Source organism: Dendronephthya gigantea, unplaced genomic scaffold (assembly GCF_004324835.1).
Source record: "Dendronephthya gigantea isolate DGI-Jeju-01 unplaced genomic scaffold, DenGig_1.0 000040F, whole genome shotgun sequence".
In the NCBI taxonomy this organism is placed as follows: Eukaryota; Metazoa; Cnidaria; class Anthozoa; order Malacalcyonacea; family Nephtheidae; genus Dendronephthya; species Dendronephthya gigantea.
The window spans coordinates 737,234-862,500 of record NW_021163050.1 but is presented as its reverse complement, the minus strand read 5'-3'; the positions used below and the strand labels follow the sequence as shown (position 1 = coordinate 862,500).

The 125,267-nt window shown below is 37.6% G+C and overlaps 6 protein-coding genes, 2 non-coding genes and 25 pseudogenes across 8 annotated transcripts in view; 31 read left to right on the top strand and 2 right to left on the bottom strand.

Moving 5' to 3' along the window:
- Positions 1 to 3,875: 3,875 nt before the first annotated feature.
- On the top strand, positions 3,876 to 4,666 carry LOC114526637 (ATP-dependent DNA helicase Q-like SIM). The gene is made up of 3 exons (XM_028548222.1): positions 3,876 to 4,156; positions 4,372 to 4,457; positions 4,518 to 4,666. The coding sequence occupies exons 1-3, from the start codon at positions 3,876 to 3,878 to the stop codon at positions 4,664 to 4,666; spliced, it is 516 nt and encodes a 171-aa protein (XP_028404023.1).
- Positions 4,667 to 12,434: 7,768 nt separating this feature from the next.
- On the top strand, positions 12,435 to 16,112 carry LOC114526636. Its single transcript, XM_028548220.1, has one exon. It carries the CDS (start codon positions 12,435 to 12,437, stop codon positions 16,110 to 16,112), a length of 3,678 nt encoding a protein of 1,225 aa, XP_028404021.1.
- A 1,057-nt stretch (positions 16,113 to 17,169) lies between these two features.
- LOC114526635 lies at positions 17,170 to 17,703 on the top strand. Its single transcript, XM_028548219.1, has one exon. The coding sequence runs from the start codon at positions 17,170 to 17,172 to the stop codon at positions 17,701 to 17,703; it is 534 nt and encodes a 177-aa protein (XP_028404020.1).
- Positions 17,704 to 29,898: 12,195 nt separating this feature from the next.
- Positions 29,899 to 30,017, top strand: LOC114526709 (annotated as a pseudogene).
- A 589-nt stretch (positions 30,018 to 30,606) lies between these two features.
- LOC114526713 lies at positions 30,607 to 30,725 on the top strand (annotated as a pseudogene).
- Positions 30,726 to 31,565: 840 nt separating this feature from the next.
- On the top strand, positions 31,566 to 31,683 carry LOC114526719 (annotated as a pseudogene).
- A 529-nt stretch (positions 31,684 to 32,212) lies between these two features.
- LOC114526724 lies at positions 32,213 to 32,331 on the top strand (annotated as a pseudogene).
- A 445-nt stretch (positions 32,332 to 32,776) lies between these two features.
- Positions 32,777 to 32,896, top strand: LOC114526686 (annotated as a pseudogene).
- Positions 32,897 to 33,021: 125 nt separating this feature from the next.
- On the top strand, positions 33,022 to 33,141 carry LOC114526695 (annotated as a pseudogene).
- Positions 33,142 to 33,428: 287 nt separating this feature from the next.
- LOC114526716 lies at positions 33,429 to 33,548 on the top strand (annotated as a pseudogene).
- A 449-nt stretch (positions 33,549 to 33,997) lies between these two features.
- LOC114526689 lies at positions 33,998 to 34,116 on the top strand. Its single transcript, XR_003687362.1, has one exon. It is a non-coding gene; the product is annotated as a 5S ribosomal RNA (ribosomal RNA).
- Positions 34,117 to 34,772: 656 nt separating this feature from the next.
- On the top strand, positions 34,773 to 34,892 carry LOC114526697 (annotated as a pseudogene).
- A 123-nt stretch (positions 34,893 to 35,015) lies between these two features.
- On the top strand, positions 35,016 to 35,135 carry LOC114526722 (annotated as a pseudogene).
- A 288-nt stretch (positions 35,136 to 35,423) lies between these two features.
- On the top strand, positions 35,424 to 35,542 carry LOC114526694 (annotated as a pseudogene).
- Positions 35,543 to 35,665: 123 nt separating this feature from the next.
- LOC114526703 lies at positions 35,666 to 35,784 on the top strand (annotated as a pseudogene).
- A 123-nt stretch (positions 35,785 to 35,907) lies between these two features.
- LOC114526680 lies at positions 35,908 to 36,026 on the top strand (annotated as a pseudogene).
- Positions 36,027 to 36,149: 123 nt separating this feature from the next.
- On the top strand, positions 36,150 to 36,268 carry LOC114526723 (annotated as a pseudogene).
- Positions 36,269 to 36,391: 123 nt separating this feature from the next.
- On the top strand, positions 36,392 to 36,511 carry LOC114526685 (annotated as a pseudogene).
- Positions 36,512 to 36,634: 123 nt separating this feature from the next.
- LOC114526687 lies at positions 36,635 to 36,753 on the top strand (annotated as a pseudogene).
- A 286-nt stretch (positions 36,754 to 37,039) lies between these two features.
- Positions 37,040 to 37,158, top strand: LOC114526690 (annotated as a pseudogene).
- A 123-nt stretch (positions 37,159 to 37,281) lies between these two features.
- LOC114526704 lies at positions 37,282 to 37,400 on the top strand (annotated as a pseudogene).
- Positions 37,401 to 37,686: 286 nt separating this feature from the next.
- On the top strand, positions 37,687 to 37,805 carry LOC114526702 (annotated as a pseudogene).
- A 524-nt stretch (positions 37,806 to 38,329) lies between these two features.
- On the top strand, positions 38,330 to 38,448 carry LOC114526693 (annotated as a pseudogene).
- A 264-nt stretch (positions 38,449 to 38,712) lies between these two features.
- LOC114526698 lies at positions 38,713 to 38,831 on the top strand (annotated as a pseudogene).
- A 3,515-nt stretch (positions 38,832 to 42,346) lies between these two features.
- Positions 42,347 to 42,465, top strand: LOC114526718 (annotated as a pseudogene).
- Positions 42,466 to 43,225: 760 nt separating this feature from the next.
- On the top strand, positions 43,226 to 43,345 carry LOC114526707 (annotated as a pseudogene).
- Positions 43,346 to 43,468: 123 nt separating this feature from the next.
- On the top strand, positions 43,469 to 43,588 carry LOC114526715 (annotated as a pseudogene).
- Positions 43,589 to 44,037: 449 nt separating this feature from the next.
- On the top strand, positions 44,038 to 44,156 carry LOC114526677. Its single transcript, XR_003687361.1, has one exon. It is a non-coding gene; the product is annotated as a 5S ribosomal RNA (ribosomal RNA).
- Positions 44,157 to 44,829: 673 nt separating this feature from the next.
- LOC114526696 lies at positions 44,830 to 44,949 on the top strand (annotated as a pseudogene).
- Positions 44,950 to 45,235: 286 nt separating this feature from the next.
- On the top strand, positions 45,236 to 45,355 carry LOC114526682 (annotated as a pseudogene).
- Positions 45,356 to 102,739: 57,384 nt separating this feature from the next.
- Positions 102,740 to 103,756, bottom strand: LOC114526634. Its single transcript, XM_028548218.1, has one exon. It carries the CDS (start codon positions 103,754 to 103,756, stop codon positions 102,740 to 102,742), a length of 1,017 nt encoding a protein of 338 aa, XP_028404019.1.
- Positions 103,757 to 104,199: 443 nt separating this feature from the next.
- LOC114526632 lies at positions 104,200 to 106,968 on the bottom strand. The gene has a single exon (XM_028548217.1). The coding sequence runs from the start codon at positions 106,966 to 106,968 to the stop codon at positions 104,200 to 104,202; it is 2,769 nt and encodes a 922-aa protein (XP_028404018.1).
- An 8,723-nt stretch (positions 106,969 to 115,691) lies between these two features.
- LOC114526631 overlaps positions 115,692 to 125,267 on the top strand; it is a 40,384-nt gene continuing 30,808 nt past the window's right edge. Inside the window, exon 1 of the mRNA XM_028548215.1 lies at positions 115,692 to 115,707. Within this exon, the coding sequence (XP_028404016.1) occupies positions 115,692 to 115,707 (16 nt within the window). The remainder of the gene's footprint in view (positions 115,708 to 125,267) is intronic.

The window sequence follows — 125,267 nt, the reverse complement described above, 5'->3', positions numbered from 1 at the left end:
GGCGTGTACAGAGCAAGATCCTAGTTGTATCTAAAAGTGTGCAGCTAAGGTAAGACGATTTTGACTACTTATGCGTAGTATTTTAATTATTTTGTTTATCATAGCCGAGCATGGCGTCGACAATCTCACTTAAATATAACAGGAAATATTGTAGATCGTTTCTAAATTCAAGTGAATAGGAGTTACACTGAGTTTAGCATGCGATTACACTTATATATAGAAAATTGAATGAAGTTATTTTATATATCTGTGCTCTACACATTAAAATCATTGTGCATGATTGCTTTACATAGTTTTCAAATGTGCATCAGGGAATTTCACACTTATGTGATTTCTTATGGTTTTATGGCATGAATTATCAACTCACAATGGCACTAAAAAATATATCCCAGCTTGTTCTATAATATTTACACATGATTCTATAATATAGACTGCTTGCTTACATGATTCTATAATATTGACTGTTTGCTTACATGATTCTATAATATTGACTGTTTGCTTACATGATTCTATAATTGACTGTTTGCTTACATGATTCTATAATATTGACTATTTGTGTTACATGATTCTATAATATTGACTGTTTGCTTACATGATCATAAGCCGTGTTTACACTACAAGCCTGAGCCTGGCCTAGGCCTGACTTTGGCCTAGATCTTTTTAGAACGAAGCATTTACACTTACGCTTCGACAGCCTGACTTTGGCCTAGAATTTCAGCGGTTTGCATATCACAAGTTTTTTTACTTTGTGTATATTTTTTATATTCTCTGTATTTTTCGCAAAGATGTTTTAGTTTGTGGTTGCACTGTTTAGCAGTGCGTAAAATCCCCTAGTCCAACAAGGCCGCTGAAAGTTTACCATAAATCACATTGTTACGAATACTGTAGTTGTCCAATTCGTTCTGCGGGACATTTTCCTATTCTGTCTGCGGGACAGTTTCCTATTCTGTCCAGTTCAAATTCAAATTCCATGTTTATTTGCTTTTCCCGCCAAAAAGCCAGCCTTGGGCCTGGCCTAGGCCACCTGTTACCATGGGCCTAGATTTCCTGGCCTAGGCCAGGCCAAAGTGTGTTTACACTAGGAAGATCTAGGCCAAAGCCAGGCCTAGGCCAGGCTCAGGCTTGTAGTGTAAACACGGCTATAGGCAGCCCAGACTTTGACTTGCGCGTGTGATACTCGCGTGTGTGTTGCGCTTACGTTGTTTACTTCGTCTATATATTATGACAAGGTAAGAAAGAGTTTATCAAAATATGACAGATATACCTTCGTAAATGAATTATTATTATCTAAAAAAATACTTGAAGAAATGCCACAAAAACTACAACCTAATAATTACCGATGATTTAACTACATTATCCTGCAGTTTCCGTGTTTTTAAACAACATCTAAAGCCTTCAAATCAGTGAAATAAAACAGGAATTCATACGGAATTTTGAGAAAACTATCCAAGTGTCACTCCGCCTAAGGAAACGTCATCTTTTTTGAGATATCAACTAAACACGCTCATTGGTTCTCATTGGTGGTCCTGCAGGTAAGCCAATGAGCATTTAGTTAATATCTCAAAAAAGATATAAAAGTCTGGGCTGCCTATGACATGATTCTATAATATTGACTGTTTGCTTACATGATTCTATAATATTGACTGTTTGCTTACATGATTCTATAGTATTGACTGTTTGCTTACATCATTCTATAATATTGACTGTTTGCTTGCATGATTCCATAGTATTGACTGTTTGCTTACATGTTTCTATAATATTGAGTGTTTGCTTACATGATTCTATAATATTGAGTGTTTGCTTGCATGATTCTATAATATCGACTGTTTGTGTTACATGATTCTATAATATTGACTGTTTGCTTACATGAGTCTATAATATTGACTGTTTGTGTTACATGATTCTATAATATTGACTGTTTGTGTTACATGATTCTATAGTATTGACTGTTTGCTTACATGATTCAATAATATTGACTGTTTGCTTACATGTTTCCATAATATTGACTGTTTGCTTACATGATTCTATAATATTGACTGTTTGCTTACATGATTCTATAATATTGGCTGTTTGCTTACATGATTCTTTAATATTAACTGTTTGCATACATGGTTTTATAATATTGTTTTATATAACTTTATCTGTTTGTTTTGTTGTTTAAACTAGTTTATAAGGTTGTATTACTATAAGTGTTAAGACTTTAAACAATTCTAGGCTGTATACGCATGGTGGTTTTACTTAGAACTTCATTCTGGGTGCATTATAATACGAAAATAAACATCTTGTAAACCCAAGATATGAGTTGTTAAAAACAAGACGCAATATTCAAGGTGATATTTCGACTCTATTTCAAAGTCATTGTCAAACCTAACTATTTACAAGCAAGCTGCGATCTATATACAAATTTGTCAGGAAGTAACAATGACGTAAATCAGCGAGTTAATAAGAAATACGAGAACATGGCATCACAAGATATTTGCATGCACATAGTGATACACTCTAAGGAAAAACTATAAGTTCCTTTGATGCCTTTAAGCCGCTATTGAGTTCTGGCTTTTCAAACTTTATATGCAGTGCCTCGAGGAACAACAACAGATTAGAGTTTGTGTTGTTGAGAGACTGGAGTATTTTTGTATTGCTAGGTACGAGTTCAGCGTAAGAGTAAAAGGAGCCAGAATCATTAAGCTTGTCAAAAAGATTGTTCATGTTAAGTAGGTAGTTTGCGTCGTCACAGTCCATTAAGTGTTTCGAAACTGCGCTTTTTAGTGGATCCAAATGTTCTGAAAGCCTCGTTGCCAAATTTCGCTCAGTTTTTCCAATATACGACATATTGCAGCCCGGACAAGTGAATTCGTAAACTAGATTGTTCCGCGACATATCCGGAATTTTATCCTTTTTAGGAAGGAAATAAGAAATCTTTTTGGTTTGGTATATAACAATAAATTTAACCGGTTCTGCTGGAGCTTTTTAATAAGCTTTTTGACTAAAAATTCACCTTGTTTACCTAAGAAAGGAATCCTTAACCAGATTTTTTGCCTAGTGTCCTCGGGATTTTCAGTATTTCCTGATGCCGTATTACCATTAGTTTCATTATATTCATTATCGACCGCATACCTTTGTTTTAGTCTTCGTATCATGGAAAAGCTAACATTTGCTTTAAAACCATTTCAGGCCATAAACTCAGAAATTTGCGAGATTTGTTTGTTGAGAAACGCTGAGTTCGTACAAATCTTGGCCGCACAGAAAAACAGTGATTTGATCCACGCTGTTTTGCGTGGCCATGGCTCAAAGCTATCAAAATGTGTATACTGGCCGGTGTGTGTAGGTTTACGAAAAACATTAACGCCCGAACTTGAGATTTCTAAATCTAATAGCCTGCGTAGCAAGCGTTTCCGCTTGGTTTACTAAATGTATATATGTGCACTAGGTCAGTGTGGTTTACTAAAAGTATATGAACACTACAGGTGTAGTGATTGAGAATGTTTACTAAATGTGTTTATGGGAAGGGAAGTGAAGGGGAAAAAGGGAAGGGAGGGGAGGGAAGAGAGGGAAGGGAGGAAAGGGAAGGAAACGCTTGCAGACAAACCCCCCGAATTTGAAAAACACCGTTCGCCAGCGAACGGGGCGTCTGATTGGCTGTCCAGTCATATCCGCGTCACAGCCACTTCCGGCAGAGTGCTATTCATCGGCAAAATATGGCAGACTTTGAGAGTGAGTTAGAGAAAGCATTACAGTATCTAGCAGACCGCGGATTCTCCTGAGTGTTACGTGAAGAACAAAAATCTTCGTTAATGCAGCTGTAAACAGAAGGCGATTTACTTGCTGTTCTTCCCACTGGATTCGGGAAAAGTCTGATTTTTTAGCTGTTGGCATTAATGAAGCAAGGATGTATCATTGTTGTTGTCTGCCCGCTGAAAAGTATATCCAGCGATCAAATCAAGGAAGCCATATCTATGGGAATTACAGCCACCTCTTTATCCGAATCTCTTGAAGATGTTGCTAATGGGAAGTTCCAGCTTGTATTTGCGTCAGCCGAGGAAGTTTTAGACAAAGAGTTTACCAAAGTTTTGAAGTGCAAGAGTAAGCTCCTTCACAAGAACCTTGCAGCTTTAGTCGTAGATGAATGCCACACGGTCAAAACTTGGACTGGCAAGAGGTAAAGTAATTATGTCTTTTTATATATTGCAAAGAAAGCAGGCTTGGAGCAGACTCAATACACAAGTTATAGATTTTGGAAATTTATTACTTTATTATAAATACTAATATTAGCAACTCCCTGTCCCCAAACGTAGTATTTATTAACTCTAAACTGGGCTGAGCTCTGTACCTCTAACTAAGCTGATCTATGTTGTTGGTTGTAATAACTTGTAGATCAACGACAAAGTGGAAAAAAAGTATCGCAGCTTTCCGTGCAAGCTTTGGGAAACTAGCAGTTCTTCATTCTTTGTGTAAACAAGGTAAGTTGTTCCACAGTGAGAATAGTGTCGTGTACTATTTTTTAAATATGATTGCTATAGGCACTCCAGTTGCTGCACTTACTGGCACTGCAGATGAAAAAACAAGATCCACTGTTAAAGAAACATTGGCATTGAAGAAAGACTTTTTGACTGTTTATGTGAGTCCTAATCGGACAAACCTCACATTCTCAGTACAGAAAGTGAACTAGTGATCCAAGGATAGTGCAAAGTTTGTGCCTTATAAGCATTAAGCAGAAAGTGGTTTCTTAGGAAATTCCGAGGTTGCTTTTTTCTGCACACCGTATAAAGAAAAGGTGTATTAACTATGGTTACTGCGAAAGTTAACGAATCAAATGTGGGAATTTGAGAATTATCAACAATATTGCAAAATGGGTGCTAAAATGGGCCGATTTATCTGATTATAAACAGACAGATATTGTACAATCTTGCATGTCACTGCCTACCATGCACAATTTTGCATGTCAATCTTGCACGGTGACGTTAAGTCGCATTGTAATTTCTTTGTCAATACAACCATTTGCAAGCTTCCGTTAAGCGCGCCGTCAAAACAAGGTTTTAAAAAGTTATAATTAGCATGTTTGAAAAGTCGAACGTGACACTTTTACGGGTGTAACTTTTAGTTTTGGCGACGTCGCCAAAATTGAAATTTAACGGTAGTTTGTAATATTTTTGTAATGTTTTGTAATATTTTTGCATCTTGAATATTCAGGACCGTAAAATATCTTAATTTGCGCAATCCCATTCCGATAACAAACGTTGAAAGTATAGTCAGTGTATTTTCAAAGTAGATGTAAAATACGACAAGGCTGTTTGAATTTTTTATTTTCCTATTTAGTGTTTGTGACAAGAGTTAATTTGTGGCATAATATTTATTTATTTTATTTTACACTTTTTGCTATAAAGAGATAAAGATACATGCATGGAATTACACACAGAGAAGAGTTTCTCCAATAACAGAGTTCAAAAACAGTTGAAATAATTGCTCAGTAAACATTGAGGAGTGAGACTAACATTAGGAAAAATTATTCGACAAACAACTTAAAAACATATACACTTAAACAGGATAGGTGGCTGACAAACATATAGATTTACACAGAGCAGCTGAATTTATACACATAGAGAGGACTTTCTCCAATAACAGGTTTGCAAAAACAGTTGAAATAATTGTTCAGTAAACATTGAGAAGTAAGACAAACATTAGGACACACTTTTCGACAAACATGACAAACAAACGACGACAAATCAAGCAATGGAAGTAGCGGGGAGTTAACAAACAAGTAAAAAACAGACAAAGAATAACAGTGGACAAAGACGTTAACGAACGAAATACCCCGCAAATTAGTCATGCGCTATCGTAAAGTTAGCAACACGATTTCGTTATCGAGATAGTTAACGAACAGGTTGTATGACATTTCATACATACAGGCATTAAAGTCCTTGTATCTTCAGGATTGTAGATACTGTTCGAATAAAGTAGGAGATTTGGTGGTGTCTTTAACGGTACAAAGAAGCATGTTCCATGTACTTTGGAAGCTTTGATATAATAGCTGTTTATCACACTAACTGTTCGTCGAGTTCGACACTTACAGTTAAATTCAGTGTGGTAGCATTGATCGCATTACCATCACTTGTTTCTTTTACTGATACATTGATGGACGTGTTACAGTCGGCGTTGTTTATGATCCACTTGAAAGGATACACCATATCTAACTGTATGTTCAGATATTTAAAGTCTTTGTACGATATATTCATTCATGTGCATGGCATGTAGGACGTGGTTGTATACGTTTGATGGTATTACGTTGGACCATTAGTATTCGACATGCGTTTGTAAATTCATTGGGAGATAAATCGTAATTATTTACATTCACCACTCTTCTTCGTGTGAGATAGAACAATGACGTCAGTTCTCAACTGAATAATCCGTTCACCCGTTTCTAGAAGTTGACAGTTCACCGATAATTAATAATAGTTGTAAAATTTCTTTTCGTGTCACTGGCATTAATTTCTTGTGGCTTTTATGTTGAAACTGTGCGTTCTTGTTATCTTTCACTCGGCCTGGAATTCGCTCTTTACGATTTAACTTGATCGTAGTTCGGTAGTTTTCATGTGACTTCATTGTATCACGATAACTGACAATTTACAATTGATAGGTGTGTTCCAGGAGTAGATATAGTGTGTAGTTATTAAAGTTGCGGATCTTCGTTCTTGCTAATAGTTGGCAAAATCCAAATTTTATCATTTAGACCTGAGGATGCAATATTGTAGTTTTGTAGTAGTGATGAGCCTTCTACGCGGTAATCGATTTTCTTGATGATACATTCAGCACCATTAGTCATACCATCTACAACTGATACGTTTGTCGTGAGGTCATACTTAGCTTCTTTAAGTATTGAACACACTGAGTACAAGCCCATGGTTTTTGAAGGATCATTTGGGATTTGCTTTTTGAGTCTTTCTTTTAAATCGTCAGATAAGTCTCCAAGTACGATATCTATTGCTTTAACGTTGACCTTTTCATTTGACAATTTCTGAAAAACGTCATGGTTATGTTGATCAACTGCCATATTAGTACTGAATAAATGGGTTGAAGATATTGGATAATCAGGATGTTGTGGACTAAGGTTTAAAATTCTTTCCTTGAAAACCTCAAGATCATTTTCAGTATGATTTCCTTCTCTGATACGATTTAAAATTTGAGCAAATTCTTTGTCTTCTTTTTGTCTCATAATTTCTGATAATTCGAACATTTGAAAATATTGTTGCCAGAGATTTGTTGCTAATGCAGCATAACCGTCCTTTGAATTCTCAAATATCCAATTATCAAATACAGGTTTCAGTTGAAAAAGTCGCCAACAGTTATATACTAAGACCACCAAAATGATTCTTTTGTGCCCATGATTTGTTGTAATCTTTGGTCAAGAAAATTAAACATACCACTGCCCACCATAGATATCTCGTCAATAAAGATAACTTGCATTCTGTGTAACTGAGATCTTATTGTGTTCAACCGGTCTCTATCTAGAGTACAATAATTAAATCCTCTGTTCGCGGGAATTTTAAACGCGGCATGAAGTGTATTTCCTCTTATGTTAAAAGCAGCTTTACCTGTCGGGGCAACTTTTACAACACTGACATCATCAGGATCATTCTGAGGTTGAGAATTTAAGTATCTTATAAGAGCTTCATACAAAGCATTAGTTACAGTACTTTTAGCTACACCAGCACCTCCACTTAAAAATAGTCTCATTGGCGGCTTATCAGTCTTGATAGAGTTTAGTACATGGTAAAAAAACTCTTTTTGTTCAACATTAAGGGATTGGGCAAGTTTTCTAAAATCGACATCATTCAGCCTTTTTACAACAAGTTCTTCGTCATCGTTTGTTCGGGGATAAATGCCAATATCATTTATCAAGTCGTACTGGGCATGTTGTTTATCTTTTCCAGGATCAAAGCATCTGAATAATTCACTTGCTTTCGGGCCAATTTCTCTGTCTTGTTCATCTCTATACTGTGTATTTGGAGCGACTAAATTCTCTTCACTTTCAATATCTTGTACGGCCTGATCAAGAACTTCGGTGTGATTCTCATATTGTTTTCTGTTTTGTTCTATCACATCTTTGACAATTTCATATTGGTCTTGGTAATTTCTCGAGTCCTTCAAAAGATCTGTATTTTCATTCCTCCAAGCAGTGTAAAGCATTATCTGTTCTCTACAATAATTTTCTGCATCTTTGTTTTTATTAAATCCAACAGACCGTATTATTCTTGGCTTTTGCCTTTTCACCAGCGATATTCCACCTTTCATTTCATATTGGTCATTTTCATTTTTTTCCTGTTCTTTATCAGAAAGATCATCATCTACATTATCATCGAAATTACTCTCTAAAAGATAATCATCTATTAATGTTGAATTTGATTTGTGTTTGCTTTGTTGATTACTGTTACTTTTACAATTGAACCAAGCGACAAAATCCGCCAGACATAAATTTTCCACTTTCTTTGGTCTTCTCTGGTATCTTTTAATAATGTTATCTGATTCAATATCAGCAGAATTATCAGGAAGTTCTTTAATTTTATCCATGCTTTTAATAAGAATGTTCTTTCATCTGGGTCAGATGTATTGATAAATTGGAAATCTCGAGATGATCGTCTCAAAGGTATTTGCATTACTAAGTAGACAGCCTCTTGTGCACTTATTTCGACAGCATTGAGAAATTTGTTACCAATATGTCTCACTTTGTTAACAATGTTCTTATTGCCTTCTTTTGCTTCTTTGACCTTTAGTAATATATGAAAGGATATAAACAGCGCAAGCGTAAGGATCTAACACGTACTGAATATCCATATTTGCCCTCCATGCTCTGAGTAAGTTTGGATTGTAACAGTTAATTCGTATCTCAGCAGGTGATCGTTTCAATCATAAAGTGTTATGTTTAAGAGAAAGTCTTATAGCTTTTAAGTATTGCTGTTCCGATAAATTGAACTTTTCGAGAAACTCGTCAAAGGTCATGGTTTCATCAGCTTTAATAGAGTTTAATAAAGAACGTATTCGTTCTAAAGCTTTTTTTAGTATATCCAAGATATCTTCGTCTAGATCAGTTTCAGATAATGGCTCTAAAATCATAGTTCTTGGCATTGGTGGTAATGGAAAATTAAATCTGCAAACAGCATTTCCTCTTTTCTTGCACGTTTTGGAGTGCTTATGTCTTTGTAAATTTATTAATTCAGTTAAGCCATCTGAGTCAGTCTTACACGAAATGTAGGTGTCTACAAATTTGGTAATAACTTCATCGGAATCTTTACCATACTCGGGTGCGTTTTTTATCCAGAATAATCCATCGATATGTGGAGAACCTCTTTGCTGGAATTCAACACGATAGAAAAAGTCAACAACTTCTCCAATTGGATGGCATGGATTTTTTATAAAATTGTGAATAAATAACTGCACCATATGTTCAAAATTTCGTGCACATGTTACTGGATCTTTTTGTATCAGTTCAGACTTCTTTTGCCAAGTCATTTGTTTAACCTCATCGTCAGTGTAGTCTTTTTTGTCAATAAGACGACCAAGAATTTTAATTAAATGAATCCAGCGCGTTTCAGCAGCTGAAAATGAACAGAACCATGTAGGTGTCCCTAGCTGACGAATCATTGCAAATAGATCTTTCTTGCATCTTTCAAAGTATGGAGGGGAACCGCGTAAATTTCTTAAAACTCTGAATCCTTCATCTAAATTGATTAACTTATTAACAGAACTTTCAGACTTCAAATCTCCTGCTGTGTAAGTCTTACCCTTAGTTTTACATTTACGCAACGATAAACTTGCACTTCCTTGAATTTGTTTGATCTGCAATTTTTTTAATTTCTAAAAAATGTTTGGTACAGACTGAGCAACTCTTCGATCCTGACTTCTTAATTCCCACTTACAAATCATACTATAGTGAACAGGCACTAGTCTTTCACTGTTATCAGCTTGACGTTTGCCACAATAAATGGTAGGGAAAGACAGAAATTCAGCGTCTTTATCTAAAAATATACCAAGTGGTCTGTTTCCTTCTCCTGGTGCAAAACTGATTATTTTATCACCATGTTGAGTAACGTCAGGTTCTTGTAATAACGTATCCATAACACCTGAGGGTCGTTCAGTTATTTCACACCACTCATCGTCAGTGTCATTATCAACGGAATTGTTACTTGTTCCTGTGTCTGCTGTTTCTTGATTTTGAGTGTTTACATCGTTTGATGGATTATCTGAAGTTTCGTTGTTATTCTTAGTAATGAATTCTGACCATTCATCGTCATTATTGACTGGATTTAACACATAATTATCCATTACTTGTATTCCTTCGTTTTTGAATATTTCACTAGTCCGAACCAAGTATTGAGCTGCTTCTACCACTTTCGTAGGTCTAACATTCTGAAATTGGTAATGGTGTTTATAACCGAGACGACGTTTCAATTTTATTGGAATAGTTTGTGACTCATTCAATGGTCTTGGTAAAACACTAACGGTTGTGTTAACATCTGCAGGAACATTAACTACATTTCCATGAATACTTAATTGACCTCCACTAGGCAATTCCCGTACCTGCATGAAAGGTATTCTTGGAGAAATTAGTCTTTCTTCAAGAGGTGTTAAGTTTTTTAAAACCTCAGGCTTTTCCGGGAAGGTCATTTTGTTTGCTTTAGCGCAACTTGGAATTTTACCAACTTTTAAGTTTGAGTGACATGTACCACATATCCATTCAGTGTTATCAGTACTCCTCACACCAGTTAGACATAAATTAAGGATATTTTTTGAACAAGATTTATATAAAGAAACATTACATTCACTGACAGATGATCTATACCATAATTGATCACAACAGGTACAAATATATTCTGGTCCCACACTTATGTTCTTATGAAATAACTCAATTGCCTTTGTAAGGTAAATTTGTTGTCTCAAATCATCAGAGTTACTAGGTATCTCTGGAGTCTCAGCTATACTGTCATTCAAATTATTTTCTACTTTCTTGTATTTATTAATCATTGTTCCATTTTCACTACAATCTAACTTTCTTTTAGCATATTGTCTTTTCTGGGTATTTTAACTCTTTCTGGATACTTTTGCTTGTACATATTTGACAATTTTGATGATTCTGCAACCTTTTCAGGATTTAATTTTCTATATGTTGCAGTAGTTGTTTTATTTATTTCTTTAACCTTTTCGGGATTTAATTGTCTGTATGTTGCAATGGATGTCTTTAAACTCTGTTTTACTTTTTCAGGATTTAATCGCCTGTATGTTGCAGTGGATGTTTTAAAACTCTTCTTTGCTTTTTCAGGATTTGATTGTCTGTATGTTGCAGTGGATGTCTTAAAACTCTGTTTTGTTTTTTCAGGATTTAATTGTCTGAATGTTGCAGTGGATGTCTTTAAACTCTGTTTTGCCTTTTCGAAATTTAATTGTCTGTATGTTGCTGTGGAGGTCTTAAAACTCTGTTTTGCCTTTTCAGGATTTAATTGTCTGTATGTTGTAGTGGATGTCTTAAAACTCTGTTTTGCCTTTTCAGGATTTAATTGTCTGTATGTTGCAGTGGATGTCTTAAAACTCTGTTTTGCTTTCTCAGGATTTAACTGCCTGTATGTTGCAGTGGATGTCTTGAAACTCTGTTTTGCCTTTTCAGGATTTGATTGTCTGTATGTTGCAGTGGATGTCTTAAAACTCTGTTTTGCCTTTTCAGGATTTAATTGTCTGTATGTTGCAGTAGATGTTTTAAAACTCTGTTTTGCCTTTTCAGGATTTAATTGTCTGTATGTTGCGGTGGATGTCTTTAAACTCTGTTTTGCTTTCTCAGGATTTGATTGCCTGTATGTTGCAGTGGCCATCTTAGCAATTTCTTTTATTTTCTCAGTATTTGATTGTCTGTATGTTGCAGTTGCTTTTCGCCAAGAGTCCTTTATTTTCTCAGAATTTGTGTTTTTGTATTTCTTATTATATGATTTTTTTCTCACAGTTTCTTTTTCTTTAAATTTGTTGTTCAACCTTTTTTTCCTCATGTATTCCTTCATATATTCTTTTCTTTTTTGTGAATTCATGGAGACTGGCTTTTCAGAGATAATTTCATTGTTATTAGATTGTGAATTTTGATGGTATAGTTTTGTTGGGAAGTTGACAGCTATTCATCATTTAGTGACTATATATATATATATACATTAGCGTTAATTGAACTTTTAATTGCAGAACATTTATAGGAGACATTGCGAAATATGTGCGAGTAATGTGAACAAGGTAAAATAACAGCTGATTGACAAGATAAGTATGGGAGTGAGATGAGAGTGAGGGCAGAGTGGTGTGAGACAGCGCGGAGAGTAGATATTGCGAATAAAAACTTTTAAAAGAAAACCAGAATCTGCGAGTGATTATTGATCGGGGGAAACAATTCCCGATACAGTGGCACCTCCGACGGGATGACCGAGACGCAACCATCAGAGGATCTTGTGAAACAATTAAAAACAAAAGCAGATCTCCTTCGACTCACTAACGAAGAAACGAGGGAGATAATTACTAAAGCCAAGACTAACGAGCTGGAGCGTCAACGGAAAACGCTAAACGATAAACTACAAGAAGTACATGATTTGAAGCTACGCATTCAAGAAATCAAGCTTGGCGAGGGAATTACACCTGATGAGGTACGAGCATGGACCGAAGGAATAAAATCGAACGACATTATACCTATCGAGAATGCGATCTCCGAGTTGGAGACCGTCATCGAGACTACCAAAAAGAATGAACTGAGGAAGAAAGAGAACCTAGCCGCTCAAGGCAGAGATGAACAGTACCAGGAAAAGCTGAAATACGACAAGGAGAAACTGGAGTTACAGCTAGTTTATGAAAAGAAAATAACAGAAGAACGAACGAAAAGATCGAGCAAGAACGAATCGCGGAAACCCAATGTGAGGCTTCAGAAGCTGCAGATTACAAAGTTCGACGGCACCTACGCAGATTGGTTACGGTTCTGGAACCAGTTCGAAGCAGAAATCCAGGCAGCAGAAATCCCAGCAGTGACAAAGTTCAATTACCTAAAAGAATTAGTAACGCCAAAGGTGAGGATCGCAATTCAAGGGTTGCCGTGCACAACCGAGGGCTACGAAAGAGCCAGAAATATTCTGCAAACAAGGTATGGGAAATCTAGCGAGATAGTAAATAGTTATGTGCAAAATATCATGTCCTTGCCTAACATTCACGGCTGCCAGCCATCAAAGATACATGAGTTTTACGAGAAACTAATGTGTAATGTACAGTCCTTAGAAACCCTAGGAAAGCTAAATGAAGTAAATGGTTATGTCAGGGCCACGATCGACAAACTAGAGGGCATTAGAGGGGACCTTGTTCGTATGGACGATGACTGGCAGGAGTGGAAATTCCCCGAACTAGTAAAAGCTCTAGAAAAATGGACGGTGCGCAACCCCATTAAGCCGTCAAACGAGAAGCATGCAATGAAACCCCCTCAGTTTCCCCTCAAGCGTGAGAGGAATTTTAATACCAGACAAGAAGACCGTGAAGTAAGAAACCCTAGAGCATGCGTGTATTGTGATGGCGCAGATCACAGATCTGTTGATTGTAAGAAAGTAGAACTAACAGTTGACAGGAAAAAGTTGCTTAGTTCGAAACAGCTATGCTTCAATTGCGCTCGGCCTAACCACAAAGCTTCGGAATGCAAATCACGCACGGTATGCCAAAAATGTAATCGACGCCACCATACGAGCATCTGTGATAATCGTGACAATGATGGAATTGACAACTCAAGTGCCTTGTTGACTGCCTCAAGCACAGGGAATGCGATGGTAACCTACCCCGTTGTGATTGTTGACGTCAATGGTGTGAAATGTCGCGCGTTACTGGACACTGGGGCGGGTAGTTCTTACGCGTCATCAGCCCTTATAGATCTAATCAAAGCTAAACCAACGAGAAAAGAATTCAAGCACATTGAGATGATGTTGGGATCGGTCAACAAGGTAATTAGTGTTTACAACATGTCTATCAACAATCTCGAAGGGGACTTTCAATTACATATTGAAGTAACCAAGGTGGACCGTAAGGAGTTGTTGACGTTAAAAAACCCCAATTACCAAGAGACCTTAGCCAAATTTCCACATTTGAGTGATGTCCAGATGCATGACAACGACAAAAAACCGGAACTTCCAGTGCACCTAATCCTGGGTGCAAGCGAATATGCCCGAATTAAGACCGAGACCAAACCGAAGATTGGACGTCCCAATGAGCCGGTAGCCGAGCTTACGAAATTTGGATGGACAATCCTTACCCCCGGCAAAGAAATCAACCTGACCCCAATGCTAATGACGCAAACTGCTTGCCCGGACTACGAGCAGTTGTGTAGACTGGACGTACTTGGACTAGAGGACTCTGCAACGGGCGACCAGAGCATGGTGTACGAAGAGTTCAAGGAACAACTGGCAAGAAATCCGGAGGGGTGGTACGAGACTGGCCTCCCTTGGAAGGGAAATCATCCCTCACTACCAAACAATATGGCGGGCAGTTTGAGTCGACTTGACAACCTAATACGAAAACTGGAGAAGCAAGATTCGTTAGAGCAATATAAGATAATCCAAGATCAGCTCGAGCAAGGAATTGTAGAACGTGTGGATAACGACGCGAAAGGCAAGGAATTTTACATTCCTCACAAACCTGTCATCCGAGAATCAGCCGAAACGACGAAGATGCGCGTGGTTTACGACGCTTCAGCACGGGCTAACCCGAAAGTACCATCACTTAACGATTGCCTGGAGACCGGACCTCCCTTGCAAAACCTCCTGTGGAATGTGCTGGTTCGAAACAGATTTCATCCAATCGCAGTGACGGGAGATCTGAAACAAGCATTTTTGCAAGTGCGAATTCGGGAAAACGATCGTGACGTCTTGCGTTTCCATTGGCTGAAAGACCTACAAACCAAGGAGAAAGAAGTCCTGAGATTTACTCGAGCTCTCTTTGGGTTGGCACCTTCCCCATTCCTGCTTGCTGGCGTGATCAAGGAACATTTGCGAGGCCTCAAACCAAAGTATCCTGACCTAGTGGAAGAGATGGAGAGAAGTTTGTACGTAGACGACCTCATCGGCGGAGCAGATAGCAAACCCAAGGCTCTCGAGTTAAAGCAAGCAGCAAAAGAAGTATTCGGTGAAGCTGGGTTTCAATTGCATAAATGGCACTCAAACGCCAAGGAAGTCGAGTATGAAGACACAACAGCGAACGACGACAATCAGACGTATGCCAAGCAACAACTTGGAGTAAAACAGGGGGAGACGAAGCTACTTGGTCTTGCTTGGGATAAAGATCAAGATAACATTCAAGTGAACATCCCCAACGATACCGCGAATTGTACCAAGAGAGGGATTCTAGGGAAGATGGCGAGAATATACGACCCACTTGGCCTAATATCTCCATTAACCCTAACGGGAAAAACGCTTTACAGGGACGCTTGTGATCTTCGAATTGCCTGGGATGCACCCCTACCGAGTACACTACAGCAAAGATGGTGGAAGTACGAACAAGTCCTACCAAGCCAAGTCACCGTACCGAGAAGCCTTGCTAAATCAGAGGAGCCAATCGAATCTATCGAGTTGCATGCTTTCGGCGATGCGAGTGGGATAGGAGTCTCTGCAGCCGTGTACGCGATCGTACGACAACCGTCCAGTGTCAGCAGTGGTCTCGTCACAGCAAAGTCGCGGCTGGCCAAGAAAGGCTTAACGATACCGAGACTCGAGCTAGTATCGGGGCACATGGCAACTAACCTGGTTCACAATGTGAAACAGTCCTTAGAAGGATTTCCAGTCCAGCGAGTTCTGGGATGGCTAGACAGCACTGTAGCCCTACACTGGATCCGTGGGAATGGCGAATTCAAACAGTTCGTGGGGAACCGTGTCAGAAAAATCCAGGAGAGGAGCTACATCGAATGGCGGCACGTGACGTCAGCGGATAATCCTGCCGATCTTGGCAGCCGAGGTGGTAACGTAAAGCAATCTGGAAGTCTTTGGTGGAAAGGCCCGGCTGGTTGCTCGATCAAGAGAAATGGCCCCCCAACATCACTACCCGGGATACCAGTGAGACACAAGCCGAAACAAAAGCGGTGAAAGAGATATTCGCGGTGGCAGTTCCACTGGAAGACGATTTGGATGAACTCCTGAAGAAGTACGACTACTGGAAAACGCTCCGAATAACAGCGAGAATGAGCCGTTTCGTGAACAATATGAAGAACAGTCGCGATAACAAGATAGTTGGACCCTTAACAACCGAGGAGATGAGTCGACAAATTGAATTTTGGGAAAAAAGAGTCCAACAACGAAACGAGGAGACGGAAGCCTTCAAGGAAGACCAACAACGGCTGAACTTGAAGAAAAACGCGAAAGGCCTCTACGAGTGCCAAGGCAGAGTACAAGGACATTATCCCGTGTATTTACCTGGTAACGAACTACTCACCGAAAAGATGATAATGCATGCCCACAAGCTCAGCTGCCATGGGGGAGTTGGAATGACTATGGCTAAGCACAGAGAGAAGTATTGGACCCCGCGTCTTAGGAGCATTGCTAAACGGGTGACAAAGAAATGCAATACATGTAAACGATTCAGAGCAGTCGCAGTAGCAACCCCACCAACCGGAAACCTTCCCCGAGATAGAACAGAAGGTGATGCAGCGTTCCAAGTTGTCGGAGTAGACTACGCGGGACCCATCAATACTAACCCAAAAAGAAACGCGAAGCAAAATCTTACATAGTACTATACGCGTGCAGTCTAACCCGAGCAGTTCACGTTGAACTACTGCCGAATCAAGAAACTAACGAGTTCCTACAAAGCCTGAAACGCCTTATCGCCAGACGAGGACGGCCGCAGAAGATCTACTCTGACAATGGCAAGACGTTTGTGGCAGCAGCAAACTGGCTCAAACATGTCATGAGAGATGAAAAACTACACAACTGGCTCGCGAAATACGAGATAAAATGGCAATTCAACACGAGTCGAGCACCATGGTGGGGTGGTCAGTTCGAAAGAATTGTTGGTCTAGTAAAGCGCGCACTTTACAAAGCTGGCGGGGGCACCTTACTTGCCTGGGATGCGTTGCAAGATCTTTTGCTTGATGTCGAAGTGGCGTTAAACAACAGACCCCTCAGCTACGTCGAAGACGATCTACAAATGCCAATACTGACACCAAATTCCCTGATGTTCCATCGACCGAATCTACTACCGACACAAGATTATCGAGATATAGAAGAGGTGGATTTGAGAAAGACCGCAAAGCGCATCGAAAAATGCAAAGACATGATGTGGAGAAGATGGACGAACGAGTACGTGAGAGGGTTGCGAGAAAGACATAATCTCAAACACAACAACAAGAGATTCTCGTTGAAAGTAGGTGACGTGGTGATAATCAGAGCCGACGAACGCAACCGGAACAAGTGGAAATTAGGTATCGTGGAGGACCTGATTGCCGGTCGTGACGGAGTTGTTCGTGTAGCGAAGCTGCGAGCGGGTAAAAGCCACCTAGAACGTGCCATACAACACCTGTACCCGCTAGAACTCTCGTGCGACATAACGAAGCCAGAAAAGGAAGACGATCGAGATATGGATCCTCGTCTGGATCCATCTGTTGGAGAATTTAGACCGAAACGAGACGCCGCAGCAGCCGCAGCGATACGAATACGTGAAAATGCCGGAGATGAAGAGTGACAGTGAAGAAAAATGAAGAGAACGATATATTTTGTACAATTAAACTTTATTATAAAACGTTTTGTTAAGATTGTTCTATTATATTTGTTACCTTCGTGTAGCAAATAGGGGGAGGGTGTTGGGAAGTTGACAGCTATTCATCATTTAGTGACTATATATATATATATACATTAGCGTTAATTGAACTTTTAATTGCAGAACATTTATAGGAGACATTGCGAAATATGTGCGAGTAATGTGAACAAGGTAAAATAACAGCTGATTGACAAGATAAGTATGGGAGTGAGATGAGAGTGAGGGCAGAGTGGTGTGAGACAGCGCGGAGAGTAGATATTGCGAATAAAAACTTTTAAAAGAAAACCAGAATCTGCGAGTGATTATTGATCGGGGGAAACAATTCCCGATAGTTTTTGTTTACCAGTTGCTGTCTGATTTCGTATTTGTTCAGAAGCAGATTGTTGAATTGGTGTTATAGAAACATAATGTAGTTCATCAAGATGTCCGATGTAGATATCTCTTACATTTCCCCCAGACTGAGCATAAATAGAGGTAACAACTGTAGTTTCAGCAAAATTGTGTGCAGTTTCTGTAATATGAATCCTCAAATTATGTGCATTCGCAACTGCCTGTATGCTAATATGGTCTGCCCAAGAACCTAGTCTTGACATATTCTGTAAATAATGCGACCATGATTGTTCAGTATTAGACTCTATGAAATATTCTGGGCGAAGTATTAAATGTTGGATTGCATGAGCTCTTATTTGGACATGACGAGTCTCTGTTCCGTAAAGCTGGTGGCTTACACTACGAAATAAACAGTTACCATCACCAATAATGTTCACTGGCTTTCATCCTATTTGAGCTAGTCTTGTGGTCAATACTGACATATTTGAAGTATTTATGGGACCCGGATTTAACTCTACATCACCGCACACAAATAAGAAATTTCTGGCAGATGTCTTTATTTTTTGCATATTACATTTAGTAGCGCCCATAATACGAGTTTTAACTATTTTCCTCTTAGGCAATTTGTGTTTTTTAGTTCTAGCACGCTTTATATTGATTTTTACACTTGACAAGTTTTGCATTAACAAATGTTTACGTACAGCCCTTCGTATTCTCTTACTCTTAGATTTAGCATGAAACACCCTCTTAAATTTCCACATAAATGCATTTGCTTGTTGCTGAATGACATCTTTCCGGTATCTTGTCGAAAGCAAATTGTGAAAGCAAGAGGACTTAGGAATAGAATGTTTAATCAACCGTTTTATCATGCGCCTACTTTTTCGATTTTTGCTCATCAAATGAACTAGCTTTTTCACGGGAATTCTAGACGGCTCTCGATCTCGTCTTTTGACATGTTTTAAACATTTATTGCGTGATCTACACCGACTAAAATTACTATACGAGATTGAAGATGTAGATGATACGGGTAATAATTCTACATTTGCATCTATTGCGTGTGTATTGTTACATTTGTTGGGATTGTTGGGATCTGTATTAAAATTGGGACAAGTTTCAAAATAACTGCTTATTGACATTTGATTTATCCCCAAGGTCAAATTTCTCATTACGACCTGTTTTCGAGTTTTTGTATGACGTATTCAATATTATTTTACATTTCAATAGTTTCACTTTAGCTTTCAATAGTTTCACATTTATAGCATTTGATTCACATAAATTCTCTTTGCATTGAACACGATTTTGCACCGTTGTGCTAGACCCGTGAACGGGGTCTGTGGCGGTAACACGTTGGCTACCTCCTTGCCTTTCTCTTCTATTTCATAAAGCTCGCTGGCAAGTCAAGCGATTGGCGATAACACGTTGGCTACCTCCTTGCCTTTTTCTTCTAGTGCATAAAGCTCGCTGGCAAGTCAAGCGATTGGCGATAACACGTTGGCTACCTCCTTGCCTTTTTCTTCTATTGCATAAAGCTCGCTGGCAAGTCAAGCGATTGGCGATAACACGTGGGCTATCTCCTTGCCTTTTTCCTTGATTACATGAGGCTCGCTGGCAAGTCAAGCGATTGGCGATAACATATTGGTTATCTCCTCGTCTTCCTAGTTTAAATACTGAGCTCTGACGAGTCAAGAGTTTTTCTTTAATCCCAGAACGTATTTTCTTCGTTAACGCCATTTCACACACCTACTTCGTTTTGTTGTTAACGCACTACTGATCTGATGCAATGTTTCACTTTATGTTGAGGATAAATGTTGACTGTGTGGCATTCATGCACTAACCAATCATATTGAATATTAGCAGCGTGTTGTTCACGTGCGGTTGTTATTGCAACGTTAATCTCTGAACCCTATAATCATTTCTATATTTATCATAATGAGTAAATAAAATAATGGAATATGTTATGTTTCAAGTCCATGATATCAAAATTGTATGATTTGCTTCTAGAAATGGATTAAACATAATGCTGGTAATAATAGACTATAGTAATGTGTAGACAAGCCACCGAATGGCGGTGTTTGCGGTCTATTTATTACTATACATCAATGCGAGAAATCGATCGTATAAATGAAATACAAAGCAACCCTGATTTGAAATATAGATGTAACATATATCACAGCTTATGCTACATGCATATTAGCATATGCATATGCTGCATGCACGTAGCAGGGGCTGTGATATAACACAATATACAGTCGCTTTAAAATGAATATGCCGTCTAATTTCCTCTAATAGTATTTATTTGAAATGTCCATAAACAGTATCGCGTAGAATCTCAGATTCAGTTGTCATAATTCACAGCCGAATTGTGTTTATATTATACAATTGAAATTAACACTGCCTTGCTCCATTCTATTTTTCTGTTTAATAAATATACTGTTTACTCTTGGCACTTAACTCAACGACAAACTCGTATTAATGCATCGGTAAATACATACAAAAATACTCAACTTACACAAAATGTTTTTTAAATATAGCATTAAAATTTGAAAACGTCTCGCTCCTTCGTAGCTCTGTACAATGAATATATCGTCAAAATAATATCGGTATCAAATTGAATGCCTGTGATGCATAGAACAATTTTTAATATTCCGTAGATTATCGAAGATTTACTCAAAATGCACCTGTGAAATGTTAGGAAACAACACTTTCTCGCTCCTTCGTAATATATCAACTGCGTGAATCATCTATGACTTTACTAGAACACAATACGCATTTTTTGCGTTTCGAAAGAACGCATCGGGTGTTCCGGGGGGTAAATGAAGTTATTTTCCTTTACGCAATACCGACAATACGAGAAACGAATGTTATAAAACTTACAATAACAACAAAGATTCCTCAAGATTTTTGTGAGCCTTATTAAGATTACATAAATAAAACAACTGAAATTAATTAAATAACCTGAAAAGGACTGAATAAGTACAATAGAGCATAACAAACATATATCATAGCACCCCCCATAAAGTTTACACTATGACTGACTGTCTGACTGACTGTCTGACTGACTTACTGACTCGTTTGAATTTTCGCCACTCATCACAATACTGCAAAGTTTCTCAAACTTTGCACTAAAAAGGAAGACCAGTTGGGGAAGTTACAATGGCTTATAGATTTGGTAAAGCAGCATGGTAAAAAGACACCAAAAACTCTTGTGTTCTGTAACACTATTAATGAAATCACAAAGGTAACCAATTATCTACTTTGCAAGCTTGGTGCCAGTGCATATGACCAGCAAATTAAGGATCCTGAGAACTGTTTTTTGGGAATTTATCATTCAAATTCCTGGGAACAGAATAAGGAGCGCATAACCAGTTAGCTGAAGGAAAAAGATGGTGGCCTGAAAAGAATAGTCATTGCGACTACTGCATTGTGTATGGGAGTTAATTTCCCGGATATCCGGTATATTGTAACATGGGGAGCAGCAAGATCACTGTTAGATTTCCACCAAGAAGCTGGGCGAGATGGACAATTGTCACATGTGGTATGCCTTTACCATGGACAGGAAATTGGACCATGTGTAGTAGAAGTAAAGCATTTTTTAAGAAGTGAAGGATGTCTTCGTGTGGCTGCATATGAATCATTAGTTAAAAACATAAAACCATTGTCCCCTGCTCATGACTGCTGCTCATTTTGTTTTAAAAGTTGCCAATGTGATGGCGATTTGTGTAATGCAGAGGTCTGGCCATTTAAAAAGCATGCCACAGTTTCCAAAGAATCATCACCAAGAACTAGGGATGTATCTGACATTGATCGTCAAGATCTCTCCGAGGCTTTGGAAGAGATTGCCATGGACATGAACAAACAGGGATTTTCAATTGACCACACATCAAGTCATGGCTATTCAAAACAATTAATTGATAACTGATGTTGTAAGCAAATGCTCATCCATATTTACCATTGACGATATTCTTTTTAATTTTCCTGTATTTTCAGTTAGAAATGCTGTACACGTTTTAGAGATCATACAAGAGATATTTTTAGACATACCTGACCTAGAGGCAACACTAGAGTTGTTTAGCCTTATGCCTTGTCTTGACACCCACACTGGGTTTAATTTTGATGAATGCCAATTTTATGACAGTGATAGCAACGATGACAGTAATTACAGTGATAATTAAATTGAATCACCAGAGAATATGTAAATAGAATCAATTAAGAATCAAGCTTGAATCAAACATATTAACAATCATTGAAAAAATGAACCAAAAAATTGCTATTTTGTTGTCGTAATGTTATCTATGGCAATGAAATAATGACATAAAAGAACAAATAACACACATTTTATCAATTTTCAAATGCGGCCGAAATATTCCCCAAATCTGGCTGGATTCCAAATATGGTGCACTCGTACAGTAAGGCCTAAGTTGTAATTAAAGATTAACGTTAACAATATGTTTTGAATGCCGAATTATTTTTCATAGATTGTGCCCCACAGTTCCACATGTTCTTTTATCCATTTATGGAGGTCACGATAATCTAGGTTGTTAAAAAGGCTTTTTTTAAACTCTGGAAAAGAAGGGTGTCCTTTTCGGCCATGTGTCTTGATAAAAGCAGACTGACTTACAAGGTCATCCGTGATTTGGACCACAGCCTCTCTGTCCTTTGAAGAAGTCCTGTGGCCTCTGATACCTGTATTACAATCATTGTTAATAGACTGGTAAATACTCTCAACTGCCTCTAAAGTTCCAGCAACCCTTTCTGCATTAACTTCATCTAAATTTGGTCCCAATGATCGCCACATGGATTTCAGTACTCTATTTTGCTGCTCCTTTTTCAAATATAGGGGAATGTTTCCTCCTTGCTTACCATTCCATTAAAAAATCTATTCCCCTTTGCACTGTAAGCCTGTTTCTCTGGGAGGAAACATATGCATTTTACCAGATGTAAGAGGACAACATAGGCATACTTATAGTTGCCATTGGTCTTAGTATTTTCCTTCGTCTTACGCCAGACGATTTTACTCGTCACAGGGAAACCCTTGGGCACTAGAGGGTCAATAAGCTATCTGTTTAATAAACTGTCTGTTCAATTTTCTAGTGGCCATTGTGACACTTTAGTATTTTACTCCGTCTAACGCCAGAGTATTTTACTCTGTCTAACGCCAGAAGATTTTACTCGTCACAGGGAGACCCTTGGGCACAATAGGGTCAATAAGCTATCTGTTTAACAAACTGTCTGTTCAACCCTGTAGTGGCCATTGTCACACTTTAGTATTTTACTCCGTCTAACGCCAGATGGTTTTACTTGTCACAGGGAAACCCTTGGGCACTAGAGGGTCAATAAGCTATCTGTTTAAAGAACTGTCTGTTCAACCCTCTAGTATCCATTGTGACACTTTAGTATTTTACTCCATCTAATGCCAGAGGATTTTACTCGTCACAGAGAAACCCTTGAGCACTAGAGGGTCAATAAGCTATCTGTTTAACAAACTGTCTGTTTAACCCTCTAGTGGCCATTGTGACACTGTAGTATTTTAATCCATCTAACGCCAGACGAATTTACTCGTGCAAGGGAAACCCTTGGGCATTAGAGGGTCAATAAGCTATTTTTTTAACAAACTGTCTGTTCAACCCTCTAGTGGCCATTGTGACACTTTAGTATTTTAGTCCGTCTAACGCCAGATGATTTTACTCGTCACAGGGAAACCCTTGGGCATTAGAGGGTCAATAAGCTATCTCTGTTTAACAAACTGTCTGTTCAACCCTCTAGTTGCCATTGTGACACTTTAGTATTTTACTCCGTCTAACACGAGACGATTTTACTCTGTCTAACGGCAGACGGTTTTACTCGTCACAAGGAAAACCCTTGGGAACAATAGAGGGTCAATAAGCTATCTGTTTAAAGAACTGTCTGTTCAACCCTCTAGTGGCCATTGTGACACTTGAGTATTTTACTCCGTCTAACGTCAGACGATTTTACTCGTCACAGGGAAACCCTTGGGCACTAGAGGGTCAATAAGTTATCTGTTTAACAAACTGTCTGTTCAACCCTGTAGTGGCCATTGTGACACTTTAGTATTTTACTCCGTCTAACGCCAGACGGTTTTACTCGTCACAGGGAAACCCTTGGGCACTATAGGGTCAATAAGCTATCTGTTAACAAACTGTCTGTTCAACCCTCTAGTGGCTATTGTGAAACTTCAGTATTTTACTCCGTCTAACGCCAGATGATTTTTAGCCTGCAACGCAGACTATATATTGGGGGTATATATAGTCTGCTAATCAGCGGCACAAAGCTTGTATGGTCACGTGAATGTTCGAATTATTTCCGTTATTATAATTATGATTATGTATATGATTTGCGCGCAAATTGCATAATTATTTGTGACAAAATGGCTGCGTTGATGTGCGTGCTGTGTTCCTCTGTGCTGGAAAAGAAGTCAGATATAAATCTTGTAAAAAGAAAGCATTCTCTCGACATTGCGGCCGACATATTACGATGACAATGCTAGTTCCAACGACTTGTTCTTCGAGAAGGTCAGCGAGGAAAGGAATTACCGCTTGGAAGACTAGAGACTTTCCGTAGCCTGTGCCAGCACTAAAGAAGATATTCTTACCGAGTAAGAAGGCTTTGAGTGCCTCGACTTGCTCTTGATGAAGACTTTCCACTTGAAAAAAACAGCATACAATCCGAATAGCTTCCGAAAAGTGCTCTTCTTCAAGCAAAGATGGTTCGATCAAGGGCGCCATGTTGTTTGTGAAAATAATAAATATTCTGAAATTTTGATTATTTTGCATAATTATAAGCTAACCAATCAAAATGAGTCCCACAATTTCTCGGGAAACCCACGTGACCATACAAGCTTTGTTCCGCTGATTAGCAGACTATATATACCCCAATATATAGTCTGCGTTGCAGGCTAGATGATTTTACTCATCACATGGAAACCCTTTGGCACTAGAGGGTCAATAAGCTATCTGTTTAACAAACTGTCTTTTCAACTCTTTAGTGGCCATTGTGACACTTTAGTATTTCACTCCGTCTAACGCCAGATGATTTTACTCGTCAAAAAGAAACCCTTGGGCACTAGAGAGTCAATAAGCTATCTATTTATTTAATAAACTGTCTGTTCAACGCTCTAGTGGCCATTGTCACACTTTAGTATTTTACTCCGTCTAACGCCAGAGTATTTTACTCTGTCTAACGCCAGAGTATTTTACTCTGTCTAACGCCAGACGATTTTACTAGTCACAGGGAAACCCTTGGGAACAATAGAGGGTCAATAAGCTATCTGTTAAATAAACTGTGTGTTCAACCCTCTAGTGGCCATTGTGACACTTCAGTATTTTACTCAGTCTAACGCCAGACGATTTTACTCGTCACAGGGAAACCCTTGGGCACTATAGGGTCAATAAGCTATCTTTTTAACAAACTGTCTGTTCAACACTTTAGTGGCCATTGTGACACTTTAGTATTTTAGTCCGTCTAACGCCAGATGATTTTACTCGTCACAGGGAAACCCTTGGGCATTAGAGGGTCAATAAGCTATCTGTTTAACAAACTGTCTGTTCAACCCTCTAGTTGCCATTGTGACACTTTAGTATTTTACTCCGTCTAACACGAGACGATTTTACTCTGTCTTAACGGCAGACGGGTTTACTCGTCACAAGGAAAACCCTTGGGAACAATAAAGGGTCAATAAGCTATCTGTTTAAAGAACTGTCTGTTCAACCCTCTAGTGGCCATTGTGACACTTGAGTATTTTACTCTGTCTAACGTCAGACGATTTTACTCGTCACAGGGAAACCCTTGGGCACTAGAGGGTCAATAAGCTATCTGTTTAACAAACTGTCTGTTCAACCCTGTAGTGGCCATTGTGACACTTTAGTATTTTACTCCGTCTAACGTCAGACGATTTTACTCGTCACAGGGAAACCCTTGGGCACTAGAGGGTCAATAAGCTATCTGTTTAACAAACTGTCTGTTCAACCCTGTAGTGGCCATTGTGACACTTTAGTATTTTACTCCGTCTAACGCCAGACGGTTTTACTCGTCACAGGGAAACCCTTGGGCACTATAGGGTCAATAAGCTATCTGTTAACAAACTGTCTGTTCAACCCTCTAGTGGCTATTGTGAAACTTCAGTATTTTACTCCGTCTAACGCCAGATGATTTTACTCGTCAGATGGAAACCCTTTGGCACTAGAGGGTCAATAAGCTATCTGTTTAACAAACTGTCTTTTCAACTCTCTAGTGGCCATTGTGACACTTTAGTATTTCACTCCGTCTAACGCCAGATGATTTTACTCGTCAAAAAGAAACCCTTGGGCACTAGAGGGTCAATAAGCTATCTGTTTATTTAATAAACTGTCTGTTCAACGCTCTAGTGGCCATTGTCACACTTTAGTATTTTACTCCGTCTAACGCCAGAGTATTTTACTCTAACGCCAGACGATTTTACTAGTCACAGGGAAACCCTTGGGAACAATAAAGGGTCAATAAGCTATCTGTTAAATAAACTGTGTGTTCAACCCTCTAGTGGCCATTGTGACACTTCAGTATTTTACTCAGTCTAACGCCAGACGATTTTACTCATGACAGGGAAACCCTTGGGCACTAAAGGGTCAATAAGCTATCTGTTTAACAAACTGTCTGTTCAACTCTCTTGTGGCTATTTTGACACTTTAGTATTTTACTCTGTCTAACGCCAGACGAATTTAATCTTCACAGGGAAACCCTTGGGCACTAGAGGGTCAATAAGCTATCAGTTCAATAAACTGTCTGTTCAAACCCTCTAGTGGCCATTGTGACACTTTAGTATTTTACTCCATCTAACGCCAGACGAATTTACTCATTCAAGGGAAACCCTTGGCATTAGAGGGTCAATAAGCTATCTGTTTAACAAACTGTCTGTTCAACCCTGTAGTGGCCATGGTGACACTTTAGTATTTTACTCCGTCTAACGCCAGACAGTTTTACTCGTCACAGGGAAACCCTTGGACACTAAAGGGTCAATAAGCTATCTGTTTAAAGAACTGTCTGTTCAACCCTCTAGTGGCCATTGTGACACTTTAGTATTTTACTCTGTCTATTGCCAGACGATTTTACTCCTCACAGGGAGACCCTTGGGCACTAGAGGGTCAATAAGATATCTGTTTAACAAACTGTCTGTCCAACCCTCTAGTGGCTATTGTGACACTTTAGTATTTTACTCCGTCTAACGCCAGAGTATTTTACTCTGTCTAACGCCAGAAGATTTTACTCGTCGCAGGGAAACCCTTGGGAACTATAGGGTCAATAAGCTATCTGTTTAAAGAACTGTCTGTTCAACCCTGTAGTGGCCATTGTGACACTTTAGTATTTTACTCCGTCTAACGTCAGACGGTTTTACTTGTCACAGGGAAACCCTTGGGCACTAGAGGGTCAATAAGCTATCTGTTTAAAGAACTGTCTGTTCAACCCTCTAGTATCCATTGTGACACTTTAGTATTTTACTCCATCTAAAGCCAGAGGATTTTACTCGTCACAGAGAAGCCCTTGAGCACTAGAGGGTCAATAAGCTATCTGTTTAACAAACTGTCTGTTTAACCCTCTAGTGGCCATTGTGACACTGTAGTATTTTACTCCATCTAACGCCAGACGAATTTACTCGTGCAAGGGAAACCCTTGGGCATTAGAGGGTCAATAAGCTATTTTTTTAACAAACTGTCTGTTCACCCCTCTAGTGGCCATTGTGACACTTTAGTATTTTAGTCCGTCTAATGCCAGATGATTTTACTCGTCACAGGGAAACCCTTGGGCACTAGAGGGTCAATAAGCTATCTGTTTAACAAACTGTCTGTTCAACCCTCTAATGGCCATTGTGACATTTTAGTATTTTACTTCGTCTAATGCCAGACAATTTTACTCATCACAGGGAAACCCTTGGGCACTAGAGAGTCAATAAGCTATCTGTTTATTTAATAAACTGTCTATTCAACCCTCTTGTGGCCAATGTGACACTTTAGTATTTTATTCCCTCTAACGCCAGATGATATTACTCGTCACAGGGAAACCCTTGGGCACTAGAGGGTCAATAAGCTATCGGTTTAACAAACTGTCTGTTCAACCCTCTAGTCGCCATTGTGACACTTGGAAAGCACCGGTTCTCGTCTTTATCACCGAAGTTAAAACAACTCAGGCGAAGTTAGTACTTCGATGGGTGACTCTTAGGAATACTTCTTGTTGCAGGCTCGTTTTCATTTATTCATAGAAAATTATTCCAATGTTCTCATAAATCTGCCCAAAAGGAATATTCGTGATTTTTTTATTAACTTTCCCAAAAAATATTTATAGATCAAAAGTTCTTGTGCTGGTGAAACTGGTGAAGAACCTGACGAGGGAGCTGGATTATAGGCCTTTCTTTTTATCGTCAAATAAGCGGAGATTTGATGCAATGGATGAATTAGAAAAGATGGAGAAGATGTTGGATTTGGAGCAGGAGTCGGATAAACTGATGATGGAAGAGATTAAGATGTTGAAAATAAAGGTGATGAAGAAACTGGTGAAGAACGTGATTTATTTCTCTAGAGCAACAGGGTTGTTCCATCCTCTTTCACCAAGATGTCTTCATCCATACCACTTTCAAAGCACTGGTTCTCGGCTGATCACAGAAGTTAAAACAAGTGAGGTGAAGTTAATACTTGGATGGGTGACTTCTTGGAAATACTTTGTGTCATAGGCCTCTTTGATTTATTCATAGAAAATTATTCCAATGTTCTCATCAATTTGCCCAAAAGGAATATTTTATTTCACTTTCCCCCTAAAATATTCATACATCAAAAGTTCTTGTTTTCTCAAAGACATGTCTATGTCCATACCACTTGGAAAGCACAGGTTCTTGTCTGATCACCGAGTCAAAACAAGTCAGGCGAAGTTAGTACTTGGATTGGTGACCACTTTAGATACTTTGTGTTGTTGGCTCCTTTTGAGTTACTCATAGCAAATTATTCCAAAGTTCTCGTCAATTTTCCCAAAAAGAATATTTTTTATTTTTTGATTAACTTTCCTTAAAAATATTCATAGATCAAAAGTTCTTGTTTTCTGAAATGGGTTTTCTACGTCCATACCACTTGGAAAGCACCGATTCTCATCTGGTCAGGCAAGTTAAAACAAGCCTGGCAAAGTTAGTGCTTGGATGGGTGACCTCTTGGGAATACTTCGTGTCGTAGGCTCCTTTTGATTTATCCCCAGAAAATTATTCCAATGTTGTCATCAATTTACCGAAGAGGAATATTTTTGTTTTACTTTCCCCAAAAATATGCATAGATAAGAAGTTCTTGTGTTCTCAAACAAGACTTCTTCGTCCATACCACTTGGAAAGCACTAGTTTTCATCGGATCAGCAAAGTTTAAACAAGTCAGGCGAAGTTAATACTTGGATGGGTGACCTCTTTCGAATACTTTGTCTCGTAGGCTCCTTTTGATTTATTGATAGAAAATTATTTCAATTTTCTTATCAATTTGCCCAAAAGGAATATTTGTTATTTTTGTTTAACTTTCCGAAAAAATATTCATAGATCAAAAGCTCTTGTTTTCACAAACAAGACGTCAGGAAGCTAAAACTAGTCAGGTGAAGTTAGTACTTTGGGTAGGTGACCTCTTGGGAATACTTCATGTCATATGCTCGTTTTGATTATCCACAGAAAATTATTTTTATGTTCTCATCAATTTGCCCAAAAGGAATATTTGTTATTTTTTTATTAACTTTCCCCAAAAATATTCATAGATCAAAAGCTTTTGTTTTCTCAAACAGGTTGTCAACGTCCATACCCCTTGGAAAGAGCCGGTTCTCGTCTAATCACCAAAGTTAAAACAAGTCAGGCAAAGTTAGTACATGGATGGGTGACCACTTCGGAATACTTTGTGTTGTAGACCCCTTTTGATTTATTCATAGAAAATTATTTCAATGTTCTCAATCATTTGCCCAAGAAGAATATTTTTCTTAAAGTTTCTGCTAAAATATTTATAGATTGGAAAGCACTGATTGTAACATCAAACAAGATGTCTATGTTCATACCACTTGGAAAGCACGAGTTCTCACCTCATCATCGTAGCTAAAACTAGTCAGGTGAAGTTAGTACTTGGGTGGGTGACCTCTTGGGAATACCTCATGTCATATGCTTCTTTTGATTTATCCACAGAAAATTATTTTAATGTTCTCATTAATTCCCCAAGAAGAATATTTTTTTTTACTTTCTGCAAAAATATTCATAGATTAAGAGCTCTTGTTTTCTGAAACAAGATGGCTACATCCATACCACTTGGAAAGCACCGGTTCTGGTCTGATCACCGACGTTAAAACAAGTCATGTGAAGTTAGTCCGTGAATGGGTGACCTCTTCGGAATACTTTGTGTCGTAGGCTCCTTTTGATTTATTCATAGAAAGTTATTCAAATGTTCTGATCAATTTGCTCAAAACGAATATGTTTAACTCTCCATAAAAAATATTTCTAGATGAAAAGCTCTTGTTTTCCATACCACTTAGAAAGCACCGGTTCTAATCTGATCACCAAAGTTAAAACAAGTCAGGCGAAGTTAGTACTTGGGTGGGTGACCGTTTGGGAATACTTCGTGTAGTAGACTCCTTTTGATTTATTTATAGAAAATTATTCCAATGTTCTCATTGATTTGTCCAAAAGGAATATTTTTGTTTAACTTTCCCCAAAAATATTCATAGTTCAAAAGCTCTTGTTTTCCTAAACACAATGTCCTATGTCCCATACAACTCGGCAGCACAGGTTCTTATCTGCTCAGCGAAGTAAAAACAACTCAAGGCGAAGTTAGTACTTGGATGGGTGGCCTCTTGGGAATAACTTTGTGTTGTAGGCTCCTTTTGATTTATTCCTAGAAAATTTTTCTAATCTTCTCATCAATTTGCCGAAAAAGAATATTTTTGTTTAACTTTCCCCACAAATATTCATAGATTAAAACAAGTCAGGCGGAGTTAGTACTTGGATGGGTGACCTCTTTGGAATACTTCGTGTCATATGGTCGTTTTGATTTATCCACAGAAAATTATTCTAATGTTCTCATTAATTTGCCCAAAAGGAATATTTTTGTTTAACTTTCCCCAAAAATATTCATAGATCAAAAGTTCTTGTTTTCTTAAACAAGATGTCTATGTGCATACCACTTGGAAAGCCCAGGTTCTCGTCAAAAATTATTCCAATGTTCTCATCACTTTGCCAAAAAGGAATATTTTTGTTCAACTTTCCCCAAAAAGATTCATAGATTAAAACAAGTCAGGCAAAGTTAGTACTTGGATGGGTGACCTCTTGGGAATACATCGTGTCTTATGCTCCTCTTGATTTATCCACAGAAAATTATTCTAATGTTCTCATTAATTTGCCCAAAAGGAATAGTTTTGTTTAACTTTCCCTAAAAATATTCATAGATCAAAAGTTCTTGTTTCCCAAACAAGATGTCTACGTCCATACCACTTGGAAAAAACAGGTTTTCATCTGATTACCAAAGTTAAAACAGTCAGGTGAAGTTAGTACTTGGATGGGTGACCTATTGGGAATACTTCGTGTTGTAGGCTCCTTTTAATTTATTCATACAAAATTATTCCAAAGTTCTCATCAATTTGTCCAAAAGGAATATTTTTGTTTCCTTTCCTCAAAAATATTCATATATTAAAAGTTCTTGTTTTCTCAAACAAAATGTCAATGTCCATACAACTTGGCACCACAGGTTCTTATCTGCTCACCGAAATAAAAACAACTCAGGCGAAGTTAGTACTTGGATGGGTGACCTCTTGGGAATTCTTTGTGTTGGTAGGCTCCTTTTGATTTATTCATAGAAAATTTTTCCAATCTTCTCATCAATTTGCCAAAAAAGAATACTTTTGTTTAACTTTCCCCACAAATATTCATAGATTAAAACAAGTCAGGCGGAGTTACTACATGGATGGGTGACCTCTTTGGAATACTTCGTATCATATGGTTGTTTTGATTTATCCACAGAAAATTATTCTAATGTTCTCATTAACTTCCCTAAAAGGAATATTTTTGTTTAACTTTCCCCAAAAATATTCATAAATCCAAAGTTCTTGTTTTCTTAAACAAGATGTCTACGTCCATACCATTTGGAGAGCACAGGTTCTCATTTGCTCAATGAAGTTAAAACAAGTCAGGCGAAGTTAGTACTTCGATGGCTAACCTCTTGGGAATACTTTGTGTTGTAGGCTCCTTTTGATTTATTCATAGAAAATTATTCCAATGTTCTCATCAATTTGCCCAACAGGGATATACTTTGTGTCGTAGGCTCCTTTTGATTTATTCATAGAAATATATTCCAAAGTTCTCATAAATTTGCCCAAAAGGAATATTTTTGTTAAACTTTCACCAAAAATATGCATACATGAAAAGTTCTGGTTTTCTCAAACAAGAAATCTATGTCCATACGACTTGGAAAGCACAGGTACTCGTCTGATCACTGAGGTTAAAACAAGTAAGGTGAAGTTACAACTTGGATTGGCGACCTCTTGGGAATACTTCGTGTCGTAGGTTGCTTTTGATTTACTCATAGAAAAATATTCCACGGTTCTCGTCAATTTCCCAAAAGGAATATTTTTTTTCAACTTTCACCAAAAATATCCATAGATGGAAAGCTCTTGTTTTCTGAAACAAGATGTCTGTGTCCATACCACTTGGAAAGCACCGATTCTCGTCTGATCACCGAAGTTAAAAACAAGCCAGGCGAAGTTAGTACTTTGCTGGGTGACCTCTTGGGAATACTTCGTGTCGTGGGCTCCTTTTGATTTATTTAAAGAAAATTATTCCAATGTTCTCATTAATTTGCCCAAAAGGAATTATTTTTGTTCAACTTTCCCCAAAAATATTCATAGATAAAAAGCTCTTTTTTTCTCACACTAGATGTCTACGTCCATACCACTTGGAAAGCACCAGTTCTCGTCAGATCACCGAAGTTAAAAACAAGCCAGGCAAAGTTAGTACTTTGCTGGGTGACCTTTTAAGAATACTTCGTGTCGTGGGCTCCTTTTGATTTATTTAAAGAAAATTATTCCAATGTTCCCATCAATTTGCTAAAAAGGAATATTTTTGTTCAACTTTCACCAAAAATATCCATAGATTAAAACACGTCAGGAGAAGTTTAGTACTTGGATGGGTGACCTCTTGGGAATACTTTGTGTTGTAGGCTCCTTTTGATTTATTCATAGAAAATTATCCAATGTTCTCATCAATTTGCACAAAAGGAATATTTTTGTTTAACTTTCCCCAAAAATATTCATAGATCAAAAACTCTAGTTTTCTCACAAAATATGTCTATGTCCATACCACTTGGAAAGCACCAGTTCTTGTCGGATGACCGAAGTTAAAAACAAGCCAGGCGAAGTTAGTACTTTGCTGGGTGACCTTTTGGGAATACTTCGTGTCGTGGGCTCCTTTTGATTTATTTAAAGAAAATTATTCCAATGTTCTCATCAATTTGCCTAAAAGGAATATTTTTGTTCAACTTTCACCAAAAATATTCATACATTAAAACAAGTCAGGAGAAGTTAGTACTTGGATGGGTGACCTCTTGGGAATACTTTGTGTTGTTGGCTCCTTTGATTTACTCATAGAAAATAATTCCAATGTTCTCATCAATTTGCCCAAAAGGAGTATTTTTGTTCAATTTTCACCAAAAATATCCTTAGATTAAAACAAGTCAGGTGGAGTTACTACTTGGATGGGTGACCTCTTGGGAATACTTCGTGTTATATGCTCCTTTTGATTTATTCACAGAAAATGATTCCAATGTTCTCATTAATTTCCCCAAAAGGAGTATTTTTGTTTAACTTTCCCCAAAAATATTCATAGATCCAAAGTTCTTGTTTTCTCACACAAGATGTCTACGTCCATACCACTTGGAAAGCACCGGTTCTCGTCTGATCACCGAAGTTAAAACAAGCCAGGCGAAGTTAGTACTTGGATGGGTGACCTTTTGGGAATTTTTCGTGTCGTAGGCTCCTTTTGATTTATTCATAGAAAAATATTCCAATGTTCTCATCAATTCGCCCAAAAGGAAAATTTTGTAACTTTCCCCAAAAATATTCATAGATTAAAACAAGTCAAGCGGAGTTAGTACTCGGATGGGTGACCTCTTGGGAATACTTTGTGTTGTAGGCTCCTTTTGATCTTTTCATAGAAAATTATTCTAATGTTCTCATCAAAAGGAATATTTTTGTTTAACTTTTCCAAAAATATTCATAGATCAAAAGCTCTTGTTTCTCACACAAGACTACGTCCATACCACTTGGAAAGCACCGGTTCTCGTCTGACAGGCGAAGTTAGTACTTGGGTGGGTGACCCTTTGGGAATACCTTGTGTAGTAGGCTCCTTTTGATTTATTCATAGAAAATTGTTCCAATGTTCTCATCAATTCGCCTAAAAGGAATGTTTTTGTTCAACTTTCCCCAAAAATATTCATAGATTAAAACAAGTCAGGCGGAGTTAGTACTTGGATGGGTGACCCCTTGGGAATACTTTGTGTCATATGCTCCTTTTGACTTATGCACAAAAAATGATTCTAATGTTCTCATTCATTTGTCCAAAAGGAATATTTTTGTTTAACTTTCCCCAAAAATATTCATAGATCAAAAGCTGTAGTTTTCTCACAAAATATGTCTATGTCCATACCACTTGTAAAGCACCAGTTCTCGTCGGATCACCGAGGTTAAAAACAAGTCTGGAGAAGTTAGTACTTGGATGGGTGACCTCTTGGGAATACTTTGTGTTGTAGGCTCCTTTTGATTTATTCATAGAAAATTATCCAATGTTCTCATCAATTTGCACAAAAGGAATATTTTTGTTTAACTTTCCCCAAAAATATTCATAGATCAAAAACTCTAGTTTTCTCACAAAATATGTCTATGTCTATACCACTTGGAAAGCACCAGTTCTTGTCGGATGACCGAAGTTAAAAACAAGCCAGGCGAAGTTAGTACTTTGCTGGGTGACCTTTTGGGAATACTTCGTGTCGTGGGCTCCTTTTGATTTATTTAAAGAAAATTATTCCAATGTTCCCATCAATTTGCTAAAAAGGAATATTTTTGTTCAACTTTCACCAAAAATATCCATAGATTAAAACACGTCAGGAGAAGTTTAGTACTTGAATGGGTGACCTCTTGGGAATACTTCGTGTCATAGGCTGCTTTTAATTTTATCACAGAAAATTATTCTACGGTTCTCATTAATTTGCCCAAAAGGAATACTTTTGTTTAACTTTCCCTAAAAATATTCATAGATGAAAATCTCTTGTTTTTTCACACAAGATGTCTACGTCCATACCACTTGGATAGCACCGGATCTTGTCTGATCACGGAAGTTAAAACAAGCCAGGTGAAGTTAGTACTTGGGTGGGTGACCGTTTGGGAATACTTCGTGTCGTAGGCTCCTTTTGATTTATCCACAGAAAATTATTCTAATGTTCTCATTAATTTGCCCAAAACAAATATTTTTGTTTAACTTTCCCCAAAAATATTCATAGATCAAAAGTTCTTGTTTTCTCAAACAAGATGTCACGTCCATACCACTTGGAAAGCACTGGTTCTTGTCTGATCACCAAATTTAAAACAAGTCAGGCAAAGTTAGTACTTGGATGGGTGACCTCTTGGGAATACTTCGTGTTGTAGGCCCCTTTTGATGTATCTATACAAAATTATACAATGTTCTCACCAATTTGCCCAAAAGGAATATTTTTGTTCAACTTTCACCAAAAATGTCCATAAATAAAAATTTCTGGTTTTCTCAAACCAGATGTCTATGTCTATACCACTTGGAAAGCACAGGTTCTCATCCGATCACTGAAGTTAAAACAAGTCAGGCGAAGTTAGTACTTGGGTGGGTGACCTTTTAGGAATACTTCGTGTCCTAGGCTCCTTTTTATTTATCTATACAAAATTATCCAATGTTCTCATCAATTTGCCCAAAAGGAATATTTTTGTTCAACTTTCACCAAAAATATCCAAAAATCAAAATTTCTGGTTTTCTCAAACAAGATGTCTATGTCCATACCACTTGGAAAGCACAGGTTCTCATCCGATCACTGAAGTTAAAAAAAGTCAGGCGAAGTTAGTACTTCGATGGGTGACCTCTTGGGAATACTTCGTGTCATATGCTCCTTTTGATTTATTCATAGAAAATTATTCCAATGTTTCCATTAATTTCCCAAAAGGAATATTTTTGTTTAACTTTTCCCAAAAATATCCATAGATCAAAAGTTCTTGTTTTCTCAAACAAGAAGTCTACGTGCAATACCACTTGGAAAGCACAGGTTCTCATCTGATCACCAAAGTTAAAACAAGTCAGGCGAAGTTAGTACTTGGGTGGGTGACCTTTTGGGAATACTTCGTGTCCTAGGCTCCTTTTTATTTATCTATACAAAATTATCCAATGTTCTCATAAATTTGCCCAAAAGGAATATTTTTGTTCAACTTTCACCAAAAATATCCATAAATCAAAATTTCTGGTTTTCTCAAACAAGATGTCTATGTCCATACCACTTGGAAAGCACAGGTTCTCATCCGATCACTGAAGTTAAAACAAGTCAGGCAAAGTTAGTACTTGGATGGGTAACCTCTTGGGAATATTTCATGTCATAGATTGCTTTTGATTTTCTCATAGAAATTTATTCCATGGTTCTCATCAATTTGCCAAAAAGGAGTATTTTTGTTTAACTTACACCAAAAATATCCATACATAAAAACAAGTCAGGTGGAGTTAGTACTTGGATTGGTGACCTCTTGGGGATACTTCGTGTCATATGCTCCTTTTGATTTATTTATAGAAAATTATTCCAATGTTCCCATTAATTTCCCAAAAGGAATATTTTTGTTTAACTTTCCCCAAAAATATCCATAGATCAAAAGTTCTTGTTTTCTCAAACAAGAAGTCTATGTCCATAGCACTTGGAAAGAACAGGTTCTCATCTGATCACCAAAGTTAAAACAAGTCAGGCGAAGTTAGTACTTGGGTGGGTGACCTTTTGGGAATACTTCGTGTCCTAGGCTCCTTTTTATTTATCTATACAAAATTATCCAATGTTCTCATAAATTTGCCCAAAAGGAATATTTTTGTTCAACTTTCACCAAAAATATCCATAAATCAAAATTTCTGGTTTTCTCAAACAAGATGTCTACGTCCATACCACTTGGAAAGCACAGGTTCTCATCCGATCACTGAAGTTAAAACAAGTCAGGCAAAGTTAGTACTTGGATAGGTAACCTTTTGGGAATATTTCATGTCGTAGGTTGCTTTTGATTTACTCATAGAAATTTATTCCATGGTTTTCATCAATTTGCCCAAAAGGAGTATTTTTGTTCAACTTTCACCAAAAATATCCATACATAAAAACAAGTCAGGTGGAGTTAGTACTTGGATTGGTGACCTCTTGGGGATACTTCGTGTCATATGCTCCTTTTGATTCATTTATAGAAAATTATTCCAATGTTCCCATTATATTCCCAAAAGGAATATTTTTGTTTAACTTTCCCCAAAAATATCCATAGATCAAAAGTTCTTGTTTTCTCAAACAAGAAGTCTATGTCCATAGCACTTGGAAAGAACAGGTTCTCATCTGATCACCAAAGTTAAAACAAGTCAGGCGAAGTTAGTACTTGGGTGGGTGACCTTTTGGGAATACTTAGTGTCCTAGGCTCCTTTTTTATTTATCTAATACAAATTATCCAAGTTCTCATCAATTTGCACAAAAGGATATTTTGTTCAACTTTCACCAAAAATATCCATAAATCAAAATTTCTGGTTTTCTCAAACAAGATGTCTACGTCCATACCACTTGGAAAGCACAGGTTCTCATCCGATCACTGAAGTTAAAACAAGTCAGGCAAAGTTAGTACTTGGATAGGTAACCTTTGGGAATTTCATGTCGTAGGTTGCTTTTGATTTACTCATAGAAATTTATTCCATGGTTTTCATCAATTTGCCCAAAAGGAGTATTTTTGTTCAACTTTCACCAAAAATATCCATACATAAAAACAAGTCAGGTGGAGTTAGTACTTGGATTGGTGACCTCTTGTGGATACTTCGTGTCATATGCTCTTTTTGATTTATCCACAGAAAATTATTCTAATGTTCTCATTAATTTGCCCAAAAGGAATATTTTTGTTTAACTTTCCCCAAAAATATTCATAGATCAAAAGTTCTTGTTGTCTCAAACAAGATGTCTATGTTCATACCACTTGGAAAACACCGGCTTTCGTCTGATCACCAAAGTTAAGACAAGTCAGGTGAAGTCAGTACTTGGGTGGGTGACCTTTTGGGAATATTTCATGTCGTAGGTTGCTTTTGATTTACTCATAGAAATTTATTCCATGGTTCTCATCAATTTGCCCAAAATGAGTATTTTTGTTCAACTTTCACCAAAAATATCCATACATAAAAACAAGTCAGGTGGAGTTAGTACTTAAATTGGTGACCTCTTGGGGATACTTCGTGTCATATGGTCCTTATAATGTTCTCATTAATTTTCCCAAAAAGAATATTGTTTGTTCAACTTTCCCCAAAAATATTCATATATCAAAAGTTCTTGTTGTCTCAAACAAGATGTCTATGTTCATACCACTTGGAAAACACCGGTTTTCGTCTGATCACCAAAGTTAAGACAAGTCAGGTGAAGTCAGTACTTGGGTGGGTGACCTTTTAGTAATACTTCGTGTCATAGGCTCTTTTTGATTTATTGATAGAAAATTATTCCAATGTTCTTATTAATTTGCCCGAAAGGAATATTTTTGTTTAACTTTCCTCAAAACTATTCATAGATAAAAAGTTCTTTTTTTCCCAAACAAAATGTCTATGTCCATACAACTCAGACAGCACAGGTTCTTATCTGCTCACCGGAGTAAAATACTCAGGCGAAGTTAGTACTTGAATATGTGACCTCTTGGGAATACTTTGTGTCGTAGGCTCCTTTTGATTTATTCCTCTGGGTTTTCTTACGAAAGAAGCTGTCTTACGGCGTTATGAAAACGTGTTCAAGAGAGGGAGAGGCAAATCACTAGGAGAACCGTTGCATATCGAGGTAGATCCGACAGTCCAACCTAGACACGCCCCCACGCGATGTGTTCCACTTGCGAAACTGAATAAAGTTAATGAAGAGCTCCGAAGGCTGTGTGATGAAGGTACGATAATACCTGTGTCCAAGCCGACAGATTGGCTTTCCAACATGCTTGTCAAAGAAAAACCAGATGGAAAGATCAGAATTTGTATTGATCCAAGCCAGACCATCAACAAAGCGATCAAGAGACCTGTTTATACAATACCAACTATAGAAGAAAAACTTCCGCTGTTGACGAAGGCCAAGATTTTCACAATAGTTGATGTATCTGAAGCTTTTCATACAATTGAGTTAGAAGAGTCATCTTCATTCCTTACTACATTTCAAGGTCCAAACGGTTTGTATCGGTACACACGTATGCCATTTGGTATTTCTTCAGGACCAGAGGAATAACAACGAAGACAACACGAGTTCTTAGAGGGTCCTAAAGGTGTGATCAACATTGCAGATAATATATGCATATTTGGGTGCGGAGACAACAAAGAAGAAGCCGAGAAAGATCATGATAAAAATTTGATTGCGTTGTTAGACAAATGCTGTAGATTGGGTTTGCGGTTGTCCAAGAAGAAGATCCAGTTTAAATCCAAGTTAGTTACGTTCATGGGGCACAAACTCACAGACACGGGGGTATCTCCGGATCCATCTAAAGTTACAGCTGTCAGAGAGATGCCAAAACCAACCAATAAAGTGGGGGTACAGTGTTTCTTAGGCATGTGCCAGTATCTATCAAAATTTACGCCGAAACTGAGTGGAATGGTCCTTCCACTTAGAGAACTAACAAAGCAAGATACGGAGTTCATTTGGTCTAATATGCAAGAGAAGGCTTTTTAAACAGCTAAGGAACTCATCGCTGCTCAATCTACTTTACAATATTATGATGTGAAGAAGCCAGTTATTTTGCAAGTCGACGCCTCGGAACACGCAATCGGAGGAGCGTTATTACAAGAAGAAAAGCCTGTATGTTTCACATCACACACATTAAATTCTACAGAGAGAAACTACGCCCAAATTGAAAAAGAGTGTTTGGCAATAGTAACGTACATGAACAAGTGGCACCAGTACCTTTTTGGAAAGAACAACATTGTCATCCACACAGATCATCAACCGTTAGAGACAATATTCAAGAAACCTCTGTGCAAAGCGCCTCGACGACTACAAAGGATGATGTTAAAGTTACAGCAATACAATTTTACAGTTCAGTACAAGAAAGGCAAGGAAATGTACTTAGCTGACACTTTGTCCAGAGCATCATTATCAAAACCTACAGAGGCTAGGACTCAAGAATGGGATGTTTTCCGAATTGAGATAGCAGAAATGAAGTGGAAACCTACAGCATTGACATCGGATACGTTTCAGAGAGTGCAACAAGAGACCATGAAAGATCCTACATTAAAAGCCCTGTGCCAGATGGTGAAGACGGGGGGCCTCCAGATATTTCAGCAGTTCCTGGGGAACTTAAGCCATATTGGTGTTTCAGAGATAAAATATCAACCTATGACAGAGTTCTAGTCAAGTCACAACAAGTGATCATTCCAACTTCGTTAAGACCTGAAATGCTAAAAAAGATCCATCGAGCACACCAAGGCCGGAGAGCAGTATTCGAAGAGCAAGAGAGGCTATGTTTTGGCCAGGAATGCAAGTAGCCATTCGGGATACATGCCAAGCATGTGGCATGTGCGCCCAGTATTTGGCTGAGAGACCTGCAGAGCCTATGAAGTCACATGAGATTCCTGTACTACCATGGCAAAAGGTCAGTGTTGATCTTTTTCATCTTGATGGAAAGAATTATATCTTGTCACGATTGATCATTACAGTGATTTCTTTGAGTTGAACTCGTTAACGAATACGTATACAAGAACAGTGATTAGAGCTATGAAAAAGAACTTTGCAAGATTTCGTATCCTACAGGAGTGTGTGAGTGATAACGGACCGCAGTTTGACAGCCACGAGTATACTCAATTTGCCAAGGAATATGGGTTTAGAATGGTTAAGTCGTCACCCTACCATAGTCAAGGAAATGGAAAAGCAGAAGCAGCTGTAAAGGTGGCAAAGAACATTTTAAAAAAATCTCGTTATGAAGATCCCTATTTGGCACTACTGGCATATAGGAATACCCCACAGCAGAATTATACGTTTTCTCCAGCGGAAAGATTTATGTCAAGGAAGTTGCGTGACATTATTCCAGTATTATCTAAAGAGCTACAGCCAAAACAGGTGCACCATAAAGTGGTTCTGGGTGATATAGCAAGAAGACAAGTTTTGTCCAAGTCATACTACGATCAGAAAGTGTCAGGGCCACTAAAGGAATTCACACCAGGAGAAAAAGTTTTTGTCAAGCCTAATCCAGCAAACAAGCATAAACCTTGGATGTTCGGTGAAGTGATTTCAAACCCGGTCCCTCGATCGTTTATTGTGAAAACCCAGAGGGGTCTTGTTCGACGAAACCACAGACAGATCAGAAGAGCAACCATGGAACCCAATAATCAAGACACAATATGAAGTGACGTTGGATGACGAGTTGCATGTTGAACAATCAAAGGACTCTAAAGTTCCAACTGTACAAGAAGAGGCAACCATGAGGTCACCTGTTGTTGAGTCCAGGGAAGAACCAGAAGTTCACCTTCGTCGTTCGAGAAGAAACAGAAGAATGCCGGAAAGGTTTAATGACTATATAGTTAATATGTAGGTTAGCCTAAGTCAATTCAAGTTTTAGTACAATAACAATTTAGCTCTTTGAAAATTTAACACTCATATTTATTTTAAATGTAGAAAAAAAAACATTTGGATTGTGTATTTAGTTTTTTTTTAGAAAGAGGAAGGTGTTGGTAGTAGTGATTAGTTATGGTAATTATATTTATGTTAATTTATATTATGTACCTATATAAGAGCTTTGTAATTGAATAAGGGGGATAGATCTGATATAATAAAATGTTTAACAAAGTCAGGTGTGGAGTTAGTACTTGGATTGGTGACCTCTTGGGGATACTTCGTGTCATATGCTCCTTTTGATTTATCCACAGAAAATTATTCTAATGTTCTCATTAATTTGCCGAAAAGGAATATTTTTGTTTAAGTTTCCCCAAAAATATTCATAGATCAAAAGTTCTTGTTTTCTCAAACAAGATGTCTATGTCCGTACCACTTGGAAAGCACAGGTTCTTGTCTGATCACCAAATTTATAACAAGTCAGGCGAAGTTAGTACTTGGATGGGTGCCCTCTTGGGAATACTTCGTGTCATAGGTTCCTTTTGATTTATCCACAGAAAATTATTCTAATGTTCTCATTAATTTGCCCAAAAGGAATATTTTTGTTTAACTTTCCCCAAAAATATTCATAGGTCAAAAGTTCTTATTTTCTCACATAAGATGTCTACGTCCATACCACTTGGACAGCAGCGGTTCTCGTCTGATCACCAAGGTTAAAACAAGCCAGGCGAAGTTAGTACTTAGGTGAATGACCTTTTGGAAATACTTCGTTTTGTGGGCTCCTTTTGATTTATTCATAGAAAATTAGTCCAATGTTCTCATCAATTTGCCCCAAAGGAATATTTTTTTTCAACTTTCCCCACAAATATTCAAAGATTAAAACCAGTCAGGCAGAGTAGTACTTGGATGGGCGACCTCTTGGGAATACTTCGTGTCATATGCTCCTTTTGATTTATCCACAGAAAATTATTCTAATGTTCTCATTAATTTGCCCAAAAGAAATATTTTTGTTAAACTTTCCTTAAAAATATTCATAGATCTTTCTCCAACAAGATGTCTACATCCATACCACTTGGAAAGCACCGGTTCTTGTCTTATCACGAAAGTTAAAACAAGTCAGGCGAAGTTAGTACTGATGTGGGTGACCCCTTGGGAATACTTTGTGTCATATGCTCCTTTTGACTTATGCACAAAAAATGATTCTAATGTTCTCATTAATTTGTCCAAAAGGAATATTTTTGTTTAACTTTCCCCAAAAATATTCATAGATCAAAAGCTGTAGTTTTCTCACAAAATATGTCTATGTCCATACCACTTGTAAAGCACCAGTTCTCGTCGGATCACCAAGGTTAAAAACAAGTCTGGAGAAGTTAGTACTTGGATGGGTGACCTCTTGGGAATACTTTATGTTGTAGGCTCCTTTTGATTTATTCATAGAAAATTATCCAATGTTCTCATCAATTTGCACAAAAGGAATATTTTTGTTTAACTTTCCCCAAAAATATTCATAGATCAAAAACTCTAGTTTTCTCACAAAATATGTCTATGTCCATACCACTTGGAAAGCACCAGTTCTTGTCGGATGACCGAAGTTAAAAACAAGCCAGGCGAAGTTAGTACTTTGCTGGGTGACCTTTTGGGAATACTTCGTGTCGTGGGCTCCTTTTGATTTATTTAAAGAAAATTATTCCAATGTTCTCATCAATTTGCCCAAAAGGAATATTTTTGTTCAACTTTCACCAAAAATATTCATACATTAAAACAAGTCAGGAGAAGTTAGTACTTGGATGGGTGACCTCTTGGGAATACTTTGTGTTGTAGGCTCCTTTGATTTACTCATAGAAAATAATTCCAATGTTCTCATCAATTTGCCCAAAAGGAGTATTTTTGTTCAATTTTCACCAAAAATATCCTTAGATTAAAACAAGTCAGGTGGAGTTACTACTTGGATGGGTGACCTCTTGGGAATACTTCGTGTTATATGCTCCTTTTGATTTATTCACAGAAAATGATTCCAATGTTCTCATTAATTTCCCCAAAAGGAATATTTTTGTTTAACTTTCCCCAAAAATATTCATAGATCCAAAGTTCTTGTTTTCTCACACAAGATGTCTACGTCCATACCACTTGGAAAGCACCGGTTCTCGTCTGATCACCGAAGTTAAAACAAGCCAGGCGAAGTTAGTACTTGGATGGGTGACCTTTTGGGAATTTTTCGTGTCGTAGGCTCCTTTTGATTTATTCATAGAAAAATATTCCAATGTTCTCATCAATTCGCCCAAAAGGAATAATTTTGTGTAACTTTCCCCAAAAATATTCATAGATTAAAACAAGTCAAGCGGAGTTAGTACTCGGATGGGTGACCTCTTGGGAATACTTTGTGTTGTAGGCTCCTTTTGATCTTTTCATAGAAAATTATTCTAATGTTCTCATCAATTTGTGCAAAAGGAATATTTTTGTTTAACTTTTCCAAAAATATTCATAGATCAAAAGCTCTTGTTTTCTCACACAAGATGTCTACGTCCATACCACTTGGAAAGCATCGGTTCTCGTCTGACAAGGCGAAGTTAGTACTTGGGTGGGTGACCCTTTGGGAATACCTTGTGTAGTAGGCTCCTTTTGATTTATTCATAGAAAATTGTTCCAATGTTCTCATCAATTCGCCTAAAAGGAATGTTTTTGTTCAACTTTCCCCAAAAATATTCATAGATTAAAACAAGTCAGGCGGAGTTAGTACTTGGATGGGTGACCCCTTGGGAATACTTTGTGTCATATGCTCCTTTTGACTTATGCACAAAAAATGATTCTAATGTTCTCATTAATTTGTCCAAAAGGAATATTTTTGTTTAACTTTCCCCAAAAATATTCATAGATCAAAAGCTGTAGTTTTCTCACAAAATATGTCTATGTCCATACCACTTGTAAAGCACCAGTTCTCGTCGGATCACCGAGGTTAAAAACAAGTCTGGAGAAGTTAGTACTTGGATGGGTGACCTCTTGGGAATACTTTGTGTTGTAGGCTCCTTTTGATTTATTTAAGGAAAATTATTGCAATGTTCTCATCAATTTGCCCAAAAGGAATATTTTTGTTCAACTTTCACCAAAAATATCCATACATTAAAACAAGTCAGGAGAAGTTAGTACTTGGATGGGTGACCTCTTGGGAATACTTTGTGTTGTAGGCTCCTTTTGATTTATTCATAGAAAATTATCCAATGTTCTTATCAATTTGCCCAAGAGAAATATTTTTGTTTCACTTTCCCCAAAAATATTCATAGATAAAAAGCTCTTGTTTTCTCACACCAGATGTCTACGTCCATACCACTTGGAAAGCACCAGTTCTCGTCGGATCACCGAAGTTAAAAACAAGCCAGGCGAAGTTAGTACTTTGCTGGGTGACCTTTTGGGAATACTTCGTGTCGTGGGCTCCTTTTGATTTATTTAAAGAAAATTATTCCAATGTTCCCATCAATTTGCCCAAAAGGAATATTTTTGTTAAACTTTCACCAAAAATATCCATACATTAAAACATGTCAGGAGAAGTTAGTACTTGGATGGGTGACCTCTTAGGAATACTTCGTGTCCCGGGCTCCTTTTGATTTATTTATACAAAATTATCCAATGTTCTCATCAATTTGCCCAAAAGGAATATTTTTGTTCAACTTTCACCAGAAATATCCAGAAATCAAAATTTCTGGTTTTCTCAAACAAGATGTCTATGTCCATACCACTTGGAAAGCACAGGTTCTCATCCGATCACTGAAGTTAAAACAAGTCAGGCAAAGTTAGTACTTGATGGGTAAACTTTTAGGAATATTTCATGTCGTAAGTTGCTTTTGATTTACTCATAGAAATTTATTCCATGGTTCTCATCAATTTGCCCAAAAGGAGTGTTTTTGTTCAACTTTCACCAAAAATATCCATACATAAAAACAAGTCAGGTGGAGTTAGTACTTGGATTGGTGACCTCTTGGGGATACTTCGTGTCATATGCTCCTTTTGATTTATCCACAGAAAATTATTCTAATGTTCTCATTACTTTGCCGAAACCTCAAAATACATATATTGCTTATTAGATGTTAATGGTTAATTATCACTGCATGATTGCTCTGAAGTTGGTTAAGATGTGTGGGCGAGAGTTCGCCTTATATTGTTTTTAGCACATGCCTCGGAATATTATTGACTTACTGGCTCTTGTTTTTCATCTAGGGCAGTTATGTTTTGATTTTCTGTTACCGGTAGACGATGAAGCAAGAGTTGAAGCGCCTTCAATCATATGTAGAGGCAATGACTACAGCCTCAGTTGAACATCTGGTCCAGAGATTGTTAGACTACTCTTCGAGACCGTTGTCGGATTTCAGCAAGTTCGACGTGTTGGCTATGATGGAGACTTTGCACAATACCGCTCATTACAAACATCATGAGAAGGACAATTTTTATTGTGTGGCGTTTCCGACCATTCGCACAAAGATTGATCTCCCGTCATCGTAATTTTGCAGTCTTCTATTGCGTCTCATGAAAAAGAACCATGAGAAGGTTTTTGATATAGTGAGTAAAGTGAAGCGGGAACAAGTTGTTGATAGAGAAGGTTCTACTTCGCATGTTCGTTATGCTGGTCGAGGCCGTCAAATTGTTCCTCGTTGTTATTACTGTCGGCAGCCAGGACATTTTCAGGCTCAGTGTATGCAGCACAGGAACGACTTGGCTGCCCGGCGACCTGTGTACAATGCTGGGACTCTGTGGAAACCATCTGAACCAAATAAGACTTAATTATAGTGTGTGTGTCTTTGAGCCGTAATTTGTAGTTATATGCCTGGCTTAATAAGTGTTCAATAGTTAAGTGTGTGTATCATAGTTTTCGCGTGTTTTCTTCGCTCTGAAGAAGAACTGTTTAGCGACTTACTTCCGCCTCGATTGACGTTGATTAGCTATTTTCAATATAGCTTGACATGTTGTATTTATTAAGGCAGATTCATTTATTTTTGTCTGTTGTCTTCTTGTCTTTGATTTGAAGGGATGCTGCATAAGAGTCTTTAAAAACAACAACAAAAAAAACGAAAATACGAAAAAGAAAGCTCGCTTGCTTCAACTTGTTCGCGATGTTTTGGACGCCCCCACGGTAACAGTTACAACGCTCCAGCGCCTAGTGGGGAAATCTCTGGCCGTTCCGGCAGCAAAGTTGTTTACTCACGAAATGAATGGTATAATCTTGTGGGGTTTGTGTACCCTTCGTCCTATTCCTGTGTCCGGCCTTTTCAAGACAGAGATCGTGCATTGGCTATTCTTGGAAACCCACTGAGATGACCCGCTGCCATGGCATGATAACAAACGACAATTTCGCGTGTTACTGGCAACTGATGCTTCGGCCACTGGATGGGGTGGTTCTGTCCAGTCACCTGTTGTCCAGGACGTGTCTGATTATTGGGTTGGGGATGAGTTGTATTGGGATATTGCTACAAAAGAAACTGTTGCGATTGAGCGAGTGTTGCAGTCCTGTTGTGCTCTTCTTTCAAATGCATGGGTCGATGTTTTGATTGATAACCAGGCTGTTATTTATTGTTGGAATAACCAAGGTGGTAGAAGTGCTTCGCTGAATCATGCCATTAAGCAGTTATTTTTCACTACTTTAACATTAAACATTTCCCTGCATCTCTTCTATGTTCCAACTGCGGAAAATCCAGCAGATGAACCATCGCAATGGTTGTCTGCGATGGACAGCCGATTAACAGACTTACTTTGGGAAGTAGTTCAGATGGAGTTTGGTGGGGGTGGTCACACCTGTGATATGATGGCTCTAGATTCAAATGGCATGTTGGATGGTTGTGGAAAACCATTGCCTCATATTACGCCTTATCCGACGCCTGGTTCCGCTGGAGTCAATGTATTTGCACAGGACCTGGCATCTCACCATTTCATTATGCAGCGTCCATATGTATTCCTGCTATCTGTTTTGGTGGGTCCCCTGCTTTGTTTCCTTGAATACCTTCGCCAACCGTGTACTATTGTCGTGTTGGATGTATATCCTCGGAAGTATTGGTGGCCTTTACTTCAAAGTCATGCTTGTCTAATCTTGAAAGTTAGCCTCTGCGGGCGATCTGAACGCTTTGTTAATTCCGTCGAAACATGGACGGGTCGCTCATTCCAAACTGAAGGGCAACCTCTGTGGGCATTTGCCCTCGTATTTTAGTACAATACTATAATTATGATGGAATCAGATGTTCTTTTGTTTGTGTCAAGTTATTACTGATCTGTGTAAGGAATAAAGTTATTGAGCGTAGTAACGGCTTTGTTTTCATTCCTTCACATCTTTAGATTTAACCTCTAACAGCTAAGTTGTTTGTTCCATCAGTGAAATGTCCTGAGTGTGGCCATGCAAATGATATTGATTTTCGCTTCTGTCAACTGTGTGGATATAAACGACGGATCTGCACATGTCCCCATGTAGCGTCGGGACTTCATGTCGACCTTGATGTTTGATAGTTGTCTACAACAATTATTCGAGTATGATCATGCCACCAAGTTTTCGAAACAGAAAGATTCATTACAATGTGACTTTGAATCTTTTGTGACAACTCTTCCTGGTAGTATTACCTTGGTCAATGCCACACCACGTGAGGTGCGTTGTTTTCTTGTTTTTAAAGATCAACATGGCAAGACGCAACCCCATCGAAATGGTTGTCAATTTTTAAGTCAACAAAGACAACACCCGTGTGGCTGTCCCCTATGTTTGTCATATAAGACCGTGGATTTGTACATTGGCAAGTTGCGGTCAATTTTCCATGCCCACGGTCGCTCAGGTGAATGGGATAAGCGACTTGCCCTGGGTAATCCAGCAGCCGACCGGTTTGTCAAGGACTATCTTAGATGTGTTACACGAGAGCAATTACAAGCTAGAGTTGCGCCAAAGTTACTGTACATGGTAGAATATTAAACATGCATACCAAAGTTGATATCAGCCTAATGTTTTAATACCATGTTGCTGAGCCGGACACAAAAACCAGGAAAAACTGGAATGTGTTCTCCCTCCCATGTTGCAGCAATGCTTTTGCAGGTTAAAAGCCAACACTTCTCTTTCTTCTTAGAATTGAATTTTGGTAATTCTTCCATTGTGTTGATCTTTCTTTCTTTGACCCAAAAAGAAAACACAACAAATTGGCAGACAACAAAGTCTGCAGTTTTGCAAATAAGAAAAGAACACATTATCCTACAGCCTTACTACCCTATACACTGATGCTACTCTCCTTTATAATAAACTAACTTGCTATAGTTAAAACTATATAATACAGAAACAACATACTGTATATCTTAAATCAATTTCAACCAAATAAAATTGTGGGAGAATTACGAGCGCCTTAAAACACAAATGAAATGTTGAACTCAACCCTTTTAATCGGACAGCTAATACCACAACCTATCATCGAAGTCATCTCCGAAATCCAGATTAGATCCTGATCCTTCAAGTTCATCATCGTCATCAGATTGAACCAGGCTATAACTGCTATCATCGTCCTTACCATCTTCAACTATTTTCGGCCATTTCGTAGTGGCAATGTTAACAATCTGTTTAAGGTCCTAAAAATCGGCCGCTGACATTAGTGAAAAAGTTGAACAGATATTAATAGATCAAAACATGATCACAAATTCAGTCATCCCTTGAGACATATGTTAGAACAGCGAATTTGCATTAATTATATTCGAAAATCAGCCGCATAGGTTTTCCCTATCAAATCGATTCATAGCTGGCAAAAGCTGTTCATGAAGAAAATGGATAAAGGAGCGTGTTTCAAATCTTTCTTCAGGATTCTTTAACAAACAGTTTGCAAGAAGTCCATCACATGTTATTGCTGAAATAATGGAATAGCGAGGTGTCCACCGTGCATAGCTATAGTCGCTCACAACAGGCAGTATCCCATGAGCACTATATCCATATTGCCGAGCAATTTGTTTATCCTTAAAACGTAGAACCAAAAAAATGAGAGATCTACTAGTTTGTGCAATCCAGTTACAGTAAGGTATTATTTAGTACACACAATGCCTGTTTCATCGAGGAAAACGAGCTGGTTTGGGTCAAAAAGGCTGATTTTGGCCATGAATTATAGCCTAATATCATCTCTTCGCTGAAGGACAATTCTCTGTATCTGAAAAAGAAAATGTGGTTTGAAGAGTTGATAAAGAACAACTAAAATCTTGTAATAAATTGGAAAAAGGTGGAATGGCTTGTGTCTTATTAATATAGTTATGATTTCCAGCGTGCGGTATTAAGTATATATTTCAACTTAAATTGTTAGACTCGAGATTTCAAACACGATTTTGAATGCGTTGATATTTTGTTCTTTAATATGGTTCAACTACATTGACGAATAAATACAAATACGTCTACATATACACTGAATAATGGTGGGTACAAAAAACAAGAAACAGCATGTACATAAACATTAACTTACAAATTTAGTTCTCTGTCCGAATAGAAGTAACTTATAGATTTCTGTTAGATTGTTCAGCAGAGCTTAGTCGTGGTTATTCGTTGAAGTTTGATTAGAAGACTCTCGTACATTATTGCAGTTGCTACTTAAATACTCTAAATTAGCATATTAAATTATTTCCGGTTCGAATACAACAACCGGCCCCGAAATGTTTCGTAAACGGACATTTACACGAATAATCACTTTATAAATATTTATACATTTAAACAGTGCAACAGTCACTCAGCTTTATTCTGAAGCCTCCAAAAGCACAATTTTAGTAATCGGTCGTTCCAAGATGTTGCTCTTTGTTTTCAGAAGAACTTTTCGCACATAACCATCTTCTGGATTGGGAAATACTTCTATTATTCTTCCACGCGGCCATGAAGATCTCGGGAGTTTTATGATCGACCATCAGTACAATGTCCCCGAGAGCAAAATTTCGTCAAGGTTTGATCCATTTCTGTCTTCGCTGGAGTTCTGGTAGATATTCTTTTACCCATCTTCGCCAAAATACATCGGATAAATATTGTGCTTGCCTCCATCTCCATCGGCCATACATGTCAGATCCACTGAAAGTTCCTGGTGGTAACGATGTTCCAGGACGTAACAAGAGCAAATGGTTAGGCGTTAAAGCTGCTAAATCTTTCGGATCATCTGAAACTTTAGTCAGTGGTCTACTATTCATAGTAGATTCTACTTCGTTGTTAAGCATTCATCATCAACCAGTTGCTGCTTAAGGAGTACCATCAGAATCTTTCAGGCAGTCCGTATACATCTTTCCCAGATTCCTCCATGGTGCAAACCTGCAGGAGGATTAAAGAGCCATTTCATGTTTTGCTGCAGAAGAAACTGGTGGATCCTTTCCTGGTTCCAATTATCAATTGCGTTGTTGATCTCCTTTTCCGCGCTTACAAAATTTGTACCATTGTATCATTGCCACGGGTTCCTCTCTGAAACGGATTTGGACTCCAACTAGGTTGCTTGTTAAATCTGGGCCCTGCAATAATTCAGTGTTGAGTGATGAACCATGGAAAACTGATGCGCAGTCGAATACGACTCGGACTTTATTAGGTTTGTTTGGATTCAAGACCGGGTGGTTAGGTAAGTACCACAAAGGATGTTGAGGATAATCAATTGATGAGGTGGGCACTTTGCGAGCATAACCTTTATCCAAAAGGTCATCTAAGAGTATTTAGAGTAGAGGGCAGGGTTTCTGACGAATCTTCTTTTCAAGAGATCCAAGTGGTGTTCTGCTACCGATCGGTTGTTTGCTAAACGAGGAAATGATGTTTTCCACGGTAGAGCTATTTCATAGTGACCACTCTTTAGTTGTACTGAACTTTCCATCATTTTAAGGGCACGAGTATCTTCAATGGACATTTCGAGCTTGTCATCGATGTATGTGTCGTTGAATTCCATGTTGCAAAATTTCTGGAATTGTTGATTCAATCCATGATCTGAACGAATGAAGTTGACTCGCGAACGTGTTCGTGTATTTCTCCTCAGTGGCCCGTTAATTGTCCACCCAAATATTGTTTTCACGGCATACGGTCCATTTCCTTGACATTCCTTGACTTGCTTTGGCTCTAATGCTTTAGGCACGTCATTCCCAATTAGGAGGCTAATTTCAGCATTCAAGTTAGGTAAGATTATTCCCTTGAGATGATCCCATTTATTGACATCTTCTTGTAGAGGAATACTAGATTTACTAACTGGTAATCCAGTAGTTGAAAAGACTGTCGGTATTTCAACCATATGATCTTCATTCAGGTCAAAAACATTCAAACCAATGGTGCTACATTCGATCGGATTGTTTTTGTTCTGCAAGGTTGTTAATGATACTGTTATCCTTTTCCCTTTAACACCAAGTCGTTTCATCAATTCTTCTGTACAGAATGTAGTATTGGAACCAGCATCAAAAAATGCATAGGTCGTAACCACTCGACAGGATCCAGCACACTTAACCTTGACCGGCACGATTGGCAATCCAGTCGTTGTCACACCGGCCCCGGTGACATCAGACGTCGCATTAACACATCCATTTTGTGCATTGTTGTTAGCACTGTTCGTATTGTTTTTCTCCTCTTCTTTCTGATGAATAGGCGGACCGTTCTCGTGTCTTTCATTTGACGGGGAATTTCTTCTGTCGGAAGTGTAGCTTGTTGGATGTAGGAATGTAGAATGCTTAGACTGGCAGCCAGTTACTTTACAAAAACTGTTCTTTGGGCAGGAGATTACCATATGACCTTGGAAGAGACAATTACAGCACAAACCTTTCTTTCTTACGAGTTTCAGCCGTCCTTTGACAGTTTCGCTCTTGACACGGTTGCATCTCGGTAGAATATGATCACTTTCACACATCATACACTTGTTAACTTTGGCTTCATTTGGCTTGTTGTCAACCCCGAAGTTGAATCTTCGCTTGGGATCTTGAGGTTTTGGATCTTGAGGCTTATACAATTTACTTCAGTTTGAGTTGTTGCTTAAATTCCCAAATATTGGATGGTTTAACGCTCTTGCTCTTCTTTCCACGAACTTCACAACATCATCAAAGGTAATTTCTCTCGACTAGCAACTGGTAATATCATCTGCAAGATCATGCCACTTTTGCTTCAGTGCAAATGGTTTGGCTTATCAAATGCTGAAACTGTTGGTCACGGATTTACTGCATCTGGAACATTTGCTGTGCTTGGTGTTGTTGTTGCTGTTGTAGGTCAACAACATTGCGTAAAAGATCCTCCGCAACTTCCGAACTTGTTTTGCTTCGTCCTTCGTATCTACTTGGGTCTAGTTTAGTTCTAGTCGACTGTGTTGTCCACTCTGTCGCATCAGGGTTAAGAGTTGTTTGTGGTAAACTTCTCGATCGTGGCTCTACGTTTGTTCTCAATGGTCTGTTCTCTTGGTCTTTGCCTTCCTTTGGTAATGGCGGGCATGCGGGTTCGGTTGTGGAGGCTTCTTGGGCTTCGTTTATAAGCATCGCTTCATGGTATATTCTTTCTTCAGCCTCGACCTTTGCGAGTTGTGTTTCAAGCTGTAATTCACGTTTCATGTGTTCTAGCTTTAACTTTTCTTCCTGTAGTTGACGTTGTTGACGAAGTTCTTCGCGTTCTAGCGCTTGTTGTTTCACAAGTGAATTCTTCTCTGCTTCTATCGCGGCTTTTCTTGCCATCACTGCTAGGCGGACACCCATGGTAGAACTTGATTTGGAAGGATAACTGGAGTTGGAAATACACAAATTTGCAATCATTGTTTGTACTTTGACCCCAACATTGCTGACCGAATCGCTTGATTTCACATCTGTTTCACCAACAGAGCCTGGTAATTTGCCTTTCGAATCAGTTAGCCTTTCGAATCAGTTAGCCATTCTTGTAATGTTCGTTTAAAGTTTTCTATTCGCTTTGTCTCGGTTTGTAAATATTCTTCTGAATCGTTCTTGTCATACTCGTCGCTGATCGTCGAATGGTAAGTTGTGTGGGCGACGAAGAAACCTCTTGTCACGTCTGCAAATTCTTCAATCTTAATTTGAACCTCAGGCGCCGTGCGAGAGCTGTTCACCCTCTCAGTGAGCTCTTTGATTTTCCTAGTAATGCTTGCTTTAGCGGCTGACCGTTTTCGCCTCAAATTATCTACATCAAGCATAGTGTTCTGTTTGGTAAATTCTTCGTCGTCTGAAGCCATATCGAATGATTCCTTCACATTGACAGACTAGTACAGCATTATCAGCGAGTAAATTTTTAAACTTTTGTTAGACTTGAGATTTCGGACACAATTTTGAACGCGTTGATATTTTGTTCTTTAATACGGTTCAACTACATTGACGAATAAATACAAATACATCTACATATACACTGAATAATGGTGGGTACAAAAAACAAGAAACAGCATGTACATAAACATTAACTTACAAATTTAGTTCTCTGTCCGAATAGAAGTAACTTATAGATTTTTGTTAGATTGTTCAGCAGAGCTTAGTCATGCTTATTCGTTGAAGTTTGATTAGAAGACTCTCGTACATTATTGCAGTTGCTACTTAAATACTCTAAATTAGCATATTAAATTATTTCCGGTTCGAATACAACATAAATAATGTCATAATGTTCAGACCTTTTTGCGTGCTATTCCAAGCCTATAGAGAGCTTGGCACAGTGTCTCCGGGCTAGAGCCAGTAGCATTAATGATATAGCTTGCTATCTCATTCAACTGTATTTGCGACGTTCGCAGTGAACAGTCCATGATAATATATTCTTCGTGTGGGAATAAAGATACGCTCCCTGTTGAGCGACCATTACTGCAAGGCTTCACATCACCATTGTTCCAAAAGGTGCTGAGGGTACGATACACGGTTTTTGAACAAACAAGTAGCTGTGCTGCAATTTCGTCAATGCTTCTTTCGTGGAACAGTCGTTGAGTTGATAAGCCATTCTCGACTGATTTTCTAATCGTTCACCTTGCTACTCGAACTCGCAATTAACATGCTTGTACAATCCCACACATTTATGGGATCTGGTGTAGTTTATTTATTTAAATGTCGATGCTGTTCTGCATCGTACAAGGGTCAAACGACGCGTCATCTACACACCAGAATATCAGAGCACCTGGGAATATCATCTATCACTGGTAAACAGACCTCAAGCCCTGTTATGTCCAGTATACATTCGCACTTAAAGGCTTATGGACACTTGGCTAGCGTTGACGAATTTAGAATCCTCTCTTCCTCATCTGACTCTTATGAGCTAATGATACATGAGAGTCTCCTCATCACCAAACTTAAGCCTTCTCTTAATGTTCAAGGCAACTCTATCCCTCTCAATTTATTTTAGTCCTTACTTTGAATTGTCATTGTGTTGTTGACATCTCTGTCCCTTGTCCCCTTATACATATACATATATATACATATACATATACATATACATATACATATACATATACATATACATATACATATACATATACATATACATATACATATATATATATATATAGAGCATTGCATAAAGCTTTATGCAATGCTTCACCGCAAGCTTTATATATATATATGAGCATTGCATAAAGCTTGCGGTGAACGTCTCTCGATGAGACTCTCCACACAATTCCTAGAGTGCTCTAACCGCATGCGCAGTGAGCGTAATACAACATGTGTAAAACAATGTGCCCTCTCGGCTATCACCAGAGCGCAATGGTGACTCCTGCACCTGGGACACAGGACGTACGGTTACACATTGTTGGAATTGTATAGTGAAGTCACCAGAGTGCTCAAACTTATAAAGTGAGCATTGCATAAAGTTTGCATTGAACATCTCTCGATGAGACTCTCCACACAATTCCTAGAGTTTCACAGTGTCTGTTTGTTGGGACTCTCAACATGTATTGGAAGAATACTGCTTATGTTTCCATCACTGACTTATGTTTCCACCAACATTTCTTTTACAGAATCCAGAAATAAGGGATGGTCAGAGAACTATGGCTCACTTGAATAGATTAATTGGGGCATTTGAAAACCCCCTCACGGAGGTACAGTGTTACTATATTGGAATAATATAGGTAATAAATTTTATGTATTTGACAGTGATAGTATTGTTATACATATAATATATGAATATATATATAACTCTATTGACAAACATGAGATTTGACACATTTTCATGACAGGTTCTACATAGGGGACATTTGGCATTGTTACTCCTCAAGGAGAAGAATTGCCAATGCCAAAGAAGAGCTGAACAACAATATCCTGCAGCAACTCTATGAGAAGATCAGCCTTGGACAACTAAGGGTAAATGACCAGACAAAGATGAAGGGTGGATCGAGCTGGCTAACAACCCTGCCTCTGAAGTCGGAAAAACTTCAGCCTAAACAAAAGAGAATTTCACGATGCGCTCAGCCTTAGATACCGGTGGACACCAAAGTACCTTCCATTGACGTGTCCTTGTGGCAAGACATGTCTTCTGATGAAGCCAGGCTGGATGTCAGTGGTCGCGGTTTCTGGCAAAGGGGGCAGCTTGCATTTTTTTATGTAAGGGTGTTCAACCCATTCGCAAAAAGCCACCTAAATCAGAAACTGAATGTCGCCTTCACAAGCAATGAAAAAGAGAAGAAACAACACTACAACCAGCGGATGATAGAAGTAGAACACGGTTCCTTTAGCCCTCTTGTTTTCTCCCCATATACAGGGTGTCCCAAAAAAACGAAAAGTATTGAAATCACCCATAACAATGCCATTGTTAGAGTTTGAATGCCTAAGCACTCTGTCTGGCCCACAAGTGTATAAATCGGGGTTGCCATAAGCATTTTTATGCATGCATATGATGCAGTCAAATTTGCTTGTTCGCAAAAATTATATTTACTAACAATATTTACAATTTACAAATATGGATAACAATATTTAAATGTGCATCTCAAAAACCATGACCTTCGACATGTCCCCTTTCTCTAACAACACAAAGCATTTAGCATTTTATAAGTTGCATTAAATCCCCACGGGCTGAAATTCGTGAACACGGCATTCAAATTTTAACAATGAGTGATTTCAATAGTTTTCGTTTTTTTGGGACACCCTGTATATGGTGGACTTTGCAGGGAAGCTGACAGATTCATGACAGAGCTAGCCCAGAAGCTCGCGGAGCAAAATAACATGACTTATATTGCAACTATTCATTGGCTGAGAGCTAAACTATCTTTTAATCTCCTCAAATCAGAGGTCATGTGCTTGAGAGGTTCAAGACGTTCTAAACATGAACTGTTTATAGATCCAAATGGTGCTGAAATTAGTCAAATTAAGTAGATGTTTTTTTTGTTTTTTTGTGTTTTTTTTATCTCAAACCAAAGGTTCTATACAGAGGGGGACATTGGGATTTGCGGTACTGCGATATCGGTCGGTTTTTCGCGCGGTATTGCGGTGAAACAAATAAAAAATTGCGGTATTGCGGTATGACCAAACCTGGCGGTGTGCGAGATAAGGTTCTTGAAGCTACGGTATTGCGGGAAAAATACAAAAAAATGCGATATTACGGTGTCTTAAATTCGCGCGGTACGCGGGATGATGTAATTTGATTTTCCCCACGGCCCTCATGATCGGATCATGTCGCTTGCCATCCCACGCGAACATACTTTAGGCACCATTCTCTCGCTCGAAGCCTGCGTGAAATATTTAAAATATCTTTACTGTGGCTAACACAATGGATGACGGTCAGTGTATTACTCTCGAGTCCGAAGTCGTGATTGACTGTGTTGCCTTCTTTTATGAAGAAGGCAAAGGCGGTGAAAACTACCGCAAGAAAAATAAGTTCAGATGCAGCATAAACCGTCAGGAAAAACGGGTTTCAAAACTACGAGAACTCATCTGGTAAGTAAATGCCTAGGCTCATTATCATAATGGTCATAATGTACTGAATCATGTGGTCTATATTCCTATAATGGAATGGATATACTGTATGAATGTGGTGAGGTTATTTCATCATAAATACAACGAGAATATGAGACAAGATAAGGAGATAAGTAAAGAAGAATATTAATTTGCAAATATGTGTAGTCTTTGTACTAATATTGTTCTTTACAATATACTATTTATTCCTATGTGATAGTGAACGTGCTGGTATTAGGAACACTGCCAAAGAACTGGGATTGGGAGGCAATGTAAAGGTGCAGTTAAACAGGTATGGAAATTGGGCTTGTAGTCCTAAATAGTTATAGTCCTACTCCTTATAGTCCATAACATAACACAGTTTCCATACATGGCAAGATCATTTGTAAATGTCATAAATATTTGCTATCCAAACAATATGGAATCTCGAACAAATGGAAAAACTGAACGTTTTGCAATTGAGACAGACCATCAGTTACAACTTGAATTGCCATCTATTTCAAATGGAAATGACAAACTTCAGCGTAAGTGCACAGAGTTAATATTAATAGATACCTGTATTGATGTGTTATGGGGGATGTAAAGTCTGTTCTGCATATATCGCTTGTGCAGGGGACACCACCAAAGGAAATTTAATTTAATTAACTTGTTTACAATGGTCATTTTCCAGATGGCAGACATACAACCACCATTTTTTCAACTACTATGTACTTTGCAGACCCTAAATTGCACAAGTAGTCCAAATACATTGTGATATAATAACAGAATATATTTAAGCTGATTTGGTTCTCTTTTATTTTCACACAGTTATTGTTTATCCTGTGAAGACGGTCTTTTCAAAGAAGTGTCCCACAATTGTGATCAAAGAGCCAGATTCACAGAAACTAGTGACACCACACCACAGACCTCCAAAGACTCTGAAGAACATGTGGAACTTGAGGAGGAAGAACATCAAATGAAGGTAAACAGACATTAAACAATGCCAAGTTTAAACTTTTGCAATGAGGAATTTGGGAATTAAAACCGTACAGTGCCTAAAAATCATGTTTTTAATCAATGGTCGTGGTACTGTACAGGTGGTAGATTATATTAATTCATGGACCGGTGTATAAAAGTTAATCACAATGTCAGATGGCATTTATAACTAGTACTGTACATTTATTTAGATTTAGATTTATGACTAGATGGTATTTATAGAAATGATAGATTATAATATACTATGAAAGTGTAGGGCAGGTCAAGTAGACCGTAATTTAAAATGTTATCATGATTTCTTTAGAATTAGCTAAACGAAGTGGTAGCAAGGTCTTTAAATGCAACACTCACGTAATGGAAGTCAATACAAGAGGGAAGAAAAGAAAACAAGTGAAATGGCCATGGAAAATAACATGTGGTAACTGCAATAAGAACATGCAGTTGAGATATGACAGTGAGCTTAAAGGACGGATCTCATATTTTGATAGACGTAAGTGTATCACTGTATGGTTATAAAGTATTATCTCTATAATCTGTGTTTATTTCTTTGAAGGCTTGAATTACTTTAACCCATGAGTTATTATGATCTTGCTCTTCAAAAATGTGAAAAAGTGCATGAATCTACATAACCATTCTGCAGACTTGCCTTCATGCATTTCATCTTCATGGTATCTCAAGTATGATTATCAAATTAACAAGGCTATAATTTATTTTAAACTTCCTCTAAGGAATTTACGCTTTCTAATGTCCCCCATGATATAACTCTTTAGTGCAAGTGAAATGGAGTGTGGACTTGATGCCTTGGTCATTATAAAGTTGGTTGTCTTGGTTGTAACCATGCAGTATAACCTCCTTAGCAAAACTGGGTGAATTTGACTTTGTATTATTTAAAGGTGCCCTCACTCACATTAACACAATGCACACATGCATCTGTTCTGCTTATAACAATCTGGGTCTCGTTTGGTGTATTTCGAACATTTCATGAATTGAAACCCAATGTAATGCATTTTAATTCATAAAATCTTCAAAATATGTCACATTTTTTCAATGTTTATGTCCCCAGTTTTGTATGAGCAGAACAAATGTGGCTGCATGTGAGTGGCTTCACCCTTAAGGACTTAAGAAGTCTGTTGTACCTTGTTTTTCTCTAATTTTCACATACTGTAATATTCTGAACCTAGATCATTATTCTAAATGTTCCACTGTTAAAGAAATAAAAAATGACAAGCAGAGAAGCATTAAAGACTTACTTGTTTTGAAGACGAGTACTGGGAGCGTGGGGACTGGTGATGAGTATGGTACAAGCGAAAAAGCCAGTAAAAGGCAAAAGGTGGAAGATGTTGCAGATGACTCTGATCTGGACATGTCTGACTGTGAAACGTAAATACATAACTACATGTGTATATATCCATAATGAATAATTTTAACACAGTAGGGCAAAGGGATTTCATTATGAGCATAAATTGTGTTTTTATGAAACATATTGTAACAATATTAATATGTTTATTCAGTGACATTATGTCCATTATGGAATGTGGTTTGAATATTTGACCACTTTTCACGGGGAGTGACATGCAATGGCTCACGTCCTCAACTGTAGAAAAAAGTTTGCATCTGGATGTTTGTATTGGCGTGTGAATTTTTCTGGTTTTCTAACTTTATATGCACTATTTGTAAGAGCAACCATGTTCTTCCCGATCACCTCCGGTACTTAATGGAATCTACTGTAATTGTGGAAGAAACATAACATAAAAAATAGTTAAATTCATCTTCGCCTTCCCAATTGCTGACCATTTAGGAGTGTTGAAACGGGTATAGTATAGAATACTCCTCTGAATAATAGAGATAATTGTTCTTGTCTATGTAGTTCATATTGCTCAAGCGGTGAAGGTGGATATAGTTCACACGAGGCTGACAACGACATAGACGATATAGACAGTACAGACTCTGACATGGAGATGTGCTCGTGTTCGGAGCAGAGTGATGAAAACGTCGACGAAGATGACCTCTTTACTGTCCATGTTGGTGTATGCGATGACTGTAAATCATCAGGGCAAGTCAGTTATTTACCCTCTCTGCGGTTCTGTGATAAATGCCATGAGAAAGGTATACTGTGAGTCGTGATGATAGTGTGTACTGATTGTGAAAGTGGGAACAAAAGTGCTTTCGTGACAATCAAGGAAACGTTAGAATCAGGAACACAAGATCCAGCCATGTCGTTTTTATCCGTTTTACCTGATTGCCCACATGTTGGAAAGAGCATGAAAGCCGCTTTTTCAAATTGGCAATCAGGGTCAACAACAGGCTATTGTTATAGACCAGGTTATTGGTATCACCTGGCCTTCGAGAGAATGAACTGGGTGGCATTCTGGCGGTGACGAAGTTATTGTGACCTATTGTGGTAAGAGGTAGACGTTCTAAGGGCCCGATCCCACGAAAGGCGAAATCAAGAAAGCGCGTCTTTTGTCAAAACTTTAAAGACTTCAAAAGATTTTGCGCTAGCGAAATACGCCAGAGAAATCATTTGAAGTCTTTGAATTTGAACAAAAGACGCACAAGATATTCCGCATTTTGCCGTCCGTCGAATTAGACCCCTAAAAATTGAAATTAGATCAGCTGGTAAATGCAATATGTTTAGCTTCTAAGTTTGAGAGCCTCTTACACAGGCTACAGTGTGTTAGCCCTCGTAATAACAGACAGCCCAAGAAAGCCGCGCGCGCGACGTGATGTGACAAGATTTTGGAGGAGGAAATTAATCAAATTCGGGAAGTGCCTGTGGGTGGATGTAGAGCCATAAATTGTAAGACAACGCGGTTCTAAATTGCAATCTATCTTTTTTGAACGCGATAAGTTTACCTTAACCGTTTTACCTAAATGTAAAGTAGATACGTGCATTTTATTTTACTTTTTACTTGCGCCTAACGTAGCACGTAGGTTCACTCCTTCGAGTTTTAGAACGTAGTCTTCTAACACAATGACAATCATGACTAAACACAAAGGCAATCATGACGCTATCCTACGAGGCAAACGACAACGGAATGCAACAGCTTCTGCATTGCTAAGCGCAAGGTAACGCCACGCAGGCGTCTTGTTTTAATTTTATTTGCGGTATGCGGTAATAAATTTTGTATTATGCGGTAATGCGGTATTTTCATGATTTTTACGCGGTATTGCGGTATTCAGACTATCCCAATGTCCCCCGCTATATACATATTTTAAATATTTTTTTTATCAACATATTGTAAATAACTTGTATTTAGAATTGTAAATATTATCTTACTTTTTTTATTGTGACGTATATTGAAGAAGTCTTGCAGGGTTAAAATTTAAATAATTGCCTTGTTATACTTGACACTATATAGTTCAAAGGCAGCTTTAAAAGCTGTAATAACTTTTCACTCTTGAACAGCTTTTAGGTGCCTGGTAGCAACAGAAGTAAATTTCACAGTCTATTCAGGTTGGTTAAAGTAATTTTGGTTATTATCCATAGTAATGCTGAAGAAGAGTCTCTTTTCTCAAGAGTTAGGAAGAATTTGACAGCACAACGAGCAAGTTTATCCCTGGATGGCACACTTTCAAGCATCATCAGTTTTTAATTGAACAGGAAACAAGGAGAGACATGTTACCAGTACCAACCATCTGAGAGTGTTATTTCTAGGTCAAAGAAGGTCATTCCATGTGTCATTGGCAATGCAGCCTGAAAGCTTAGGCATGAGTGCTCTGCTGTTGGTGTACCAAGGAATATTTTCTTGTTTGCTTACAGAGTGTTTCATTATGTCATCAACAAATGGTTTTTCTCTCATTTCATAGTTGTAGTTTACCAAAAACCTGGTAACATCTAAAAGTCCAAAAATTTAGATTAACTAAAACACAATTTGGGTCGCAATAAAAGCTCAAAAATTTGTTTGCTACTAACAGTAAACAATGTACTGACTTGATGTATCAGTTGACTGATAACTTTAATAGTATGATATTAATCTATAATACGGTATACATCTCGTTTGTTTACACAACTTTATACATATTTTAAAAACATGTAAAGTGGGGACTACTTATAACATTTTCTATATGTAAAACTTTATTTAAAGACACTAGCCCCGACAACAATACGTTGATTTCCATGGGGGGTCTACAAGATTAAAAATTACAAAAAGCGTAAGAAAATAAAGATTATGTACAAGTTGGTGTGACCCCGGATATTATGGTTAGAAGGTGTTACAATATATTTCTCAGGTATTCATTTGTTGGAGTTTAGTTTCAGCTGGCTTTTGAATGCATGAATTGACTCAGCCAGTTTGGTGTCGATAAGGAGACTATTCCATAACTTAGCTCGACTATATTTAAAGTTCTTTTTTAAAAATTCTCTTTTGGGCTTAGGAAGAGCCAGATCTGTATGACTATTTCTAAGTTCATAGTTATTTTGCATATGATTGCATCTAATCAAGGATTCTTTCAATGTGGGACCTACTTAATTGTTCCAGACTTGGTACTTTAGTATTGATTTACTAGTACGTTGTCTTGTTTTTAAGTTGTCCCAATCAGGAGATCGAAGAACATCAGCAGATCTAATGTCTAACTCGCACCAGCTATGACTCGGGCTGCACAGTTTCTTATTGTACCCAGACCTGCACCAACCTTTTTGCAAATCGCCTGAGTATGTGGACTCCAGGTAAGATTTTTGTCTAGTTCGAGCCCCAGACATGTGAATTAGTGAACTCTGGAGATCCATTGGTTATTCAATGTCAGTGGATGATCAGAGGTAATTGACTTGATACAATGTTTGGAGCCATCAAACATTATTTTAGTCTTAGTTGGATGATGTGTATTCAGACATAATGCAGCGATGCCAAAACAACATAGAAAAGCAATTAATTTTTTCGTATATGAGGAAACCCCCCCCCCAAATCACCTCATGATTGAATCTGCAATGTTTGCTCTTTTACCGGAAATGGCCCTGTTGTTGTTTAAAAAGCCGACCAATCACAATGCAGCATGTAATTTGAATTTAAAAGCTGTGAATTAGCCATTTTCCAATTGAGCAGGGTACTGGGTCTAGTCATGAACCACAAAGCATCTATGTACTGTTTGGAGGGACAGGAAATATAAGTCTGAACTCATTTGTCCCTCTAAACAGTCCATAGATGCTTTGCAATTCACAACTAGACCCAGTATCTTGCTCAATTGGGAAATGACTAATTCAAATTGATCACAAGCCTTGGAGGATTACACATTTGTAAAGTTCAATTGATATTTTGTGTAGAAAAATATTGCTGAATTCTGTTGAAGAAAAAGGATATTGTGTAAAAAGTATCACTCTTCCAATGTAATGTAATTTGGCATAGACACAACCACTGAAATTCGCATAATTCGATTGATTTCTGTCAGCACTTTGTTTCAATTAGTCCAAATAACTGTTGAGGTGTCCAGCCTTGTAATTATTTCCTGTTACTAACCCCAATGTCCACCCGTTTACTCCCATGATAACACATTTAATATCCCTAAAATCTTTCAGGAAACACATACCCAGCTAACAAAAGAACATTGTCACAAGGTTGATAAGCCTTGGACTAATATGAAAAGAATGTTGTGGCAACGTTTTTTTGTGAACTTCCAGAAACGTACAAAAAACGTTGTGAATAACCTTCCGTGAAAACTTTCCTACAATGTTCACACAACGTTCCTGGAAGTTTATACAGTGTGCCTAGAACCTTTTCAAACGTTGCAGGATATTAATAATGGGGTTAATACTTTGCCATTGTGATGTTATTCATTATCAAAGTATAGAAATGTATGTAGCATAGATTTGAATATATATATACATATGTATGTATAAGTATAGTGCATAATCTAAGCAATTATACGGCATAGCGGTTCGCATTGATGACATACTTCTAGCAGCGCTAGAACACAGCTTAAACAGAAGTCAGAGGGACAACTATTGCGCTTGATGTACAAGTAACACAGCGCTGAAAATGTAGTGTAGATTTGAATATATATACATATGTATCTATAAGTATAGTGCATAATCTCAGCAATTACACAGCATAGCGGTTCCCATTGATGACGTACTTCTAGCAGCGCTAAAACACAGCTTAAACGGAAGTCAGAGGAACATCTATTGCACTAGATGTACAAGTAACGCTGAAACAGCGCTTGAACAGTGCTAACACTGCGCTAACTCAAACTAATGAATTGCCTTCTATAGTAATAGCACTATCTTAGTTATCGGACGATCGGATTATTACCATAGTTTGCGCGCCAGTTACGTCAGATTTAATGAGGGCGAGCACTATATAAACGCTCCCACAATTACATATAAAGAGAGAAATATACAAAAAGAGAGATATACAGGAGATATATACGAGAGAGAGATATATACAAAACAGTACATAGACGTGATATGGAGCAAAGGTATCCTGATTTTGAACATCTATGGATTGAACTGCCGGGTCGTAATAGAAACAGCAAATTGTTAATTGGCTCATTGTATCGTTCTGACAGTGTAATGAATCTTTCAGTTTGGCTGGAGAAATTTGAAGACCTACTGAGTCACCTAATGTTTTCTTGGGATGGGATGCTCGTCATCACAGGTGATTTCAACATTGATTTGTTAACACCAGATAAACCAAACTCACAAAGATACAATGAAATTCTGCAATCGCTTAATTTAGAACAGTTGATTACTAATCAAAAGCAACCAGAACTACCGAATCAAGCGCTACACTTATAGATCATGTTATCACTAACTGGCCCAAGAATGTTTCTCATCATGAAGTTCTACCTTGCCCACTTATAAGCGACCACAATGCACCTTACATCATTGCCAATGTACGATTACCTCACTACAAACCACAATATAAGTTCATCAGATGCGAGAACACCTTTTGTGAATCACATTTTGTCAACAACATTTCTCAGTTACCATTTCATATGGTGTATTCTTTTGACGAACCTGATGATCAAATAAGTACTCTGAATAGCCTAATTCAACAATGTCTCGATGAGCATGCGCCTTTGAAAAGAACAAAATTAACTAGACCACCAGCGCCTTGGATGAAAGAACCAATTATTCACTTTCTTCAGGAAAAATGTAAGCTAAGTCGCCTAGAAACACATAAACGCCCATTGCAAGAAGAGAAATGGACTACATTTCGAGTCGTCGGAAATCAACTGAAACAAATTATTAAAAGAACAAAACGTTCCTTTATAAACAACGCCTTATCATCTAAAAGACCCAAGGAGGTGTGGAAAACAATTCGCCGCATACTCTTTCCCAGTCCACAACCATTACGTAAGGACCCTGATAACCTGAATAAGTATTTTGCCTCAACCGCACACAGATCAGTTACTCTACTCCACCTATTTTAGAGGATTTGCATTTGTTTATCAATTCATTACCTCAAGTTTCAAGTAAACCTTTCCAATTTCAACCAATTACACATCACCAGGTTATGAGTGAAATAGGAATCTTCGATCTGATACTTCCACTGGTCCGGATAATATTCCAAGTAAGTTTATTAAACTTGCTGCAGACTATATTGCATCTCCTCTTACATTTATAATCATTAATTGTATTTCAAAAAAAATATATCCATCGATTTGGAAGATAGCTCATGTCTGCCCAATTCCAAAAGTAGACGATCCCCGAGACAACTGTGACTACCGTCCTATCTTTATTCTACCCGTTTTATCGAGGGTCTACGAAAGACTAGCTTTACGTCAAATATCATATTTCCTTACAAACAATGAGGCTTTCTATGATAACAATTGTGCTTACCAGCATTGTCATTCAACTACCACTACCATGTTGACTTTCAGAGACAGCATTCTTCGCGCTATGAAGAAGGGAGAAATTACTATCACAGTTTTGGCCGACTTTTCTGAAGCTTTCGATACGGTTGCATACAGAACCATTTCGTCCAAATTGTATCATATAGGTTTCTCTAAGACGGTGCTGCAATGGACTATGAGCTATCTAACAAATAGGAAGCAATATGTCCAAATCGATGATCGCTCTTCTTCTGTTGAAAATATTACCTTTGGTGTACCACAGGAATCAATTTTGGGCCCTATCTTATTCAATTTGTATGTTAATGACCTATCAGATGCACTTCCCCTCAACGTAACATCATACCAATATGGTGATGATACCACCCTGTCTTCTCACTGTAAGCCGAATCTTCTTCAGCAGTGCCAGTCGCAGCTTCAAACTGCTCTCAACAGTTTATCCACTTGGTCTTCTGAGAGTAACCTAACAATTAATTCTGGAAAGACCAAAGCAATGCTGTTTTCAACTAAACAACTTGCACACGTTCGTCAACTCAATAACTTTCAAGATGGTCTTTGTGTAAATGGCAAACATCTTGAGCACATTGATAACTTTCCTCTGTTAGGAACTCAAATTCAAAAATTTGTTCACTCAAGACAAAATTTGTTTAAAGGTATCTAGCTGCTATAAAGTGTTGTCCGTAATCAAAAAGTTGAAGCATCTTGCACCATATGTCATCCGAAAACAGCTAGTCGAGTGCTTAATAATGTCCAAAATTGATTATAATGACATTGTTAGCCACCCAATCCCAGCATATCTTGTCAAACATCTACAGAGGGTACAACCAGTCGCAGCAGGTTTTGTGATGAGGAAATACGCATCGGAATGTGATGTTTTAAAATTAGGCTGGCTGCCTATTCCTGAGCGACGAAATTTTCATCTATCATTAGCAGCTTTTAAAGGATTGTATTTTGAACAATGGCCTATGCATCAGAAGCTAGAACAGTATACACCTGTCAGGACACTAAGATCATCTAGGGAAATCCTACTGACTGTTCCATTAGAAAGCAATACCTTTCAAGCTAGTGCTGCTAAAACATTTAATAACTTGCCTACCGAGATAAGAAGTTGCAGCAATTTTATTGATTTTAAGCGACTATTGAAAAAATACTTTTTTAGCATTGCAAATGAACGATTAAATAATTCTTAAATAACAGTAACGGTTTTAATTATGGGACCTTAGTAATTAATTTAATAGTATCAGCCAATGTAAATAAGCCAATAGAGTTAATCTCAATAGTTCAATATATAGATATACTATTACTAACTTTACTATTACTATTACTATTACTATTACTATTACTATTACTATTACTATTATGACAATGACTATGACTATGACTATGACTATGATTATGATCTTTTTCTTGTTCTTGTTCTTGCTCTTGTTCTTGTTCTTGTTATTCTTTTTATTATTATTCTTCTTATTATTATTATTCTTCTTCTTATTCTTCTTTTATTCTTATTATTCTTATTATTCTTATTATTCTTATTATTCTTATTATTCTTATTATTCTTATTATTCTTATTATTATTATTCTTATTCTTCTTATTCTTCTTATTCTTCTTATTCTTCTTATTATTCTTATGATTCTTATGATTCTTACGATTACCATTACGATCACGATTATTATGATTATTATTATTATTATGATTATGATTATGATTATGATTATGATTATGATTATGATTATGATTATGATTATGATTATGATTATGATTACGGTCACGGTTACGGTCACGACCACTACCATTATCATTATCATTATCATTATTATTATTATCATCCGACAAGGCTGGTGTACGATATATAATCAGAAAGGTCATTAATATCGCAATAAGGTCAACATATTACGTTTTTTGTTGTAGAAACAAGGATTGGACAAACCCAGATTTACTAAAATTTTAATCTGCTTGTTATACTGTGCACTTGTGTAAATGTAAGGTGTTATAATGCATAATGTATAATCAAATTTTTATATATCAAATTTTTATATATCAAGTAGCCAATTGTAAATTACCTTTAACAGTGAGATTTGCAATTGTAAGTATTTATTAAAGAAAATAAAGTTTCCATTATTATTATTATTGTTATGATTATTATTATGATTATCATTATCATTATCATTATCATTATCATTATACTATATATTTTATTACATACTATATATGTATTACATACAACATACTATATATTTTATGATTACTATATATTCATACTATATAAGTTTGGTCCGATCCAGACTTAATGAATATTTAGTGCTATAAGCAAGTAATTTTCATATATTATATCTTAATAGGTTCAAGTAGCCAATTATAAATTACCTTCATTAGTGAGATTTATAATTGTATATGTAAATGTCAAAAATGTTTTAAAAAAAATTATTGTCATGATTATTATTATGATTATTATTATTATGATAATATTATGAAAAGTTTATAGGAAAAACCGAATTGACGATACTTGTCTGACTTTATGTGTTGAAGGAAAGTGTTAAAACAGAGGTTGAATAATAAAGGACTAAGGCAATCTCCTTGCAAAACTCCACGACCAACATAAATGAAAGGGGTGTTGAAATTGGATGTGATAATTGATGTTTTAAAATTGGTGTATAAGCTTTTAATCAGTGTTTTGATATGAGCAGGTATGTGATGATAGCCAAGTATGGATTCGATTCGATTATGATTTACTTCACCAAAAGCATTCTTAAGGTCAAGAAGGGTTATCACAATAGATCGTTGTTTGCTTCTTGCTTGGTTTAATATATGCGCCATTTGAGCAGTATGTTCAAAAGTTCCCGATATATGTGGTGTAAATCCTTTCTGAATATTGTGTTCAATGAAATTGTTTGCTAACAGGAATGAGAACATCGCTTTCGAAGGCATGAAGTGAATACTTTTAGCGGTACTGACTGTGTAGTGTTATTGGACGGAAATTTGCTGGAGATTTAGGGTCATTTTTCTTATGGATTAATATTGTGCAGGCTTGCTTGGATTAATATTGTGCAGGCTTGCTTCCACACTTCAGGAATAGTTCCAGAGAGCCACACGGATTGAATTAAATTGGTCAAATATGTCCTCAAGTAAGGGCATCGTTTTAAACAAATGATAGAAAGCTGGTCAAGAGGACACGGGGAGCCGGATGTTTTCATCTTTTGAATGATATTTGTGATTTGTTGATACGTTGGGGGGTCGAGGTCAAATTCAACATTTGGATTAGGTAAGATTGGAATCCAGCTGGGTATTTGAAATATTTTATTTTGGTTGACTTTAGCTAAGGTTGTTTTGAAATAAGAGATGCATTGTGACATATCAAAGTCTGGGAGAACTAAACTGGTTTGGTTAAAGACTTTCTTCACGTATCCCCAAAGATTACGCTCCATGAATTTATCCTGGTTGAACGATTCGTCAATATTACTATTATATTCATTATTCTGATTTTTTTTCAGCTGAGACACGTATTTTATTTCTACAGGGTCAGAATTTGCAGATGATTTAAGCGATTTCAAACATTTCTTTAGGTCCTTCACGTTATGATTTTTATACTTATCTTTAGTTGATTCCTGAGGTAAGCTATCCACATAACCAAAATTTTCAGCGAAATATTTATAAATAGTTTCATTTAACGCGGTTATTGATGTATTCAAATCGAGAGTTCTGATTGATTGATTCTAGATTAAAGAAAACTTGAAATGTTCGTTAGCCGTTAGCCATTCTGAATCAGTTTTAGGTAGATTGATACCCTTTTTTAATGTTGGATACTCATCGCCATTCTCGTTTATAACTTCAGGGTAGTCTCGAACATCGTTTGTATTTTCCAACTGGATGTCAGTACTATCTTCTTGATCTTTAAGATTTTTAAAATTTGTCCAATGTCAGTCAACAATTCGTAATGCCTTAAAGTTGTCTCTAAATGAGTCTATATCACATATGTGGAAATCTACTAATAACCATACTAATCTGCAATACGATCAATACAACTCCACAAAGGAAGTCCTTAAATCGTTTCATAAAGTGCAAGAAGATAAACTTAAGAATCAATTATCCTGTCAAGGATCATTCTTTTCCAGTATTTCAAAGTTCTCGTTATCTCAAGTGAATACCATCTGGTCAACTTGCCAATCAAAACTGCCCAAAAACATTTTTAATTTCACCATCCGCTACATAAATAACTCTTTACCGACCCGCAAGAACCTCGCGAAATGGGGAATATTGTCATCTTCTGATTGTTCTTTTTGCCTCCATCCGGAGACCTTGCTTCATGTAGTCGCTGGCTGCAACTCATACCTGGATCGATTCACGTGGAGACACGACTCGATTCTAAATTTCATTGCCAATAATCTGCCGTCAGAGCATTTTCAAGATATATTTGCCGATATACCCGGATTTTCTAACCCCTCAATAATAACTGGTGACAAGTATCGTCCTGATTTGCTCATTACAACAGAGGCCAAGCACCTATATATACTAGAACTAACCGTCGGATATGAAACTAACCTCAGAAATAACATAAATCGTAAACACACAAAATATAAATAAGTTATTAAAGAGCAAGAGAAGCACTTCAAATCTGTTAAATTTATTAATCTATCAATCAGTGCTCTTGGTGTTTTCGACAAAGAATCGTCCTCTTTTATAGACATGCTCGAAGATGTAAATAAACAACATATTAAATACTTAATTCGAAAGATTATAAATGTAGCCATATGATCAACTTATTATATTTTCTGTGTTAGAAACAAAGAATGGTCTAGTCCTGATTTGATGAAAATCTGAATTGTAAAATATATTGTGTAATGTGAAATCTAGTTTAGCCCTCTGTAAAAAATGTAACCTCAAGTAGCCAATTGCAAGTTACCTTCTAAGCGAGATTTGCAATTGTATTTTTTAAAAAAATTGAACAAAAGTTTTCATTATTATTATGATGATTATTATTATGATTATTATTATGATTATTATTATGATTATTATTATTATTATTATTCTGTACACGTCCACTGTTTTATTGTCGCTTTCTTACGTAAATCACGATATATATCACAATAGTTGTTAAATAATCATGATTTGTTCAAGTTTAATCGCAATGTTGTTAATTTGCGTCGTTTGCTCATTCTGTGGTAAGGATTTTGTCACACTTGGCCGCCACTCGTGGCGATGTAAACAATGTTTCAACCCGGGTGAAACAACCTCCCAAAATACGGTAAGGAACTTACAATCTCTACCTACTTCAAATTTACCTATCACGCAACGCACTGTTATCAAATGCTGTTGTGGAAAGATTTGTAAGGGCTCTCGTGGTTTAAAAATGCACCAGCGTAGTTGTGAGGTCATCCATGGGCTTAATAACGAACTGTGCGCAGATCTTGAAGGGCAAATTGCAGATGATCACGCAGATATCATAACAGAAGACCAACAATTAAGCACAGAATCTAATCTACCTAGTGTTGAAGAAACTCCTAAGTTGAGGAAGGGTATAAAACTTCCAAAGAAAGATGAAGAATGGATAACGGCCAACGAGTATTTTAAATTTTCGATCCCTTTAAATGGACCAATCAAGTCACCCGATTTGAACTCCAGTATAAGGCATTTAAATGATACTATACACAGCTATTTTATTGAACATTTTGGGAAAGCTGACATGACAACCGATGAAAACTTAGTAAAAAAGTATAAAGATCATACTCTGAAAGATTTAAAGAAGGCCTTGAGAAATCTAAAGTCAACCAACTCCGACCTAATTGAAATAAGATATGTATCCCGTAATTTGCGTAATAAACTTCGTGTCCATAACAACATCCAGACTGAATCAACTCACGACGCATCTATCAATCACGACAAATATATCGAAAGAAATTTTTGGGGTTATGTGAAAAAAATCCTTAATACAAAAGACGTTGTATTTCCATCATTTGGTATGATTGAGTGTGTTGATTATTTCTCTAAAACCTTAGCAACTATTCATCCAAACAAAATGTTTCATATTCCAAATTGGATTCCTAAGCTATCTGATCCGCTAATACAATTTGACCTTGACCCGCCTACTTATCAAAAAGTAACTGCCGTAATCCGAAAAATGAAAGCATCTGGTTCTCCGTGTCCTCTCGATCAAATCTCCATTATATGCTTCAAACGATGCCCTTATCTAAGAACTTATTTAACGGAGCTAGTATGCGCTGTCTGGCTTTCAGGATCTATTCCGTGTGAATGGAAAAAAGCGTGTACCATACTTATTTACAAGAAAGGTGAAAGAAGTAATCCCTCGAATTTTAGACCTATCACACTTGAATCCATACCACTTAAAGTATTTATGTCCTGCCTGCGTAATGCAATGTTTTCCTTCCTCTTGACAAACAATTTCATAGAGCAAAATATTCAAAAAGGCTTCACGCCAAATCTGTCTGGAACTTTAGAACACACAGCACAAATGGCATATATCATAAACAAAGCTCGTATCAAGCAACGTTCACTTGTTATCACGCTACTAGACCTTAAAAATGCTTTTGGTGAAGTTCACCACAGCTTAATCCAATCTGTCCTTGGTTATCATCACATACCTAATCACATTAACAATATAATAAAAAGTCTATACACTGACTTTAAAACTTCATTTATAACATCTGAATTTGTCACCCCTTTTATACATGTTGGCCGCGGAGTACTACAGGGTGACTGTCTCAGTCCCTTATTATTTAATATGTGTTTTAACACTTACATCCAACATATTAAAGATGAAAAATACCGTCAGTTTGGTTTCTCCGTGCAGTTCATAAACCCAATCCATTGGTTTCAATTTGCCGATGATGCTGCAGTTACAACTGCACAGGAATCTGAAAATCAACATCTTCTTAATCGATTCTCCATCTGGTGTCAATGGTCCAACATGTTTATCAGAGTTGAGAAATGCAGCACGTTTGGTATAAAAAAAGCCTTAACAAAATCTGTCCAGTATCTACCAAAGCTGTTGATCAATAGTCATCTTATACCAACCATAAAAATGGGAGAATCGTTTGAATATTTGGGAAGATTTTTTGACTTTAATATGTCCAATCAAAAACATAAATCTAAACTGCTCTCTCTCTCCTTGACGAATTGATGACCAATGTCGATCTCAAACCTCTCCATCCGAAACATAAGCTTACTCTTTACAGTCGCTATGTTTTGTCAAAACTTTCGTGGCATTTCACCGTTGCAGATATACCTAAAACCTGGATAATTGAAAACGTCGATTCTCTCGTAACCAATTACATTCGCAAATGGCTTGAAATACGGATATCAGGGACGCTTAGCAATGTTTATCTCAATCGCAATCAGTTTGGCCTAAATATTTTACCTCCTTCCGTCAAATTTATTCAATGTCAAACAGTTATGCGCAACGCTTTAAAATCTTCCCCAAATGACTCCATACAAGAACTGTGGAAGAAAACGAATATTCATACTAACATCCAATACGATAATTACAACTCAACGAGGGAAGTGCTAAAGAGTTTCCGTTCAGCTCAAGGAGATAAACTTAAAACTCGATTAACATGCCAAGGTTCCTTTTTCACAAGTGTTTGTAAGTTCTCTCTGTCTACATTTAACACAATCTGGTCTTTATCGCAATCAAAACTCCCGAAGAATATTTTCAATTTTACTGTTCGATATATAAACAACACTCTTCCCACTTGGAAAAATCTAAAGAAATGGAGTATCTCATCAAGTGGCGATTGTTCCTTTTGTTTACAGCCCGAATCACTCCTCCACGTTGTCGCCGGTTGTCAACATTATTTAGAACGATTTACATGGAGACATGACTCTATACTGAACTTTCTTGCAAAAACGTTTCAATATCTAAATGTTGGCGAGTTATATGCTGACCTCCCTGGTATTCAAAGCCCATCGATCATAACAGAAGATCAATACCGCCCAGATTTACTTCTCTCCACCTCCGACAAACACCTCTACGTGATTGAACTCTCAGTTGGTTATGAATCGAACCTCTCAAATAATGTTAAGCGCAAAAAAGAGAAATACAATGACCTGTTGAGAAAACTAAATGGGACTGACTATTCAACTATAAAGTTTATAAATTTGTCTATGAGCCCTCTGGGTGTGTTTGACAAAGAATGCCTTACTTTCATTGGAATGTTAAATGATTTGGGTCTGGACAAAAAACGCCAAAAATATTGTGTAAAAAGAATGATATCCATCGCTATACGAACTTCCTATTACATTTTTTGTTGTAGAAATAAAGAATGGTCAAATCCAGACCTAATGTATTTTTAGATATTGACACTTGAAAAAAAAAAAAAAAAATTTTATAATTATATAGCCATAGACATAGTATTATGTGATTTAAGTATTGTTAATAATTGTAAATTACCTGTAGAAGTGAGATTTACAATTGTATATATATATATAATTATATATATATATATAAGAAAGATCTATATGAATAAAGTTTCCATGATTATGATTATTATTATTATTATGATTATTATGATTATTATGATTATTATGATTATTATGATCATTATGATCATTATGATTATTATGATTATTATGATCATTATGATTATTATGATCATTATGATTATTATGATTATTATTGTTATTATGATTATTATGATTATTAAAATCAATCACGATTATGATTATGATTACACAGAACATGATCAGTCTGGCAATTCAAGAAACCAATAGCCTGTTATGCAGTCTCCCATTCGAACTGTTGTCAAATGTTGTTGTGGTAAGATATGTAAAGGGGCGTGTGGCCTTAAGATGCATCAGCATAGCTGTCGGATAATACATGGGCTAAATAACAAACTGAGTGCGGATCTTGCAGAGCAAATGTGCAATAACACAGACGACACCACGGCAGACATCAATGCAAACAGCGCTAACATAGATAACAACGAAGCTCCTCCTGAACTAAAAAAAGGGGTAACTCTTCCCAAAAATTATTCGGAATGGCTAAACGGCTAATGAATATTTTAAATCTGCGCTCCAGCTAGACGATCCAATCAGATCTCAAGACGCAAATTCAAAAATCAAACACCTAAACGCTGTTATTTATGATTACTTTGCAGAGAAATTAGGACATAACGAAACGATTCCTGATGAGAATATGATAAATAAATACAAATTACATACAGTTAAAGAGTTAAAGAAAGCCCTACAGAATTTAAAGTACAACAAAGTTGACCTTAGTGAAATCAGATATGTTTCGCGTATGTTGCGTGACAAGCTGCGCAATCATAACAAAAACGACGGGACTATGTCAAACAACACAAGTGAGCCACTCAATCACAACAAATACATCGGTCGAAACTTTTGGGGCTATGTTAAAAACGTTATAAATAGAAAAGAATCTGTCCTGCCATCCTTTAACGTGACACACTGTTTAAATTATTTCTCCCAATCTCTGGCTAATCAACCCGAATAAACTGTTTCAAATTCCCAGCTGGATTCCAAAGCTACCAGATCCTCTTGTTCAGTTTGACCTTGACCCCCCAACATATCAACAAATCACTAATGTTATACGCAAAATGAAAGCCTCTGGTTCCCCCTGCCCCCTCGACCAACTCTCTGTAATATGTTTCAAACAATGCCCATTCTTGAGAACATACCTCACTGAACTGATACACAACATCTGGTCTTCTGGATCGATCCCGTCTGAATGGAAACGAACATGTACCATCCTAATTCATAAAAAAGACAACACAAATCTGCCGTCGAATTTCCGCCCAATAACACTTTAGACTATTCGTTTAAAGGTGTTCATATCTTGTCTTCGCAACGCAATTTACTCCTTCTTCAAGTCAAATAATTTTATCGAACATAACATACAGAAAGGTTTCACACCAAGTCTGTCTGGCACGCTAGAATATCACACTGCGCAAATGGCCCACATCATCAATAAAGCCCGCATCAATCAACGATCCCTTGTCATCACACTGCTTGACCTTAAAAATGCTTTTGGTGAAGTACATCATAACCTAATCCAATCAGTACTAGATTACCACCATATTCCTGATCACATTAAATTCGTCATTAAAAGCCTCTACACTGATTTCAAGACCTCTATAATTACATCTAGATTCCACACTCCTATTATTACCCGTCGGTCGTGGTGTATTACAAGGTGATTGCCTCAGTCCACTGCTCTTCAATATGTGCTTTAATACATTCATGCAACATATTAAAGCTGAAAAGTGAGTTTTTGGTTTTTCGTTTAAACTTTTAAATCCCACTCACTGGTTTAAGTTCGCTGATGATGCTGCTGTAATTACTGGACAAGAATCAGAAAACCAGCATCTGCTAAATCGTTTTGCTATCTGGTGCCAATGGTCGAGTATGTTAATCCGAGTTGAAAAATGTAGTACATTTGGCATAAAAAATCTATTACAAAATCCATACAATACCTCCCGAAACTCCTTATCAACCAAAACCTTATACCTGCCATCAACCTTGAAGACTCTTTCAAATATTTAGGACGCTATTTCAATTTTGACATGTCTAATGAAAATCACAAGACTGAGTTAACTACGCTTATGATGATGAATATCTGACATTGACTCAAAACCACTTCACCCTAAAAATAAGCTCCTCCTCTATAGCCGCTACGTTCTATCCAAACTATCTTGGCATTTCACTCTTGCGACACTGTCAAGAACTTAGATTTCTGAGAATATTGACTCTGTAGCTAACCAATACAATCGTAAATGGCTTGAAATCCCAATATCGGGAACGCTAAGTACTGTTTACTTAACCCGCAATAAATTTGGTCAAAACATCTATCCTCCTTCTGTCAAATTTACCCAGTGCCAAGCCGTCCTCTCCTAACAAAGCAATTAAAGAATTGTGGAAATCAACCAACAACCATACTAATATCTAATATGACATATACAACTCCACCAAAGACGTATTAAAAGAGTTTCGCTCTGGTCATGAAGATAGACTTCTAAACCGCCTGATTAATCAAGGATCTTTTCTCTCGAGTATTACGAAGTTCGCCTTACCACATCTAAACAAGGTCTGGTCATCAGCTCAAACAAAACTTCCTAAAAACATTTACAACTTTACCATACGCTATATAAACAATTCTCTTCCCACGCGAAAAAATCTCCATAGATGGGGAATATCTTCAAGTCCAGAATGTTTGTTTTGTCTAAACCCAGAATCATTACTACATGTGGTCGCTGGTTGTCAATCATACCTGGAACGTTTTACGTGGAGGCACAACTCGATCCTCAATTTTCTTGCCAATACTGTACAAACTACAGTCCATCACTCTAGTCTATTTGTTGATCTACCAGGCTTCATCTAACTGGTGAATTGTATCGTCCTGATCTACTAATATTACACCTGGATGGCACCCTCTATGTGGTTGAACTGACAGTCGGCTATGAAACAAACCTTCACAACAACGTTAAGCAGAAAGAACACAAATATAGAGAACTGGTACAAGAACAAAAACAGCATTTTTGTGATGTTAAATTAATTAATCTTTCAATAAGCTCATTAGGTGTTTTTGCAAATGAGTGCATTAGTTTCTTGGATATGTTAGATAAGATTGGGCTCGACAAGAAATATCAAACATATTGCATAAATAAAATGACAACAATAGCTATCAGACGTACTTATTATATATTTTGTTGCCGAAATAAGGAATGGGGAAGCCCAGAAATGTTAGCTTTTTGAAACATTTGTACAAAAATTTGCATGCTTTACTTAGGTTATAGTCATTTAATAGTCATTACGATATATATAAACATATTATTTAGTTGTGATTCAAGTAGCCAATTATAAATTACCTAATTAAGCGAGATTTATAATTGAATGAGTATATGTAAATAAGAAAACCTTTAATAAAGTTTCCATTGTTCTTGTTCTTGTTCTTGTTCTTATTGTCGTCGTCGTCATTATTATTATTATTATTTTTGCCTCACTGCTGTTCAACAGTCCACTGCTGTTCAATATGTATTAAATCCCATTCACTGGTTTCAGTTCGCTGATGATGCTGCTGCAGGCTGTCCAAAATTGCGGTAACGAAACCTGGGTTACCGCTGCGTTACCGCACAGGGTTGGTAGATTTTATGAATAAATAAGCCAAATATATTAACATAACATTTGTTTTCTTTGTTTAAAACAAAGGAATCAAAGGGCCGCCAATAACAATGTTTGGCTTATTTATTCAGTAACTTACCAACCCTGTTACCGCAAATGTAGTTTTACGGTAACCTAATTTGGTTTCCCCTGAGAGATTTTACAGTAACTTGTCCAAACTAGCGCAGTAAGAAATTGTAGTTATACAGGGTGTATCAAAAAAAATGTCCCAAATGTAAAATTTCCGTTTTGCAGGATATTTTGCAGAATTTGGCAAATTTTTGTGTTCCTAGAGATAGTTAAGACTTATCTGGTATACCTAGGCCAAGTTTGGTTTTTCATTAACAAAATTATGTTACCGGGGGGTGGTTCCTTTCCACTGATATTGAGAGGGCTTGCGCGCGAAAATGGAAAGCTCAAATTGAGATAGTATTTAGCTGTCTAAAAGTAGGAAAGCTTTTTAATAAACTGTCAAAGTTTCAGGAAAAATAATGCATACTGGGAGCAACGCGCGACCCCTAAAGGTGACAAATATTTCATTGCGCGCAGTGGATTAAATGCTTCGTTGATTTTAGCGTGACCGATCTCATGCAAGGCTGGGCAAATGAATAAATTAAAGCGAAAAACTGAACAAGAAGACGAAGCAATTTAATAATAAGATTCTTATTCTTGATGTCAATCCTCAACATTTCCACCATTTCTTTCTAAGCAAACTGCGGCTCGTCTGAGCATGGTAAACACTGAACGGCGAACCACATTTGTCTGTCCTGCCTTAAATTGTCCATTTCGTTCGAAATTCTTTCTTGCAAATCGCCTACGCTACCACCGGCAAATCTAGGCGAATGGGCAGACAAATGGTTCGCTGTTCAGTGTTTAGTATGCTCAGACAAGCAGGAGTTTGCTTAGAATGAAATGGTAGACATGCTGAGGATTAACGTCACGAATAAATCGCTTTGTTTTTGTGTTCAGTTTCTCGCTTTAATTTATTCATTTGCCCAGCCTTACATGAGATCGGTCACGCTAAAATCAACGATGCATTTAATCCACTGCGCGCAATGAAATATTTGTCACTTTTAGGGGTCGCGCGTTGCTCCCAGTATGCATTATTTTTCCTGAAACTTTGACAGTTTATTAAAAAGCTTTCCTACTTTTAGACAGCTAAATAACATCTCAATTTCAGCTTCACATTTTCGCGCGCAAGCCCTCTCAATATCAGTGGAAAGGAACCACCCCCCCGGTAACATCATTTTGTTAATGAAAAACCAAACTTGGCCTAGGTATACCAGATAAGTCTTAACTATCTCTAGGAACACAAAAATTTGCCAAATTCTGCAAAATATCCTGAAAAACGGATATTTTACATTTGGGACATTTTTTTTGATACACCCTGTATAACAGAATTCTGTGGTAATATATTCAAAATTCACAACTTTCCTAACGGTCTGGATTCGGCTTTCCACATGAATCAGGAATAGAATACCGTTATGGAAATTTCTCTTTGGTGGAAAAAATTGAAGCCAAGTGGAAAACTTGCTTACTTGAATTAAAACGCTGTAGTTTATGTAACTTTATGTAACTCGTTTTCAAGCATTGATGTCCAGTTCCCTCATAATACCTCCCACCAATATGGCGAAAATCCAAAACATAATTCTTATGCACGTAGCAATTGTTATGCATGTTGTTATGGAGAAATGAACATGAACAATACTCAACAATACTCAGTACTGACCATGGCAGAGGAAGAACTTTTGTTAAGAAAACTTGATCCACTTGTGAAGATGCAAAAGAAAAATGGGTTAAAAATGGCAGAGGAAAAGGTTAACAAGCACACAGCAAGAGAGATGGTTTCAATTCTGGCAGAGGTTGTAACAGAACTTGTAAAAGATAAAGCGAAAGAAAGTAAGTTCTGGTCAGTAGGAAGTGATGGAAGTGAAGCACGAAAGACAAGAGATGAAAAGGAATTGGTATATGGCAAGGTGGTTTGCCGTGGTGATTTTGGGGTGAAGACTCCAGTTTTCTTGTTGGCATGCAAAAGTCTCAAAGACTTCGGTGGGTCAAATGCATCAAGGGTATATAAAGCAATGATCTCCGTATGCACAGAGTACCTTTCAGAGTACGAGATTAAAGAGAAAGTTTCATCACTTGTGGCAGATGGGGCTAGTGTGAACTTTGGTGAACACAATGGAGCTTTGACACAATTCTCTGAGTTTTTGGGATGGAAGGTTCTTCTACTTCATTGCATGAACCATCGTCTAGAGCTGGCAATGAATGACAGCTTCAAGTCTATACCAATCTTCAAACAAATAAAGGAGATGATGGGACAGATTTTTCGTTTATTTAAGAACAGTGGCAAGAACTGGCGTGTGTTTCAGGTACTTTCTGAAAAACTGGGCGTGTTTATAGTTCGTTTTACTAAACCTGATGGAACAAGATTCCAAGCACATGTGTACACAGCTCTTCACAACTTTATACGAAATTCTCTTGTTTTGTTGCTGTTCGCAGAAAATGCACAGGAAGCAAGTGGTTTAGTAACTCTTGAGATGAAATTGTGATTGGCAGGATATAGGAGGAAATGGGTATCATATGAATTTCTTGGTGCATGTCACTTTTTTCACAAAGTCCTCAAAACAAAGACGTTGTCCCTATTGATGGAGAAAGATACAGCCCTTATATATGAGCTACACGAAGTAATAATCCAAGCAGAAGATAGTATTAGAGATCTGCAGGATGAAGTGTGTGATCTGCCATTTCCATATGTGGTTAATGAGTATGATGAATGTGTATTAGAGGTATCAGCTCTTGAAGGAAGAGAAAAACATGGTCCACAAAAACACACAGTAAGTTCAAATCTGAGGCAAGCTGCAGAAGTGAATATAAATGACCATGTTGTTAAGGAAACCTTTAAGCTTGAAAAGGTAAGTAATTGTAACTTAAATTTTGGTAAAAATATAATTATATGTATTGTACATTTTTGTTTATTGCCTTAGCATAATTGGTAAATCTTGTTAACCAAAAACAACATTAACTTAAATAAGTTACTTGGCACATTTCTCGGCAGGTAAGAACTGGACAGGCATCTACGAACAACATTTGTGAAGACTTGTTATCAACAATCTCTTCTTGTCTACAAAAGAGATTCAATGATAAGAAGGAAGAGTTCAAGCTCATGGAACATTTTAATGTATTCAACACACAAGATTGGCTGGTAGAAGATGATGACGATTCCAAAGTGAATGACAACAAGAAGCTAGGAGAAATTTTTTCTTGGTAATAAAAAGCTAGTTAGACAGACTTTTTAGTATATTTTTTTTATTGATGCATTTTCTTAAGGTTTGACCATGTTCTTAAAGCTAACAAGTTTGACCCTGCTGAGTCTTAAAAAGAGTGGCCAAAGATGAAAAGGCTAGTTCGTCGCAAGTATAGTCATCTTTCAAAATATCAGCATTCAGTTTGGACAAAATTTTTATCCACCCAAAAGGATCAATATCCACATTGCAGCATGGCTATTGAGATAATGCTTGTAACAATGTGCTCATCAAGCGCAGTTGAAAGGGGTTTCTCGGCAGTTAGACGCCAGCTGCGTGATCAGAGAGTGTTAATGAAACACAAGCTTCTCGACGAATCTCTTCGCATTAAGATAAACATGTCAGCATTACGAAAACGAATCCAAAATTGTGACCGCTTAGTTGTTGCAAAAGCAGTCAAAGTATATCCCAAGAAGAAAAAGTGGCGTTGGAAGGTAAAAGAGCCCGTTTCTAAGAAAAGCAGAACGGCAGAATTGGAAGATCCTACGAGTCGAGACCCAGAAGAATCGATTGAGTCAGACAACGAGTACAGTGATGAAAATAATGAATGGTTGTATGATTCAGATCATTCATATTCGTACTCTGATAGTGATGAAGATTTTTAATTATTAAAAATAATTCTGATCCTAGTGAAGTTAATGATGTAGTCGCTGAAAATTATGAACTGCAGCAGTTTTTTAGATGTGCATGTAATGTTTGTCTTGGTAACCTGGTAAAATTGTTTAAAAATGTTAATAAAAGTTTGGTTATGGTATGGGCAATAGTATTAAAGTACTAATATACCTTTATAGTTATCTTATTTTTCTTCAAGCTCCCGACGAAAATGTTGTCAATTTTTTAAAAGAGGTTTAATGGATTTAGAGGTAGTACCTTTTTAATATATACTTGCTCATGGCTATCTTACGATATTTATTTTAAGATTAAAAAACTTGTGCCAGTTGTGGAAACCTCGTTACCGCGAAGGCGGTTTTGCAGTAACCCAAATTCGCTTCCGCCAAATCTAATTTTGGACAGCCTGTGCTGTAATTACTGGACAAGAATCAGAAAACCAGCATCTGCTAAATCGTTTTGCTCTCTGGTACCAATGGTCGAGTATGTTAATCCCAGTTGATAAATGTAGTATATTTAGCATAAAAAAATCTATTACCAAATCCATACAATACCTCCCGAAACTCCTTATGAACCAAAACCTTATACCTGCCATCAACCTTGGAGACTCTTTCAAATACTTAGGACGCTATTTCAATTTTGACATGTCTAATGAAGATCATAAGACCGAGTTAACTACACTCGTTGAAGTTCAGGATGGAACATTCTACGGTCTCACGGAAGCTCTCAGCAAGAAATTTGTGCCTGTGGAGCGTCTATAGTTGTGTGTAAGGCTGAATTTCAGGCTGACAGCGCAAGTCAGGCAAAAAATTAAGCAAACTCTCGTATGTAACCAATGTAACTCTCATACATAAGCAGCTATTGGATAGGGTTAACCAGGGTGAGGGGATGTCTAAAGCAGGGAAAGGGTTGTATCAGCAAACGGGCAGCCATTAGGAATCCTAGCACGACGACGTCATACGTAAGGACGCATATCAGTTGCCGAGGATTGACTTGACCCTTGATGCTTTAGGTGGGGCTAAGTATTTCTCCACTATCGATCTTGCTAGTGATTATTGGCAAGTTGAAGTAGACCCATCGGATCAAGAGAAAACTGCCTTTGCAACACCACAAGGATTGTTCGAATTTCGTGTTATGCCGTTTTGGGTTAACTGGAGCCCCAAGTACTTTTCAACGATTAATGGAGTCTGTCTTGGCAGGATTACAATGGTCCATGTGTATGGTTTATTTAGACAATATCATCATTTTCAGTATGACTTTCAAAGAACATCTCAAAAGGTTACGAGAAGTATTCACAAGACTTCGTGAAGCAGAACTGAAGGTAAAACGACAGAAATATAAACTGTTTTGGAAAGTCGTACCGTTCTTGAGCCACGTCATCTCTAAGGAGGGGGTCGCAACTGACCCCAGCAAGATAGATGCCGCGACACAATGGCCGATACCACTGACCAAAACTGTAGCTTCCTGGGATTATCTTCCTATTATCGGCGGTTTATCAAAGATTTCGCGGCGATAGCTTTACCGTTTTATCATGCACTGACTGTTGGAAACAAGAAAGCATTCGTGTGGACTAGTTTGCAATTGTGCTTTCAGTGATTTGAAGAAAAAGTTGGTGAACACTCCTGTGTTAAGTTACCTGAAATTCGATTTGGAATTTATTCTCGATACGGATGCAAGTGACCTTGGAATTGGCGCTGTGCTATCTCAAGTTCAAGAGGGCGAAGAAAGAATGATTGCATTAGCGAGCAGGACACTTACTAAATCCGAAGGAACTATTTGGTTACAAGGAGGGGAATGCTGGCTCTAGTTTTCTTTAGTCAACATTTTCAGCACTATCTATACGGTCAACAATTCACTGCACGAACGGATCATGATGCTTTACGATGGCTTAAAAACTTTCAGGAACCAGGTGGAAAGGTTGCGCGTTGGTTGAAGAAGTTAGCGAAATTTGATTTCAAGGTACAGTCACAGCCGGGGAAACGACACGGGAACACAGATGGGTTGTCTCGGAGACCACTGTATGCTGCTGATGTTCCAGAAGAGCCCACGGTTGGGACTGCCGCCTGGACTAACCAGGACAGAGTTGGTGTTTGTGGTGCACAGTTGCGGACGTTGCAGCTGGCTGACCCGTCATCAAAGATGTGTTGTTCTTAGGGGAATCCCGATCAGACCCTCCACGGAAAGAGGACTTGCAAGGATTCAAGGATGGAGTTCGAGACAGAGTATTGTATCAGTGTTAGGAGAATGAGGATGGAACAACTTTGAAACCTTTGTTAGGTGTACCTCTATCGTTGGTGAAAAACGTGCTAGCTTCGTTACACAAGGATGGAACAACTTTGAAACCTTTGTTAGCTGTACCTCAATCGTTGGTGAAAAACGTGCTAACTTTGTCACACCACAATCCAATGGCAGGACATTTGGGCATTACAAAGACGCTCTCAAAGGTACGAGAACAGTTTTACTGGCCTGGTCTGCGGTCGGAGGTAGAAGATTGGGTGCAACAGTGTGAGAAATGTTACACAGGTAAGGGTGCAATGAAGGGAGGACGCGCTGCATTGGCTCGCACACACGATTGATATCCTTGGACCTCTTCCAGAATCTACGAATGGTAACAAGTATATTATGGTGGTTGGTGATTACTTGTTGAAATGGACGGAGAGTTATCCAATACCAAATCAAGAGACTGCTGTTTCGGGGCGCCGGAAGGATTCATACGAATCAAGGTTGGAACTTTGAGTCTTGTTTATTTCAGGAAGTCTTCTTCTGGGGATTGAGAAGACCGTACGTCGGCATATCATCCAGAGGGAGATGGAATGATCGAGCGATTTAATCAAACTTTGGAAGCGATGCTTTCTAAGTACGTAGCGAAACATCAACGAGATTGGGATGTTTATCTTCCAAAAGTTATGATGATCGGACAATCAGATTGTATTACCATAGTTTGCGTGCCAGTTACGTCAGATTTAATGAGGGCGAGCACTATATAAACGCTCGCACAGTTACAAATAAAGAGAGAAATATACAAAAAGACAGATATACAGGAGATATATACAAGAGAGATATATACAAAACTGTACATAGAAAGAAATATATATTCCAAAACTTAACTGGTGTGGGACTGATTGATAATATTACAACGATGGTGCAAGCCTGAAGTACCCAATTGCTAGTTTGCTAATGGTCCCTGGGACACGGACACACCCGGTTTTACAGTACAATGTTACATGTATATAAAAGGCTGAGGTGCACAGATACTACAAGTATTTAGGTATTCAACCTTCTTAATTCAACTTTTAGGCCGGCACATCTATATTATTAGACTACAATAATGAATACAACAAAAAAACCGACACAACCAAACAAATCTTTAAACATGAACGAACTTAAAGTAATAATGATCTAAATTTCATAATGGAAATATCTTCATGAAACAATTTCATAGTAATGTTAAATAAACTTTCACGACAATTCATAACCATAGAATGAGGTTATAAAATAAATTCCTTGATTCTCATCACTAAATTTTGAGAACAATGAAGAAGTGGGAGGTTTATATGTTATATAACATAAAAACTATTCATGCAGCTTTTAAATTTTGAGAGCAATGAGTTGAAATGTTGAATATTTATTTGTATAGATAAATTAGTTATGCATTATAATTATGTAAATTGTGATATAAAAGACAACACCCAAAAAACTCTCACTGTCAGTGTGAAGTGCTTGTAAACTGTACTGTAGTCGAAGTATTATTAAACGTTATGTTAACTCTCAATCAATGTTAGTACTCTGAATATATGAACATTTAATAGGTTATGGGCCAAGAGTATGCTCACTAAGTTTTCTTCTCACAAAGAACCGTTAAAGTGCTTTTATATAGTGTTAGTGTTTATTACAGTGGTTGTACCGACTACAATCACAATGGAGGAGAAATGGTCGATTGAGAAGCTAGACGGCGAGAATTGGCCAACGTGGAAGTTTCAAATTAAACACTTGTTTTTGACGAAAGGACTGTGGGGTCTTGTGGATGGTACAGAAACCCTTGGAGAAGATCCTACAAACGAGATAAGAACGCAATATTGTTTGAGGTCACAGAGAGCGTTCTCGGCAATAGCTTTGTCAATTACTTTGTTGCACCTATATTTGGTAACGTTGTGCGAACAGCCAAAGGAAGCTTGGGATTCTTTGAAGAAACATTTTGAACAGAGCTCTTTGGCTAACAAATTGTTTTTAAAGAAACAATATTTCCGAACTGAGATGAAGCCAGGTACATCTATGGAGGAACATTTAAAGTATATGAAAAATATCACAGACAGACTAGCGGCAATGGACCTTTAACCTTATAGGAATAGGAGCGCAATGCATGATGGTAGTTGGGTATCACTTGTATTCTTTTCGAAGTGGCTGCCATTTTGTAACAATTTTGTTTGAGCATAAGAATTCAGCGATTTTCCCTTGTTTACCTATCGTAAATAAACACGTTAACGGCGCGTTTTTAATGGGGGTACGTTTGACGATGTTTGTGGAGAAAATGAGCGAAATCGCCCAAGTGGCAACAGAGAAAACACATTTTTTATCGATCGAAGGAGTGGATATATTTCTAGAAAAACATTCTCTTCGCAACCTCTCTTGGCCTGTTTTGGGGTGAGTACCCTTCTACATGATATTATAGCAAATTCTTTTAGCCTATAGCTCTTTCGACGACCTTTTTCTACCCCGATTTCGTACTAGTTGTAAACATAAACATATGATCTTGTGACTCTGAATGGTTTGTTTTGATACATTATTTGAGCGATTGTTTTGAAATTAACATCACTGTCTGGCCTGTGAACTAGAGAGGTTTTGGCGCGAAAAAGATCCGCTTCAGTTCTGGTTTTTTTAAAATAAACTTGTTCGATATAGTGCTGCTGTTTAAAGGCTGTTTTCGATTCTGTTCATCCTTCGTGACTGCTCTGGTTTTTGCCTTCCTAAAAGTTAGTTAGTATCACTTGCTTAAATATAAATTTTGAATAATTTCTAGCCTTTCTAACCATATATTTCCTATCTAAAAATTAAATCTTGTACTGTTAAATTGTTTAGGTATTAAAATTGGGCTAGTGGTAATTTAATTTAGGTTAAAAAATTGTTTTTAATTAAAGTGATTTAGAATTAAGTTTTAATATTTGTGAATACTGTATATATTATAAATTGTAAATAGTTTAGTGCTAGGTAAAGTATCTTTTAAAGTATTTTAAATTTAATTCTTCTAATTAAATTGTATTCAGATAAATATAATTAGTTAAATTATTAAGTATTGTATATAAATGGAAGACAATCCTTGCAGTTCAATGGATGCAGAACAAAGCAAAAATGTTAAGAATACTGGTACTCCACATGCTCGTGGTGGGAAAAACTGTTGTGTTCCACAATGTACAAATAACAGCATACGGAATCCTGAGCTTTCATTTTACTCCATACCTAAAGATGAGAAACTAAAAAGGAAATGGCATAAAGTGCTAAAGACTAAGGGGTTATTGGAAATAAAGCATTACTACAGGGTATGCTCAGCACATTTTGCTGATGGAAAAAAGTCTTACATTAACAATGTTCCAACCATACTGACAATTTGTGTAAGAAATAAACCAAGAGAGAAAGTGTTACGAAAGCCTGATAGTCCTTTATCAAATGAGCCCTCTACTTCCTTTGAACCTAGCAATATAGTATCGAAAGATCTTGTGCTAACTGAAAACAGCAGTCATTTTTCCACAAATGAGATGGTAACTTGTAATATTAGTCAGCCTGCAGATACAACATCAGTGCACGACATGCAGACTGAAAATTCTAAATTAAAAGAGCAAATTAAACAACTTGAATCCAAATGTGCTTCTCTTGAAGAAAGTCGTGAGGCCTATATAACATCATCACAGCAGTGCATATTTCGACTTGAAAGATTTCTTGGCAGTGATAGCGACTTTCGATTTTATACTGGTTTTCCAGATTATACAACATTCAAAATTTTCTTTGATTACCTGTCACCAGCATGCAATAGTTTGATATACTATGGGTCAAATACTAGTGAAATAATATCAGCTGAACAGAAAAAGTGTGGAAAGAAAAGGTCAATGTCACCAGAGCAAGAGCTGTTCATGGTGTTAGCTAGATTATGCTGTGGTTTCCTACAACAAGACCTAGCCCACAGGTTTGGCATATCATGTATACATGTGTCCAGAATTTGGATTACTTGGTTGACATTTCTTAATCAACGACTTCGTGCACTGCCTATTTGGCCGACAAGAGAATGTGTCAATCAAAACATGCCTTTGTGCTTCAAGCAAAACTTTCCACAAACTAGGGTCATTATAGATTGCACAGAAATAATGATTGAAATGCCATCATCATGCCGGAACCAATCTGCCACTTTTTCATCTTACAAAAATCACAATACTGCAAAAGGTTTGCTTGGTGTGTCACCAAATGGATACCCCAGTTTTGTTTCTAGTTTGTATGCTGGCCGAACAAGTGACAAAAAAATAACAAAAGATTGTGGGATCCTTAATCTGCTTGAACCAGGTGATCAAGTGATGGCCGACCGAGGGTTTGACATTGAAGAAGATCTCCCCCCTAACACAACACTAAATATACCTCCCTTTTTAAATGGCAAAGAGCAGCTCAGCCTTGAAGAGGAAGTCAGAACAAGGAAGATTGCTTCTGTTAGGATGCACGTGGAGAGAGCAATTGCACGAATAAAAAATTATAGGATTCTCCACCAAGTAGTGCCTATAACAATTGCTAAGGACCTAGAAAAAATCTGGGCTATTTGTTCCTACTTAACTTTGTTCTTGCCACCTATAATTGTCGAAAACACAGATTAAAGACATACTGTTCTTGGTTATTTAGTGAGACTGCTTTATATGTTAAAAAACACATATTTGATCAGTGAGTGTTTTAAGGTGTTTTGTTCCACCATTGTTACTGTGTTAATTACAGTGTAATTAGAATAACTTAATTAACGAGAAAGACAGCTAAGTCTAACTAGACTTTAATTTTGGTAACATATATTCAAAATAAAAACTTGTTAGCTCTGGAACTATTGTTTTCTCCCAAAGAGAGCTGTCGAAATTTATTCTTTCAATAAATAAATCTTTGTTTGTAAAAACAACAAAATCGCACCATTGCAATATTAATGTAGCCATTGAACCCTGAATCTGATAAAAATAGGCATGATTTCGTTTTAGCATGATCTTATCTTCTCCAGCACTAAGGAAAAAACTGCGATCTTCACAAGCTTCTTTAATAGTATTTTCTCGTTTTGAAAATGGACATTTGACTTCACCAAGGCCAAGAAAAGACGTTTGTGCACTTGAATCACTCACAAGAAAATCTGGGCTGGCACCCATCCAAGGAAAACTTGGGTTGACAATAAAACCACATGCTGAGCTCACATTGACTGAATTGCCTTCTTCCTTCTTGCACTCCACATATTTTTTATAGCATCCGCTTCTTTATCTTTTCCCCATTTGCAAGGTTTTGGACAAACCGGTTTTGGACTACAAATTAGTGTTTTCATTAGGGACTTTGGATATATAGTTTTACGCCTTTTAAGAATTGTCCCAAAATTTGAAGTTGTTATCCTTTGGCTTCTCTCTTTGAACCACCTATCACATTCTGACTGACCTCTAGTATTCCTTTCGATTTCCCTCGACTTCTCATCACTTACACTCAAACCTCCTACAAACTCCACATTGTCTGCATCGACATGTGACCAGTTAACGCCAAGGTGTACAATTTTTTTTAACACTTCCTCTCTTACTTTGTTATCATTAATGTTATTTCCAGGCTCCATTCGCTCTAGATGCTGTTTTTTTGATGGAAGATTCTGGTGGATTTGCTCAAATTTGCATGGTTGGTAATCATTTGCTTCCAATACAAGTCTTAAATATTCAGCTTTTCCCTGTTGTTCCAAATTGTGTGCCAATTTTTTCATTTCATCTTGTGTTATGTCTCTGGCAAATTGTGGTGTAGGGTTAAAGTTATCCTCTTTGCTCTTTCCATCACTACGCTTTCTGCCCTTTAAATCTTGTTCATAGGATGCCTTTTCAAATGTCATATCCTCATATAAAATTGGCGTGTCAACTCTGGGCACATGCCACTGCTGTAAGACTTCTGTGCATGTCAAATTATCTGGCACTTCAGTTAGTTCCAACTCAATATAATCAAGTATTTGAAATAGAACTGCAACAACATGCTTACAACAGCCTCCTTTTCCAGCCTTACAAGTACAGTTACCATGCATAACTTCACCAGTGTTCTGATTTAGATGAACATAAACAATATATACTTTTTTCTTCATTGATACACTGACACAAGCTTTTATCAAGAACTGAGCTTCACTACCTATCTTTACATCAGCTTTAACTTCAAGTTTGTTTGTTTACATAACCATCCTTAAACAAGCGGTACCCCAGTTTTTTGTGTCTGCTAGCATCGTTTTCACCTGGAATGTCTAAGTGCGGTAGTGGCAAGGCATGAGTAAATTTTGGCAATGACTGTAAATCTTTGGTCCACCTTTTCACTTCTGTTTGCATTTTGCTTTGTTCTGCATCCATTGAACTGCAAGGATTGTCTTCCATTTATATACAATACTTAATAATTTAACTAATTATATTTATCTGAATACAATTTAATTAGAAGAATTAAATTTAAAATACTTTAAAAGATACTTTACCTAGCACTAAACTATTTACAATTTATAATATATACAGTATTCACAAATATTAAAACTTAATTCTAAATCACTTTAATTAAAAACAATTTTTTAACCTAAATTAAATTACCACTAGCCCAATTTTAATACCTAAACAATTTAACAGTACAAGATTTAATTTTTAGATAGGAAATATATGGTTAGAAAGGCTAGAAATTATTCAAAATTTATATTTAAGCAAGTGATACTAACTAACTTTTAGGAAGGCAAAAACCAGAGCAATCACGAAGGATGAACAGAATCGAAAACAGCCTTTAAACAGCAGCACTATATCGAACAAGTTTATTTAAAAAAAAACAGAACTGAAGCGGATCTTTTTCGCGCCAAAACCTCTCTAGTTCACAGGCCAGACAGTGATGTTAATTTCAAAACAATCGCTCAAATAATGTATCAAAACAAACCATTCAGAGTCACAAGATCATATGTTTATGTTTACAACTAGTACGAAATCGGGGTAGAAAAAGGTCGTCGAAAGAGCTATAGGCTAAAAGAATTTGCTATAATATCATGTAGAAGGGTACTCACCCCAAAACAGGCCAAGAGAGGTTGCGAAGAGAATGTTTTTCTAGAAATATATCCACTCCTTCGATCGATAAAAAATGTGTTTTCTCTGTTGCCACTTGGGCGATTTCGCTCATTTTCTCCACAAACATCGTCAAACGTACCCCCATTAAAAACGCGCCGTTAACGTGTTTATTTACGATAGGTAAACAAGGGAAAATCGCTGAATTCTTATGCTCAAACAAAATTGTTACAAAATGGCAGCCACTTCGAAAAGAATACAAGTGATACCCAACTACCATCATGCATTGCGCTCCTATTCCTATAAGGTTAAAGGTCCATTGGTGCGCCTATTTCAGAAGAGGATCAAGTGGTTACGTTGCTTGGTAGTTTACCACGGAGCTATGCTATACTTGTCACAGCTATTGAAGCTAAAGATGAAGGGGTGACTATGGACTATGTACAGCAAGCTTTTTTGAATGAAGAAATGAAGCAGCTAAAACCAGATCAGTCAAGCAGATCAGAGTCGGCGCTAATTGGACAAAGGCCCAAGTGGAATATGAAGTCACACGAATGTTATTATTGTGGTGACATTGGTCATATTAAACGAAATTCTATGAAGTTGAAATCAATATATCCTAAAGTTGAACATGGAATGAAACATGGTGCCAAGGCAGCTGGTTATAAAAACAAGAAGCAAGAGCAAACCAAGGAAATCTCTCCCTGCATGGCCACATTCTTGCACATAGGATTCAAGACTTTTCAAATGGCCAAAATGTACTACATTTTTCACTTTCTTACAGTTGACAGCCATGCCAAATGCAATAGTGCAAATAAGAATGCATAGATGCCCTTTGTCATCAGCCATGCTCTTGGTATTATGGTCTTTCACTTTTTGGGGAGTTCCTGCATGGTACATATCAACTAGTCTGTTTTGTGGCAAACATTCTCCATTAAATAGTAGCTTGCCCAAAAGTACAACAAAAATGCGATATAGCACAACATTGTCTACGTGTTTGGCAGTAAATCAGGCAATACTAATTTTACACCATACTATCACTTCTCTCTAAATTTCGGACATTGCTTTTGATGTGGGAGGAGGGATCTAAATTCACTGTAGCAGCCATACCATTTTCTAAACGGTACATCATTGGCAGCAGAGAGACTCCTAATTGAAAGAAATATAGGTACATTGCTCATAACAGGCAACAAATTATTCTAACAAGCTATTCCAACAGACATTTAATCACAACAAAATCAAACTGTAGCTTACCACTGAACTATGCAATGAACTTCATTAATAGCTATACCAATCAACATCTTTCTGAAGCTTTCGCACTGAAATATTCCTCTCCATGTTAACATAGATAACAGGCATTCAGGGGAACCATAAATAACTATGTAGATACCGTTCATAACCTGTTCGATAGTTTCAGGATCTTCTTGCTATAGAAGGAACTCCCACACTCTGCATATAAGCTACCTGATCATTCATCAATGATCGCAAAGGTGAAATTACCACAATAACACTCGAACCACAAGGCTTTTTGCGTAGGACATCGCCGACTATAGTTAGGCACTGGTAAATTAGTGACTTCCTGAAGCCAGTTGGTAAATTAACAAGCACATTTTTATTCTGAAAAAACGCTTTTATTGCTTCCTTTTGTCCCTTCCAAAAACTGTCTATTTCAAATTGTGTTTTAGCTTCTTCCAAAGCCATTTGCCACAGCTGTTCGGTTTTGTAAGCCATATATTGTTGAATTTCGGCGTAAACAATGTATGATATAATTATTTGGATTATTCGAAATACATTTACTAAGAAATTGTGAGAAAGATTATATTTGAAATGCTCAGAGCCAATCATGGTTGAGTACAAAAATGCATGCAATTCAACGGGTGTAACTCACTTTGCAGGGGTAGAAAATCAGGCTGCACACAGGCTAGAGAACAACCAGTTAAAGTCCTCAAATAAATGAATGAAATGTTAAACGAAAAGAATAACACAATATTATTTGTAAAGTGTCTACTTACTTTTAGAGTAGGATCCACAAATTTTTCAAAATATTGTCTTTGAATATAGCTTTTTTACAGTTTAATCCTCTTGACTGTGTGGTGCCTGTGAATGAAGGATAAAATTTTGCAATATTTATGCAAATTATGGGCCACAACCTCGAACCCAGGGGTTCTGCTAGGTCACAAGATTGCCGCGGGAACAGCACTGATACCAAGTATTCTGTATAAAATTAAAGGCAGATTTCCATTCAGTGCAAAGTCTCGATTTTTTGCAATCGCTTTCTTTTGAAATGTGTTCATTCAAACTCATCTAATGGGATTAGTTCCGCTCGACTGTTTGCATTTCAAAAGAAAGCAATTGCAAAAAGTCGATCGGGTGACATTTTGCACTGAATGGAAATCTGCCTTAATACTGTTCTTCATGCAAGAGGGGAAATTAAACAATCTTTATTAAAACAGTTAAATGTCACTGCAGACGGAGCACTCTAAAAATCTAAAAATCAAGTAACTTTGTTAAAACGAATTTGTTACACTTACATTTGTGTTGACCTAAACAATTTTACTAAATTACAAATAATTTACAAAAGGAAGGACCCATACTTATAGGCCACATTTAATTATAAATAAACCTTTTAGACATACCTCAAAAACAAGTTTGTTGGGTAAAAACACCGGTCAACAAGATGACTAAGACACCTCCCAGAATTCAATGGAACAATATAGAAAACTATTAGATGTATACCTTTAATGTCAGTTATACTATGTAAAATCCAATGGAACAATATAGAAAATTATAGTTGTAGTATGCAGCCTTTAATAAGTTCAACATCATCATTCAAAAGACCTGCTGTTGCAAGGTCTATATCTTTATGATTTCTTAACAATGCTTCTTGAGCCTTGATCAGACACATTCTTTGAATATTGGAAGATTGTAGCAAATCCTGCAAGGGCCTATAAAGAAAAACTGCAATTGAATTACGAATAAAAAAGTCTGAACAATTGATGTCCAATGAAAAGTACAAAAAAATTAAGCAATGCAAAGGTTTGTACCCTATTTACAATCATTGACAATCATGGTTGTATAATGTAACAATTAAGCTTAGTGCAAACAGAAAACTTCATGCCATATCCACAAGTAAACAGCTGTCCAAAGGTTATCGTTTCCTAAAGAGGTTTCTGTTTAAAACTGGCCATCCTAAAGAGATGCTGGATGGTTTTATGGCTAAGAGCCTGCAACAGTTCCTCGTTTAATTTAATAGCTATACATTAAGGTTTGGACAGGCACAAAGCAATTTGATTAATTAACATGTGTGGATGCTGGAAAAAAAATAAATGAAAATATTTTATTCTAATTATATTAACTTCAATTGATGGTATTGCAAAAGTAAATTAAAAGCCTAATTTGGTCATGCACTCTCAAATGATTTGCTCTTGACCAATGAAACACTGGAAAAGGGGAACTTTGATCATTCATACATAAATGGTTTGTAAAAGTTTAATAAAACAATTAATGCAGTCAAATTTTTTAAATAATAAATGGATATGTATATTTGAATAAAATGTATTTTTGTGGTTGATAATTAAAATTGTGTTGCCTAATCTAAAAGTACATTAACTATTTCACATGTATTCTGTGTTAAAATTAATCAACTAGAAGTTACTATCGCAAGGGAAGTGCTGGCATCGCAGGTCAATTTATCACATGTTGAAGAAAAACAACAGCTGTTTAAACTAAATTTGTCTACTCCACGGAGGCTTTGTGGGCTTTTTTTTCAAATGAATAATATTGTGAATGCTATAGTGAAAATGGAAACCATTGTCAAAGATATTATTAAAGGTACGGTATTACTAACTATTCAATGACAATGGACGACTTGCGCTTTTTTAATCGAAGTAACTAGAAGAAAACAAATAATCACAGCTAGAAAAATCTTACTTAAATTAGTGCAAATGCAAAGTTTGGCTGCAAAATTTTGTAAAATATGGAAATATTTGTAACTAAATTAGTTACAAATTTCCGGCCGTAATACAAAAGTATACAAATATTGCATGGCTATATTTTCTGTAATTTACAACAATTCGCTGCCAAACTTAGCAGTTTTACTTATTTTTGTACGATCTTTCAGAAAATGTCTTTTTTATCCCCAAGGTAAGAAATTGGTCTAAAGCGCAAGTCGCCCATTACAATATTTTTCTTTATTTCGGAGCTGTATGGAATGCATCGACACAGCTTTTTCAGTTTTTTATTTGTATTGTAAGCATTGTTTTTTACATTCGTAGAAGGTGAAATTTATTGGGCTCTGGCAATTCTGATGTTAACAATATGCCACCATGGCCAGTGGATGATAAAAAACGTTACCTGTTGTATACACAACGTGTCATCCATTAAAAAATCTTCAAATAACGAGAAACAGTATTTCAACTTCGTAGTCCAATGTAAGGACAAGCCAAGAAGGGCTGTATGTTTCTCGCCAGAAAGACGATGCGAAGTACATACAGTTGCACAAACGAAAAGCCTTGTGAAGATTCAAAACATCAAGAAAAAAACAACCAGGACGATGACGAAATCACACTGAAAAATTTATCAAAATTACCCCGGTTGACAAGGGTCGATTTTGAAATTTCTGACTGTTTATCTGGTAAATTCTGGATCAAAGGGTGTATTGATGAAACAAGATGTTGTTATCTGCGACACAACATCGTCGGCAAAGCTTACTCTTTGGGAGAAGAATATAAGAGTATTGAAATTCACGTTTGATCACAAATGTCAAATCACAGATGTTCAAGATTGAGACATACAAATACTAAGAGCTGCCTTTGGAAACAAGAACTTTAAAAGATATAAAGGTGTTTAAAAACAGTACATTTATATATACAGTTGTGTTTTATCAGTTAGGTTTCAATTGTTTAATTGTTACTGTTAGCAATGTTGGTTGACATAATACTGATGTATACTATTTTATTTTGTTAACATCAGTGAATGTACTTATAAACTAACTTTTCCATAGACATATTGTATTTCTGATTAAAATTTTGCATGTGAAACATTTACTCTTTAAGGTTCAGTCACATTGAGAGATTTGTTTATGCAAGTTGTCTTGCGACATTGATTGCAAGGGATGTTAGGTTTTCCAAATCAATGAAGCGTAAGGCCATCTATCGTTTATGTTGACTTAGAATATGTTGAACATCCATTGACATCATTTTTGTGAGACAAGTTGCATGATGTCAGCTTTACCTCACATTAAAGAAAGAAAAATCATTTTGTTGATGCATTTCGGTGGGCATGATCACTAATTATGTTTTTTAACTGGCCTAAATATCATTATTAATTTGATGAAAACTTATTTTGTAGTGATAATATTCTATAGTGAACATAGGCGTACAGCGATACGGGCCATCTCATTTTTTCTTGGGGGGGGGCCACCTCCATTTTGCTAGACTGCCACGTAATTGCAACACGAGCCCGCAGGCAACTATATAAACACTATACTTTGTGTAAGCCCATTGCTTAAATATATCAACTATTTTGCAAGTTATATAATATTCTTTACCTTGTTGAACGATGTACTGTTTAAGTCAATGGCAGTTGGTAGTTAAAAGACAGATTGTCTTGAAAAACTCTTGTTATTGCTAGTATCAAACTTTTGTTAAACTGTAGGAGTAAGTCATAAATTATTATAATCGTGTGATTTGAAAATGCATTTGGCCAATGTCATGTCATTGATCTATATATACCATGCACAATATATTTTGGCTCATCTCAAGTGTGAAATTGTTACTGGTCACACATATCACAGCGTCACACTCCACGCTACAAAGAAAAGCCAGTTCAGTATATAATATACTGCAGGGAACGCACACAACCACATTCGTTAGCATTCGTTCACACAAGGTCACAGATGGTCATATACAGCCACACATGGTCACACACAATCATACATAATCACACCCAGTCAAACATGGTCACAGATTATCACACATAATCACAGATTATCACACATGGTCACACATAGTCACAGATGGTCACACACAGGGGCGGCGGAACCGGGGGGGCTAGGGGGGCTTTAGCCCCCCAGAAGTAAAAGTGGAGGGGCTTAGCCCCCCAAAAATTTCATGAGGAATGCCAGAATGGGAGATTAAATATACAAACTACGTTACCACGAAGTCGACAAATTAAAGGTCGCCGGCGTAGTAAACGTTAATAAGATATCCTATATTGTGATACGGATCAAGTGAATGTAAATTAACTTTCTTTGACCTTTCATAGTTGTGTTTAACAGCAGAATATTTGTGGTTGTATATTGTTATTATTTTCGTACCGCCATTTTAGAATTTGAGAGATACTTCGTGTAAAGTTGCATTATATTACACTATAAATTAAAGATATCTTCTGTTACCCAAATCTACCCCTAGTGTTACTTTAGATCCTCGTAAATGAAAGTGAAAATACTATAAAATATTGTGCATTGGTCAACGATGCAGGAATGATGAAGCAATCGAAATTGAACAGGTTTTTTTCGCGTCTAGCACCAAAGAGACATAGGGTTGACGATTCTGCCAATTCGCAAGATAGTCGAGTGGATGTTGGGGACGAAAATGATGCCTGTAGTGAGTCGGTTACTAACTCTATAACAGACGTAAACATCGACGAGTTGATTTGTTCAGGCAGTGCTCCAAGTTCAACTCGTAGAGAGTCGATACAGACGTATTCGACGTTGATCAACCAAGGTAAAATTGAAATTAATACATTTAACTCACTAAAATTGTTAGTGATTATATTCTGTGGACTGAGACTGTATTGTATTAACGATTTCTATGTGCAGACATAATTTTAATATAGCAAGAAAACGTTGCTATAAGACGCTTCCATTACAAATTACATATATATACTAAATGACACCATGATATATGGTTTTGTTTCCCTTGTGGAAATATTTTGAATAAATGTATTCTAAATTTGAATCTAAATTTGCAGCTTATCAAATGCATCTAAGGAAACAACTCAGGGTGGTGACGGTGGTCTAAGCCAGATAACACAGTGCAATGGAGAATGCTGCATTCTTGAACAGACTCAACGATACCAACCGAATGTGAACTATTCAAAGATAACAAAGAAATTTCAAAGTAGTCAATACCGGTTGTTTCGGCCTGAATGGTATAAGACATATAACTGGTTATCATTTTGTGTCACAGAAAAAAATATTTTGCTTCTATTGTCGGTTTATTTGCAGTAGAGACATAAAATTTAGCGAGAATTGTGAAGATTCTTTCGCCAGCAAAGGATTCGACAACTGGAAGAAAGCCAATGAAAAATTTGGAAAACATGAGAAGTCTCAAACTCATTGAGAAGCATTTTTTAAGTTTAAAGCCCTTCAAAAACCTAGCATTTCTGCACAAATTACGTGGCAACATGCTAGCGAACAAGCTAAACAAAGGAAGGCTCTACTAAAACAATTGTCATCCCTGATATACCCAGTGCGACAAGGATCAAGCAATTAGAGGGCACAAAGAAGATGAAGGTAACCTAATCGAACTTCTAAAGTGCCGTTCAGAAAATGTTCCGGTTATCAAAGATTGGTTAAAACACAGTTCATACAAGTCCCATGATATCATCAACGAGTTAATTCAGCTAATGGCACATGAAGTGCTATGGACGCTCCTCCATGATGTACGCCAAACTGAGTGGTTCGTTCTAATAGCTGATGAAACAAGAGACATAAGTGGCTCAGAGCAACTGTATTTGTTGATGGTGAACTGAAAAAATACAAATAACCAGCAAAAATAGATTAATCACAATTACTGAATTATCAAAAGTTTGACAATGATATTATGAATAATTCCAGTTTTGTCAATGTTATTCATCAAGTAGCGGCGGAAATTCTATTCAAGGAGAAATATGAACTAAATAGTTTTTGTCAAAGTTCATCTCAAAAACATTCTCGGAGGGGAGTTTGACTCTATATAGTTTACCCCCTGCCACTTTCTAACACACCCTGAGAGTCGTGATGATCACTTACTGTTGCATCGTGCGACTAATGAGCGACTCTCCACATGCAGTTTACGGGTTTTCCCATATCGAAAATCAGGTTTGCCCAATGAATTCCCGAACATCACACCCTTCCAAACTGTACCGATTGCCCCCAAACGATGGGTGTAAAGCAGATATACAATCTGCTTTATTGAGTCAGTCCTAAGTTTCAACAGACTGTGAACTCTAATCCTCTTAGCACTTTTTAGACAGGGTAAATGTTTCAGTGATTTTAAAAAAGATATGTTAAATTTGTTTTTTAGGCAATGTTTCTTCAGGGTTCAAACAGTTATGAATGGAAGACTTGGAAGGTTTTTAGATGAGTTGAATACATCATTTGGATTTGGTGTATTGACCAGCGATTTGGAACCAGTAGAGTTTGAAAACTTTTTGAAATGGCTAATGAAAAATTATTTTAGGTAACTTGTGCCTGGGGTCTTCTGTGCTTCTACATACCAGTCAGTTGTCTCATAGAGACTAATACAAACAATAAAATCTAATTTGAATAGAAAATGTCGAATCAACAATAGAAAGGATATGTTCGCAGCTGCCCCTTGCATTGGAAGACAACCTAATACTAACATTTGGGGTGGTTGCAGAGAATATGGAGATTTCTGAAGATGGGAGTTTGGTTGATGCCCACAATGCCTCCTTTGTGTTTATTAAAAGTTTGTTTGGTTCAGAGACACACAGTGCAATATAGATCTTTCGCTAAGCTCATTAACATTGGGGAAGTCGTTGGTTCCCTCATGTCCTCACTTCACCATAATGGTTTAGCAAGCATTTTTACAATCGGTATGGTACAATAATGTGTTATTAGGAGACTTAACCCCATGAAACTTTAACTTATTATTACTTAAACTAGAAACTTATTTTAGTACAAATCTCTACACGAAATGCTTTACATGTCCAAGTCGTGAGTGTGCATTCGAGGTACAAAGTAGTGGATTTAGTTGAAAAAAAATCTGACTTCGAAAACAAAATCTACCCGAAATCTCTTACAACCGTGTAATATACTAAACTAATCTTTACAGCTGCAATATTGATTGGTCTTCATCACGAAGCTATTATCAATGAGCTCAAATATTGTCCAACACCAGTGGTTTGTGGGACCAACCAACTGGGGAAGACAATGTCAGCTAGAAGTGCCTTAGCACAGTATACTTCTGATTAGTAAACAAATTTGACCACATTTTGAGTTGTTAAACTCTAGCCACTTGCAAACATGTGTATAATTGATTAAATGCTTTTGATTTAAATAGATGTTGACTTGTGTGAATCCGTATGTCAGCTTTTCACCAGATAAATAAAAAAATAAGTTAGTGGTGTAGCCATTTGTCTATCTGCCTTGTACGATCTGATCACAATGAGTGGAAATACACCTTTCGTTGCACACTTAACCATTTCTGTCGAAGGTGTAATGTCGTTAGATATTCTTTTATCCATCTGTTCCAAAAGTGGTTTGCCAATATCTGAGCTTGTCTCCATTTTCTTCTCGTCATTATGGATTCTTGGTTGAATTCTCCGGGAGGCAAAACAACTGCGGGTTTTTGAAGTAGGAGATGAGCAGGAGAAATAGCTGTTGCGTCACTTGCGTCTTCACTCGATTTCGTTAAGGGACGTGAGTTCAGGATGGATTCAACTTCCACGAATACTGTTTGTAAAACATGATTCGTGACAAGAGATTCCTTCAAAATGGCTTTCAATGCGCGCTTGACATCTTTAATTAATCGTTCCCAAACTCCCCCGAAGTGGGGTGCATGAGGTGGGTTAAATATCCAAGTGATGCCTCTTTGCGATAATTTCTCCTGTAGTTGATTTTCGTTCCATTTCGTTATAGCAAGTTGCAATTCATTATCAGCACCACGAAAATTTGTTCCACAATCAGTACGTATTTCACGGGGTGTCCCTCTCCTAGCAATAAATAATCGCAGTACGTTTATAAAATCGTCCGTTTCTAACGATGGGGCCACTTCTAGATGGATTGCTTGGGAGCACATACACATGAAAATACATCCCCATCTTTTGGGTGTTGAACGTCCTTGTTTTACAAGTATTGGTCCAAACATCTGCACCGACATAGGTAAAGGGGGGTTCATAAGCCATGACACGACAAGGTGGTAGATTTGCCATCTGCTGGTGCAACATTGGTGCATGTCCTCTCCTGCAGACAAAACACTTGTGGATGATTCTTCTAACCAAGGAACGCGCTTGACAAATCCAAATTCTTTGACGTAGTAGGCTTAGCGTGTGCTCTTGACCGATATGAGCATTGTTATTGTGTATGTGTCTTGCAATAAGCTCGGCGACCCAATGATGTTTCGGTAAGATGGGAGGAAATTTCGCATCGTAGCTCAACGGTGCGTGTTCTAATCTGCTTCCGACTCGAATTAGATCATCTTTGCCAATAAATGGATTTAGCTTCGCAATACTACTGGACACTTTAACTTTGTTTTTCCCACTGCGAAGGGCATCAAATTCTGTTAAGTATTCATTTCGCTGAATGATTCTTATGATATTGTGTTCTGCATCTTCTAATTCAGCTAAAGTAGGTTTCCCACGCAAACAACTACAATTCTTGGAATGACAATTTCGCAGATGACTTTTGAATCTTGTTAGCCACACGACTTTACTTTTTAAAGTGTTCCATGTGGAATATCTCTTCAATATTTGATCGAAACTGGATGTCTTCACATCAAACAGCAAGTTCGCCTGGGCACTTTCGATGAGTTCAGGATCATCACTAGCCAGTTTCCCCGACAAGGTCTTTGGCCAAGTCGGTTCAGCACCTTTCAGAAATGGTGGTCCATTCAACCATCGACTTTCGGATGTCAACTTCGCTGGATTTAAACCACGAGAGGCGTTGTCGCCTGGGTTCTCTTTACTGGGACAATACCGCTACTGGGATATTTCCGTCTTCTCTTGAATTTCTGCAATGCGATTTCCCACGTAAACTGTGTACCGTTTACTTTCATTTTGGATATATTTAAGTACGATTTCGGAGTCTGTCCAGTAGTAAACTCGATTGAATTTGATCTCTATCACGCGCTGTATCATTTCACCAATTCGGACTGCTAGAACCGCCGCTTGCAATTCCAACCGTGGAATTGTGATTTTTCGTAAAGGAGCAGCCCGGGATTTTCCAAAGACAAGCGCACAGGCAACTGTTCCATCGATAAAGGTGGTTCTTACATACGACGCAACTCCATAACCAATCTCACTTGCGTCGCTGAAGTTGTGGAGTTGAACGTCTTTTGGATCTTTAGTTTGGATTGACGATTTTGTTATAATATTGGATTTATAACAACGCGGTATCTTCACGTTTGAGAGGGCTGGTAGTGCTGATTTCCACTGTCTCCATTCCACCAGTTCTTTGTCTGGAAGTTGGGAATCCCAGTCAATCTTCAGTTGCCATAATCTTTGCAACTGGCATTTAGCGAGCAGCGTCACGGGGGCAACAAGACCAATTGGATCGTACAGACTTGCGACAGTCGACAAAATTCCTCGCTTCGTTTCTGGTTTGTCTGAGGCAATGGCTTTAAACTCGAATACATCTGCTTCAACGTTCCATCTCATGCCTAGAGCTCTTTCCACTGGTAACTTGTCCATAGTGAGATCAAACGACGGATTTGCTCGTTCTAATTCTGGAACTGCGGCGAGAACTTTCTTACTGGAACTCATGAATTTCGTTAGACGGAAACCACCTCTTCGAAGAAGATCAATCATTTCGCTGGAAAGTTCAATCGCTTGCTGTTCGCTGGGCAGAGATTTTAGCAGGTCATCAACATAGAAGTCTTTCTTTACCGCATCAACAGCTGATTGGCTGAAATCACTCGAGTTATCTTCGGCTGTTTTCCGTAATGCAAAGTTAGCGATTGAAGGAGAATCTTTGGCTCCAAATATGTGCACATTCATTTGGTACGTCTCTGGAGGGCCGTCCAAATCAGATGGGAGCCACAGGAAACGTAACGAATCGCGATCTTTCTTGGGTACCTTTACTTGATGGAACATTTCCAGAATATCGGCTACAACCGCTATTCTTTCTTTGCGAAAACGTATAAGCACGTCGACAATTTCGTTGGCCAGATTGGGTCCTTGCAGCAAATTATCGTTCAGAGATGTGTCTTCGAATTTAGCTGCAGCGTCGAAAACTATACGAGTTTTTCCAGGTTTTGCTGGGTGGAAAACGGGATGATGGGGGAGATACCACGTAGTTTCTGAAGTACTCGATGCTTCGTCTGGCCGTAGTTTTCTCGCGTATCCCTTTTTCACATATTCTTCAATTTTCTCACGATATTTCTGATGTAAGACATTATCTTTCTTCAAGCGGTTCTTTAGGTGTTGAAGGTGCTTAAGGGCTACGTACCGTTATTGGGTAGTTGAGGATTATTTCTGTTCCACAGCATTCCTACTTCGTAGTGATTATCAACAATAGTTGCGGATTCTTCCATCATCGTTAGTGCCTTTCTATCTTCAATGGACATAGATTTTTGAGTGTCAGACACCACACCAAGGCCATCTGCCTTAAAGTAACGGTCAACTTGCTCTCTCAGACACAACTCTGCGGGATCAGGGTTTGAACGTTGTAGAAGATGAACATCAACATTATTCGATCTTTCACGGTTAGTTGGTCCCATTAGCGCCCAGCCCAGTTTATATTTGAACGCCCACGGTTCACCAGATCCACCAACTCTGACTTGCACAGTAATAAAAACTGTTGGATTATCAGCCCCGATTAGCAATTGAATTTCTCCACACTCGACATCAGGAAAGTTTACGTCCGACAAATGTTTCCATCCCAGCAAATTGTCTTTTCTTGGCACAACTTTAAGGTGTACATCGAAGTTATCAGTAACTATTACGTCTCTTACTAGAAGCTTCGAATCTTCATGGGTTTGATCTACGGCTTCAACAGTGACTGTTACCTTTTCGGCGTTGATTGAAGTGGATCCAGTTAACGATTTTATGGAAAGTATACTCTTAGTCCCCTTTAGGTCGAGATCTTTGGCTAGGTTACTGTGTATAAAGGTGGCTTCGCTCGCTTGATCTAACAGGGCGTACGTTGACTTACTTTGGCCAGTTGGTCCCCGAACTACAACTGCCATGACTGGGAGTGCGGTTGCACCCTTGTAGACATCTGGAACAACATTCGCTGCGTTTGTCTGAACATTAGCGTCACACGTAATTACTTTTCGATGCTCCGACTTATCAACATTGATTTGTTCTTTCTTCGGTTCTTGGTTGTTCAAATGCAAAAGTCTGTGATGTCTTCGATTACAACCGTGAACGTCGCATTTAGAATATCTGCAAGTTCGCTTGTAGTGACCAAATGACAAACATTGAAAACATAGTCTAGATTCTAGGACGACCTTTTGTCTTTCAACGACTGTCATATTCAGGAACGTTGGACACGATTGACAGCGGTGACCATGTTGACATACGGGACATACCGGTGTTGTCTGGACAACTGTACGGTCGGACTGTTTTGGTGCAAATTGTGTTGCAAAACTTGAAATTCTTGAAGCATTTGTATTTGAGTCAGAGTATCTTTTCTTTCGGATGACGTCGGTTTTATTCAAGTCTTTCAAATTACCAAATACTGGATTATTCTCGGAACTTGCTCTTTCTTGTAGGAATTCCACCAAGTCGAGGAAACTGGCGAGCTTACTTCTAGATTTCAGTATTGAACTTGCACGATCTCTCCACTTGGCTTGGTAATGGTATGGCAAACGGGCGACCAATCTTCTCATATGATCGGTGTTAACTTCGCTAAGACACTTCATAGCTTTCAGAGTCTTATAAACAGATTGACACTTGTCGGCTAATTTCTGTAAGCCTTTTCCATCTCCACTGTTTATGTTCGGACCTTTGACAAGTGACCCAATGGATGCATCGACAATCATATAAGGTTGCCCAAAGTGAGTCTCGATAACTTTTAAAGCTTCTTGCAGCGCGCCATCACCCATACCTTCATAATCTTCTACGGCTTCTTTCGCCTTCCCGTCTAAGTACTGCATCAAGCGACTAAGCTTTTTACTTTCGCTGATCGGCTGTGAAAGAACTTGATCTTTAAAACAGGTGGCAAATCTCCAATATTCTTTCGGATCACCAGCAAATTTAGTCACTTCCATAAGCGGCGTATTCGACAAACTGGCGAAGGTTTCGACTAGTCGGTTAATTGTGTCAGTTTCATGAGGAAGAGAAACAGGGGCGCTTGAATGCTTTACCGGTTTTTCTTCACTTCTATGTGGTATCAAAACAGGGAATTTCCCTTTTGTGTCTATATAGGTCGCTTTACGCGGCGATGCAGGACAATATTCAAATTCTAATTCGTCAAACGTGTTCTGCTCATATTCAACAGCGAACTGCTCTTCAAGCTTAGCAAGTTCAAGGTTGTCTTCCAAGTCTCGCAATTCAACGATCTGCCAAAGCTCTAACATGTGTTGTTCAACTTCCTTTTTCAGATTTTGCCGCTTGCGAAGTTGATCTAAGGCTAGTTCGGCTTTCTGTCTTTTCAATCGCGCGTCAAAAGACCTCGTGCTTATATTAGATTTGACGCTTGAATGGTTTGATCTTAATGATTTATTCGATTCATTGATGCTAGCTTCGCTTCTCGTTTCATAATCGTCTTCGAGACTTTTATCTACTTTTCGAGTATGTTCGACTGTACATGCTTCTAAGTACCGACTAATTATATCTAAAGGTTCGGTTCTTTTTTGAGACTGTTCGTCAAATACCAAGCGAGCATTTTCAACAGCTAAAGTATCTCCAATAGCACATGCTAATATTTCATCATGAACAAAGGAATAGCGTTCCCAGTGACGATTAACCATATCACGCAATTCTCTCACTTCACTAGCATACTTAGTTTCTGGTAAAAGTATTCTTATCTTATTATATAACTCCGTCAGACATCCTTGGTGGCTACTTCTAGATCTTTTTAGCTTCACCAGTCTTTCTGCGTTTACAGCATCCAAGTTCAAACGAACGTTAGGTCTTCTCTCACGGCAAATTCGCTCTCCTCCACTAACAATATGTTCGTTACTCGTTCTATCGCCGTCAAGGTCAATTCCCCCAAGTCTACCAGCCGTATTATCACTTTCTGAGGTTAGTTTTGCCTCATCCATTATCTCCAAGGTCTTTAACACTTGGATCTTTAATATAATCCGGTTCGAAGGACCAAAAATGTAGCTTCAAATTCTTCGCTTCTCGTTTCATAATCGTCTTCGAGACTTTTATCTACTTTTCGAGTATGTTCGACTGTACATGCTTCTAAATACCGACTAATTATATCTAAAAGTTCGGTTCTTTTTTGAGACTGTTTGTCAAATACCAAGCGAGCATTTTCAACAGCTAAAGTATCTCCAATAGCACATGCTAATATTTCATCATGAACAAAGGAATAGCGTTCCCACTGACGATTAACCATATCACGCAATTCTCTCACTTCACTAGCATACTTAGTTTCTGGTAAAAGTATTCTTATCTTATTATATAACTCCGTCAGACATCCTTGGTGGCTACTTCTAGATCTTTTTAGCTTCACCAGTCTTTCTGCGTTTACAGCATCCAAGTTCAAACGAACGTTAGGTCTTCTCTCACGGCAAATTCGCTCTCCTCCACTAACAATATGTTCGTTACTCGTTCTATCGCCGTCAAGGTCAATTCCCCCAAGTCTACCAGCCGTATTATCACTTTCTGAGGTTAGTTTTGCCTCAGCCATCATCTCCAAGGTCTTTAACACTTGGATCCTTAATATAATCCGGTTCGAAGGACCAAAATGTAGCTGCCACTGCTTGGGTTCCAAATTTTTATGACTGCTTTTTTCGCCTTCCTGTCTAAGTACTGCATCAAGCGACTAAGCTTTTTACTTTCGCTGATCGGCTGTGAAAGAACTTGATCTTTAAAACGGGTGGCAAATCTCCAATATTCTTTCGGATCACCAGCAAATTTAGTCACTTCCATAAGCGGCGTATTCGACAAACTGGCGAAGGTTTCGGCTAGTCGGTTAATTGTGTCAGTTTCATGAGGAAGAGAAACAGGGGCGCTTGAATGCTTTACCGGTTTTTCTTCACTTCTATGTGGTATCAAAACAGGGAATTTCCCTTTTGTGTCTATATAGGTCGCTTTACGCGGCGATGCAGGACAATATTCAAATTCTAATTCGTCAAACGTGTTCTGCTAAACGTGTTCTGCTAAAGTATCTCCAATAGCACATGCTAATATTTCATCATGAACAAAGGAATAGCGTTCCCACTGACGATTAACCATATCACGCAATTCTCTCACTTCACTAGCATACTTAGTTTCTGGTAAAAGTATTCTTATCTTATTATATAACTCCGTCAGACATCCTTGGTGGCTACTTCTAGATCTAGATCACACAGCGCGTCTACAACACCTCCATCAGATACAGACAAATTGAGGCAGGAGATCAAAACACTTGACATCGGTGTGACAAAAAATGCTAAGCAATTTTTTATAGGTATTGTTTAGAGTGCAAGACTAACCTAAAATTACTTTAAGAAGGAAATTTAATTTAAAGTAGCAGTGCGTGGCATAGCTACGCAAGAAAGCAAGATTCAAGAAAGTACACTGCGCAAAAAGCAGAGTATTCCAGGCTCTATACTTCCAAATATTGGCAATATTGTAACATATTCCGTGATATTTTGTGGGAATATTGCCTGAATACGGGTTGTATTCTGACCAGAATATCTTGGAATAAGGCACACTTGATATTCTGCATCAGAATATGCCAGAATATTTTTATAATGTAAGTAATATAAGTTTTATAATGATATATATACATATATACATGTCAAATTTATCTGTTAAAAACAACACTATAAGTCTATACAATTGCTGAACGCTGTAATGGCTTGCACAGTGTTAAGGTGATAACCTGAATATATATATTTGCTATGTTTATATATAGAAAAGTTTCCAAGGTGTATATGCGTAGCTATAGATATCACAATTTTAAATCGACCAGACCCAACCAGAAAGGTTATAAAATAACATGCAGATAGTATTAATCTAATACCGCCAAAGATCTCTCTGGGAGTGATTTTTATATGTAGGGAACACTATTAGCTACGTACACAAAGAACAATAAAGCACCGTGGTCTCCTTAGCATATTGAACAGCTTGAGTTTAATTATAGTTTTTTGTTAATCAGCCAATAAATATTAAGCCCCGTTTACATTGCATGCAGTCAGCTTATTGGGACCGCGTGGATGAAATGCGCACATGTACCCATTTTAGAGCTAGTGCAATGGGGCTCTAAACTAGGACGGCGGAGAGTGATGGAGTCTGTCTGTCAATTCCGTTTGAGATACAAGCTTGATCCATAACTAAAAGCTTCACTAAGTTTTAATTAATTGCATGTGTGATATATAGTTAGTGCATGTTTCTGGGCCTATATACAAGCCTAAAGGCAGATTAGCATTCTCCATGCAGTGCAAAGTATATAGATTGCTAGTCTGATTGCAAGGGCAAATGGCTATCTGAAATATTTCTTCTGTATATCTTTTAAGTTGTTAAATCTTATATGTTCTGACAAGAATTTTTACCTCTTATTTCGCCACTACAGGGTGTATCAGAAAAAAGGAGACCTTTAGAAATCAAGCTATTATTAAAATTTGAATGCCTTTTCAATTGCATTTGCACATATGGTGCTCCTGGGAATTTGAAAATAACTTTAATAGCATATAAGAAAGAATAACGACCCAAAAATATTCAAATGACTGAGCACACTACCAGTACAAAAATGGTTCAACTGACTTCGAAGCAAAGAGTTTTTGTAGTCTTAACTTATACCCAGACTCGCAGTGTAGCTGAGGTGCAAAACGCTTTTCGAGAAAGGTTTCGTGATCGCAATCCACCAGTAAAAAGTACAATTTTTAAAAACGTGTGAAAATACTCGAATGAAGCAACGAGTGTAATAATTGAACAGTGTAATGCATTACGAGGGCAGCCTGTCGTCATCAGAAAAGCAGTTTGCGATATGCACAATAGTGTGTGTTGAGAGAAATGGAGGCCACGTTGAAGGATGTTCAATTTATCAGTAATTTTCAATCCAGATCGAAATGTCAAGTGAATCTGTGTCAGATCAAGTTGTAATTCATTCCTGGCTCATGTAAACATTTTAATAGCCAAGGTGGAATGCTGAGCCATTCCGGATTCAAAGTCAATTCTAACTCATGTGAACAGCCCTAATACTCGCACACATTGTTAAAAATTAATGGCAAATATTTGTTCATGTTTTGAAGGAACAGCTAAAACAATCTACCATGCATACTGTTATTGCTTTTGTGCTTAGTCATTTGAATATTTTTGGGTCGTTATTTTTCTTTATGCTATTAAAGTTATTTTCAAATTCCCAGGAGCAGACAATCTTGTGTGCAAACATTAATTCATTTTCTAAAGGTCTCCTTTTTCTAATGTATGCATGCACGCCATCAATATTTCATGCACTATGGTTCAGCATATGTGCAAATGCAATTGAAAAGGCATTCAAATTTTCACAATAGCTTGATTTCTAAAGATCTCCCTTTTTTTGATACACCCTGTATATATAAAACAATATACCATTTAATTCAACATTTTTGTAAACTTTTGATAAATAGAACTGATGTAACTAGACTTAGACCAGTTAATAACTTATATACTTTATACCGGCTTCATAAGGTCAGGACGGTCCAGTAAGCAATGCAAGTAAAGTTGATTGTCACACACATTGACAAGAAAAGTGATTGTCAAGAAAATGCATAAGGCTTGTCTCAGTTGTCTGGGTGATTTTGCCAAACTAAATTTATAATAGCGAGATAAACTGCGATCTGGTAGTTATGAATTCCCACAAAATGCAAGCTTTTTTATTATAGATCTTTATTTCAATATTATTATAAAGCCTTTGGTTTTTGTTAAAAACGGTTAGATATGTACCAATGGCCGTGTAGTTTCCCGCTGCAATTTGCGTTCATTAATTTTGTAAACAATGCTATTGCGCGTACAGCCCAAGCATTCTAATGGTTCCTACCATCATCACAAGGGAGCTAAACTGCGATCTGGTAGTTATGAATTCTCGCAAAATGCAAACTTGTATATTTATATATTGTCACCAAACTCGTAATAACTTCCGTGGAACGGGAAAAGGCTATAGCGAAAGTTGAGAGCATGCGAATTTTGTTTGCCTCACTTTAGTCTCTTTGAATACAAAGATTTAACCGCAGTTCATGCCCGTTATCGTTATGTTTTTTAATTCTCCAGTATCAACTCAAAGTGACAAATCGCGAATGGCGAACGTGAAATTATTTATAATTAGGGCCAATTAGGACAGTCACATTAATAAAAAGTCAAAAACCATGACAGCGTGTATCAGTTCTAACTTTTGCAATAAAATATGGTAAACTAGAAGCAAATCGTGTACTATAACTATGCTTTACATCTTCAAAGAAGGAATAGAAAGATTCAGGCAGTTTCTCATAATGAAAATCGTACATAAAAACTGCAGTAGATAAGTAGACAAGATCGTGTAACTTAATAATTTTAAGTTTTAGAAAGAAAGGGTTGGTATGGTCATTATACTCAGAAAATGTGATTAACCTGACCAACTTCTTTTGCAATATAAAAAGTGGATTTAATGAAGAATGGTAGGTATTTCCCCAAGAAATTAGACAATACGTTAAATATGGATACACCAAAGCATAGAAAAGGCTTGTGAGAATATCCAGATCAACTTAGTGTCTTAATTTTGAAATTACTCCAATATTGCGTTTGATTTTCTTCGACAAGTGAGAGACATGATCCTTCCAATTTAAATGGCAGTCAATGACTACACCTAAATATTTCATTTTATGCTCACGTTTTAAAAATTTACCAATCAAAATTAGCTGAATATTTACTGCAACCTTTTTCTGAATTGGATGAAAAATAACGAAGCTGGATTTATCAATATTAAGTGACAATTTATTAGCACATAGCCATGCACTAACATATTTAATTTCATCATTGATGGAAGACTCCAACCTTGATAAATGTTTATTGGTGTAGAAAATGTTAGAGTCATCTGCAAATAAATGAAAGTCTAACATTTTTGAACAGTTATGAAAGTCATTTACATAGATCAAAAAAAGAGTTGGGCCTAACACTGATCCTTGGGGTACACCACAAGAACTATGTAGCATATCAGATTTAACATTGCCCAATGAAACAAACTGCTTTCTGTTTTCTAAGTATGATTTAAACCAGTCATTAGTTATGCCTCTTATTCCATAAAATTCAAGTTTTTGTAACAGGATTGTGTGATTCACTGTATCAAAGGCCTTAGATAAATCCAGGAAAATGGCACAAGAATAATTGCCATCATCAATGGCTTTTTGTATTTTGTCTATGATAGAGAGAACTGCATGCAACGTAGAATGATTCTTCCGAAATCCAAACTGTGTGTCATACAAGAGGCTATGTTTAGTAATGAAACTGTTCAACTGTCTGCTGACAAATCTTTCAAGGACACCATTAAATATTGAAAGTAGTGAGATGAGACGATAGTTATTAAGAATGAGTTGGGAACCTTGTTTATGAATTGGAATAATACTAGCAATTTTAAATTTATCAGGTACAGTATTAGTAGAAATTGAACAATTAAATATTTCCTCTAAAGCTACAGATATAGGTTCTTTAATCAATTTCAATATTTGAACTGGGATACTAAATGGTCCAGAACTTTTTGACACCTGAAGATTTCCTATTTCGACAGCAATTTCCCTTGCCGAGATTGGATTTAAAAAAAAAACTATTCGGTTGCCTACAATTTGGCATATATGATAAAGGAGATGTGCTTACAACAGGAACAGAATTAGCAAGATTATTTCCTACACTAGCAAAATAATCATTAAATGATTTTGCTATTTGATATGTATCAGTCAATTCACTGTTTCCAACAAGAATCTTAGATGGTATATTATTAGTAGATGGTTTCAAAGACACAATTTGTTTAATCCCCTTCCAAATATTTTTAATGTGAGATTTATTGCAACTGAAATAATTGTTATAATATTTTAATTTACTAATTCTCATCAGGTGATTTAATTTATTTCTATATAACTTAAATTTAAGATGGTAATACTCTGATTGTGTTTTAATAAACTTCTTGTAAATATTGTTTTTTATTTTCAGCGAGTTTCTAATACCAGAGGTTATCCATGGTTTGGAGAGGGATTTAATTTCCTTATTACTCATTTTCCTATTAGGAATATGTTTATCAACAATATTCGACAATTTTGAATGGAATGTGTCAAACAGTAAATTAACATCTTCATTATCAGACAGGCTATTAGCCCACTTGACAGCCTGTATTTCCTGAAGGAAATTTGTTTTGTTAAAATTTGAATAATCTCTCCTGTATAATTCAAAATGTTTAGGTAGAGTAGAAAATTTGTTTATAATAAGGAAATTAGGAAGATGATCAGTTAAGTCATAAACAACGTTCCCACTAATTGTGTGTTGACTTATAGAATTAAAGAAAATATTGTCAATTAAAGTGGCAGAATGATGAGTTATACGTGTAGGTTGAAATATGTGAGGATTAAAAAAGTATGATCCTAAGGTATTTATAAATTCTTCTGTTGGTGGGTGGGAGTCACAATTTAAAAGATTTAGATTGAAGTCACCCATCAAAACACAAAACTTTTGTTCATTATTAATCCTATCCAAAACACAATTTAAAGAATTCATGAAAGTTGCAATATCACTATGTGGATGTCTATAAATTACTCCACAGATGATATTGTGATTAAGGTTACTTTGGATCTCAATCCAAAGAGTTTCAAGGCCGGCTACTGCCTTGGATAAATCATGTCTGACACTGTAACAAAGAGAATCATTTATAAAAAAACCAACACCTCCAGCATTAGATAAACTGGGTTGGGAAATAAATGTGTAACCCTCTAAGACATGGTTGCATATGTTATGCTGAAAAGATTTTATCTTAGTTTCAGTAAGACCTATAATCCAGAAATTATATGAAAATTCAGAAAGCATTTGTGTCAAACTATCGAAATTAGAATTTAGACTTCTTATGTTAGAGTGTAGTATGGAAAAGTGATTAGATGAAATACAGTTTTTTTAGTATCATTGCCTCGGAATTCTTCAGTAGTGTAATATTTAAAGCTTGACTGGCTTGGGATGTTCAAATCCGGATCAAGATTAGAAATATTATTTTGGTGATTCACAGTTTGTATCAAGTCCAGCAAAGGCAAATTGTCTAAACCATGTATAGATTGTTCAGGAGAATACATTATGGGGATAAACTAACATAAAACTAAATTGTATACTCATCTCAAATAACAAAAAGATCAAATAATCTTGTCAAGATCCTTTATCTCAGAGATACTGATTACAGGACTATATTCATCTTTACGTATTAATGTTCTGCCAACTGAAGTCCAGATCAATTTGTAGTTGAGTTGTTTCTTCTTCTCCAAGCATAAATTAAAGAGTTTACGATTGTGTTGAGTGAGGCTTTCGCCTATGTATATCTTATGCTCAGCCACTCTTGCTAATCCAACATCTTTTGTCGATTTATCTCGAAGATATTTTCTTGAAATATAAAATTTATCTCATACATCATGACGAACAAACTTCACTATTATAGCTGGGTCATTTCGAGAAGGTCCAGCTCGGCTGGTATTGTTGGACCTAGCAGCAAGGCGATGGCTAACCGAAATATCTTGGTCCTTGACTTCAACGCCAATTAAAAGGCCAACTGATTTGACTACATCATTGCAATTTTCATTTCTCTGAACCGGTATTCCCCTTAACTCGAGACAATCTCTTCGTGAGTATTGTTCGGCGTTGTTTAGATCCTGCTTAATCATCATAATACTGTTCGTCGCATTTTGTAATTCGGCTTTTAAACATCGATTCTCTTCAGTAAGATTAGAATTTATTACTTCTAGATCCTTTAATTTTGGTTTAAAGTCATCATATTCTTTACTCAAGAAGGCAATCGACTCTTCTAATTTTTCGATTTTATCCATCTTCAATTGTAAATTTTCTAATGTTTTGAGCACTGGATTCAGCTTTTTATCCAAAAGTTTGCTCATAGCCTGTTCAAGCGATTTCTGATCCTTCATTAAGTTAGAAGAGAGAATAATTGTACAAAATAATCTCAAGTTTTAAAAAAAAATCAGAGAGCGAAACACAAAGCCGCCATCTTACTCCAGTGCTTCCCAGTCCTCCATCTTAACATACATCTTAATACAAATAAGTAAACTAACACAAATATTCAACAGATACTGTGGTATTGCTCCCTGTAATGTGGAGCGTGTCAACGTAGCCAAATATTGCAACTTTGTTATGCACTGCATATAATTATAAGGTCTAATTTCATGGGAGCATTTTTATTTTACAAAACGTGTAACATTGCGGCACAGATATTGCTATAATTTGTTTCAAATTAGCTATAATGTACATTTTCATGTTCATTTGCTCATTTTTTTTGCAGTAGCTGGTCAGACAAGTGAGACAGCAGGCAAATATGTCTTTGGTACTATGAATTCCCAGCTTGCTACAGCTCGCCTTATTAGGAGGATACCTGATAATATTAATATCCGGATAGGCACTAACTATCATGCGAGTGATCATGCACTTCGCTATAGTATTTCATGTGCAAGCAGCCAAATGGCTGAATACGAAATGGCGCCAATCAAGTTGCTGTGCACGAAAAGGTTTTCCCACATGACCAATTTTATGAAGAGCTACAAATATGATGATACTACTGGGTACGCAGAAGATGTAGCTGCTACAATTTAGTATAGCTGCCTTATCCAATTTGTCAAAGCGTTTAAACATGGGCGAGTCGAAAGGTATGAACAATACAATATTTTATGTTAACAAAATTTATTCAGTTTATGGCATTTTCGTTCCTATATGGGCGGTTGCACTGCTATATTTGCTCTGCAACAAATTTTGTGTCACACTCTCTATTTTAAAACCGCTGTTACTATATGGACAGCCAACTATTGCTATATGCTTCAATTGAAAAACTGCGCACTTTTGCCATGCCAGGGTCGAGTCTTAAGTTGTCTTTCAGGGCAATTCTATTTATTTTTAGGGTAATTTGGCTATAGTAAGATGTAGGTAGGCCTAAAAAATTAGTTAATTAACTGACTACATGTTGATGCTCTGATGTAGTATTTCTACGATGAAATTCTTAGCGATATAAACATGTGTGGCCACCAAGAGTTTATCTAGATAATTTGTTGTAACAAGTTTTAAAGTGATGTCATATTTATGATATATTCACCTTATATTCCTACACGAAACGCTCGTGAGGAAGATGTGATTTGGTTGGTGAAAGTCAAAGTCAAATATGACCATATATTTGCAGTCATTGACCATTCTATATGTAGTTGTAAGTCGTATATATGCCCTTAAAATGGAAACGCATACAACTACGGTATAAAATATGGCGACGAAAAGGAAGAATAAAACCACGCAATGACGCAAAGCTTTTCTATGCTTCAGTTTGTGCTTGTATTGAAACCAAAATAAATTCTTTACATTTTTATTTGCGAAATACATCCTGCATTTCATATCTAATTCCGTAAATTATAAGAATTGACCTGCTTGTAATTCGGTAAATTTAGAAGCGGTGATCTTGTGTCAGTTTTTTGTTTATTGATTTTTTACTTGGATGATATATCAATTAAGGTTCTAATGGATCCTAAGGCTCACATCAGTACAATAGCACACCAGCTCTTACACTATATTTTTGCCCGCTGCCGATCGGTAGGGATGGAGACGCTATCTGAGCAAAACGATCGGGCTAGGGGTGAAACAGTGTTTCTTTTGAGTTTGCTGTTTTCGGTGCAGATAATAACTCTACGAACCATGCTATTTTTAACGGTACCTCCTTCATCCCCTGATCAACTGTCACATGTGAGTCACTGAAATGTGACTGAATGAACTGTCACAAGTGAGTCATGTGAAACCGTGGAATAAATGATACTAACATCAAAGTACACGCACACACAAAAAAAAAGAAAAAATACCTGTAAATGTGGCGATCATTAATGAATTTACCTTTACCCCCAAACACCAATTCAACGACCAAAACGGGTGTGAAAAGAACTGTGCTTAATCCTCCAAAACAAAAACTAACAAAAAAAACCCCAGCAGGTTAGTAAGAGGCTTCTCCCGTAGAGTTCACAAAATCGCGTGAAGTTGTTAGGGAAAGGGGAGGGATGGGTCACGCAAGCAACTTAACGACTCAATCAGGCAAACTGGGCTCATATTTATACTCACCGGAGGGGGCAAGTAACCGACCGGACCAGCGTCCTAAGACCCAAGAAACTACGATACGATACAAAGACTCATATAACATTAACTTCCTTCATTATTCAATAATAAATACATTTAACGTTCTAACAGATCCTAAGGGTCACATCAGTACAATAGCACACCAGCTCTTACACTATATTTTTGCCCGCTGCCGATCGGTAGAGATGGAGACGGTATCCGAACGAAACGATCGGGCTAGGGGTGAAACAGTGTTTCTTTTAAGTCTGCTGTTTTCGGCGCAGACAATAACTCTACCAACCATGCTGTTTTTAACGGTACCTCCTCCAAGTATGTCTCCAAGCCAGATGAAGGGTTGGAGTTAGGTTACCATTAACCTTCTCCACCAGTCTCCAACCCTACAGCAGCGGGGCAATGTTGAAAAATGACTGCAGAGATGTGCGAACATAGCGAAGGTAAACTTGGCTAGTCCAACGTCTAAGAGCTTGAATTAGATGATCCGGAATCCCAGCCGCAGCGGCGGAAGTAGCAGCCCAAATGCGAAAACTGTGAGATGAGTAGTTCCCCATTATGCCGGCCCGCCTCAAGATTTTGCGAAGGAAAAAATTGACTTGTTGAGCAGTTAAAGGGGAACCATCCGACCACAGGAATAGACAACCAGGGCCGCTGCCAAGCATTGAGGTAAGCCTGACATGACAGGGGAAAGATGATTGTTTGAAGACCCAATGTACAAGACCTGTCCGACGCCAAAAGGATCAGTCTTGGAACATTTGATGCGGAGACGAATGCCCACTGACGAACCAGAAGAAAAGTGTACATCAGCTAGTGCCAAATGACGGGGCGGAGCGAAAGGGACAACCGAAGTGAATTCGCTGACACACAGAAAACCAAAAAATGCCAGAGAGCACGCAAACATAACTGCATTGTACCCACCAAGATCACCAGCCGTCAACGAATAAATAACATCCAATAGATTGCGGGTTATCGGGCAGCGTAACAAGGAAACGCCAGACCGAGAACGACGGCTTTAGAAAGCCGTGGTTTCTCTTTCGTGGGATCCGGGAAGCCAAGGTCAATATGATAGGAACGGACAGCAGCCAGGTAAACATTGACGGTTGCAAGCGAGAGCAATTGCGCCAACCAGGAAGCGAACAACATCAACTGATTCTCGAAAGTAGGTATCGCAGGAGCAGAGAAGAACACGGCGGGGAAAAAGGGAACAAAAAGCCCAAAACTTCTTCATGCCAGCAGAATACGTGCGCTGAGAGGAAGCTGCCAAACCAAGGGCAAGGAAGCCCGCACACTGCATCTCTAGTTGACACTGAGCAGCTCCGACACCAGAGACAACGGGACAGGCGTGGGATGTGGATCCGCGTTGAGATGAAAGCAACAAAACTCCTGAAACCGAAAACGAGAAAGGCAATCAGCCGCCGAATTATGCCGTCCAGGGACGTGGCAGGCTACCAACACCAGTCTGCGTAACAACTGGATGGACAACTTGTCTTGGCAGGTCCCCGAATTGATTATTGTGACGACAGCGTCGTTGTCGGATAAGAACTCGATCTGTAACCGATGCCACTGCTAACCCCAAACATACGCTGCAACCACAATGGGAAACAATTCCAAAGAAGTAATATTAGTTGAAGGCGCAAAGGAGGGCCACGAACCGGCAAACTAAGCATTGGACCAAATAGCACCAAAGCCAATAGCTCACGAGGAATCAGAGGCAACAAACAAATCGGGAAGCGAACAAACGGATGATATTGCGGAAGAAACTGATTCTATTCCAGGATTCCATGAACTCAAGCCACCCGCCGAGATCAAGACGGAACTCCGTATTGAGCCGAATAGGGTGGGTAGGTGAATAAAAAGTGCAGAGGAAATTAATCATACGCCGGAGGAACGTGCAACCGGGCGGAACAACTTTCGTAACATGGTGAAGCGAGCCAATAAGGGATTCTAACTCTCGACGAGTGAACCAAGACTTACGATTCCATTTTTGGAGAAGCTCTACGATAGCCACAAATTTAGCGGATAGCAACCGAGCAGATTGGGTGAGATAATTTAGTTCCACATCTAAAAAGACCAACGTAGTAGTAGGACCCTCGCACTTTGACGGATGGAGAGGCAAACCCAAACGGAGGAATAAGGACCTGGCGATGGCTACATTACTAGCACACTCTGTGGAATTGCCGGGGCCAAGGGTCAGAAAATCGTCCAGATAGTGAAGTAGAAAACAAACGCGATAATTAGCTTTAAGAATCCATTCCACCATTTCGGCGACGGAGTTGAAGATAAATGGGGCGGAACGCAAACCAAAGGGAAGAGCCAAATCGACGAAATATGACTCGCGCCACCACATGCTAAATAAGAAACGTTCGTCAGGTCGGAGAGCGATGTTACGGTACGCACATTCTACGTCAAATTTGGCCATAAGAGCACCCGGACTAAGCAGTACTAAACGAGCAATGGCATGATCGACGGAGATGTAAGTCAAGGAGAAAGGATCCTTTGGGATGCCGTCATTAACGCTATGGCCCTCGGGTGACGATAAATCCAGCATGAGACGCCATTTACCAGGCTGGCCTTTCTTTGGAATCACCCCAAACGGACTGCACTGTAGATTAGGAAACGGTGGCGAAGCAAAAGGACCCGCGACACAACCATGCAAAATTTCATTTGCCAAATATTTGTCTATAACATCGGGATGTTAGGCCGATTTCATGTTTTGGTGAGATGATCGTAAAGAGACTAGTGAAGGATCAAAACCCGATGGAAAGCTGTGAGCTATACCACTCAACACGTTGGGAACCATAGCTGGATTGGGATGGTTGATTAATTCCAGATGAAACTCAACGATGTATTGAAGCAGCGAAACGAGGGAGACCAACGGAAACAGGATGCAGGATTCTGGCAATGGTGGATCTACAGCACGAACGAAAGCACCTACAACGGAGAGGAAAAATAGCAAGAACAGCGAGCTGAAGCGAACTGTGCCCAACTTAATCACAAGTGGAGCTAGATAAATATTTTATTCAGCAAATTCATAACCGAACATCAATTACAAAAAAGACTAAAATAGCGCACAGAACAATGTTAACGACCGGAACAAAAACAACAAACAAACCGACAACTACATATTAACTAAAGACGCGAGGTGTCTGATGATCGAAGCTTCTTCACGGGTTGCGAGCGAGATGGTGAACAAGGATGACATGTTGACTGGTGGGCAACACTACGACGATGGATTGCAGGACAACCCGGAAAATCAACAGGCATGACGGAACCGACACCGGAGGAATTCCGATGAGCACCGACCAGCGTTCCAAAAGTGACAAATAATGGAGGACGACGGGGTACCGGATGCTTCAAAGGAGCTGGAGGATGAGGAAAACAAAGTAGATACCCGCGAAGCAGGAGTAGAAGAAACACCGGCACCGAAGATATGAAAATTATACAGCTCCGGGTGGAGATGTGACCAATCGGTGAGGCGGAGAGCAGCTGCATGGCGACGAAAAGCGAGCCAGGATGCTTCTGAGCGGAGCGCAAAATAAGTAATTGGCAGCGAAGCAAATCCGGGGTGTGAGACAGCCAAAAATTCGTCATCACGAGGATATAAACAGAAAAGGCTTGGAGCCAAGTTAGAATATCTGTAATTTCCTCAGGGCGCTTTGACGGTCACAAAACTAACTCGTTATCTCCGATGGTAATGAAGGAGCGTCATGAACTGAAGTTTCTTGGATAAGAGAGGGCTGTTGAAAATTGATGCCATAAGCTTCGGGGATACCAGAGGAAAACCAGGTCCGACCACTAGGGGAGAAAACGCCGATGCGGTGACCGTAGAGAAGCGAGGGGGCAAGGCAATACCACCAGAGGCTAATACACCTGGTGAAACAAACCCCAACCCGGGGCCCGGAGGGACGCAGAGGATGAAAACAAATAAGGCGTACCTGAAGGGACAGGATTTTGGATCCAATACAACGGCTGCTGCAGCATCTGTTGAGGCAGTTGCCAATAACCAGCTAAGGCTTGATCTTGTTGTTGGGGAAGCGTAGGCGTCGCTGATTGAAGTAAAACGGGTTGTGGTGGCTGCTGAGCAATAAATGATGTCAAACTTGGATGACTCGATGGCCAAGTAGAAGCAACACTGACGATTTGTTGATTTGCAATAGCCGGCGATGGAACACGAGTTGGGAATAACAGCGAAGCAATATGCTGGTATAAATTTGGCTGAAATTGGCCGAGATGGCGACAAGCAAACGGCAAGGGGAGCCGTAGCCACTGTTAAAGTTTTAATAGCAGACACGACTGGTGAGATAGTTAGCGTTGAACTCAAAGCAACTCCTTGAAGAGACATATTTTCCTGAGCTGTAATAGCGAAATGATTTTGTTGGAAAAGGTTGTGACGGCATCGATTCACGCAAGCAACTAACAACTCCATCAGGCAAACTGGGCTCATATTTATACTCACCGGAGGGGGCAAGTAACCAACCACCGGACCAGCATCCTAAGACCCGAGACACTACGATACGAAGACCCTTATAACATTAACTTCCTTCATTATTTAGTAATAAATACATTTTTCACAAATGACCATTTTATTAGGTCCAGCATATTGCGCAGGTACTTATAGACACATCGTTTTAAGCGCAGAACAATATAGCTCATGGCTATCAGAATTACAAATTGTAAGTGCAATATATATATATATATATATATCTATATATATATATATCATAATATATATATATATATATATCTATATATATATATATCTATATATATATATATCTATATATATATATCTATATCTATATCTATATTTATATCTATATTTATATCTATATTTATATCTATATCTATATCTATATCTATATCTATATCTATATCTATATCTATATCTATATCTATATCTATATATCTATATATCTATATATCTATATCTCTATATATCTATATCTCTATCTATATATCTATATATCTATATATCTATATATCTATATATCTATATATCTATATATCTATATATCTATATATCTATATATCTATATATCTATATATCTATATATCTATATATCTATATATCTATATCTATATATCTATATATCTATATATCTATATATCTATATATCTATATATCTATATATCTATATATCTATATATCTATATATCTATATATCTATATATCTATATATCTATATATCTACAGGTGCGCTCATAAGTTATTGGACACCTTGTTTTTCACAGATATGTTCCCTTACGCAAGCTCAAGGAAAAGCAAACAAGGTTTTTTCATCCCAGGATTTTAACTCAATACAGCAAAGTTCATGCCGATAATGTTTTACTGTCTTGCTTTAGAGCTCCATGTACTACAGACTTTCAATTTTGGGACAGGTTAAAGCAATTCAAAAAAATGTCAGGAATATGTGAGCTCTGTTTAAGATTACCCAAGTAGTTGACAGTATATATATATATATCCCATACTTGAAAGTTGTCCCATACTTCTTTAATTTTGTCAAACAAGTCATCAGCATTAGAAGGAAGCGGTTTATCTAACAGTGCTTTTTCTATTGCCCACCAAATGTTCTCTAGAGGATTCAAATCAGGGGATTGGGCAGGATGGTCCAGAACATCATAGCCATTTTGCTCTTGAAAATTATGAATTTTCTTAGCGGTATGGACAAGTGCATTGTCTTGCATAAAAATAAATTATTGTCTCCCACCCTGGCGTGTCATTGTGGGTGCCATTTGGTGTCGTAGAATATGGTAATAAACCTCTGCATCGACCTTTCCTTCTATCCTTTTAAGTTTTCCCATTCCACCAGCACCGCTTACACAGCCCCAGACCATTATTTTTCCACCTCCATGTTTGACAGTGGGTTTCAGACACTCTCTTCTATACTCTTCACCAGGTCGCCATCTCACATAAACTTTACCACAATTGGGAAAAATTGTAAAATTGCTTTCGTCTGACCACACGACTTTGTTCCACTGCTCAGTTGTCCATTCTTTCTTGAACAAAGCGTACGACAAACCTGCTTGTGCATTAGTCTCGCTTATCAATGGCTTTTTACGTGCTACCCGTCCATTAAGGTTAGCATCACCCAAACGCCTCTTTATGGTTGACAAAGACAACTCTGTTCCTTCTTGTATAAGATCCCGTCTGAGCTGAGGAGCAGTTTTAAACCTATCGCGTTCATTTGAATGTACTACGGCTCGGTCTTGCCTTGGTGTTGTTTTTCTTGGCCGTCCCGTTCGCTGTCGTTGCGTTATGCCATACTTCCAGTCTCCCTATACTTCGCCCAGAGATTCGATACAGTTGAAGGACTAACCCTGCATTGTAAAGCAATCTGTCGGTTGCTCAACTGACCTTCTTCCTTCAAGAAAATAACTCGCCACTTGGTCTCCTCAGTTAACTGTTTCCCAGCAGCAGACTTCTTCACATTTTTCCTGCGTTCCATGGCTTGATCATCTCGTGCACTAAGTTGAAATTCCTCGGATTTTTTGAAATATTTAAATGAAACTTGGGGCCCATTTATTGTGGGAGATCAACAACATTACAGTAGTTCTGACAGACGTGCATTATTTAAGTATACTTATTCTTTATGACCAAAAAGGTGGATGTACTTAAATTTCACCTGTGTTATAAATTCCCTCAGATCGATATCTGAAATGTCCTTAATTCAAGGCTTTTAAGTGAGAGATCATCAACTTCACCACTGGCAGATAGTGCCCAGTACTGCTGGAGAATACAGAGTGGCCTATTATTCAGCCAAAGCTTGAAATGCACCAGTGCACCTCAGACATGGTCATGTATTGGAATCTTGTGGTCACCCTCCCCTTCGAAAAATAGAACTGGCGTTCCATTTCTTTCCATCCGTTCCTCCATAATCTTCATAGCACACAGAAGAAACTCCCTTAGGCCTAGGGTGATCTGGAACTTCATCCATGATTGTTGTTGCAATAATTTCGTCATCTGTAAAAAATCATTGTGTATATAAGTAAACTGCAGTTTGTCATCAGCTAGCAAATTTTGTACCCGAATTGTGCTTTCACGGACACTTGGAACGAACATATTATCGAGAAATTTTCCGACCAGACGGTCGAATAAATGCGAAGGAAACCCGTTGACTTGGAATAACTTCCTAACAACTTCGAGTTGGACGTGAAAGTTTTCATAACTCGAGCAGAGATTGAAAATGCGATGGAGTAAACATGATATTAAGCAGCGTTTATAACTGAGTGGTATAAAGCTATGGAAATTCGTGAAGAGACCAGTAAACGTAGGTTTACGATACACCGAAGTTGTAAACTTCCTGTTAGAGTGTAATATCTCAACATCAAGAAAAGGGAGCTTGCCATTGTCTTCCTTGTCAGATGTGAAGGATATATTGGGATGTTGTCGGTTGAGATAATCAAGGAAGAGAGGTACGTGATCCAGAGATCGGAAAAGAAGGAAGCAATCATCTACATAGCGTCGATAGAGTACTGGTTTGGAGCCATATTTGCTCATGAAAAGACATAAAAATGTTCGCGAACAGTGGACCTAAGGGGCTGCCCATTGCTACGCCATCCACTTGTTGGTATAGACGACCATTGAATATGAAATGGCAGTTCTTAACAAATAGGGACAAGAGTTTTTCAAATTCGGCACGGTTAAGGCCTTGAAAGAGCTGGTATTGAGAGAAAAGGTTATTGCAAATTATACTAATAGTTTCATCAACAGGGATGTTGGTAAACAAAGAGGCCACATCAAAACTAGCCATGACAACATTGTTGGAGTTGATGTCACAGTTCAAGAGTTTATAATAAAGGAGCTAGATATGATAGCTCCTGTGCGAAACAGCAAAACAATAACTCGCTCGACCCTAACACTGTGGTATTTAATTTCTCAAACTGATTAATCACCGACAAAGAAAAAGAGATCCTATCGAAAGGTTTAAACTTCGCGATACCGCCTAGGAAATTTAACTTTTGTAGTTTCTTAACACCGTTTGAGAAATTCTACAACCAGATAAAACGTGAACCATTTATTGAGAGCTCTGGATTTTTTCCCGACTCTATAAAATCAAAGCTGAGAGATATTGCGCACTCTGGTTTCCGCAGTTACAGCCGTCCCAACTTC

Excerpts from the sequence above, each read along its gene's own strand:
- LOC114526637 (XM_028548222.1), top strand. The coding sequence starts at position 3,876 with ATGAAGCAAGGATGTATCATTGTTGTTGTCTGCCCGCTGAAAAGTATA. Across the intron at positions 4,157-4,371 it reads AAAACTTGGACTGGCAAGAG|ATCAACGACAAAGTGGAAAA; the intron begins GTAAAGTAATTA and ends AATAACTTGTAG. Across the intron at positions 4,458-4,517 it reads TCATTCTTTGTGTAAACAAG|GCACTCCAGTTGCTGCACTT; the intron begins GTAAGTTGTTCC and ends TGATTGCTATAG.
- LOC114526636 (XM_028548220.1), top strand. The coding sequence starts at position 12,435 with ATGACCGAGACGCAACCATCAGAGGATCTTGTGAAACAATTAAAAACA.
- LOC114526635 (XM_028548219.1), top strand. The coding sequence starts at position 17,170 with ATGCCAATACTGACACCAAATTCCCTGATGTTCCATCGACCGAATCTA.
- LOC114526634 (XM_028548218.1), bottom strand. The coding sequence starts at position 103,756 with ATGAATGTGCACATATTTGGAGCCAAAGATTCTCCTTCAATCGCTAAC.
- LOC114526632 (XM_028548217.1), bottom strand. The coding sequence starts at position 106,968 with ATGGATGAGGCAAAACTAACCTCAGAAAGTGATAATACGGCTGGTAGA.